General features: G+C 44.8%; 3 protein-coding genes across 7 annotated transcripts; 1 reads left to right on the forward strand and 2 right to left on the reverse strand.

Annotated features, from left to right (window-relative positions):
• Positions 1-12,968: 12,968 nt before the first annotated feature.
• LOC114909210 (uncharacterized) lies at positions 12,969-17,030 on the forward strand. Of its 2 annotated transcripts, none has more exons than XM_029246919.1 (2): positions 12,969-13,639; positions 16,889-17,030. In XM_029246919.1, exons 1-2 carry the CDS (start codon positions 13,022-13,024, stop codon positions 16,964-16,966), a joined length of 696 nt encoding a protein of 231 aa, XP_029102752.1. In that variant the 5' UTR covers positions 12,969-13,021; the 3' UTR covers positions 16,967-17,030. The 2 variants fall into 2 exon arrangements, with proteins under 2 accessions (XP_029102752.1, XP_029102753.1); XM_029246920.1 differs by having other exon boundaries at positions 16,892-17,030.
• A 15,011-nt stretch (positions 17,031-32,041) lies between these two features.
• Positions 32,042-47,379, reverse strand: mfng (MFNG O-fucosylpeptide 3-beta-N-acetylglucosaminyltransferase). 4 transcript variants are annotated; one of them, XM_018740878.2, is made up of 9 exons: positions 46,654-47,379; positions 45,372-45,763; positions 41,262-41,307; positions 40,687-40,789; positions 39,376-39,529; positions 37,510-37,595; positions 37,126-37,291; positions 34,279-34,364; positions 32,042-33,828 (listed from the first exon to the last, which is right to left on the reverse strand). In XM_018740878.2, the coding sequence occupies exons 2-9, from the start codon at positions 45,744-45,746 to the stop codon at positions 33,777-33,779; spliced, it is 1,068 nt and encodes a 355-aa protein (XP_018596394.1). In that variant the 5' UTR covers positions 45,747-45,763; positions 46,654-47,379; the 3' UTR covers positions 32,042-33,776. The 4 variants fall into 4 exon arrangements, with proteins under 4 accessions (XP_018596394.1, XP_018596395.1, XP_029102763.1 ...); XM_018740879.2 differs by having other exon boundaries at positions 45,372-45,778; XM_029246930.1 differs by lacking the exons at positions 41,262-41,307; positions 46,654-47,379 and having other exon boundaries at positions 45,372-45,503.
• Positions 47,380-59,414: 12,035 nt separating this feature from the next.
• Positions 59,415-113,137, reverse strand: LOC108927490 (uncharacterized). The gene is made up of 22 exons (XM_029247006.1): positions 112,940-113,137; positions 112,133-112,474; positions 111,191-111,538; positions 110,851-110,952; positions 110,519-110,614; positions 110,335-110,427; positions 109,669-109,743; positions 104,135-104,248; positions 101,982-102,050; positions 98,113-98,136; positions 96,707-96,766; positions 95,420-95,512; positions 94,575-94,658; positions 94,310-94,402; positions 93,907-94,002; positions 92,809-92,827; positions 91,950-92,007; positions 90,936-90,993; positions 90,250-90,280; positions 60,834-61,169; positions 59,646-59,718; positions 59,415-59,546 (listed from the first exon to the last, which is right to left on the reverse strand). The coding sequence occupies exons 1-22, from the start codon at positions 113,001-113,003 to the stop codon at positions 59,415-59,417; spliced, it is 2,460 nt and encodes an 819-aa protein (XP_029102839.1). The 5' UTR covers positions 113,004-113,137.
• Positions 113,138-128,450: the final 15,313 nt, after the last annotated feature.

Raw genomic sequence — 128,450 nt, forward strand, 5'->3', positions numbered from 1 at the left:
AGGCACGTTCCGTATCCAGCTCTCGCTCTCTAGCGCGCGCGGGCTCCTTTTCGCGCTCTTTCCCTCGCGCTTTCTCTGGCTCGTAACGTGCCTCACAGACACGCACGCGTTTTTACCGAAATTATAACCGCCAAAATGCTTCTAAACTGGACAACACACGACTCCAATACAAGGACAGGTAACCTACTGACATTTTGTGATAAACACATTATTCAACGAAGAGAAAAAATATGATTCATTATCATATTTTTTTTAAATCCTTCTCCCTTTACTTTTAACATGATAATAAATGCGTCTGAAAACATCAAATTTGCCTAACAGAAACTCTTCGTTTTTTTATTTTTGTAAACACAGCAGAATACAGTTACAGTGGAAAATCACTGCAAGACCGTAGGTGTACAGGACTGACCGAAGAGCCCAGAGACAGCAAACTGATGTGAAAGAACCGGAGGACGAACACCCAGCATCGACTGATGACACTCCCGTATGTGGTGAGCACATACCGATCGCTGAACCCGGCATCACCTAGCAACACAACACGACCAGTAAGCGCACAAAAACACGCGTGGTTACACACCGCTTTCCACAGCTTACCAGCGAAGTGGACGGTTTTCCACGCAGAAACACACAGTTTTTAACAATACGGTACGAAGCGCTCCGGACACTTTACGCGTTCAGAATGTAAAATGCATGATAAAAAGACAAACGGTACCTCTGTTTGCCGTTGTTCCTCAAGCGCACATATGATCCACTGCTTCGTAAGAAAGGCTGTTTATTACCACACTGCACACACAACAGGGAGAGAGAGAGAGAGAGAGAGAGAGAGAGAGAGAGAGAGAGAGAGAGAGAGAGAGAGATGGGGGGGGGGCGGCGGCGGCGAGAGACGCATAGACGCACACACACAAAAAAATATTGATAGTACATTTTCTATAAGACTGTGCAACCAGTGCTTTGGGAATATAACAATTTGTACAGCCAATAAAACACACTAAACTAAAGGTGAATTAAAAGAGACAGAGAGAGTGACAGAGGTAAGGGAACAGAGGGATAGTAGTACTGAGGGACATGGAGAGGTAGAGAAGGACATGTAGACAGGTGGGGGGGAGTGGGACATAGAGAGGTAGAAGGGTAGAGGGATGGGTTGAGGCAGAATGATCTCAAGCCCATGTTTTCCACTTCCATTTTTTATTGATAAATGACTCAAATTTTTGATATAGTAAAAATAATTAAACATTTTGAGGCATTTGACATTCAAAACACAGATCTTTGTTAAAGGAATAATAACAAATTGCCCTTTTCGCCAACACAGTGAAGATGTGTTGGATTCAAGTGTCCGTCATGGTGAATCCCAGTTCTGCGGAGACAGTGAGGAGAATGGGAACCTGGAGTCGGGAGGTGTTTAGTGCACTAAAATTCTTCCCAGATTTCACACTTATTTATTTATACTTGACAAATGCCAAATCACCTCAGACAGACCAGTTTTTTACAAACTCTTGTTCCTGGGGGCTTTGCCCAATTTATGCTCATCCAGCATTCTGCTTTTACAACCCTGTAGCCTATCTTTAGGAATTTTGAATTTCTAAAGCATCCTGCAGAAACACAAGTAATACAGAACAAGAGTACAGCAGAACACACACAAAGAATATATATATATATATAGAGTGCCAATAAAAGTAATTCACCCCTCCTTACCTTGGAATTCAAACCAGTATGTATTTAACTGATAATTATCGCCATCAATACAATATATGCTATAATGTCATAGTGTAAAAATCCAAACATTACACTAATTTAATTTAAAAAAAAACAGAAAACAATTGAAAGTGTAAATAGTTACTGCCCCCAGAGTCCATACTTAGTAGGACCACCTTTTTCAGCAATTGCAGCTGTGAGTCTCAGCAGTGCAGTTTTTGCCCATTCTTCTCTGCAAAATTATTGAAGCTCCATCAACTTGAATGAGCACTGTTTGTGAACAGCAATTTATAGTAATTCCATAGATGGTCACTTGGATTGAAGTCTGGACTTTGCCTGGGCCACTCCAGGGTGTTAACCTTTTTGGTTTTGAGCCACTCTAATATGGCTTTTGCTGTATGCTTTGGGTCATTGCTCTTTTGGAAGATAAATTGTCTTTCACATCCCAGTGCCCTTGCAGACAGATTGTAGCATGTTGTCCTTCAGAATTTTTCTGCACTTGACCCCATTCACTTTTCCATCTATCTATGAGTTTTCCAGTTCCTATTGTGAAGAAGCATCCCCAAGCATGATGCTGCCACCACCACGCTTCACTGTAGAGATAGTGTTAGCGTAATGTACTATGCAACCTTTGCACCAAATGTAGCGCTTGGCAATAAGGCTCAAAACTTCACAGAATCTTCCTCTGAATTATCTAGTTATCTATTTATATACTGTATTATGTTTAAACTGTTTAATTTTCTGTTTCTATACTTAAATGTTTGTGTTTTATATTGTTTTCCAAAGAGCTCAGGAAGTAGCACTATAATTTCATTGTATTGCACAGCAGTACAATGACAATAAAGTCTTCATTTCAATTCAGTTCAATTCAATTGTTCAGTCTCTCTCATGTCTTTGGGCAAACTTTAACTGAGGTGCGATATTTTTTCCAAAGAAGGCTGTCTTGTTGCCATCCTTACAGTCACCATACAAGCAAGATTTATGAAGTGTGTGTGCTCATATTGTGTAATGCAGTTTGTCCCATCTCTGTCATGGAGGACCATAACACTTTTACAGTTACTGTAGGTTTCATGTGGCCTCCCTGAGATCTTTTTGCTCAAACACTCAATTTTGAATAACAGCAAGTTCTAGGCATATTAACAGTTGTTCAGTTTGTTCCTTTTAAAGATGGACATCATATTCATTGCCTCGGAAATGTTCTTACGTCCATACCCTTACTGGTATTTTGGTATCGAGAATTTTGTCTCATATCTGCTTGGAAATTTTCCATGCCCTTCATGATGTAGTGTTTCCTTGGAAATGCACTAAGTTGGGAGGCTCCCAGACAGATATACTTATTCCAAATATCATGTGAAACACCTGAACTGCGTACAGGTGGATTCCAGTCAAATAATGATGTCACTTGGAGGACAGTGCTGGTAACCTCAGAGGTAATTTAGGTGTCAAACCAAGGAAATGAATACTTATGTATTCAGTTATTTTGTTTTTTATTGAATTTAGTGAAATTTTGGTCTTTTTTTTTTACTTTGACATTATGGAGTGCTTTGTGTTGATCAGTAGTGAAAGTTCTCAGTTAAATTCATTGTTATCCCATGTTGTAATACAATAAAATGTGACAGTCTGGGTGGGTGGGGGGGGGGGGGGGTGAATACTTTTAATATTTATACATATACAGTCCTCCCCTGAGATGTGCCCATGGGAGTTAAGAGGCTGACTTTATAATAAAGTTTCATTCAGTACCCCTACTTTGACTTGGGGTATGTCTTCACGTTATTTGGATTTTGCTTGCTTCCCAAGAACTGAACAAAGCAGCATTAGATAATAACCTCAACTGTCCTAGTAAAAAAAAGGCTTGACGTGAATGAATTTTAAAGTATGTTTTCATAAAATGCCTGTTAATGTGATAAATGGAGAACACTTTCATACAAAATACAATACCTGGGCTAAAATCAAAGCTCCTGCTCTAGCACCATTGCCCTGAATTGCTCCAGTAAAATTACTTTACTGTGTAAATGTAAACTTGTTATAAGTAGGATACTTACATAACATTTTAAGTCCTTTTGAACAGATGTGTCAGATATATGAATGAAGTGAATAAAGACGAAAAAACAATGTCGATGTATATGATTTTTCTCCCTCCCTATAGAAAGAAATACAGACAGATATGGAATTGTTTGTTCTGTCTCAGAACAAGTCATTATTGAGATAGTAAGTTAATTAGGTGATTTAATGAAATAGTGTTATGGTCACGGACAGTAGATGGGAGGTAGGGTTTGGACCCAAGTGCAGGTGCTGTTGTTTCAGGGTCAAAATTACGGGAACAATCAGAGACGGAGGTCGGGGACAGGCGAGGATCTTCCGAGGGACGAACGTCATTTCAGGGGCGAAGCAATACTCAGGAAATCGATGAACAAGCCAAGGTCAAAAAAGCCAGGAGAAGCAGGAACGTTACACAGGGAATAGGGTACTGGGAAAACAGGACACTGAACGCACAAGCCAACTCGTGGGCATTGTAGATTTCGCACCCATTGCTGTGATGGTGCTGCCTTTATACCGTGCCGTGCTCATCGGCCACAGGTGCTGTTGCTGAGCCTGCGGATGTGGGCGTGACAATTATTTTAGAAGCTTCTAAATTTTTTGGAAAATTCCAGACCCATGACTATAGAAATTTAGGATTATTTAGTCTTTCATCACCATTGTGCTTCATGCAATATTTGTTCCTTTGGCAGTCTTGGGAGGGATTTTAATGTTTCACCATGCTGATTGTGGTACATTTAAAGTGAGATGAACCCAGCTGATCTATCTTGCTGTGAATGGCATTCTCACAGCTCAACAGGTCACGATCCCAGACGACCACCTTCCAAGGAAAAGTGCCATTGACAGACCTTTTCAGATATCTATGAACTATTATTGTACTTATAGCATAACAGATGGACCTGTGAAGGAGAAACAAATGTGCCCGGTGTCATCCTTTGGAAGTTCAGTCATGGTCTGGTGTGTAATAATAAGCAGATCGAAAGAACCAGCCCTTCTGTTTGTACCTTCTCGATTTGTACTGAACGGTCCCTGTAGAGCGAATGCCAGCAGCCACAGAACAGGCCAAACTTACCAGATGCTAACAGAGCAAATTTGAACACACACAAGCACGCACACGCACGCTCATGATACACCATGCCACTACTAAAAGCAGACATACAGACCTACATTGAGAATCACCTTCATCGATTTTACTCAGGCAGTGATTGGGCTCACATCAGATTAAAGAGCTGATCCATTTGTTTGCTAAAAGGCTCCAGCAGCAGCAACTCAGGCCAGGGTGAGAAATTCAGAAAGAAGAGCAACATGCTTAACATGATTTAGCGTTCTAGCTGTTTGACCTGAAAGGCCAATAAACTTAACACGGTCATTGTGGATGTATGACTATGTGCAGGTTGTCACACCTCACATTTTATTGTGGGATGAATGTGCTTACTCTGATTCTCTCCTTCAAACAGTGTTAGGCCGCTATAAACCTTTTGAGTGCTAAAGCTGTTTATTATAAAGTGCCAAAGTTGGTGAAAAACAAGAACTATATACAATATTTACAAACATTCACAATATTTCTTTGTTAGCAGACACACACTATACATATTTACACCCCTCTTCCTCTAAAGCACCAAGAGAAACCTTAAATAGCCTCCTTTTGGCTCCTTTGGGAAAAGACTGAACCATTTCCATCAATATAAAGGGGGTATCAATGATACAGACAGGGATTTAGCAACAGAAATGTGCAGATGTCTAGTTACAATTAAGACAATGTTCCCTTACATTGCCCTTGGCCCTTTTTATGCAACGCAATGACAAATGTCCATAGTAGTTTGTGTTTCCCTTTTCCTGAGTATGGGCCACCCCAATAACGGGCAGTATTTAAAATCACCTAAAACCTTATTGGGGTCTTTTGTTACGTCCCAAAAAATAATGTTTGGTGAGTGATGTAAAGAAATAAACATAACATGCATTGCAGACACTGGGGACAGTTGACTGTATGCGTTGTGTGCGATATAACGAATATGACCAACTCAATGTGTGCATCCACTAAGTTAGTTTAAATATACAGTGAAGGAGTGATTTTTCTCCTCACCCTCAACTGAGACACACCTGCTCTGTCACAGAGGTTCATGGTGGTAACACCAAGTTAGACAGGATTAAAGTCAGCAGTTGTGTGACCCAAGTAAACAGACGTATACATACTGTAAATGTGCAATCCACATGAGTACTACTGAAACTATGCAGCATGCTACCATAATGCCACAGAATGGTGTTACTCTCCAACACAGAAAAACTTGTAGGGGAAAGAAGAGAACAAAAAGAACAGGAGTTTGGAATATATAATCCAGATTCCTGGGTTGATTGGTAATGTGAGAAGAATAAGCACACAATGCTTTCATATACCTTCACAGTAAAAAGGAACTGGTCTAATCTGAAAATATTAGAATGCTAAAATATTAAATATTGTATCTCACAAAGCAGGTCCATGGGACAGTATGTACCTTACATTTATGTTTATTCAAATACACACACACACACACATTTTCAGAACCGCTTGTCCCTTACGGGGTCACGGGGAACCGGAGCCTACCCGGCAACAAAGGGCGTAAGGCCAGAGGGGGAAGGGGACACACCCAGGACGGGACGCCAGTCCGCCGCAAGGCACCCCAAGCGGGACCCGAACCCCAGACCCACCGGAGAGCAGGACTGCAGTCCAGCCCACTGCGCCACCGCCGTTTATTCAAATAGCAGATGTTTTTCTGTAAAAGAAAAAAACATTTCCTTCGACAATACATAAATTGCATTACACAGCACAAAGAGAGATTGGATGCAGACACATGATTCTTCAGTGAAGTCAATTTGTCACTTATCACTGTATAAACCAGTATAAATTACACAAGCAGCTGCACACAGGTATTTTCTTAATAATTAAAGATTTAACATACACATTTATAAAGTACTTAGGAGATCATGCAAGAAGTGAGTCCAAAGAGGTGAGTTCTGAGACTCTTCTTAAATGTAGAGAGAGATTCAACAGTTCGAAGTGAGCGATGGGGGTCACATCAGGGCCCAAATCAAAAACCTTTATTTTTTTGATTGTGGACCTCTTGGCAAAGATGTCCGAGCAGCAGGTGACCTGGAAACATCTATAGCTCTGGGGAAAAGCATGAGGAAAAGCTGGGTATCATCAGCATAGCAGTGGTAGGAGAATTTGTGGAAGGCAACAACAAGGACAAAGGAAGAGGTGTTGATAGAAAAGAGTAGGGGGCCCACCACCAAGCCCGGTGGAACACCGGTTGAGAGAAGCTGAGGGGATGACCAGGAGCAATGCCAGACCACTTGGTAAGATCTCATAGGTCAGACTCAAACCACTTCCGTGTTGTTCCTCTGATGCCAAACTGCACAGGAAAGGATGGTAGAATCTGGTAGTTTGTGTTAAATGCTGCAGACAGATTAAGGAGGATGAGGATTGAGGACAGGGAGGCCATACTAGCCAACTGGAGAGCATACGATATTGCAAGGAGAGCAGTTTTAGTGGAATGTCCAACTTTGAATCCAAACTGATAATGATCAAGTAGATTATTTTGGGCAAGGAATGCAGATAGCTTGTCACAGGTTGCACATTCCAAAGTTTTGGCTGAAAAGGAAGGCAAGAGACTGGTCTGTAGTACTGGACTGAGTCTGGAGAGTTTCTTTAACAGTAGTTCTAAGGGTAGATGGCAAGCAACCAGAGGAGAGCAAGGAGCTGATGATCTTGGAGATAAGCGATAAGTTGCAGGGAAATGTCCTGTAGGAGAGGTGAAGGGATGAGACTGAAAGAGTAGGTGGTGGCTCTCTGTGACCTTACCTCAAGATGCACTGCAAATTTGCTCTGTCCCATTGCGATAGTGGGACATGTGCAATGAGCTTGTGTGGTTGGCCCCACCTTGGGCAGGATGTTCTAAGAGGTGTCAAAGTCATTTCACAGAGTAGGGCACCTGCTGAGAGTCATTTTTACATCATATTTGTGAAGCGACAATGATTAGAAGGCAATGCATAAGCTTGTATTTAAGAGGGTGTTAAAATGACATACCCACACTTGGGAGCTGCAGGTCTCTCATGATGGCAGCAGAGCATCCAGAGCGAGGCAGTGTGTCCAGAGCAAGGAGTCAAACACCGCTGAGACAGCGTCTTTCGAAAGAATGGAGTCCCTGTTTGACGTGAGTTCCATCCTGAATGTTTCGTCTGATGGCACACCTATGTGTTGTGTATCATGTAATATGTATTGCTTAGTTTCACCTGCTGACATTGTCAAACATTTTATTACTCTAAATGCGTGACAAATACTGACTTGGTGCGGAAGGTCCGCGATTTAGAAGAGCACATTAAGAATTTGATTTCTATTCAAGAAAGAGTTGGTTGGACTCGGTATGTTCCGATGCCCCCGTAGTGTTGAACTCGGTGTCAGCGCTTACAGGCCCCAGTACAGCTAACAAGAAGCCGGGTACCCCGGAGCGCTCTCACGGCAACTGGGTTACTGTTTGAATAACTGCAAGTCGAATAAAGCGAAGCCTAAGCCACGGGTTCCTGGTTTGGGTTGTCTTGTCCAAACCCAGAATAGACATTCCACTCTAAGCAGTTCACATAATAATAATAATAATAATAATAATAATAATAATAATAATAATAATAATAATGTGCTCATTTTGGGGGATTTGGCTATCTGAAATGTTAAGGTTTGGGGGCCTGGGAATCGAAGTGTAAAGGTGAAGTGTTTCCCACATGCACGTGTGTCCGCCGTGGAGGCTCGTGTCAGTTCTCTGGCCGATAATGCCGTGTCGACTATGATGGTGCACATTGGTGGTAATGATATTCGTTTTCAACAGTCTGAGGTATTAAAGAGCCGCTTTATTTATATGTCTAACAAGGCCAGAAGAAAATGTCATAATCTAATAGTTTCTAGTCCTTTACCCACACTCTTCATGGGGGACATAGTCTACAGTAGACTGGTGTCCTTTCACACGTGGTTGGAGACGTGGTGCCACTCTAATCATATATCATTTGTTAATAACTGGGATCATTTCTGGGAAAACCCTAGGTTCTTCACGCGTAATGGTGTAAACCTCAACTGGAGGGGTTCGTTTGTTCTGTCCCAGAACTTGGCCTGCAAGTTGGACTGACTCATCCATGGGTCATCTCCTTCAGCAGCTGTGTGTACTGATGGGTCTGTTACTCATTCTGACACCAGTGGTCATTTCTCAGGTGATGGGGTTTCTTGTGCTTTGTCCAGTGTGGACCTCAAAACTTTAAAAGCATTAAGTGCAGCCAAAACATACAAACCATTATAAGGCCATGGCATTTAACTAGACTTAGTGATAGGAGCGCTTGCAACAGAAACCTAAAATACATTAAAACAAACATTCTCAACTTACCACCGAGTTGAAACTGTAATATAAAATGCTGTCTGTTAAATATTTGTTCACTAACAAGTAAAGCTGTTCTAGTAAACGACTTAATATTAAGTTACAAGTCCGATCTATTTTTTCTTACCGAAACCTGGCTCGGTGAGTCCGATACGATTCTGCTAGTAGAAGCCGCTCCGGACAGATGATTATTTCCATAAATCTCGTTTTGTACGTCATGGAGATGTAGTCAGCGTTCTTTTCAATAATAGATTACGAACAATACTGAGTAATCGTGATAATTTTACCTCGTTTGAAGTTCTACGGCTAGATTTCAAGTCAAAACCCAATATAATTACATTACTTACCTACCGTCCACCTGGACCGTACTCCCTTTTTTTTTTTCCCCGAGGAATTTAGTAACTTCATAACTGATTTAGTCATTAATCATGACAAAATAATCCTGATGGGTGATTTCAATGTTCATATAGACATGTCATCGGATACTCTCATTAATAGTTTGTCTCTCTTAAACTCCGTCGATTTTACTCAAGTTGTTAACGGTCCTACTCATTCCCGTAACCATACTGCCATACGCTTGAGCTCGTCATAACCTACAGCGTAGATGTTCATCATGTTAATATTATTCCTTTAAACGAGGCTATTTCTGATCATTACTTATTAACCTTTGATCTATACCTGCTGCTGGTGCCATCCAACCACAGCAAGACCAAAATCGTGCTGCATATTGATTGATGAAAATACTACTGCTAAAATTGTTGATTATATCAGAAGCTCAGATTTTGGAATGAGCGTAGATATTGATCAAATGGCTTTAGATAATTCAGTGGCAAAATTTGCCTTAGACTGTGGCTCCACCAAAAACTAAACTTCTTATTCTTCAACTGTGTAAGAAACTCGCCGTGGTTTGACAAATCAACTCGTGCAATAAAGTTAGAATGTTGTAAATTAGAGCGTAAATGGCGTTCAACTAAACTCAACGTTTATTATGTAGCCTGGTCCGATTTTCTAAAAAAATTTAAAAAAAAAGGACTTTTTCATGCCAGATCCGAATACTATGCAAAGTTAATTTATGAAAATCAGAAGAACCCTCGCTTCCTGTTTAATACCAGCGCTTACTTGGTAAGCACAAAGACAAACAATCAATGTATTTCTGCTACCATTTTCTAATGATGAATTTATGTCGTTTTTCAATAATGAATTAGAGAATATCCGTAAATCCACAGTGCCTCTAGTTTGGTTTTACCCAGCATAAGCGTTTCTGACAATGATAGTTGTCCGCACCATCTCAGTAGCTTCGACGTAATAACTGTAGAGGAAATTTTACCTAATTCGCTGTATGAAAGGTACTACTTGTTCTTTAGACCCAATCCCCACTAAATTACTGAAAGCCGTAGTTTCCATGCTTGCAGAACGTATTGTTAATACGTCATTACTAAATAAATGTGTTCCAAAGCTTTTAAAATCGCCGCTATTAGACCCCCTACTAAAGAAATCGGATCTGGACTGTAATAACCCATGTAATTATAGACCCATCTCCAATCTACCATTTTTATCCAAAATTCTAGAAAAAAAATCGTAGCTTCCCAAATTGTAAAATATCTTAATCATCATAATATATTTGAAAAATTTCAATCTGGTTTCCACACTGGTCACAGCACTGAAACGGTGCTCACACGTGTTGTTGAAGAAGAAGAATAGAACTTTATTTGCCATTTGTACACGTACACATGGTCCGGGCACATAGGAATTCTTGAACGGTGCTGAATGATATTGTCAGCTCTCCTGATGCTGGTCAGATCTCTATTCTTATGTTACTAGACTTGAGTGCTGCATTCAATACTGTAGATCATAGTGTAGCGTCACCCTCCTTTTCACCTGACTGGGTGGTGCCCTGGGTTCTATTCTAACTAAAATGTTACAACCCAACTCAAGTATTTTAGCAACACAGAGCAATAATTTATTAAATTCTCCAAACACCTTGTAAAAAAAACCCAAAGAAATATTCAAAGTTATCCAAACACAGTCCCTAACCCATCAGCCAGCAAAACATAACACAAACTTCACAAATACACTCCAATATATTACAAACAACAAATGACCTCACTACTACACTTCAACACACAACAGGCTGTAGAAGTTTCCTGCAGAACCTTCTTTTGGGAGCACACAATGAATGATTAGTGCCTCGAGTATTTCAAACATACGAAAACACCCCCTCGTTGCAGGCCTGATCGCCGCTTGTGTATGCTGAGACCCAAAATTAATGGTCGCTTCACTCTTGCAAGTACAGAGAAAAAGACCGCAGTTTACCTTGTCAGCTGTCTACTCGCATTTAGGGCAGGTGAAAACTCCAGCGGTACCCGGGGAACTTTGTGCGTTGTCGGTAGTACAAAGCGCTGTCGGATTCGCCTCATCATCCTCCGTCACTCTCGTCACTCTCTGAAAACTCGTCGTTTCTTAACGTAATGCCACAAGTACATCACGGAACTTAAGCCTCGGTAACACGCAATCAACGCGAAATGATATTCTGCCCCTTTGGTTTTTCTTCATGCAACCAGGAAAAATATCACTTCCTCACCCTCTGGAGCACTCTCTCTCAAACACCTGCTTTTTTTTTTTTTTCCTCTCGGGGACCCTTCTAGAAAAGTCTAGAAACTTTCCCCATTCGTTTCATCCCTCTTTTCTCTCATTGGATCTGTGCCAAACCGACCCCCAATCAATTTACAATAAATGCAAACTGACATAACGTGTAGGTTGCACAACTAACGTGTTGGTATGGCTTCAACCAAACTATAAATCGAATTTATGAACCTTTATTTAAACCTTCAAAATAAACGCACAACTAGTAGCGTTGCAGGGCTACAATAGTATTCTACTGAGTAGACTTGGAAACCTCGCTGGACTAAGGTACCGTTCTAAAGTGGTTTGAACCGTATTTAGCTAACCGTGAACAATTTGTACTGAAATCTGATGACTGCACCCCCTCCATCTCAACTATGGTTCAGTATGGTGTGTCACAGGGCTCTGTGTCAGGGCCATTACTGTGCTGAGATGCCTAGGCGCAAGCATAAGTTCTTCGAGTGCCGACCTCGAAGCCTTACATTAGTAACACTGTTACCAATAGCATGGTCAAAGCAGGATGTTTCAATAGTGACCTCATGGGTAAGGTACCTGTAGCACGCCGAGGCGGCCCGGGGAGGGGGCAGAGATGGGGTTAAAGCAGCCACAGCCGGGGCTGATTTCATCCCCTATTTCTTCCCCGGTGCCCAGCAGTAGAGGGAAGAGACCGAGGAGGAGAACCAGACCGAGACGACCGCCGACCCGATCCCTGACGCGAAGCCCACGTCCTGATTGACCCGACTCTCCCAGCCAGCACAAAACCTTTCCCTACCTGTTCCCTGCTCCCCCTTTCCCATCTCCATCCTTCTCTGCTGTCTAGGCAAATAAAAGCCCACAGCTATGGGCGACTGCATCTCCTGTCTCCTGCTTCGTCTCTTACAGTGGTGCCGAAACCCAGGAGAGACCAGCGAGATGCAGATGGACGGGGACAAGCTGGAACGCATCCTGGAGCGGCTTCAGCTGCAGGAGCGAGAGTCACTCGATGCGATACTGGCGGTCCAGCTCACCGAACGCCGCGCCCTGGCGGATGCTCTGGCCACCTTGGCGGACAGCCCAGCCCCGCCGACAACCGGCTCCGTCTATCTCCCGAGGATGGTGCCGGAGGACGACCCGGAGACCTTCTTGGAGGTCTTTGAGTGCACCGCCTGCGCCTGTCGGTGGCCTCCAGAAGAGTGGGCCTGCGGCTCACTCCCCTCCTCACGGGCGAGGTCTTGTTGGCAGTGCGTCAGGTCCCAGCCGCGGCCGCCGCGGATTACGGTGCCCTGCAGAAGGCCATCATGGAACGTGTCAGCCTGACGACTGAGGGCCACCGCCAGCGCCTGCGCGGTCTGCGGTGGGACAAGTCGGCCCACCCCTTCCTCTTCACGCAGTGGGTCCTGGACTCCGCCCGGCGGTGGCTGCAGCTGGAGCGGCCAAGACCAGGAGCAGATTGTGGAGCAGGTGGCACTGGAGCAGTTCATGGCGGCCATGCCGACTGCCACTGCGGACTGGCTCCAGTGCCACCGACCGGACATGCTCACAGATGCAATCCGCCTGGCCGAAAATCATCTGGCAGCAAACCCCAACAAGCCCCTAGCGCCCAGACCCGCTGCCCATGCCGGGCCTTCGCCCGACCCCAGCCGTCCAACCCCGTGTCTCGCGCGCACTTTCACTTCCCCAGCCCGCCCTTCCCCGACCGGGAATCCGTCGTCGCGGCGGGGTTTCCCCCTTTCCCTTTATCCCCTTCTTTTTCCTCTCCTCGGGGGACCCCCCCATCGGCCGGAATGCAGGGACCAGTGTGCTGGCGGTGCGGGGATCTGAGACATCTGCAGCAAGATTGTCCCGTCATGGACATCGGCGCCGCGGAGGACGCCAGCGCAGCTGCTCCTGGTCCAGCTCCTCGATACCATGTTCCGGTAAGATTCCGAGGGGGTATCTGCTGGGCTTTGTTGGACTCGGGTTGTCAGCAGACCATGGTTCACCAAAGCCTGGTACCACCGGGGGCATGGCGTAAGCAGGGCACGGTGAAGGTGCGGTGTGTGCACGGGGATATCCACGTTCATCCTGTCCCGAGTATCATGTTCCGAACGGGGGGCCGACGCTACCAAGTGCGGGCTGCGATTGCGCCGCGAGCCCCGTTTCCGTTGATTCTGGGCACTGATTGGGTGGGGTTTGCCGAAGCCCTCATGCGCGCAGCGGCGAACCAGGCCCGCGGGAGGGCGAGGCCCTCTGCCTCCCAACCACGCGACGACGCGCCGGCCCCCCCGACGCCCATCGCCCGGCTCGCGGAGGTGACTTCCCCCTTGAACAGTCACGGGACGACACACTCCGCTATGCGCGTGAGAAAGTAGCGAAAATTGATGGCGTGCCAGTCCACCCAACAGCCGCTTACCTACCCACACTTTTGTGTGGTTAACGATTAATACTATCCCGTGCACCAGGATCCAGAGACCATGGAGGACAGCCTCCAATTATTAGTACCCTGGGGGCGCCGAGAACCCTTGTTTCACGTGGCCCATTCCAATCCCATGGCTGGACGCCTCGGGCAGGATAAAACATTGGGGCGGCTCTTAGTGCGGTTTTATTGGCCGGGTATTCGTGGGGACGTCTGTCACTGGTATGTCGCGTGTCCTGAGCGTCAAAGAGTAAACCCCCCTGCCGTACCACTCGCACCACTGCGCCCGCTTCCCCCTAGTGGACACCCCGTTCGATAGAGTGGGGATGGATCCCATTGGGTCCTTAGAGCGGAGTGCGCAGGGTTTTTGGTTTGTGTGGGTGCTGGTTGACTACCCCACGTGGTACCCAGTGGCGGTTCCCTTGCGTAACATGATGGCGCGCACGGTGGCGGAGACTTTATTTAAAATTTTCACAAAGGTGGGTGTTCCGAAGGTAATCCTCACTGATCAAGGCACCACGTTCATGTCACGCACCCTCAGGAATTTGTATGAACTGCTGGGGTTTCAGCCCGTTCGCACCAGTGTGTTTCACCCCCAGACAGATGGGTTGGTGGAACGCTTTAATCGCACTTTAAAAAACACGATAGCGAAGTTCGTGGCTGACGACCCCACACACTGGGACCAACTGTTGGACCCCCTCTTGCTTGCGGTGCGGGAGGTGCCACAGGCCTCCACAGGGTTTTCTCCCTTTGGGTTGTTGTACAGCCAGCGTCCCCGAGGGGTCTTGGACATTGTAAGGGAGGCATGGGAGGAGTCTCAGCAAAAATGAACTGCAGCATATCCTTGACCTAAGAGAGTGTTTAAATGCTCTCGGACGCCTGTCATGGGTGCACCTCCAGCAGGCCCAGGAGAGGCAGGCGCGTGCATACAACAGGGGGATACAGTTACGTCACTACACCCTGGGTAAAAAGGTACTCATGTTGCTTCCCACCTCGCAGTCTAAATTGATCGCCAAGTGGCAAGGACTCTTTGTGGTCACACGGTGCATTGGGGAGGTCGACTACGAGGTCCTCTGCTCTGACCAAGGCAGCGCGTGGCAAATATACCATCTTAACCTCCTGAAGCGTTGGCAGGAGGCCCCTGTTGCCTCCTTGGCCACCACAGTCCCAGTACGGGATGAGTTGGGCCCGGAGCTGCCCGACCCGGGCCAAACCCCCCTTCCTGTTCCAGTAGGCCCAGGCCTTATCGAGGCCCAACAACAGGAGGTGGCCCAGGTACAGCAGGAATTTGCCGACGTGTTCTCCCCTCTGCCGGATCGGACGACACTCATTCAGCACCAGATTCAGCCCCTTGAAGGGGGCCCGGTGCGAAGCCAACTGTATCGTGTCCCTGTCCACAAACAAAAGGTCATACAGGACAAACTGGACAAAATGCTGCAGTTGGGCATCATTGAGGAATCCCACAGCACGTGGAGCAGCCCAGTGGTTCTGGTCCCCAAATCGGACAGCTCCACTCGGTTTTGCGTTGATTACAGGCGAGTCAACGCTGTCACTAAGTTTGATACGTACCCCATGCCCCTGGTGGATGAGTTGTTGGACCGGTTGGGTTCTGCTCACTTCTATTCGACACTGGATCTCACCAAAGGCTACTGGCAGATTCCCTTATCTCCAGAGTCTAAGGAGATCTTGGCTTTCTCGACCCCTTTTGGTTTACACCAGTTCGTTACACTCCCGTTTGGTTTGCATGGGGCCCCAGCCACCTTCCAGCGCCTCATGGACAAGGTCCTCGCACCCCACGCTGGGTACGCTGCGGCCTACCTTGATGATGTCATCATTTACAGCCCAGACTGGTCGCGGCACCTGGTCCACTTGAGAGTGGTTCTCCAGGCCCTGAGGGAGGCGGGCCTCACTGCAAACCCGGCGAAGTGTGCGATTGGAAAGGGAGAAGAACGGTATCTGGGGTCCCTCTTGGGGAACAGACAAATTCGGCCCCAAATTTACAAAACAGCCGCCATAGCGGCTTGTCCGGTCCCCAAGACAAAACAGGTGAGGTCTTTCCTGGGGGTTGCAAATTATTATTGCCGGTTCATTCCGGGCTTCTCCACCTTGGCTGCACCCCTGACTAACCTCACCCGCCAAGGGGCCCCAGAGCTGGTCCAGCGGACGGAGCAGTGCCAGCATGCTTTCCGGAGGATCAAAGAAACGTTGTGTGGGGGTCCCGTCCTTGCCTGCCCTGACTTTTCTCTTCCCTTTCTCCTGCAAACTGACGCTACCGATCGGGGTTTGGGGGCGGTCCTCTCCCAGGAGGTAAACGGGGAGTGGCGGCCTCTGTTGTACCTCAGCCGCAAGCTGACGGCTCCAGAGTATAAATACAGCGCCATCAAAAAGGAGTGCCTGGCAATCAAGTGGGTCGTCCTCTCCCTCTGGTATTACCTCCTGGGACGGGAATTCGAGCTGTGCACCGACCATGCACCCTTGCAGTGGTTGCACACTATGCGAAAGTCGAACCCCCGTCTCACTCGCTGGTACCTGGCCCTCCAACCATTCCGCTTCCGAATAGTACATCGGCCCAGACGGGAGCAGGTAGTCCCCGACTTCCTTTCGTGGTGGGGAGGGGTGGGGGTTCGGTCGGGCCACAGCAGGGAGGACCCCATGACCCCAGCCCCTGGGGACCTGTCAATGGCGGCAGAGGGGTGTAGCACGCCGAGGCGGGGTTCAAGCAGCCACAGCCGGGGCTGATTTCATCCCCTATTTCTTCCCCGGTGCCCAGCAGTCGAGGGAAGAAACCGAGGAGAACCAGACCGAGACAACCGCTGACCTGATCCCTGACACGAAGCCCACGTCCTGATCGACTCGACTCTCACAGCCAGCACGAAACCTTTCCCTACCTGTTCCCTGCTCCCCCTTTCCCATCTCCGTCCTTCTCCGCTGTCTAAGCAAATAAAAGCCCACAGTTACGGGCAACTGCATCTCCTGTCTCGTCTCTTACAGTACCCTTAGTAATTTGCCACTATGGCTGAATAATAGAATGATTTACTTACTATATAGCTTTGTGGAGCTAGATCAGTTTATTACCTTATTGATCTTAATGATTAGTGTTGGGGGGGGCAAGGTGGCACAGTGGGTTTGGTTGGTGCCCACTGTTTGGTGGGTCTGAAGTTCAAGGACTGCTTGCAGTGCCTCGCGATGGACTGGCATCCCCTCCTCCCTCGGCCTTGTGCCGTGTTGACAAGTAAGGCTCCAGCTCGCCCCAATCCCGCTCAGGACAAGCAGTTGCAGACAATGACATTAGCATTTTATTACTAGTTGCAGGGCATAATTATAGTTTTCAGTTGTTTCCAAATCCACACCCAATCTTTATGTGGGCCAGATAAATAAATATGTGGTCCACAGACTGTATCCCTGTTACAGAGGTTCTCAGTATCCAAAAAGGGAATGTAAATTAATTTCACATTTAAGTTAATCTTTCAAAGAAATTGTACAGTTCGGTGAAGGCTTTGTCTAATAATGTTTTAAAGGCAGGGAAAGATATATTGAACCATATAAACCTGCTTCCCATCTTTTGTTTATTCCTCCCATGCTATTCCGGCTTGATGTAATTCTTTTCTACGCTCACATATGTTCTTTCATATATTAATCCGCAAGTGTCTCCACTATGTAAAGAATTTCTGTTTCCTGGCAAAATCCTATAACATGCTATGACTTTCTCATATCAAGCCAATATGATATTTGTAAATTTTTCTGCTGATTGGAATTACCGCAACATTCAGTCCATTCCAAGGAAGAGTAATTATCCTTATCTCCATCTGACATTAAATGGGGAATACTTCCATGTTTGTGAAACCTTTGACATACTTGAAAACAAATATTTCTATATATAAAATACAAATATATGTATAGTGGATATTTGCCACTGGTTTTGCTTCACCAAGTGAAAAAATCTTGACACTCTAGGTGACATCTTCCTCCGCTTATCCGGGACCGGGTTGCAGGGACAGTAGTCTAAGCAGAGCCCCCCAGACTTCCCTCTCCCCGCAAACCTCCTCCAGCTCCTCTGGGGGAACCCCAAGGCGTTCCCAGGCCAGCTGGGAGACGTAGTCTCTCCAACGTGTCCTGGGTCTGCCCCGAGGGCTCCTCCCAGTGGGACATGCCCGGAACACCTCCCCAGGGAGGCGTCCAGGAGGCATCCGGAACAGATGCCCGAGCCACCTCAACTGGCTCCTCTCGATGCGGAGGAGCAGCGGCTCTACTCCGAGCTCCGCCCGTGTGATTGAGCTCCTCACCCTATCCCTAAGGGTGTGCCCAGCCACTCTGCGGAGGAAACTCATTTCTGCCGCTTGTATCCGCGATCTCATTCTTTCGGTCATGATCCAGAGTTCATGACCATAGGTGAGGGTAGGAACGTAGATCGACCGGTAAATTGAGAGTTTCGCCTTACGACTCAGCTCCTTCTTCACCACAACAGACCGGTACAATGACCGCATTACTGCGGACGCCGCACCGATCCGTCTGTCAACCTGCCACTCCATTTTTCCCCTCACTCGTGAACAAGACCCCGAGATACTTTAAACTCCTCCACTTGAGGGAGGAGCTCCCCCCTAACCCGGAGGGGGCAATCCACCTTTTTCCGAATGAAGACTATGGTCTCGGATTTGGAGGTGCTGATTCTCATCCCCGTCACTTCGCACTCGGCTGCAAACCTCTCCAGTGCACGCTGCAAGTCTTGATTCGATGAAGCCAACAGGACCACATCGTCCGCAAAAAGAGACGAGATCCTGCGGCCACCAAAACAGACACCCTCCGTTCCCTGGCTGCGCCTAGAAATTCTGTCCATGAAGATAATGAACAGAATCGGTGACAAAGGGCAGCCCTGGCGGAGTTCAACATGCACCGGGAACAGGTCTGACTTACTGCCAGCAATGCGAACCAAGCTCCTGCTCCGGTCATACAGGGAACAAACACCCTGTAGCAACGAGTCCTGAACCCCATAATCCCGAAGTACCCCCCACAGGATGCCACGAGGGACACGGACGAATGCCTTCTCCAGGTCCACAAAACACATATGGACTGGTTGGGCAAACTCCCATGAACCCTCCAACACCCTAGTGAGGGTATAGAGCTGGTCTAGTGTTCCACGGCCAGGGCGAAAACTGCATTGCTCCTCCTGTATCCGAGGTTCGACTATCGGTCGGATTCTCCTCTCCACTACCCCAGCATAGACTTTCCCAGGGATGCTAAGGAGTGTGATTCCCCCTATAGTTGGAACACAATCTCCTGTCCCCCTTCTTAAAAAGAGGGACCACCACCCCGGTCTGCCAGTCCAGAGGCACCGTCCCCGAACTCCACGCGATGCTGCAGAGGCATGTCAGCCAAGACAGCCCCACAACATCCAGAGACTTGAGAAACTCGGGGCGGATCTCATCCACCCCCGGAGCCTTACCACCGAGGAGTTTTTTGACTACCTCAGCAACTTCAGCCAGGGTAATGGACGAGTCCCCCTCCGAGTCCTCGGCCTCAGCTTCCTCTATGGAAGGCGTGTCGGAGGGATTGAGGAGATCCTCAAAGTACTCCTTCCACCACCCGAGGACATCCTCAGTTGAGGTCAGCAGCGCACCACTTCCACTGTAAACAGTGTTGGCGGAACACTGCTTCCCCCCTGAGTCACCGGACGGTTTGCCAGAATTTCTTTGAGGCCGACAAAGTCTTCCTCCATGGCCTCACCGAACTCCTCCCAGGCCCGAGTTTTTGCCGCGGCGACTGCCAGAGCCGTGCTCCGCCTGGCCCGCCGGTACCCGTCAGCTGCTTCAGGAGTCCCATGAGCCAGCCAGGCCCAATAGAACTCCTTCTTCAGCTTGACGGCATCCCTTACCTCCGGTGTCCACCACCGTGTTCGGGGATTGCCGCCGCGACAGGCACCGGAGACTTTATGGCGGCAGCTCCAAACCGCCGCCCCGACAGTGGAGGTGTGGAACATAGTCCATTCAGACTCAATGTCACCCACCTCCCTCGGGACCTGGTTGAAGCTCTGTCGGAGGTGGGAGTTGAAGACCTCTCTGACAAGGGCCTCTGCCAAACGTTCCCAACAGACCCTCACTATGCGTTTGGGCCTGCCAGGTCTGTCCAGCTTTTTCCCCCGCCATCGAATCCAACTCACCACCAGGTGGTGATCAGTTAACAGCTCAGCCCCTCTCTTCACCCGAGTGTCCAAGACATATGGCCGAAGATCCAAAGAAACGACTACAAAGTCGATCATCGACCTCCGACCTAGGGTGTCCTGGTGCCAAGTGCACTGGTGGACACCCTTATGCATGAAGATGGTGTTTGTTATGGATAAACCATGACTAGCACAGAAATCCAGTAACAACCCAGTAGAACGACAGAGTCCCTAGTGGGAGCGCTTTCCAGCACGCCCCCCGCGACTCTAAAAAGGCCGAGTACTCTACACTGCCGCTAGGCACATAAGCACAAACGACAGTGAGAGACCGTTCCCTGACCCAAAGGCGTAGGGAGATGACCCTCTCATTCACCGGGGTAGACTCCAACACATGGCGGCTGAAATGGTGGGCTATTAATAAGCCCGCCGCCTCTCACCCTGGGCAACGCCAGAATAGTGGAGAGTCCACCCCTGGTCGAGAAGAGTGGTTCCAGAACCCAAGCTGTGAGTGGAAATGAGCCTGACTATATCTAGACGGTACCTTTCAACCTCCTGCACTAGCTCAGGCTCCTTCCCCGCCAGTGAGGTGACATTCCAAGTCCCAAAAGCCAGAGTTGGCGCCCGAGGTTTGGGTCCGCCGGGCACTCGGCCCCGACCACTGCCCAAATCACAACGCACCGGCCCCTTATGTCCTCTCCGGCAGGTGGTGAGCCCACCGAAGAGCGGCTCCACATCATGGCTTCGGGCTAAGCCCGGCCAGGCCCCGCGGGCATAGACCTGGCCACCAGGCGCTCGCATGCGAGCCCCCCCCCCGAGGCCTGGCTCCAGGGTGGGGCCCCGGTGACCCCATACCAGGCGGGGTGAACGAGATCCTTGATTTGATAGTCATAAAGGGATTTTGAAAAGTGTCACTCTAGGTGACACTTTTTTTAAAATTGTATTTATTATTATTTCACTAAAGGAACTTGCAATGTTAAGTTTCCTATGCTTGTTTACCCATTTATATGGCAGGGTTTTTTTAAAAAAAAACTGAAGCACTACAGGATAAATATCTTGCTCAAGAGTACTACAGCAGGAGGTGGACTTTGAACCTGGGTCCTTTGAGTCCAAAAGCAGCAACTTTATTATGCTACCAGCCACCCTGTTTGATCTCTGGGTAAGGTTGATTGGAGGACCAGCCAAATACTCAAGCACCATCATCAGCTGAGGTTGTCTCCCATGTTCAAGCAGGTGTGAAGTGTGATGCTCAAGACAGATCCTGCCATTGGAAATTACAGTAGATCCACACCAGTACGACAGACAGCTGATGCTGATGTGAGCCAATCCGATGGACAGCAGGTGTAGTTTCTGGTCCAGTGCTTTCCTCCACACTTCCTACTTGAAACCAGAGAGTAGAACTTCTCAAATATGGGAAAGCATGACTAACTCTGGACAAAGTGTGTCCCACTTGCCACTGAATCTCTTAAACACTCAAAGTGCCACATTGCGTTATACGAAAAATAACAGGCATTGTAATAAAAGAAGGGAAACAAAGTTTAACGGGTCATTGTGGATTTTACAGCAGATTAAATATGTTTTAATTTGTGGAGCACCAGAGGGACCATCGATAACTTGGTGGGCTGAGCAAGAGGGGCTGCAGCGCACCTCTTTCTCTCGGCTTCCCTAGTCAAGCACCGCAGTGTTCCCATAGCAACAGAGCATAGCAGCACACAGAGCTACTGTGACACCAGCACAGGGAGAAAGCAAAAAAAGAGAAAAATCCTTGTCTCCTACCCCTCCTTCTCGGCAAGCAGATACATCACCCCTCATTGCCTCACTCTTACAGATACATATGAAAAATACTAGCAGTCTTTAAGGGCAGACAAATGCACTCAGTCAAAAGGGGTCTATGAAACAATCCTCTGATGGATAAATAAAAGTACTGGCAAATCTGGTTGTGGGGAATGAAGAGATTGTTGCAGGAAGGCAGAAGGGCTAAGGGGGAGGAAGGAGATGGATTCTCAGACAGGTGTGACGAGGTGTACTGGTGCATTCCAGTTCAGAACCTGCCCTGAATGCTGGACAGGGAAATTTGGAAATTCACTTTGAAACCCATCTCCGTGTCAAGGCCTAGCAAGATGGGCAAATAAATAAACCCATGAATAAGTAAAAGGGCAGCTGAATAAATAACAAGGGCTTCAAGGGTTCTATGTTGCCAGACTGCCCCTGTAGTAGGGAAAGGTGCAGCCAGGCCTTTCTGTGCACAGGGCTGATGAAGCCATATTGACCCTCTATGGCCCCTTTAACTCTCCCCATTGTGGTCAGTAGAACGTATGCGGTCATCCGGTGCTGTCAAAATGTCAGTCAGTCAATGTGTGCTTGATGGACTGTGCATGCATGATGAGCAAAGAGGTGGTCCCCAGTGTGTGGAGCTGGACTCAGGCATGGAAACTTTACTTTGTGGTCTGGCACCTTGTGAATTCTTTAAAATTCACCATAGCATAGGGTCTTTTCCTGGGAAAGATCACTGGTAAACCTCAGAACCAATGTCATGCCAGGGACTGCTGAAAAAGCAATATCCTGCTTCGTAATTATTTGATGTAATTTTTTGCTTTTGAAGAAGCATAATGTACACATTACAAATGTACATATTTATACATTAGGCAGAAGTTTCTTCAAAGCAACGTACAAATCAGAGCAAACAAGTACATCCCAGAACAGAGAGTTTAGAGATATACACATGATCATTGAAGCACAGGAGGTGTGGTGATGCAGCGGGCTTGGCTAGGTCCTGCTCTCTGGCCGGTCTAGGGTTCGAGTCCTACTTGGGGTGCCTTGTGACAGACTGGCATCCTGTCCTGGGCATGTCCCCTCCCCCTCCAGCCTTGCACCCTGTGTTGCCGGGTTAGGCTCCGGTGTGCTGCAACCCCAATCGGGACAAGCAGGTTCAACCAGTTTGTGTGCACTGAAGCACAGCTTATTTATTCGATACAGCTGTTGTCAGAACTTACACCTTCTAGCAGCTACTTACTGAAGTGACAAATGAATAACATAATTGTAAACAAAAAGCAGCAAGGGCAAACAACTAACTTACAAAGGTGTCAAAAGCACTCAGAGGAAAGGGATCTAAATGAGCTGAGTTTTGTGATTCTTAAATGTTGAAAGGTATTCAGCAGCACTGGGGAAAGAGGGAGCTCATTCCACCACCTTGGTTTCAAGACATAGAACTGATGAGCTTTAGATTTTGAGGTCTCTAAGAGGAGAATAAGCAGGTAGTCAGAGGTGGAGTGTAGCATCTGGATGGGAGTCCGACACGGACGCGTGTTGCTGTTATGTCCGAACATGGACGAAAAGTATATATGACCCCACATGCAGAGTGATATTAGAAGTGCACTATGCAAACTGTAAAGCACTCGGTGGAGATGAAACAAGAAACTCAGGACAGAAACATGGCTAATGTGGATCTCATGGGGCTTAAGTTCTTTTCTAACAGTTCACCAGTAGTTTTCCTTATACTTAATTTAGCTGACACTTTTATCCAAACTGACTTACAATGTTAAGGTATACTGTCACGCCAACGTAATTGCACAAAACAGACGCACCTGCGCGGAACAGGGAGAAGGGGCATAAAAGGACTGCACCAGACTTCCCAGATTGTGGAACCTTTTTGACCAAACTGCAGCCTTCATGCTGACAGTTGCATGTGGCCCTGTTTCCTGGTCTCCTTGTCCTTCCTCCTACGGTTTCCCTGGACCACAGGTTTGGATTCTCCCCAGTCTGACATTTGCTATTCGATAAACTCTCTTGCCTGTTATTTGACAATTGTGGTTTGTCTGTAACACTGCCGAATAAATTGCGCACCTGCAATTTGGTCCGTCGCCTCTCTGCGAACATGACTCTTCCAACTATCCACCCATTTAAGTGGAGCAATTTAAGTTAAGTACCTTACTCAAGGGTACTACAGCCAGAGGTGGAAATCAAGCCTGCAGCCTTTCGGTCCAAAGGCAGTAACTCTGACAACTATGATACCTGCTGTCTTTCCCTTAGTTGAACACATAACCTTTTATTTCCAAGTTCAGTTCTTCAGCCATTTCACCACTCTTGGATAAGAGCTTGGGGTGAACATCTAGTTTTGTTTCATTCACAAACATTTCATTTAGCAGACTCTTTTCTCAGAAAGTTCCATTGAACACTATGTAGTGTTATCAGCTGACACCTTATTCACCCAAGGTGACTTACAAGGCTAGACACATTACTTACTTGCCTTGCTCCTCTTTGGTTCCAGCAAACAAAGCTTTAGATGGGGATGATGCAGTTTTTACAGGTCTCCACTTGTGAGCTGTGATGTAAAAAATCTGACCGTACCCTATCCTGCTATCCCTTTTGCTGCTGTATCTTTCCTCAAGCCTCATGGGTTGCAGCAGCAATCCTCTTGGGCTGCTCCTTCTGTTGAGTCTGGTTCGCTGACGGCTTCATTGGAGATCAAGGCGAGCCTTGAGCCAGCGGCCAACTGGGGCTTTGCCCAGTCATTAAACAACACAGGCAACAGGATGGATGTCAATCGCAAAGACACTCTTACTAGGAAGAGCAGTGTCTATACTCCTTGGAAGTGGAAAATGAGACGTTAAGTTTGATTAATTTGAGACTAAAAAATGTCAGGATTTCATGAGATAGCCCAACTGGACTTCACTCCCTCACCTAGTAAGGGATGCTGCTTCCTGTTTACTACCAGAGCCATAAGAAGAACTTCATAGATCATGGATTATTAAACTATATTTTAATTAAACTGTGACAACATATGAATGAAAGAATCGAGAGCATTTTAACTGGCTCCAAATATGAGGACTGTGGAAATGTCACTCACCACTCAATTTGACTCTTGCAATATTTATGCGGATTATGAAAGTTATGATGAAGAGAAGTTATACTAGCTCCTCGTGTTGTGACGACAAGTTTCAAATCTTGAAAGATACATTTCCCAGTTACTTTAATACTTTGGTATTAAAAACAGATCATTTATGAACAGACTTCCCATCACTCTTGTTTTTTGTGGGTTAACCACTGTAAGTTGCGTAACATTTTGAGTCGCTTTGGAGAAAAGTGTTAATGAATAATGAATAAATAACATAGTTCACATTTCTAGTACTGATCCCAATGCAAATAAAGACTGATTATTCCATGACCCTAACAGGTAGTTACAGATTCTCATACAAGCTATGCAGCAGCCCTGCTCAGTAATACCATTCGGGTTCAGGGTTGAAGTCATCACTGTGGGTCTGCTAACTTGCAGCTCTTGTGACAGAAGGACTACCCAAGAAGCTAGGAAATGTTCCATCAACCAGTAGGATCCCTGAACCGCAGCCATGATGCAGGCATCTTTTGCCTTGGTGCCATTGTGACAGATCTCCCCGTTAATTGCAGTGCCCAGGGTGACTAAAGCAGCAAGCATCCATACTGAGGAAGAAAGAAGAGACTCTGATTTGGGTGCGTGAGGTGCAGTTACTCCCTGTGCAGAGATGTAGTCTCCTCTGTATGCTTCCCTTAGATGCCTACATGCACATCTGAAGGCATGACACAGGCCTTGATCCTGTGCTCCTGTAAACAGTGTATCTAAGTCTTCAACTGGCCTCAGTGTTTTGTGATATAGTAACATTGGGATTGACTGACTGGTGTCACCCTGCCATCCAGTGGTTGTAAACGGTATTATTTTACAGCTTTTAATAATGTTTCTATTCCCCAAGCCATCTGTCACTCAGACTCCCTGAAGTTACTCCCTGTTTCAGGAAAACATTATCTGCACACATACATGCACACACAGAGAAAGAGTGAACAGAGTTATGTGGCTTTACTGTGGCAGGGATGAAGACCTGGCTGCTAATGGAGTTGCATGACAGCATGAAACCCCAAAGAAGCAGGTTGCTCCCCTCACTTTCCTATCCTTTGTGGCTTATCTTTGATCTCTAACTTCGTGACTAATTCTTGACCTCTGACCAAAAAAAAACACAGACCATCTTGGCATGAATTTCCCATGATTTCAGCCATATCCCAGCTCCTATGATTGCAACAGGTGTACGCTGGCTGCAGAAGAATGTGAGTGTTCGCATCTTCCATTCAATGCCTAAAAACTAAACAGGTCACATACTGGATCAAGAACTTGACTTGTGATGGTTCAGGTGTCTGGAATATTTCTGATGTTGCAACCTTGAAATAGCTCTTTAGCTTGAACCGGAGAAAATAAGACTCTGTGTTGGCCATTTGTCTGTACGTGTCAGTGACTGTGTGTGGGGCAGCCCTGCAATGACTGGAATCCCATCCACAACAGATTTGACCATTGTGCTCTGTACTTTTGGGATAGGCTCTTGACTGCCGTGACCCTGAAATGGACAAGGGCAGTAACTGATAGTGAGTGAGCAGTGAAAACAGACAAGATTAGATATATACATTTATGTTGTCTACAGATATTGTCAGCTGCTCTGCTGAGCAATGAATAATAACTGGAGTAATAATGGAATATTGAGCAGCCTTCCACCACTGCTGCTTTGCAGTTGGCAGGTTCCCTTCATACAATTCCTGAAGTCTCCTTTCATTATATTTGTTGTTTTGACTGACAAATCCCACCACAGGCCCTTTGGATTGATCTGTTACTTCTCATTTGTGTGATTGTTTTTGGTATTAAATTTATTTTCTGTGACAGTTATGTACTAGCACCACCCTCCATTTCTTCACCTAATTGAGGATGGTGCCCGCTGGGTTCTATTCCAACTAAATGTATAACCCAACTCAAGTATTTCGATAACAAAAACAAAATTTATTAAATTCTCCAAACACCATAAACCCAAAGAAATATTCAAAAGTTATTGTCCCATACACACAATACTAACCCCAAAATCCCATCAGATGAAAACGAATCGAATGCAAACAACCAAAGAAAATGCAAACTTCTTCACACGTACAATCTCAACAATATCTCTTAAAAACAACAAACAGCCTCGGTGCTACACTTCAATGCACAAGACTAGAGGTTTCTTACAGAACCTTCTGTATGCACACAACAATCATGTCTCGAATACTCAGCCGGAGTGTATCTAGCATACATAAATTTATAAAATTTTAAAAACACCCTGTTGCAGGCCTGGACGCAGCTTGTGCGTTGAGACCCAAAAATGATGGGTCGCTTCACTCTTACGAGCAAAAGGGGGGGGGGGGCGGGGGGACCGCAGTTTACCTTATCCGCCGTCCACTCGGGTTCGGGGCGGGTGAAAACTCAAGCGATGCCCGAGGAACTTTGTGCGTTACCAGTAGCAGAAAGTGAAAGTGCTATCGGGTTCTCCTCAATCCTCCTCCGTCACCGGCATAGCAGTTCGACGAGACGGGCTGAAAACTCGTCGTTTTAAATCAAATGTCTCGCTGAACCACAAGGTCACCCCGGAAACTTAAACTCGCCTATACAAAATCCACACAAAATGAAATTTTCTCTTTGGTTACTGACTCTTCCAGCAACCAAAAAAATATCACCTCCTCACACTCTGGAGCGCTCTCTCGAACACCTCTTTCTTACACTCTCTTCTGCATCTTCTTCCTGGACTCTTCTAGAAAAGTCTAGAAACTTTCCCATTCGTTCCATCCCTCTCTTCTCTCATTGGTTCGGCGCCAAACCGAACCCTAATCAATTCACAATACGTGCAGAACTGGCATAACGTGTAGGTTGCACCTGTTCCAAAAAGTGTGATATGGCTTCAACTAAACTATGAATCAAATTGATGAAGCTTTATTTAAACCTTCAAAATTAAGCACACAACCTAGTAGTGCAAGCCTACAAGGGCTACAGTTATCACAAGACTTGAAATGACTCTCTTGCATTGTATTGTGGCACGCAGCGCCGTGGGTTTGGATGGGGCAAAGAAGGACACGGAGGCAGTGTTCATAACTAACGGTTTATTTGAACACCGGCACAAGGGAAATAATGCTCTCGGTCCGAGGACCCCTTTTCCTCCAGGACCTGCACTTACAGCCAGCCTGTCTTAGCGCCCCTAAGCTCTCCCAACACAGTCGCAGACACAGGCAAGCCACCATTTCCCCCCGAAGTGGCCCCAGCGGTTACACACCACACACACACACATTTTCAGAACCGCTTGTCCCATACGGGGTCACGGGGAACCGGAGCCTACCCGGTAACACAGGGCGTAAGGCCGGAGGGGGAGGGGACACACCCAGGACGGGACGCCAGTCCGTCTCAAGGCACCCCAAGCGGGACTCGAACCCCAGACCCACCAGAGAGAAGGACTGTGGGCCAACCCACTGCACCACCACGTCCCCGGTTACACACCATTTAACATTATTTCCCATAATGCAACTATCTACATTTAAACAGTAACGCGGGTCATTACAGTATGATACAAGACTTTTTTTTTTTTTTTTGAATCACTGTTGTGTTGCAGAAAACAACTGTTCATTTATCCCATGAGCCTCTTGCATGTTGCACTATGCAACCATGATGCCCTGGTTAATCCTATGCAATCTTCTCCTGTTGTGTCCAGCTGGATTTTTTTGATGAGTGTGGTAGGTATGCTGAAACACTGCCTGTAAGTCTCAGTGTACCTCCATATAAGCAGTGTGTTCGGGACCTGTGGACATCCATTTATGCCCTATTGTTCCTGTGTTGCCACACAGCTAGGCTGAATGAGGACATCCAAAGTAACAAAGTGCAGTCTTTAGAACTCAAAATTTTGGGGTACATTAACCTAAGGGTCCCAACTCAATCAAGGAGCTGCTCACCCCCTCAGAGAAAGGCTCTATGAGGTGGGGGTGTCACAGGTTTGGCAGTAATAGTCTGGCATAAAGCTCCTGAATACATTTATTTATTTGGCAGACACTTTTCTCCAAAGCAACTTCCAGTGGATAGTATGTAGTGTTATCAGCCCACACCTTATTCACCAAGGTGACTTACACTGCTAGTGACACTACTTACAATGGGTCACTCATTTACCCAGTAGTGGAAAACACTCTCTCTATCACTCACACACACTATGGATGAACCTGAACAGCATGTCTTTGGACTGTGGGAGGAAACCCACAGAGACGCAAGGAGAATGTGCGAACTCCACACAGACTGAGCGGGCAATTAAATCCACATCCTCTCACACCACTCAAGCACTGTGAGACAGCAGTGCTACTCGCTGTGCCACCGTGCTGCCCAATAGAAGCGGCACATTAAGCGGCAAATTAAATAGGAGCTTCTCATTAAGTGGCACAACAGCCCCATCTTAGGATTTCCACTGAGGTCCTTGGACATGACCCAAAGCTGTTAAAGTATAAATAATGTTGTTGAAGCAAAAAGACTTCCTAGACACTGCCTCCTAAAAAACAGATGATTATATTGCCTACAGGGACTTATATTCTACCAATGAACAAAACAAGCACAATAATGCAAGCAAACACTAAAACTGTAAATTAATGCAACCATAGATGGCTTAATTTTCAGTGTTTCCAATATACATTTTGGTAACCTGACATTTATTAGTTTTAATACTGATTCAGATGCATAACCCCGGATGTATACATTAAGCTGTTAGGTATTTTGTGCATCTGCTTGTTTCTGACCAGTTCTAATGCTGTTTTTGTAATGTATTCAGGTGATCAATTTTTCCTGTGATGAATTTCTAAATTTAAGTTGCCTTATTGTAGTCTGAAATAAACAGGGGTGCGGTGGTCCAGCGAGCTTGGCCAGGTCCCACTTTCTGGCAGGTCTGGGGTTCAAGTCCTGCTTGGGGTGCCTTGTGATGGACTGGCGTCCTGTCCTGAGTGTACCCCCTCCAGCCTTATGCCCTGTGTTGCTGGGTTAAGCTCCAGCTTGCCGCAACCCTGCTTCGGACAGCGTGTGTGTGTATTCTGAAATACCAGAATTGCATTACAATTGTTTCATGTTATAGAGCCCTTTTCATTTTAGAGGTGCAGGATTTGAATGCACTGTGGAAAGGTGATTCTTTGAATTGACTTCAGCTGCAGCCATTGGGATTCAAGGTAACCTCTGCATCACCATCAGTCAGGTTTGATGGTTCTTGGTGTTACTTTCACCTTTTCTTTAGAAGCTTACTTTTAGGCGCAAATGATCCCATTTGAATCCCTCTGTAATTCTCCCTACCAGCAGACCCTCTAACCCTGTACAAGTAGCTTACGTATAATTTCTTTTCACAATACCTCTCTAAGGGTGTGCGTGATGGTGCAGCAGGTTTGGCTGGGGCTCCCTGTGTGGCGGGTCTGGGGTTTGAGCCCTGTTTGGGATGCCTTGTAGCAGACTAGCATTCCAGCTGAGGCGTGTCCCTTCCCACCTTTAGCCTTACACCCTGTGTTGCTGGGTTAGGCCCAGACTCACTAGAGAGCAGGCACAGGCCAAACCCGCTGCGCCACCACACCCCCCCTTATGGCCTTTACATTTATAGTTATTCATTTAGCTGACCTTTTTTTCCCCAAAGTGGGGGGAACAGTGGCACAGCAGGTTTGACCAGTGCCCACTGTGTGCTGGGGCTGGGTTTCGAGCTCTGCCTGGCGTGCCTTGTGACAGACTAGCATCCTGTCCAGGGTATGTTCCTTCCCCCCTCGGCCTTGCGCCCTGCGTTGCCAGGTAAGCTCTGGCTTGCCACGACCACCCTTGGGACAAGTAGTTGTAGATACTGGTTGGTTAGTTGGTTGGTTTTTTCCAAAGCACCATACAATACCAAGCTACTAATATTTAAGGGTAGGAATAAGGGACCAGTGCAAACACAGTGTTTCACCATCTCTTTCCCAACTAGTCACCAGAAAATAGCCATTTGAAATACAATATTCCGACATCACCACCGCTGACACTAAACGACCTACAGCTCCGCTGATCCCTGCTGCCCCAGGTTCCTTTTAAAAGTATTTTATAGGGCTCAAGCACAGACCCATGAGACTCTTTGGAGCTACGGATTCATGATGAGTTACAGTCCTGGATGTGTCTTGGGTCCTGCAGAGTTCAGGCTACACCCGTTTGGCTTTGAGTTCTGCGTTGTTTGCATATTACATATTCACCTGCTATAACAGGCTAAGGATGCAGGATTTTGTGGAATGAGATGTTGATGTAAACCACATTTGTTAATAATCAAGGGGGTGCAGGGTTTATAAAGTTCTACCTAACTGCTGCCAATTCCTTGAACCTTCCATTTTTAGGTTTTTTTTTTTTTTTTTGTCAAAACTCATTTCAATCTGCTTTTACTCCATCCAAGATGTTCCATCCATTGTCATGCCGCCAGCTGTAGGAATTGCATAAACATAGAACTGTGAGATTTCATGCTCCTTGTATGTTCTTCTAGTTACATCACTCCTCTCTGTCTTTTCTCAGACCTTGCCTTATATTTCTTCTCCTTTCACCTGCCTTTTCTGATTCCATATTTCGTACCTAGCACTTGTATTGAACAGTGTTATATCTAATACTCTTTACTTGTACTTCAAATGTTCTGGAAGTTTTGAGGGACTCTTTGCTATAGGGATAGGACCTCAGGTAGAACTTGTGAAGCTTTGGGCCGGTGTGTCTACAGGAGCCAACCTTACCAAGGCCATTCTGGGTCCCTGATAAAGAACATAAATAGTGTGCTGTGGCACCAGTGTGTGAGACATGATTCTGAATAGAAAGGTAATATCTGGAAGAAGTACAATAAACCTCTTGAACTAAAGATTCCACATCTCATCAATGGCTCCAAAGAACCAGGACTAACCACCACAAACAAACATCTGAATCCCACACACATAAGCAGATGCACTGGGGCCAAGCTGGGGTGGTTTCTGTACAAATAACAATGACACAAAACTGACAGTAACTTTCAAAGCACATCTCAGATGGCCTCAATAACCACAATATAATCATTTAATCATTCCACCAATGCAGAAATATGGGGTGTCATTATACTTTATTCCTTGATGTCTCATTATGATCTTCAAAATGGGTTGAAACTTGAACTCTTCCTCAAGTCCAGCTTGAAAATGCAGGAAAAGATGCACTGAGAAAACTGGAGACATAAAAAGATTAAATAGGAAGAATGGGTCTGTAGGTTGGCTCTTTCAAGTGAATTTAATAGCTGCTGCCACCCCCATACCAACCCACTAACATTAGTAATAAAGGTCTAGATGACCATGGAAAGAAATCAGGCCTCACTCCTTGAACTCGGCATTTACATATCCATGAGCTCGAACAAACTGCATTTGTTCAGTCCTGAGTAACACACATTTTCTCCAAACAAAACAACAGGGCAACAGTAAAATTTTAACTGATAAATGAAGGAGCAGGAAAAAGCAGAGGAGCACTGCAATGAAAATGGAGGGGATTCATGGCAGTGAAGAGGCAAAAATATAGTTACAACTTCAAACATTTTATCAGTTTTTCCCTTGACCCTAAAGCACTTGCATCAGTTCTAGTCTCTTCCATACTTTATGAGATGGGCATAACAACAACCCTGGCAATGGAATTATATACATGCCATGAGAAGGCGTGAGCACAATATAATCATTTAAAATGAAATATGTAGCCACAGTTGTACTGTAATGCCTTTTGCTTCTGATTAAATGCTACAATCAGATATTGCAGTTGCATGAATTTTGACATGTGTTCATATCACAATTTCATGACAGATTGCATTATGCTTCTGGGCAGGAAGATGAGCATAGGTCATTTTGGCACATTTCTATGACAAATCTCAATTCCTTTATATATAAACTATGCATATTTGCATTTAATATGTGTCTCTGTATAAAATGAGGAAATGAATTAACCGAATAGATATCATCCATCATTTCATAAAAAGCCTGTAGGCAGCTACTTTTTGAAAATTGGCCTCTTTCACTGCTCTAAAGTCAACAGTTAGAAAAAATTTCCATCCACTGATCGACAATGACCAGTGCACTGCACATGCTGACCTCCGCCCCATAGCTCCATATAACCAGTGGAAACATCTGTGCAATGAGGCCACATTTAATCACAGTCCAAAGAAAACTTGTATCTACAATCATTGCAAACATCCACTCAGGAAAAACCTCCGTCCCTGCAGCTCAGGACCGGTCATCCAGGTCAGCAGACAGTCAGGATCGTTATGTCTCCAGTACGGTTCCTATCGTAGTCAAAGAATTCTGCAGACCATGGGCACAATGTTCTCTTGCTTGTTTTTTTATTGCTTTAGAAGGGAAGTCTCAAGCAGCTGCAGGCCAATGCAAGTCCATCCACACAAAGCAGTCAAGAAAATCCAGTGACTTGACAGCTGCAAGTCAAGGAGATCTAGTGAGGTTAATAGGATAAGGGCTTCCTCTATTCGCCAAACAATGTCTCCATCCTCTGATACCACCACCAGTACCAAAGCCAGTACTAAATAGAGTAGCAACTGGCAACGTGGACCCAATACTAAAAGGGGTGGAACATCTGACATCATTGGCACCGGCCACTTGAACCACTTCCTATCCATTAAAACTTGTATGTCTTTGTAACTTTCCAAGAGCTCTGATCATTTTTTGAATGCAGGAGTCAGGGACACCAGTTTGTCAGCGGGTACAGGAGACAGTGGACAGTCTTAAACCTAAAGAGGTCAGAACATGCAATTACAAATATGTTACAATGTATTTTTCATGATGAAAAAATTATGAAAAGGCATTATTTCTTGTAAAATTTATATGATTTGGCCATGACAGGAAGAAAGGAAACTTTGTTGTAAAACTGACAATGTGGACAGAAAATAATTTGCTGCATGAAAACAATGTTGCAGTTTAATAAAGCTACTGTTGGGAACCATTATTGAGATGGAGCATTATAGAAAATAAGTCTTCCAGAGAACATTTTTCTATAACTGACTATGGTCAATGTATTCTGTGCCACACAGGAGGATTATGTCTGGGTACAATTGACAGAAGCAATAAGTGACTCAAGTCAGACATGGGGTCATAGGCACCAGGTCACCAGGTTATACGACTAAAACTGGTGGATCTGCAATAGGGTCCCTGATAAACATGGAGGTGGACAAGGAGCTGACCTGGAAGGATCATCCTCACTGGAGAAGGTTCCCCTCAGCACCACGCTGTTCATCTTGTTCTCAAACAGGCCATAGCTGAGGGTCACCTTTGGACAATGGGAAGTTGTCAACAAATACCCAACTGCTGCAAAGCACCATTTTGCCGCATATGCAAAACACCAGTTTCATCAAAGAATTGGTGGCTCCCCGCAGTGTGGCGTATAAGCCTGTGCCAGCTTACTGACAGTATGAATGACAAATCAAGTTGAACAACCAGGAGATTTACTGGGAAAGCAAGGGTACAATTCAATTAATAATTGAATAAATGAATGTATAACCAAGTGCATGAGTCAGTGGCTCAGGATGTATCTATGTATGCACAAATAAATGAATTTGTTCACGCTTTTGTTTCAAGCAGGCTGCACTCTTGTAATGCTTTATTACGGGTTGCCTATACCAGACTGTATCCAGGCTACAGTTGGTACAAAATGCTGCTGTGAGAATTGTCACTAGAACTAGGAAGTATGACCATATAGCTTGTCATGTGCCATCAACTTGGGTTTGAGTCTTGGTGACTTGATAGACCAATGAATTAAAAAGGGCTTGGCTTTGTGCTATTCTGATGGGCTCCTCGAGCATCCGCCCTGTCATCATTTTAATCGCATCGATCCATCTCATTGGTGGTCTTCCTTTGTGCCTTGTACCCTTGATCTTTAAAATCATGACATCCTTCTCCAGTGATCTTTCCCTTCAAACCGTATGACCGAAATATGACAAACACATCTTCATCAATTGCGCTTCAAGTGGCATTTCCAATTTGATTTCCTCCATGATTGACTTGTTGGTTCATCTCGCTGTCCATGGCACACGCAGAATTGTCCTCCAACACCACATTTCAAATAAATCAATTTTTCTTCAGTCATATTTATGGATAGTCTAACTTTCACAACCATACTTGACAACTGAGAATACGAGAGTCTGAGCTAGCCTTATCCTTGTCTGCAGTCTGATGTCCTTGCTTTTGAAGATTCTGTCTAGCGACTTCAGGGTCGATTTCCCAATGCCAAACAACATAATATTTCCTGAGTGCTGGTCGAATCAGTGTTTACAAGTGCTCCCAAAAGATTCACACTAGAAACAATCTCAATTTCTTCTCTATCAAGCTCGAATTTATCAATGTTATCAGTTGACATGATCTTGGTTTTCTTCATGTTCAGTTCTAATCCCATCCTTCGACTTTCTTCCCTGAGTTTCTTCAACAAACGCTCCATGTCTTCCTTTGATTCAGTCAGCAATATTGTGTCATCGGCATACCTCAGACTGTTTATCAGTCTTCCACCTATACGTATTCCAATGTTATCTTCTTCTAAGGTAGCCTTTTCGAAATATGGTTTCAGCATACAGATTGAATAAATATGGTGATGAAATGCAGCCATGAACCAATGATACTAAATTGTTACATTGGCTCCCAGTCACGTTTAGAGTCGATTATAAAATCCTACTTTTGACCTATAAGACAGTACATGGCATTGCTCCAGCTTGCTTTTGTGAGATTATTGATTCTTATATCCCAGGACAATATCTTCATTCATTAGATGCAGGTTACCTTACAGTATCTGTGATCAATAAGACCTCAGAAGGAGCTCGCGCCTTTAGTTATATAGCACCTAAACTGTGGAAAAGTCTATCATTTACTGTCAGAAGTGCTCCGTCTGTCTCAGTCTTCAAATCTGGACTAAACACTTACATGTTTACTCAGGCATTCCACCTCAAAATGCAATTCCATTTGGCTGTGTTTGTTTTTCACACCTCTATACCAATGCAAATTGAATTTACTTGTTTAAGTTACAATTTACTAACCATTTCTTCTTGTTGAGCATTGTCTCCCTACATAAGACCTGAAGAGGCTGGCCGGTGGTCACAGACGCACTCCATGCCGACTGAAGATGACGACCAACTGCCATGATGGACGAGACGTACCATGTTCCGCTAGGAATTCAAGCTACCACACAGCAACAATACCAATATCAATTGTAAACTGGCTGAGAAGTCTTATTTAATGTAGAATGCCCAGGAGGGGTGGGAAGTCACTGCCCCTTGGACCCCCAGAGGTTTGTTTCTCCCTCGATTTTCGGCTGGGAGTTTTTGTTCCTTTATTCCGTGACCAGTAGGCATACTTATAGCTTTATAAAATCATTATATTACAATAGTCGGTAGTCAACTGTCGTCTTTGTTTCTCTATCTGATGTATTGCTTTTTCTTGCCTTATGCCTGTGTTAAAGCGCTCTGTGTCACTGCATGAGAAGAGCGCTCTTTAAAAATGGATTGCATTGAACTGAATCAGGGACAAGCCATGAATGTAAGGGAGTGAGCAGAAATGAATCATAAGTAAGGAAAAATTAAGTAAAATATGCAAATAAAAGTGAGAGGTTTATGAATGTAGGAATGAATGATTGGGCATCATGAATGTTAATGATGAGTGAAAGGGTGGCTCAGAGGATGAGCAGGTAAAGTAATGAGTGATCTTAGTGAATCAGTAGATAACTGGGAGACCTGTGAGTGACTAAATACATCAATGGATGAGAGGGTGAAAAATGAGTAAACAGATGAACCAATGAGGAACCAGTTGAATCCATGAAGAATATGAATAGCGAAGAGGTAACTCAATGAATAAGTGAATGTGTGAAACAGTATGTAAACTAGGTGAACCAACTGGTGACCACTGAGTAATTACATGAACCAGTATGAAAATCATGGGGACTCTATTAGTGAATACATGAACCAGTGAAGTCACAATAAACATAAATTCATGGCCAAAACCAAGAGCAGATGTGAGCAGATGTGCTGAGAAGAAACAGTGTTGCCTACCTGTAGAGGTATTTGGCTGGGTGAAAGCAGCTGCAGGTTCTCCAGGTGGGAGTGGAACAGGGGACTGTGCACCATGGGGATGCCCAGGCGACGCTCCACAATGAAGCCCACGGTGCAGTCATCTGGCAGACGAATCACTGCTGACGTCTGCTCAAACCTAGGACCGCTAAAAAGACACATTAACAATGAAAGCCATGTGGAACAACATGAAGTGAACTGAGCAGCAAACACACTAACTGTTGCCGTGTTACACTATTACCCTGGTGTTGACTGAACATCCAGCTCTGTAAATACTATCCAAGTTGTTCCGGTGAAGTGCCTAAGCCATGGAGTATAATGACATGTGCATTGCATCCCCTAGTGGCTAAAGTGTTCCCACCTCACCTGGCCCAGGGTGCCATTTTGTGTGCCAACCTCCGACTGAGACAGAACCCCGCCCCTCCTGTGGCAAACCAGAACTCCACTTCTCTCTGAGACACAGGGAAAGGGACAGTTCAATCAATATAAAATACAACATTTTTAGTAGATTTTATATATATGATATATATACTGCATATATATCAAAATCCAAAACGCAGCACACCTTGATGGTCTGGCCTTTCTCTGGAGCTATATCACTCCTCTCCATTATAAATTCCAATAATGTAATGTGAACTTTGCATATAGGGAAATATGGCAACAGGGTAACCATTCACAAAGCTTGTCAGGTCTGCACTCACACACAGACATCATCATAACAGACTGTCCTTGTTACAGACCAAGAATAATTTCAGATCATATATATCAATCACAGATGTCCCTAGCACCTTCTCCCTTCTTATTCTCCACTCTGTGTCCTCAGGCTCCTCTCTCTCCCCTCCAGTTACTCACATGCTGGTGCATGTCTTTAGAGGATGGTAAGAATTTACAGACTGAAGTCCTCTCCATGGCCCCCTCTGTTCTCTCACAGTCTCACCACTTATCAAGAGCCTCTCATCTTTTCTTACTCTTCTCTCCTTCTACTTGTACACTCAGGGAAGATGAAGGGAATTAAACACTGGTGTTCTCACCCTTCCTCCCCTTCCTTCTTTCTCTCACTCCTCCACAGTCTGGAATGATTATGGGTCCTGAAAATAGCCTGATGGTCCCTCTATCTCTCACCCTTTTGTCTTTGGCTGTCTCTCTCTTTCAATTTCCTCCCTCATCTCACCCCCTTGCTCGAGGATGATTATGGGAATGAAAAGACTGATCTGATCTTCATTACCCTAGTGCCCTGTGGTTGCTGCCCCACATATCTGCTAATGCATTTGTAGAAGAGAGCTTCTAGCTGAACTCAAAGTGTCCTTCAATGGAGCCATCATGTAGGCCCCACACTAGCCAAAAACAGCCCTCAGCCAAACCCCTTTGGAGACCAAGAATTCCACCCACTTATTCTAATCAGCATGAGGCAAACATCACACCAGTCTCAAAATGCTAAAGACATCACATTCTACATAACAGCAGCTTTGCCTGAATATCTGAGAAAATGTGTGTGGTCTTCAGATAGGTGTGTGTGCATATGCTTTTTCCTAACCTTATGTAGGCATTTGTGTGTATATGCCTGTTTTTGTTTGTGTGTGTACCTGAATGTATGAAGTTTCATACATTAGGTTGTGTGTGGGCAGGAATGACTCCTATTAGTCAACATAATTTTGTCACCTCTTTGAGAGGTCTTCTTCTTATGCCTTCCACCTCTCCTGGGGCATAGGCTGCTAACAAGGGCTCTCCAGGAATCCCTAAGAGCTGAGATGTCATGAAGTTTCCTTGTTGGTGTTTCTGTAACTCCGCCAGAGTTACATTCTGCAACTCCACAAGCCCAGCTGAGAAAGGAGGAGGATTGGGCATGGGGCTAGCTAACCCACACCATAAAAACCTTGCCAGCTACAGAAGTTTCTTTGAGAGATACCATGAAATAAAATAAAGACATGGTACAGGCAAAAGAGCACAACTATGCCGCTGCATTCATAAGTGACAAAGGAAGGCATGCATTATGTTTTCAGCTGGCAAAGTCCTTAATCAGCCTACCTGCACTGAGCCACAGTTGTATATCACCAAGCATTCTAAACATGAAGCTTGATGAGAACAAATTATCAATAGGTGATTAGAGACTAATCACAGAATCGATCCATGCAAAACCGTTCCATCCCTCAAGAAGTGCTGGATGTGAGAAGGACAGTTTAATACCAATGACAGGTGAGAAGGAAGGCCATCTGTTGTGACTGTGAAGCTCACCGTTTTATTGTTCGACAGTAGTTCGTGGGCTCTTATTGGCCGATCCAAGCTGGGCTTGCCCACATAGATGTCACTGTCAGGAGGGAAGGCGGACAGCAAGGACAGCAGTACCCTGGGGTTCACATAGTTGTCATCGTCTACATGGCACAGCCACCTGGGCAGCATAACCCAAACAATTTGCAGTTAAGGAAATCCTGTGTGAGCAGTGCTCCTGTTGTACCTATGACCAAGATCTTTAGCCTTTAACAACGACCAATCCTCCAACACTGGCAGCTGTACCAGAGAACAAATTGTTAATGGAACAATGAGCCCCAGATGCAGCCATTCATCCAACAAAGGAGAAAGTGTGGACTCGATAGTCAAAGGGAGGTTCTTGTTTGTGAAAGGGCTGGTGCTGAGGCTTGATGTGTGTCCTAAGTTCAGTTTAGACTTCATGCGTTTTGTCTTCAGGTCTGTTTGTTATTTGTCATTTGTGTTTGAGTACTATAGTGTAAAGGAATCAAAAGTGTCACTCACCCACGACTGCTTTCCACCTAGTCTTTCTGAAAACCTGCCATGCCCCAGCATGCCACAACATATGAAGATGTAATGATAGTTTGAATATTAACACTAAAGTATTTATTTAAGTCATTTTTGCAAGAAATAGCATCTGCTAGGGTTGAATGTCAGTAATTCTGGTGCCTCACATTGCCTGGGATTTAGTTTCAGATCTATGCTTTAACCCCTTCTCACTCTGAATGGAGTTTGCATGGTGTCTGTTTGTGTGGACGTACTCACAATCCAGTCCAAAGACATATGCAGGAGAAAGCAATGTAAACCACTTCTGTATCCTCCCTAACCTTGGAAAACACAAGAGTTGTCACCATGAGTCAAACTCATCTCATTTACCCCTATCCTCTAGAAGTGCTGGCAGGATTGGGTTCAAGAGCCACAACTCTACATCCATGCACCAGTAGGTGGATACTTTAAGGGAAGACTACTACTTAAAGACCACCAACTTAGCACAACCAAAGCAAGAAAAAGGGATGCAGCAGCATACTTGTGGTGTTCTGACACCTGCAACTGTCAGTGTATGGTTTAAGCAGATATTTTTTGTTTTGCATTAATTTTGTATTTCTTTTTCCTTTGTTAAGCCAAAAAAGAGTACTCAACGAAATTCAATTTCCAGTTGCCAGGCTTGGTTCACCCAGTTAAAAGAACACATCCTGACATGTGACAGTTTCAATCTACAGTCCATCAGATGGAGAATCTGGCAGACTGGACTGAGAAAAACGGGGTAGGAGGGGTAAGGAGGGTGATGAGGGTGCTCACTTTTTGTCGGAGGCCATGAAAGTGTTGTACTCTGCCGACATCTTGCAGGACAGCGCCTGGTGACTGTGCTCAGGGGAGCAGTTGGTGAGCACAATGTTGAAGCCTGCATGTAGACAGAGGGTGAGAAATGTACCTGACAAAAAGTCAACATACACCATATCCCATATAGTCAACTTCCTTGTGTTTATCAGGCATATCATGACATTAACCTTGTGGCAGCAGGTAGCTCACTGGTCTGGACAAAAGGCTGTGTATGTGAATAATTACTGAACCCTTTAAAAAAAAAAAAAAAAAAAACACACTTGAGCGGCTTCAGTAAACATATAAATCAAAATTTGGAGATTCAAAGGTATGCGAGTCTATAGTGAATTGTGACAGAGCCAGTTTTATCATCTCTGACCTTCACAGTCTCCAAAGTGCATCCATTGCTGCCCACAAACATCAAATAGGGATTTGATCAAACGAAAGCTGGACAAGCATAAACACACAAATACATATACTTTTTCAAGGACCCTGACAGATAGGGGATTTCAAATCCTCTACAGGTTTTTGTTTTTATGTAACTTTTATTGCACCTTTTAAGACATAGTCCTCTTCCTTAGTGTCAGTGAAGATGTAGGTCTGTGGCAACAAGAAAAAAGAGATTAGATTAGGAATACACTCGGTACTGTTTTCTTGTAAGCAGACTTGAATCTTGAGCTGTGATCTCTGAGTTCCTTGAACCTGGTTTCTGTAAATCTCAGTGCAAAGCAGCAGGTACTGTGTGCTCAGATGAAATATGAGGCAGGAGGGAACCTTCTTCTTATTAAAGGCAATCTACGGGCTCCCCCTGCTGTGAGCACTATGTCACACATAGTCAAAGCATTAAAACTTAGATTTGTAGCGCTTAAAGCAGCCACAATTGGCTCCGAAGGTTACATGTTTCAATCCCACCTGTTGCTATAGTGCTCTTGAATACGGTACTTAGCCTAAAAAATACTCCAAGAAAAAATACTTCTAGTATTTTTCCCATTGGGTATCTTACATGGCTTACTTTGGTTAAAAAAAAAAAAAGTATTAGCCAAATGTATGAATGAATGCAATATAAATGTTATAATTTCAGTAATTTTGTCTTTCTGCTGTCAGCCAAGCCATCATTTGTCCATCCTGACACCACTTTTAAGCATCCACTTAACAGTGGCAACATCCTTAAGCCAGGAATTCCCATCATAATGATAAGTGATCTTCCCTATTGCTTCCCTGTCCTCATTAAGCTTGCTATATTTATAAACACCGTTAGTATTTCACATAAAGTTCAATTAATTTTTACTTGTACTACGGTTTGTCACCAAGAGGTACGACATGGGTACAGTTTTCACTTTCTGATTCTTACACCATAAATCCCCCCATCATGCTGGCAGCCTTGGAGTGTCTTTAAGTCCAAGTTCTTCAGATCAGTAAAAGGACAGCTAATTACACAACATACATCAATATCACTCCCACCTGACACAAACATACTCATTTCTGTGGACCATTTCGTAGACGCACATGAAAGCCCCATGTGGTTCCCATCAAATTAATTTGCATTCATTAAGGAGAGTAAACTGATTCTGCAAGGATCATTGTAATCACAGGCCAACAACATTTATACATTTTGCTGAAAACTAAAGCAGTCAGTTACCCACAATAAACCAAGCTGAGAAACAGAAACAAGCAAGATCTGTTTTTGGTGAGTAATAATTATGGTACCCTTTAACAAGGTACTTACCGTCAGCTGATGTATTCATATAAATGGATACATAATTTCAGGTAGATAATCATACAGACCTAACCATATTACCTTTGAGAGCTAAACTGAGGTATATTTACATTTATTCATTTAGCAGACGCTTTTCTCCAAAGCAACGTACACCCCACAGAAAATACAATCTGCGCATTAACTTAGGAGAAAGAGACATAGCTACAGATATGTGATTCTTAAGTACACTTAGTTTGTTTTCTTCACCATATGCAGACGTTCATCACACAAGTGGCCCCAAAAAACTTTACCAGAGTATCGCAGATTCCCAATCACCTTCCTAGTAGTTCTTTTTTTTTTTTTGGACATGCATATAACCATTTAGGTTACATTGCAGGAGTGGCTCTGTAAAGGATTGATCTGAGCATGATCACGAACAATTATATCTTACATGAACTTAAAAGATCATGGGAGAAGTGAGACTGGAAGAGATGAGTTTTAAGACTCTTTTTAAATGTGGACAAAGATTCAGTAGTTCTGAGCGAGAGGGGGAGGTCATTCCACCACAATGGAGCCAGAACCGAGAACCTCCGTGCTTCACCTTTTGTATATAAAGAATAATAAATGAACTGAAATTTTAAATATTTGGAATTTCTCAGATTTGTCAGGTTAAAAATACATTTTTACATAAAATTTAAGATAAACTTCTTCTAGAGAAATTTGATATTTTATCTGCATGACAAGTTACACAATTTCTGAAATTTTTGGATACCGGAATAACTGAATAACTTTTTAAAAATTCTTAGTTCTAATTGAGTGTTCTTGTACTGCATGATGATGTATGTAAACATATTTGCAGTTTCTCAGTGTACCGTTTCTGTCATTCAGTGCTATTCTGTTTAATTCACAGATAGATAGATAAACGGGGGGTTCAGCAAGTGCCTACTGTGTGGCAGGTCTGAGGTTCAGCCGAACTTGGGGTGCCTTGCAATGGACTGGCATCCATCCTGGGTGTGCCCCCCTCCCCCCTCAGCCCTGCGCTGCCGGGCAAGGCTCCAGCTTGCTGCAACCCCACTCGGGACAAGCGCTTGTTGATGATAGATAGGTATTACACCAAAAAATATTTCAGAAAAGGTTTGGTTATTTATTATTAAACAGACTAAAGCCAAAAAAGCAAATCCTGGGATAGAGGACTCTGTAGGCTTGGGAAGTGGGTAGCCAAGAATTGAAGGGTGTTTTGTGGGTGTAGCCTCTCTCTTTTGTTTGAGAATTAGCTGTAAGCTTCCTCTTTCTGAGCAGTTTCCGCTTTGTCATTGTTTGCAAAATGCAGCCCACAGAGGTAACTTCCTGCTGCCCTAAAACAGCATCACATAAGTCTGCAAGAGCAGAGATTGGAAGCAATATGAAAAATCACCACCATGGGTAAAAGGCCTGAAACTCAGTGATGACAGCGCTACTCAACATTGCTAGCACTGTGTCTCTGAAAACTGAATGTTTCTGCATGTCCAAAACAAATACATGGGTATAAAATGCAAGGTTAAATAAATCTTGCAAAGGAAAAAAGCATAATTTTAACACTGTACTTGAACCGAGGCTCAACAAGGTCAGTCAATCTGCATATGTGCCAAATTAAAGCAAAAGAAAGATTTTACAACCCTAAAAGCCACTTCATTTTAAGGTAACTCAGAAACTCCTCTCAAAGCATCATTGCTGTGGAAAAATCCACAGTCCACAGTCTGTAAGGAGGAGAATTAGGACCGACTTGGCCCCAGGGTCGTGTGCATGGTGTCGACTAACAAGACCATACCATGGTAGCCAGACCTTCCCGAGCTGCACATCACAGATTATGACTCAGAACAAAAGTAGAGAAAGAGGAAGGGCTGCATCAGTTTGAAACATTACGAGCAGTGACAACAGGAAGTAACCAGCACAGCTCCTCAGCTCTTCCGCCCACCAAAGTAACACCGCAACAACATTAAAACAGCCTCTCTCTGTCTGCAGTGCCACTGAGGAAGCCAACAGTGACGGAGCCATAGCCGCTTGTCATGCTGACATGGCGTGCTGCTGAGTTGCATGTGAAAAGATCTTGTAGATTAATATCAACACCAGGATCACAATTTTATATGAGCTTGCTTTCTTCTGACCCCATACTGTGTCAAAATCTGTTCCTGTGCATTAGATTCTGTTTGCTCAGTGACAAAGTGACTACACCCAACATTGGGACATATTATGCTCTTCTCTTTAAACTTGAATATGTATGGAGTCAGTGAAATGCACATGCATGCACACGCACGCATACACTCTGTCTAAACCGCTCGTCCCATACAGGGTCACGGGGAGCCAGAGCCTAACCTGGCAACACAGGGCGTAAGGCTGGAAGAGGGGGGGGGGGGGGACACACCCAGAACGGGACGCCAGTCCGTCGCAAGGCGCCCTAAGTGGGACTCAAACCCCAGACCCACCGGAGAGGAGGACCCAGTGCAACCCACCGCGCCACTGGGCCACCGCACCCCCCTTAACTGAAATGCAGAATTTCTTAAATAATCTGTAACACCAACCAGTCTAATACTGGGCCTGAGGTATAATGTAATGACACATTAGTCTTTATTCAGTTTTGTACACATAAACCCTTAACTGGATATAATCATGGTGTACTACCCTAGGAAACAGAAACCCTGTCACTGGATCAGTTTGAAAACCTTGGTGGTTGTTGGCTCAAACCTCTGAGTAGGCCCTGGGATTTCCATTAACCAATACTTCAACTGAATTCCTTGCATGAAATTTCCAACTTTATAACTGTGTGACGCCTAAATATGACACTTTGAAGTGGCTTCTTGACAACTATATCATAACTTTTCACTGAATTTCAACATGGTTTTCACAAAGAACTGAGAGCACTACTGCACATTTCTGATTATTAAGCTCTAAGGTACTGTATTGTTTTCAGATATGAGTGAAGAGTGCTTACATGTTCCTTGGTCCTGGATATCCACGTGTCCAGCAGCAAAGCCAGACGAGAGCTGTGGAACCTGCCAGTGGTCTTGACTGCAATAAAGATATCTTCCGGCTGCAGTTGAGCAATCTTGGTCCTCCGTAATGTTTTTCCTAGATCATACTTTGGGTTCAGCTGAGAGATGCCCGTTGCTGGGGGCACAGAATCTCCCAGACGGTGGAGCAGCTCCTTACTCCCTTTTACTGGGTGGTGATGCTCAAAGTCCCCGAGGTATGAGGAAGCATTGGGACCCCGGGGTTTCCAAGTGCGCAGTTGTAAATCCACCAGCACAATTATGAAAAAAGTCAGAGTGGCTCCAGAAAGAGTCTGCAGCACTTTCCTCGTAGACATCCCGAGTTCATCAAGATCTAAACATGATCCATCTGATTAGAGACAAATTTCTAAGTCCTGAGTTTGAGATGTTTTGTCCTTCTGTCAAATACATACCTGAATATCACCAAAGCCTGCAGAAAACTCCTTTCACATTCTCATCTCACCTTTGCACCATGACATGTTAAACAGCTGTGTTTTGAAGTTCAGAATATTATGGGAGACCATCAGATATCATCAGGCATAGACTATATTTACTGTAGATTATCTGATTTGTTTACTTCTCTGCCTCAACAAAGTATTTCCAGCAATGGAGTGCAGTACACAATTTTTAAATATCATGTTTCCAATACGAAATTATTTTCCTTTTAGTTTGGAGTATTTTCAAGACTAACGCGTACTCATTTCGTAATACCTCTTTTTATATCAATACTGTGGTACTCAGCGCTCTGGGTTTGTATGGGACGAAAGGCACAAGCAGGATTCTTGACGAACGTTTTATTAGAACACAGGCACACAGAGAAATGATGCTCTCGGCCCGAATACCACTTTTCTCAAGGACATGATGTGTACCTCAAGTCAGCCTTCCCAGCCAGCCTGCTTAACACCCCAGGCTTTTTCACTCCCAAACACGGTCATCGCTTTATCTTGCCCGTAAGTCTCCAGTGGCTGCACGTTTCGAAATTTTTCCCGATAATATGATAATGCAACTACTTTCATTCAATAAACACAGGTTTCCCGCTCAAAATTGCGGTCGTTAACTTACAGTATAAATGAATGCATATTCATTCCGACCCATAATTCGCAGCATTAAATTTGAACTGTTGTCAAGTTTTAAAGTTTTGTGTGTGTGTGTGTATGTTACAAATACATCTCTAATAGTCACTACGGCATCCATCAAAGAAAGAGCGTTCGATGACAGTCCTACCTCTCGGTTCTTTTGGTGGGTTGAGCTGACTGTTGGACTGAGCGGTCGGGTCAGGTTTTGTGCAATTGCGCTGATCTGATCTGAATTAAACTGAGTTTAGCTGAGCACAGTTGATCTGGAGAAACTAAGTGGCCATCCGTCCACTCACTCAGTGTGGTCCAAAGCAGAGATGTTCGCCTCAGACTCTCCGATGGATGGATCCTCAGGAGAAGTATCCCACCTCAGCACCTGTCTGCACTCCAAGATCCGCATCTGAGCTCCGGACTGAGACGCAGTACGTGTTGAATACCAGGTTAAACGTTGCAGTACGTAAATTATGGCGAAGACGACGGAGAAAAATTGAACATCTAGTCAAAATCTACACTGAAACCCCGGCCGGTACGAAAGTGGTGAGAGGACCGCTGAAATCTGTGTATCCAAAAGGCTCCATCATCACGTGTTTATGAGTGAATCGTAGATCCCGGGTAGTTGCTCACATCTCCACCGTGGTGGTGATTCTAACGCTCGGTCGGTGCTGGAGGGGAAGCCGTCAGTGACAGGAAACTAAACGCGCATGTTCTTCGCGGCAGCTGCTCCAGGAAACCCAGAGGCGTACAGCGGCGAATAGTAATTGTATTTATGAATACTTCTATATACAGATTCATAACATTTTGTGTTAAAAACTATAATAAAAAAATCTTGTACACAGACATGATGCATTTAAACTCAAGAAAATGTTGTCCTGAAGCTGCAGCATTAAATGTTGAAAAACTCGAAATTGCTGAGTTATTCAGCCATTCTGATTCTATATCACGATGGTTGATGGCTGTGGTGTTTTACGACAAGAGTTCGTTTAGAGTTTTGTAAAAGAAAGGTTCCTGCCAGCCTGTAGGGTGTAAGTTGACAAAGGTTGCTTAATTGTCATTGGTCAATTTGTGATTGAAGCTGGAATTTGTTATAGGCTGCACTGGTGTAACGCGGGAGCAAAAAGGTTCCACAGAGAAAAATGGGACACGAGCTGCTGTTCTTAATAAACTATTATTTTGTGCATTCAAAGTGTTCCAGTACTACGTTTCTGTAAAACCTCGAAAGAACGGTGTACCTTCCTTTCGGACACCATATGTCTGCACGTTGCATGATGTTTCAGAAAAAAAAAAAAAAAAAAATTAAAAACACCCATTTTGCTACTTTTAAGTCTTAAGAGCAGCAAGCAACTTATGTTTTCCAGTAAACTATTCAGCTGCTAGAACAATTTGAAATTGTTCTATAAAAATCATTGGATAGTGTTTTGAAAAGATGATGTTATGAATATAAAAATCTAGCAATTTTTTAAATTAAATTTACAAAAACATGGAGAAATCCAAACGTTTGGTCATAGAGAAATGTTCATTTTAAAAAAGAAAAGTGTAACTTATTACACAATATAATCACTTTTAAACTGTTAACATTTGACTTACTTCTCAATATAACAATATCTCTGCTGTTGATATACTGTATCAATATACCATTAATACATAATGCACATATAACAAAATGAATCCTTCTACTTTATCATACCCTGTTGTATTTGGTATTGTGGGGAGACTGATACAATTAACAGCATGGAAAGTAACCTCAACTGCAACCTTTACTCATTTGCTCTTTCTCAGCTGTCTCAAATTACTTCCATTCTTCTGCAAGTCCTACTTACCAGCTGCCTCCTTTTTTGCCTTACCCACCTCCCCGATGCAGTCCCTCAGGTATATCAGAGACACCTGGGCACACCCTATCTAGGAAAGACCCTGGGTTGGTTTATGGCCTACCTGAAAAGGCCTTTTTTTTAAAAAAAAAAAAAAAAATGCTGAGGACATTTGTCCCTATTTTGAACAAAAAGTTAAAAACCTGATTTTGTCAGTCTTTTGTGTTTGAACCTAATCTGCACCAAGAGCATGGTGGCATGGCAGGTTTGGCCAGTGCCTGGCGTATGGTCCAGGGTTTGCATCCTGCTTGAGGTGCTCTGTGATGTACTGGCATCCCCCTCCCTCCTCAACCTTGTTCCCTGTGTTTCTGGGATAGGCTGTGGCTCACTGCGACCCTGCTTGGGACAAGCGGTTCTTTAAATTGGTTAGTTTGTTGGTATTTTCATTTGAGCAAGGCAGAGTTAAGTAGCTTGCTCAAGGGTAATGGAGCAGTAGAGTGAATGGGATTCATACCAGCAAACTTCATATTATAAGTGCATTTTCTTTAACATAACTGTTTCAGAAAACAAGCTGTTCCAGAAATCACACACTCTGTCTAAAACAGCTTGTCCTGAGCAGGGTTGTAGCAAGCCAAAGCCTAACCTAGCAACATAGGGTGCAAGGCTGGAGGGGGAAGGGACACACCCAGGATAGGACACCAGTCCATTACAAAGCACCTTAAGCAGGACTCGAACCCCAGACCCACCAGAGAGCAAGACCTGGTCAAGCCCGCTGCACCACCACACACCCTGTTCTGGAAATAGTTACTTTAAAACAAACTATTCTAGATCTATGCATACTTACTTCTCCTGTTTCTCAATATCTGCAATTAAAAAACAACAGCATTAAATGTATTGCATGTTGTTTAAAATATTTAAACAATGCAATTCAGCCGTCAAGCAATAAGCACGATAAATATCTTTTATATCATAAACACACTCTATGCTAAAGTAAAAATGTGCTGTGTGATGGAGAGTTTTACATTTTATGTATTTATCAGACACTTTTCTTCAAAGCAACTTCCAGGGAACTCTAGTGTTATCAGCCTACACACCTTATTCACCAATATGACTTACACTGCTAGATACACTACTTACAATGGGTCACTCATCCATACATCAGTGAAATACACACTCTCTGTTTCACACACACTATGGAAAGAACCTGAACAGCATGTTTTCCGACTATGGGAGGAAACCAACACAGACACGGAGCAAACATGCAAACTCCACACAGACTGAGTGGAGATTGTACCCAAGGCCTATCAACACCACCCAGGTGCTGTAAGACAGCAGTGCTACTTGCTGTGCTACCAGACTGTTTTTCCTTCTCCTGCTGTCTCAGAGAACCAACATTTGGTACGATACAGTTTTTACTTAGACAGAACACAAACCTGAACAACTGCAAAGCAAAACACTGGTGCTTTTACACATTCAGATTCTTTGTATTACACACATCTGGCTGAAGAAAGACATTTCTATATTATAAGATTATGTTTGTCAGTGATAGTGTTTTTTGACAAGATATGTGATATAGGTGACAAGCGTGTCCTTTGGATGATTGCATTTCAGTAGGCAGTTAGGCAGCTAGGAGCATAATTACAGTAAATCTGACTTAGTGGCCTGACACAAATAGTCCTCAGAATTAGTTGCTTTATTTCTCCTTTGTTATGCATTTGGGAAAGAAGGCAGCGTTGAAACCAAATTTTGACACTAAAATATTTTCACAATGAATGTCAATAGACAAGCGGGGGTGCGGTGGCGCAGTGGGTTGAACCACAGTCCTGCTCTCCGGTGGGTCTGGGGTTCGAGTCCCGCTTGGGGTGCCTTGCGACGGACTGGCGTCCCGTCCTGGGTGTGTCCCCTCCCCCTCCGGCCTTACGCCCTGTGTTGCCGGGTTAGGCTCCGGTTACCCGTGACCCCGTATGGGACAAGCGGTTCAGAAAATGTGTGTGTCAATAGACAAGATGTACAGGAAAATACAAAACAATTACACTGAAAAAGATTACACTGTAGTGCTGAGAAGCCAGAACAGAAAGTCCTCCCATGCTAATTGTAAATATTGGCATTTCATTCTGTACATTTTATTTTGTGTCTCTGTGCTATTCTGCCATTCCTATGTAAGTCTATAAGGTCAAAAGTAGTAAATTATGGTAAGTGGGGCCTTCCAGTGGGTACTTTTTTATTAAGGGAACTGAGGCTCATGCTGTTACTGCCACACGGTGTCAGTGTGGTGTCAATTAATACAGTCTGATTCTGAAGATGTCTGATCATAGATCCTTCCATACCTTCATTTTTTTAGAAGTCAAACTAAGCTACACAATTAATGAAGTGAAATATTCAATTTCATCTTTGTAAGCTGCTTGATAAAAGTATTTATTCTGTTGATAGATTAATAATAATTCATTGTGCATTATATTTTGCATTGGAGGTGCGTCGCTGCTGTGCGTGGTGTTTCTGGTAAGTGTAGTTTTGCTACCGCTTTTCCCGCCGGCGTGCATTCGTGTCATGTAGCTGTGCAGGGTGATAGATACAATCGGTTATGTGTTTGTGTAGCATTGCATGGCGCTGTAATTATTTTGTTTGTTAAGTAGTATTTAATGGTTTTTTAAGACGACTGTTCTCCGGATAATTTCTGTGTCCTGTGGTGGGAGTGAGTGTGACTCCGTGAGTTCGATTAATCGCGTCTGGTTGGTTGGTTGTTTCGGTCGCCATTGTTGGTGTAGTTTCGGTTTCGATTAGGAAGTCAGCTGATAGGCAGTAGCCCAGTTTAAATGGCAGCGGGTGACCCGCAGCAGTTGCGGCAGCCTCTTGTTGCGAAGACTTGAGGTGCAAAGATAAGGGAGTCTACCTGTGGGAGTCCACCGAAGGAAGCCACCGGCACAGTTGTCCTCAAGGGAACATGGGTCCAACATGTCGGCCATCAAAGTCTTCTACGGTTAGCGAGCCGTGGGATTTCGCCACCGCTGGAGGCCTGGGTGCTCTCGCTGCTACAGCAATCTGGTTTATCCTCACATGTCAAACCTTCCATCTTGCTTCGCTTTCTCTATGGGTCTCTGGAACTGCCAGTCTGATGTGAGAAAAGCTAATTCATAGCAGCCTATGCCTCCCATCTCTCACTGGACCTCCTGGCCCTAACTGAAACCTGGATCACCCCAGACAACTCAGCCACACCTGCAGCACTCTCTACTAACTACTCCTTCTCTCACACCTCTTGCTCCTCTGACAGAGGTGGAGGCACAGGCCTGCTCATCTCTCCCCGGTGGGAATATTCTGTTCTCTCTCTTCACCTGCATGATCTGTCTTCCTTTGAATGGCATGCTGTCTCTGTCACTGCCCCAGTCAGTCTTATTGTGATTCTCCTTTATCGCTATCCTGGCCCTCATGGCCGCTTCCTGGATAACCTTTTCATCTTGTTGAGCTCTCTGCCAGGGGACAGCTCTCCGCTGATTCTCCTGGGTGACTTCAACCTGCATGTCGATGACATTCATGCAAGTGGCCTTCTGTTGCTCCTACAGTCCTTTGATCTCTCCCTGTCCCAATCCCCTGCTACTCACAAAGCGGGCAACTGTCTTGATCTTGTATTTTCCCACAACTGTGGCTGTCCTGTTCTCTCTGTCACGCTGTTGCATGTCTCTGACCACTTCTTCATTTCCTTTCAACCCTCCCTCCCCACTAACTCTTCATCTCTTCCTGCACCTGTTGTCACCTTTCGCCACAACTTAAAATCTCTCTCGCCTCCCTGCTTTGCCTCTGCTACTCTGGCCACTCTCCCTTCTGCTCCACAATTCTCAGATCTATCTACAATTCCACAATTCTCTCACTGCTGAAGACTTTGCTTTGTTTTTCAGGGACAAAGTCAAAGCAATCACTGATAAATTCTCACCATCAACCTGCCCGGTTCGCGCTGGACCTCCCTGCAAAGCTAGCCTCTCCAACTTCAAGCCGCTCTCTGACTCTGAAGTCGCTGACCTCCTGATATCGCGCAGAGCCACCACCTGCTCGCTTGATCCAATCCCGTCACCACTCCTTCAGAACATTTCCCGCAACTCTCCTCCTTCACCTCTTCTATCATCAACTCCTCACTCTCCACTGGCTGTTTCCCAGCTGCCTTCAAAAGTGCTGTAATTACACCTCTGTTAAAAAAAAATCCTCCCTGGACCCCAATCTGGTTGAAAATTACAGACCGGCCTCTCTCCTCTCCTTCCTGTCCAAAACCCTTGAGCGGGCTGCCTGTGATCAACTGTCCAATTTCCTCACTTGGAACCATCTCCTTGATGGTTATCAGTCTGGTTTCAAAGTTGGTCATTCCACTGAGACCCCCCTTCTGGCAGGATCTGACGCTTTCCAAGCTGCTAGAGCTGCCTCCCTCTCCTCGGTCCTCATCCACCTTATGCTGCCTGCAGCATTCGACACTGTAAATCACCTGATTCTACTCTCCTCTCTTAACCAGCTTGGGATCAAAGGTGCGGCACTCACATGGTTTGAGTCCTACCTCTCTGACAGATCCTATCAAGTGGTATGGCAGAGCTCTCGTTCTTCTCCTCTGCCTCTCTCAACCGGTGTTCCGCAGGGCTCGGTATTGGGTCCACTTCTTTTCTCCATCTACACCTCCTCCCTCGGTCCGGTCATAGCCTCCCAAGGATTCAAATACCACTGCTATGCTGATGATACCCAGCTTTTCCTCTCCTTTCCACCTGGTGTGTCAGACATCTCCACACGCATTGCCTCCTGCTTGTTGGACATCTCTTCATGGATGTATGATCACCACCTCCAACTCAACCTCTCCAAAACAGAGATTCTTTACTGCCCAGATGACCTGTCCTCCTGTCACGACCTCTCGATGAAACTGGACAACTCACTCATTTCGCCTAGTTCCTTTGCTAAGAGTCTGGGAGTGAAGATTTATGCGAGTCTGTCATTCTCTCAACATATTGAAGCCACAATCCAGTCCTGCAGATACATCCTGCATAATATTCATAGGATCTGTCCCTACCTCACTTTTGACTCCACCCAACTGCATGTCCAGGCCAGGGTGACTTCCCGTCTGGACTACTGCAACTTTCTTCTGTGTGGCCTTCCTGCTAATGCCGTCAAACCTCTGCAGCTTCTACAGAATGCTCCTGCACGAGTTGTGTTGGATTTGTCAAAGCGCTCCCATGTATCTCCTCTACTCATCTCTTTGCACTGGCTTCCTATAGCTGCCCGTATCAAATTCAAAACCCTGGTTACTGTGTACAAATGCATCAATAGAACTGCCCCCGGCACCCCATACTCCTGAAGCACCTCCCACAGAATTTCTTGGGGAACAACATCATACGCCTTCTCCAAGTGTACAAAACACATGTAGACTGGATTACCGAACTCCCATGCCCCCTTAATTATCTGTGAAACGGTAAAAAGCTGGTCCACTGTTCCAAGGCCAGGATGGAATCTGCATTGTTCCTCTTCATTCTGAGGTTCAGCTATCGGCCGGCGCCTCCTTCCTAGCACCCTGGCATAGACTTTCCTATGGAGACTGAGAAGTGTGATACCCTGATAGTTGGCACACACTCTCCGGTCCCCTTTCTTAAAGATAGGAAACAACACCCCAGTTTGCTAATCCAAAAGTACTGTCCCCGAGGTCCATGCAACATTGTAGAGGCATGTCAGCCATGACAGCCCCACAACACCCAGGGCCTTAAGCAGTTCAAGAGCCAGAGCCAACCAGGCCTTAAAGGCCTCCTTCTTCAGCTAGATGCCTCCCCTCATCACTGGTGTCCACCAGTGGGTTCTTGGGTTACATTTACATTTATTCATTTAGCAGATGATTTTCTCCAAAGAGATGTACATCTAACGAGTTGCCACAGTGACTGGCACCAATAAGCTTTTAGCCACAGCTGTGCCTGGCTGCTACCACAATGGCAGTTTTGAACTGGCTCCACTCAGACTCCATACCCCCACCTCCTCCGCAACATAGGGTAAGTTCTCACGGAGGTGGGAGTTAAAATCATTCTGGGCAGGGTCCTATGACAGTCATTCCCAGCATAATCTCACTATGCGCTTGGGTCCACCAGGTCTGTCCGTCAGTTTTCCCCATCATCTGATCCAGCTCACCACCAGATGGTGATCAGTTGACAGCTCAGCACCTCTCTTCATCCGAGTGTTCAGAACATGTGACCTCAAGTCAGATGAAACTACTACAAAGTCAATCATAGACCTTTGGCCCAAGGAGCTCTGGTACCAAGTACACTGATGAGGATCCTTGTGTTCGAACATGGTGTTTGTTATGGATAAACCATGGCTAGCACAGAAGTCCAATAATATTTCACCATTCGGGTTTAGATCAGGCAAGCCGTACTTCCCAATCACCCCACTCCAGATTTCCCAGTCATTGCCAACGTGAGCGTTGAAGTCCCCCAGCAGGACTATGGAGTCTGTCCAGAACCCCACTCACTCTCTCCAAGAAGGTTGAATACTCTGAAATGCTGTTTGGTGCATAAGCACATATAAGAGTCAAAGATTCAATCTCTGCGACCTTAAGTTGCATTGAGGCAACCCTCTCGTCCACCAGGACAAACTCCAACCCTATAGCAGCCAGCCGGGGGCTTGTGAGCATCCCCATACCCGCCCAGAACCTTTCACCCAACTCCTGAGTAGGAGAGAGAGACCACCCCCTATCGAGGAGTTTGGTTCCAGAGCCAACACTGTGAGTGAAGGTGAGCCAAACTATATATAGTTGGTATCTTTTAACCTCCTGCACCAGTTCCGGCTCCTTCTCTGCCAGTGAGATTACATTCCATGTCCCAAGAGCCAGTATGTGCCGTAACGGTCCATGACACCATGTGCCACTCTGCCCTGTCCTGCTGCCTGAAAGGCATTGCACCCACTCTCTATGCTAGACCTTGCGAGTGGTGGGCCCACATGGTCCCCCACATCGCCTTTTCAGGCTGAGCCCAGCTGGATAATGTGGGCTCCCCAACCACTAGGCGCTCACCAAGGATCACTACCCCCAGGCCTGGCTTCAGGGGTAGGTCTTGGTGACCCTATTCTGGTAAACTTTGTTGTTTACTTGGGGGTTTTTGCATCATGTTAAAGCAGCAGTTTTTCCGTCGTGTTTGACCACAACATGGACCAGTGAGGGAAGTGGGAGGGACAGGATCAGGTGAAAGGCAATAGTATACAGACTGCAAGTCATAATGTACATGTTATGAATATCGCCAGAAATGACGTGTCAAATAGTCACTAGTATCTGAAATACCACAGTGATGTCACGTGTAACATATCCCTTAATATCTAAAAAGTAAAAGAGATGGAACCGAGGTTGAAATGGCAGAAATCGGCACAAATGTAGCTCTAAAGAAAAATATGTATTTCTTTATTTGTGCTGTTTGTAGGGGGCCAACTTCACGGTTCCGGGTGACGTAACCAGAAATACTATCCTTTATATTTAAAAAAAGTAAAAGAAATAAGACCGCGGTTTGAACGGCACAAATGTAACACTAACAGATGAGCCCGAATTCAAGTTTCTCTGGCATTGTAGGGGGGCTGGAGTGAGGTCACATGCCATGTAAAAAACCAGGTATATCTCCAGAACCAAAGGAGGTAGAACCACGGTTTAAAAGGCACAAATCAGCACAAATGTAGCACAAATGAATGAACCCCAATTTGAGTGTCTGCTGCATTGCAGGGGAGCTGGTGACATCACGTGCTATGTAAACAATGCCTATTATCTCCAAAAGTAACAGAGATAGAACCACGGTATGAATAGCACAAATCGGCACAAATGTAGCACAAACGAATGAGCCCGGATTTGAGTTCCTGCGGCATTATACGGGGTCTGAAGTGATGTCACTTCCGAAATAAATAAATGTTAATATCTCAAAAACTGCAAAGGCACAAATTCTTATTTTTACGGCACAAAAATAGCACTATCAAATCATAAGGTTTATTTAATTTGTGCTGTTTGTAGGGGGGCCAACTTCATGCAGCTGTTACCACACTTTTCTTCAGGAACTACTCACGAGTAGATAATTCATAATTGTTTTAAACAAACCCCAGTTAATCTGTAGTACTGCAGGAGGCATACAACATTTAATAGTTATTAGTAACTACTAAATAAGTAATTATCTAATTGTTAGTACTGCAGAATTTAAAAGTTATTAGTACGTAATAACTAATTATCTAATTGTTACTTACCTCAAACATTACTGTGGCACGCTGAGGCACCTGGGGAAGGGGGCAGAGAAAGGGACGGAGTCGCCACAGCTGGGGCTAATCACGCACCTTATTCCTTCCCTGTGCCTAAGACTGAGAGAGAAAGACGGAGGAGGAGAGCACAAGCATGAGCACGCGGATGTGGACGGTGTAGCAGCGACCGACCCTTGGCCCCTGTCCCGAACGACCCCGGAGAAACCCCGTCATACCCGTTCCCTGTTCCCCCTTTTCCTCCCCTTCCTACCCAAAAAATAAACAGACAAGAGCACCGCATCTGCAGGCTCTGGCATGTGTCTGTTACAATTACTTACTGATTAGTTAATAACTCTTCCCTGATAGTTAACAACAGTAACTGCAGTGTTAATGTGGCACTACCCATTAGTTCTACATTAATTCCTGCATAACTACCCATCTCAAGCCCAGCATTAGATGAATTTGTGGGAAAGATTATTTATAAAATTCTACATTTCACTGACTCCATACATATTCAAGCTGAAAGAGAGAGCAAAATATGTTCCACTATTGCATGTAGTCACCTTTGTGACTGAGCAAACAAAATCTAATGCACGGGAACAGCTCTTGACACAGTATGAGGGTCAGAAAAAAGCAAGCTCATATAAAATTTTGATCCTGGTGTTAATATTAATCTGCAAGACGTTTTCATATGCAACTCAGCAGCACGTGATGCCATGTCAGCATGACAAGTGGCTATGGCTCCGTTACTGTCGGCTTCCTCAGTGGTGCTGCAGACAGAGGGAGGCTGATTTCTTGTTGGTGTGGTGTTATTTTGGCAGGCAGAAGAACTGAGGAGCTATGTTGGTTGCTTCCTGTTGTGACTGCTTGCTATGTTTCAAACTGATCCAGCCCTTCCCCTTTCTCTACTTTCGCACTGAGTAATAATCTGTGACGTGCAGCTTGTGCTCAAGAAGGTTCTGGCTGCCATGGTATGGTCTTGTTAGTCCACACCATGCATATGACTCTGCAGCCAAATCAGCCCTAATTCTCATGCTTGCCAGACTATGGACTGTGGATTTTTCCACAACAATGATGCTTTGAGAGGAGTTTCTGAGTAACCATAAAATGAAGTGGCTGCTAAGGATGTAAAATCTTTCTTTTGCTTTAACCTGGCACATATGTACAGATTCACAGATCTTGTTGAACCTCAGTTCAAGTACAATGTTAAAATTATGTAGCTATTAATGCTAATTATTTATTTACTATGTACTTTGCAATCTTTTTCACCTTTTCTATTATATCCATGTATTTATTCTGGACATGCAGAAACATTCCGTTTTCAGAGAGACAATGCTAGCAAAGTTGAGTAAAGCTGTCACCACTGACTTTCAGGCCTTTTACCCATGATGGTGATTTTTCATATGGCCTCCAGTCCCTGCTCTTGCAGACTTATGTGATGCTGTTTCAGGGCAGCAGGACGTTACCTCTGGCGGCTGTATTTTGCAAACAATGACAAAGCGGAAACTGCTCAGAAAGAGGAAGCCTACAGCTAACTCTCAAACAAAAGAGAAAGGCTACACCCACAGAGCACCCTTCAGATGATGGTTACCCACTTCCCAAGCCTATAGAGGCCTCTGGTTTTCTTTTTGGGTTTTACATGTTTCAATAATAGCATAATTTAACGTTTTCAGGAAACATGTTTTTGACATATCTAACAATGAAATACAATAGCACTGGATGACAGAAACAGTACACTGAGAGATTGCAAATATGTTCACATACATAATGGAGCACAAGAACACTCAACTAGAACTAAGAATTTCTAGAAAGCTATCTTGGTATTATTACACCCCCGGGAACAAACGGAACAGCAACACCTGCCGTTAATTGATGAAACCTGGGATAAAAGGAGCTCCATGCCCACAAATGCTCTTGCGGTCTTGTAGTAGCAGTGTCTTTGTTGTGGTCTTCGCAGCCTGCTTGGTTCTCGTGTTCCTGGTTTTTGGCCCTCACCTGTTTTCTTCGACTACTAAGTTTTGCTTTGCCTGTGTTGTGACGTCTACGCCCAGAAGACCTTCGCCTGTCCCTGACCTTTGAGTTTGTCTTGTCCTACAAACCTTTCCAAAGAATAAAAACAACCTGCAGTTGGGTCCACTACTTACCTGTCTGTCTCCAGCCTGTCGCCCTGACAGGTATCTCCAAAAAAAAAAAAAAAAAAAAAAAAAAAAAAAATCAGAAATTGTGTAAGTTGTCAAGCAGATAAATATCTAATTTCACTATAAGAGGGAAAAGTTTTTCATCTGAAGTTCTGTATTTTTACCTGAGAAAATCAGAGAAGTTACAAATGTTTAAAACACAACTTGATTAATTATTCTTTATATACACCTCAGTTTAGTTGTCAAAGGTAACATGGTTAGGTCTGTGTCATGACGTTCCCCTGGCGTGGTTGCGTCAGACTCAAGTGTTGGGCACAGGAAGCTTGGTCATGGGGCAGTTCAGTAGACATTGTCAGAAAACAGGCAAAGGGTCGCCGATATGCAAACAGAATCCAAAGGGGAAAAAAAAATCAGAATTGTAATCCAAGAGACAAGCGAGTGATCAAGACAAACTAAGGAGTCAGAGACGAGGAGTGAGGAGCGAGACTAGGAGCACAAGTGAACGATGAGGCTGAACAAGGTTCCACACCTGTGTATGCTCTGGAGCATCTTTTATGCGATCGCTCCCTGAGCCACTGCTGCACTGAGGGGGGGCGTGACAGTACCCCCCCTCCACGGGTGGCTCTTGCCGCCCTGCAACAACCAGGGGGGCGTCCAGAGGGCCTGGGCACAGGACGGTCCAGATGGTCCTGGGGGAAGGCGCGGATCAGGTCCGGGTCTAATACATCTCGGGCTGCCACCCAACAGCGTTCCTCTGGTCAATATCCCTCCCAATTGACGAGGTACTGTAGGACCCCACCTCGCCAACGGGAGTCCAGCAATGGTTTCACTGCGTAGGCCGGTGTGGCACCACCATGGAGGAGAATCGGAGGAGGAGCAGCTAGCTGCGGCTGATGGATGGACACAGCGCAGGGTTTGAGGAATGAGACGTGGAATGTTGGGAGGACCCTCAGGTGAGCAGGCAGTTGGAGACAGGAAACTGGGGTCACCCGGCAGAGGATCTTGAAAGGCCCGATGTAGTGTGGACTCAGCTTTTTGGAGTGGTAGGGGCCCCGGAGACCCCTAGTGGACAGCCAGACCCTCTGCCCAGGTAAAAAGCCAGTGGACGTCTCCGGCGGTCCTCCTGCCATTTCATCTGGCTCTGGCTGCGAAGGAGGAGTCGTCCTACGGTCTGCCAAACCTTTGCTCTGGCCTTGTACAACTCATCCACCGCTAGTACATCACTCAAGGCTGGTTGCCAGGGAAACAGTGGTTGGTACCCCAGTCCACACTGAAAGGGTGAACAACCTGTGGAGGCGTGAGGCAGGGAACTGTAAGCGTATTTCGCCCAAGGCAAGTACCTTACCCACTGGTGAGATTTGTCCATGCAATAGCTGCGCAGGAATTGACCTATCTCCTGCTGCAGTCACCTGCCCATTCGCCTCTGGATGGTATCCGGAGGTAAGGCTGACGGACACTCCCAATTTCCGCCAAAAAGCCTTCCATAAACGGGAGGTGAACTGTGGGCCTTGATCAGAAACAATGTCATCAGGTAAACCAAAGAAACGGAACACATGGAGAAAGAGGAGCTCTGCGGTCTTTAAGGAAGTCGGAAGTTTGGGGAGAGGTATCAGACGACAGGCCCTTGAAAATCGACCACGGTCATAATCGTGGTCTTACCATCCGAAGAAGGGAGATCAACTAGGAAATCCAGTGCAATGTGGGACCAGGGACGATTCGGCACTGGCAGGGGTTCCAGAAGTCCCGCGGGTTTCTGGTTTGAGGGTTTGGCTTGTGCGCATACCTGGCAAGCCCGAATGTAATCCTGTGTGTCCTCAGGTAGTGACGGCTACCAAAAATGCCTTTTGAGAAGGGCGTGGGTCTTACTGTACCCTGGGTGGCCAGCGGCAGGATGATTGTGTGCCCGTTGGAGGATAGTGGCTCTCATGCTTGGGGGTATGTATTGTTTCCCAGTGGGTTTACTTGGAGGTTCAGGTGTGGTGGCCTGGGCTCTGGCTAGGTCTTGGCTGAAGTCCCACTGCACTGGTGCCACAAAACAGAACTGGGGCAGGATGTACTCAGGCTCTCTCTCTGGGGGGTCTTGGTCATACATGCATGAGAGAGCATCTGCCTTGGTGTTTTTACTACCTGGGCGATAAGACACAGAAAAATTAAAACGAGTGAAGACGAGAGCCCACCTGACTTGACGGGGGTTAAGGCGCTTCACCTTCTGCAGGTATTCCACGTTCTTATAGTCTGTGAGGGCCGTGAATGGGTGCCGAGCCCCCTCCAGCCAGTGCCTCCATTCCTCAAGAGCTATCTTCACCGCTAGGAGTTCCCAATTACTAATGTCATAATTTCTCTCGGATGGTGACATCTTGCAAGAGGAAAAGGCACGTGGATGCAGTTTAGGTGGGTCTACCAGGCGTTCAGACAGTATGGCTCCTACGCCGGTCTCTGAAGCATCCACCTCCACCACGAACAGGACCTCTGGTTCCACCTCATCATTGGAAACAGAATCCAAAGGGGCAAATCTGAGAATCGTAATCCAAGAGACAGGCGAGTGATCAAGACAAACCAAGAAGCCGGCGACGAAGCGTGAGACTAGGAGCGCAAGTGATCGATGAGGCTGAACAAGGTTCCACACCTGCATGTGCTCTGGAGCGTCTTTTATGCAATCACTCCCTGAGCCGCTGCAGGTGTTCCTCGTTGCGCTGAGGGGGGCGTGACAGTCTGTATGATTATCTACTTATAATTACAGTTATTCCCCATTTATATGAATGCATCAGATGAAGATAAGTACTTTGTTGACAGGTACCATAATTATTACCCATCAAAAATAGATCTTGCTTGTTTCTGTTGTCTCAGCATGGTTTATTGTGGGTAATTGACTGCTTTATTTTTAGGCAAAATGTAGAAATGTTGCCACTAGGGGGTGCAGTGGCACAGCAGGCTTTGCCGGGTCCCGCTGTCTGATAGGTCTGGGTTTTGAGTCCTGATTCAGGTGCTTTGCGACGGACTGGCGTCCTGTCCTGGGTGTGTTCACTCCTTGCGCCTTGTGTTGCCAGGTTAGGCTTCGGTTTGCTGTGACTCCACTCAGGGCAAGCAGTTTCAGACAGCGTGTGAGTGTATTATTGCCGCTGTTGTTAGTGTGTGATTACAATGATCCTCACAGGATCAGTTTACTCTCCTTTATGAATGCAAATTAATTTGATGGGAACCACATGGCGCTTTCATGTGCATCTAAGAAATGGTCCACAGAAATGAGTTTGTTTGCCACGCCCACACCTTCGGACCAACACGGAACACCTGTGACCCAACGCAGACCGCAGCATAAAAGGCTGCGTCGGACAACCAGCTGATGCGGAACCTTGATCTGCCTCCTCGTTAGCGACCTTCTCCAGCCATTTCCTGTTCCTGAACGCCTTCCCCGAACCCGTCCCTTGTTCCCCCGATCTACTGCCTCCTTCGGATTATCGACCTCTTGCCTGCACACTGACCTCCCCTTTTGGATCCTCCCTGTTACGACGTTCGCACCTCGAAGACCCTTTGCCCGTCCTCTGACCTCCTCTCTTGGATTTCCCCGAAGACACCACGATTACCGCTCTGCACTTGGGTCCGCCGCTTCCCTCTGATGCGACCATGACAGAAGGTTCCGCCAGTTATAGGGATCCAGCGGAGCTGAACCATCTCCAAGCGGAGTTGGACTCGCGTGAAGCACGCTTGGCAGGTATGGAACAGACGCTGCACAACCTCATCGCCTCTTACAAGCAGGTGGTAAGCGTGCTGAATACGTCGCGTGCGCCCACACAACCTATTGAGAAACGCGCAGCCGGTCCTGCAGCGTCTGACTCGTCGAACGCCACTCCTTCTCCTTCACGCGGTTTCCACTTGTCTCCCCCGACCCGCTTTGACGGGACCCCAGCACAATGTGAAGGCTTCTTGCTTCTATGTGAGCTCGTTTTTTCCAGTATGCCCCCAGTTTACAGCACAGAACAAAGCCAGATCGCCTACGTTCTCTCTCTGCTCACGGGCAAAGCACTTGAGTGAGCGACAGCAGTCTGGACAAATGGCCTCCCCAGCACTTATGCGCAGTTCAAGAGCCGCTTCCTCGCCGTTTTCGGACTGGTTCAACCGGAGGAACAGCTAAGTGAAAGACTCCTGAATCTACAGCAAGGTAACCAACCCGTGGCAGATTACGCCCTAGAATTTCGTGTTCTCGCAGCACGCAGCGATTGGGGAGAGAAAGCCTTGTTGGCTAGTTTTCGCCGTGGTCTAAACCCACTCATCCGTGGTGAAATGGTGTTCCGAGGAGAAAGATGGACCCTTGATCGGTTCATAGAAACCGCGGTAACCTTAGATAATCAGATCAGAACCCAGGGACCAGCCTCAGAACCGGCTCCAGAAAGATGCGGTCCCAAACAGGAGGAAGCATAGCCGATGCAGCTGGGGCTGGGGCGCCTGCCCCTCCCCGAACGACAGCGAAGACTACAAAATCGCCTCTGTCTTTACTGTGGTGACCCTAGTCACTTCCGTCTCCAGTGCCCGGTCCGCCCTGAGATCAAGGTGAGTGGCACCCTCTGTTGTAACCGCCTCGCGGTACCTGTAATGTTATCCTGGGGAGCAGGACAGGTACAGACGCAAGCACTGGTGGATTCGGGAGCAGCAGGGTGCTTCATGGACATTGGGTTTGCTCGGTCTCATAGCATTCCCTCCAAACCCATTGGGGGGCGTCTTAAAGTGACCGCCCTAGATGGCCAGCCCCTCGGTAAGGGTTTTGTGGACCACCAGACAGCCCCTGTAACTGTGAGAGTAGGTGTATGTCACCAGGAAATGTTGAGTTTTTATTTGATTTCGTCTCCGGAGTTGCCCCTGATTCTCGGGTTCCCTTGGCTCTCCAAGCATGACCCAGTGTTTCAGTGGAGTACTGGGGAGTTGGTGGCTTGGGGACCCCAATGTGAGAGAACCTGCTTACAGCTACCCTGTCGAGCTACGTCTATAGAAGGCTCAGAATCGGCACTGCAGGTGCCAGTTCCTCCCGAGTATCAGGATCTAGCGGAGGTTTTTAGCAAGAAACGCGCATCCGAGCTCCCACCGCATCCCCCGTGGGACTGTGCAATCGATCTCTTGCCGGGTACCACGCCTCCGCGTAGTCGCATTTACCCGTTGTCCAGACCCGAACAATCCGCCCTCCAGACTTATATCACCGAAGCCTTAAAGACAGGAATTATTCGACCATCCACGTCCCCCGCGTCTGCCGGGTTTTTTTTCATCGAGAAAAAGGATGGGGGGTTACGACCCTGTATTGACTATCGGGGGTTGAATAATATTTGTGTGAAATATCCACATCCTCTGCCCTTGATCTCAGCCGCGCTTGAGAACATTCAGCAGGCGCAATGGTTCACAAAGCTAGACCTAAGAAGTGCGTACAATCTAGTCCGTATCCGGCAGGGTGATGAATGGAAGACTGCTTTCAGTACCACCCTGGGTCATTACGAATACCGGGTTATGCCTTTTGGTCTTGTGAACGCACCCAGTGTATTCCAGGCGTTTGTGAATCATGTGCTCGGGGACATGATCCACAAAGGTGTCCTGGTACATCTTGACGATATCCTGATTTATTCTGATACGTTGGCCAAGCATGTATTGACTGTCCGACAGGTGCTCCAGAGATTGTTGCAGAACCGATTATATGTGAAGTTGGAGAAATGTGAATTCCACAAGCAGAAGGTCTCCTTCTTGGGGTTCATACTTACCCGAGACGGCATTGCTATGGATCCGGGTAAGGTCCAGACCATCCAGCAATGGCCTCGCCCAACCACCACTAAGGCTCTCCAGCGATTTTTGGGGTTCTCCAATTTTTACCGCTGATTCATCAGGAACTTCAGCACGATCGTCGCACCATTGACAGCACTTACAGTGAGTAAAACCCCTCGTCTCCCGTGGAACCCAGAAGCCCAACGAGCCTTCGAGAACCTCAAATCCAAGTTCTCTACAGCCCCCATTCTGCATCAACCCGACCCTGAGTTGCCATTCATGGTGGAGGTTGACGCCTCTGAGTCAGGGGTAGGCGCTGTCCTTTCTCAGAGGCAAGGTAAGCCCGTGAAATTATACCCTTGCGCATTCTTTTCCAGGAAACTGTCTGAGGCTGAACGAAATTACGACATAGGAAATAGAGAGCTCCTGGCAATTAAGTTAGCCCTAGAAGAGTGGAGGCATTGGCTAGAAGGGGCACAACACCCTTTTTTTGGTATTCACGGATCATAAGAATTTACAATATCTGCAGACAGCCCGGCGCCTCAACGCGCGTCAGGCCAGGTGGGCGCTGTTCTTTTCTCGGTTCAACTTTACTGTCACTTACAGACCAGGTCCCAAGAACATCAAAGCGGACGCCCTTTCCCGGCTGCATGACGAAACGCAGGAGGTAACGGAAGCGGACTACATCCTGCCCAGGTCCTGCTTTGTAGCACCCATTCAGTGGGACTTCACTCAGGACCTGGCCCAAGCCCAACAAGGGGACCCCGAACCACCAGGTAAACCTTCTGGAAAACAATATGTTCCACCAGGTCTGAGGACGACTCTCCTACAATGGGCCCATGACCATCCAGCGGCAGGGCACCCAGGGTTTAGGAAGACTCAGGCTAGGATCCAGCAGCTCTACTGGTGGCCGTCCCTCCGGGAGGACGTACAGGACTACATCCGGGCGTGTCCAGTCTGTGCGCAGTCCAAGGCTTCAAATCAGAGTCCAGCCGGGCTCCTGGAACCCCTGCCGGTACCCAACCGTCCCTGGACGCACCTAGCATTAGATTTCTTAGTGGACCTCCCACTGTCAGATGGTAAGACCACCATCTTGACCGTGATCGATCGTTTTTCCAAGGGCTGTCGCTTGATTCCTTTGCCCAAGCTCCCCTCTGCCTTGGAGACAGCAGAGTTGCTGTTTCAGCATGTATTCCGGCTCTACGGTATACCCGAAGACATAGTGTCCGACAGGGGTCCTCAGTTCACATCGCGTGTGTGGAGGGCCTTTTGGAAGAAACTCGGGGTCACAGTGAGTATGACATCGGGGTACCACCCTCAAGCCAATGGGCAGGTTGAACGGCTACAGCAAGACATCGGTCGGTACCTCAGAAGCTATTGTCTTGAACACCCAACTCACTGGGTTCGATACCTTCCGTGGGCAGAGTACGCCCACAATACGCTCACCCATACCTCTACAGGTGTCTCTCCTTTTCAGTGCATCTTGGGGTACCAGCCACCATTGTTCCCATGGCAACCGGGGTCCAGCGATGTGCCGGCTGTGGACTCTTGGTACCGAACCAGCGGCGAGGTATGGGCAGCTGTCAGACGGCATCTCCAAGAATCACAAACCTGTATCAAACATCAAGCCGATCGACATCGGCGGCACCTCTCCCTTGCACCCGGACAGAGGGTGTGGCTATCAACCCGGGGTCTCCAAGGACCGTATATGTCTAAGAAACTCAGCCCAAGGTACATAGGACCCTTTAAGATTATCCGCAGAGTTACCCCGGTCTCTTATCGCCTGCAACTGCCCCAACACCTACGCACACACCCGACGTTCCACATATCCTTCCTCAAACCCTTGGCCACCTCCCTACACCAGCCCGCAAGCACGCCTCCAGACCCAATTCTCTTGCCTGACGGTGGTGCACCAGCGTATGCGGTACGGGCGCTCCTGGATTCCTGCCGTCGTGGAGGGGTACTCCAGTATCTGGTGGATTGGGAAGGATACGGACCTGAGGAACGGTGCTGGGTAGCGGCACGAGACATCCTTGATCCAAGCCTCATTGCCGACTTCCACAGCAGTCATCCGGATCGGCCCGCACCTCGGCCTCGAGGCCGTCCCCCTGGTCGCCCTCGAGTGTTCGGGACCGATCCTCGGGGGGGGTACTGCCACGCCCACACCTTCGGACCAACACGGAACACCTGTGACCCAACGCAGACCGCAGCATAAAAGGCTGCGTCGGACAACCAGCTGATGCGGAACCTTGATCTGCCTCCTCGTTAGCGACCTTCTCCAGCCATTTCCTGTTCCTGAACGCCTTCCCCGAACCCGTCCCTTGTTCCCCCGATCTACTGCCTCCTTCGGATTATCGACCTCTTGCCTGCACACTGACCTCCCCTTTTGGATCCTCCCTGTTACGACGTTCGCACCTCGAAGACCCTTTGCCCGTCCTCTGACCTCCTCTCTTGGATTTCCCCGAAGACACCACGATTACCGCTCTGCACTTGGGTCCGCCGCTTCCCTCTGACGCGACCATGACATTGTTTGCATCAGGAGGGAGAATATTGATTTATGTTGTATGTTAAGCTGACCTCTTCAGGGCTGTAGCTAGGGAGTTCTGGGCCCCCTGAAAAAATATTGATGTGGACCCCCACCACCCTCCACAGTAGACGTTTGCCTCCATTCCCATATCTTATATCATCATATATAGTATAAGATATGGGAATGGAGGCCAGCATCTACTGTGCCATAGGGACCCTCCAAATCATCTTTGGAATGGGGTTGTGGCTCGGGTGACGCTACACTCAAGTCTTGCTGCAGGACATATTTTTTTTAAAAGTTCAATATATCACTTTGACAAAATCTGTTTACTTGTAACAGAACATGGTAATGTTGCTAACACTTTTATTTCAAAAGTTTAATGTTTATATAAATATTAAATCAAAACAATGGCATTAAGTCATTAATAACTTCTTATGAAACATTCTTTAAAGTCCTCAAGAAATTTTTCAAGACAAACTAATAAAATGATAACAAAAGACAAGAAATTAATAAAATAAACCAAATTTTAAAAAAAAGTACCAGCACTATAATAAAAAGTCTTTCCAGTCAGTCTGGTGTCTACAGCTGAAGTAAACATTAAGAAATTGAAAAAAATGCAGTCGAATGTAAAATATACACATACACACGAAAACCGCTTGTCCCAAGCAAGGTCATGGCAAACCGGAGCCTAAACCAGCAACACAGGGCGCAAGGCCGGAGGGGGAGGGGACACACCCAGGACAGGACGCCAGTCCATCACAAGGCACCCCAAGCAGAACTCAAACCCCAGACCCACCAGAGAGAAGGCACAGGCCAAACCCAGTGCACCACTGCGCGCCCTGAAAAATGCAAAATAAAACCATTTAAATTGTCCTCATATCTGATGAAAATAACATGGTACACACACACACATTTTCAGAACCGCTTGTCCCTGACGGGGTCACGGGGAACCGGAGCCTAACCCGGCAACACAGGGCGTAAGGCCGGAGGGGGAGGGGACACACCCAGGACGGGACGCCAGTCCGTCGCAAGGCACCCCAAGCGGGATTCGAACCCCAGACCCAGCGGAGCGCAGGACTGCGGTCCAACCCACTGCGCCACCGCGCCCCCTCTAATATGGTACTGCATAATATATTATTATTAAAGAAAGCTAATAAACGTATCCATCCAAGAGAAGTGAGTTGTATTCGCGTTTTCTTGACATTGTTATTTTAAAACATCACATCAGGGGGGCTTTTATTAGGTGTCCTATTCCCGTGAAAGTAAATCGGCGGGCGAGATGATCAGGGCACGGCATCCCATCACACTGACATCCCTACAGTGCAGTACCTGACTTGTTAAAGAAGGTCTTGATGGACTGGGATCCAGCAGTTCTCCTGGCCTCCCTCTCCTTTTCATTACATTTCTGGTACCCACATTCATGTTTTCTTCCCTGATATTTTCACTCACTCACAAACACACACACACCGTCTGATACTGCTTCTCCCAAGCGGTGTTGCAGCAAGCCGGAGCCTAACCCAGTAACACAGGGCGCAAGGCTGGAGGGGGAGGGGACACACCTAGGATGGGGTGCCAGTCCGTCACAAGGCACCCCAAGCGGGACTTCAACCCCAGACCCACCAGAGAGCAGGCCCTGGCCAAATCTGCTGTGCCACCACGCCCCCCCCCAATATCAACATCTCATACCACAAAATCCTGAATCCTTAGTCTGTTATAGCAGATGAATATGTAATATGCAAACAGTACCAAACTCAAAGCCAAACGGGTGCAGCCTGAACTCCGCAGGACCCAAGACACATCCAGGACTGTAACTCATCATGAATCTTTAGCTCCAAAGAGTGTCATGGGTCTGTGCTTGAGCTCTATAAAACACTTTTAAAAGGAACCTGTAGGTCGTTCGGCGTCAGCGGTGGTAATGTCAGAATATTGTATTTCAAAGGGTTATTTTCCAGTGACCGGTTGGGAGAGAGATGATGAAACAGTGTGTTTGCACTAGGGGGCATGGAGGTACAGTGGGTTTGGCTGGGCCTTCTGTGTGGCAGGTCTGGGGTTTGAGTTCTGTTTGGGGTGCCTTGTGGCAGACTGGTGACCCATTTGGGGTGTGATCCCTCCCCCTACTCTGTGTTGTACTCTGTGTTGCTGGGTTAGGCTTCAGTTCGCCGTGACTCCGCTCAGGACAAGAGGTTGTACACATTGTGTCTGTGTGTTTGCAGTCCTCCCTCATTCCTACCCTTACCCTGAATTGCTCCAGTAAAATGATCTAGCTGTATAGATGAGTACATATCAGTAGCTTGGTATATTAAGTTGCTTTGGGAAAAAAAGGTCAGCTAAATGAATAAATGTAAAGGCCATTGCATTTCCCCACATACCTTTCTCACACCATCCTGAGCCTTAGTGCAAGCCTCATGGTAGAATGAGGTGTACCAAGCAATCTGGAACTGTCCCTCACCCCTCTGATGTAGTGGAAGAAAAAGAATTTACATTATACATAAAGCAATTACATGAAGGAATCATGTTAGTTAGGTTCTGCTTGCTGTGCAGAGAGGTATTGTTATCACACACACACACGGTCTACAACTGCTTGTCCTGGCAAACTAGAGCCTAATCCAGCAACACAGGGCATAAGGGGAAGGGGACACGCCCCAGACAGGATGCCAGTCTGCTACAACGCAACCCAAGCAGGGCTCAAACCCCAGATGCACCACACAGTGTGCCCTAACCCAACCTGTTGTACCACTATGCACACCCTCAGAGATGTATTGTCAGAAGAAATTACACAAAAGGTGCTTGTACAGGGTAAGAGGGTCTGCTGGAAGGAATTACACAGGGGTTCAGATGGGATCTCACACACACACACACACACACACACACACACACACACACACACACACACACACACACACACACCATCTGTCCCATGTGGGGTCACAGGGAGCCAGACCCTAACACGGTAGCACCAGGTGAAAGACTGGAGAGGGAGGGGACACACCCAGGACGGGACGCCAGTCCGTCGCAAGGCACCCCAATTCGAGTCTCACACTTGAACCCCAGACCCACCAGAGAGCAGGACCCAGTCAAACCCACTGCACCACCACACCACCGCTCCCCGCTGCCTGGGATCATCTCCAGCTAAAAGTAAGTTTTTTACGAAAGGGGGAATGTAACACCAAGAATCATCAAACCTGACTGATGGTGATGCAGAGGTTACCTTGAATCCCAATGGCTGCAGCTGAAGTCAACTCAAAGAGTCACCTTTCCACAGTGCATTCAAATCCTGCACCACTAATATAAATAAGAAAAGGACTCTATCACATGACACAACTTGTAATGCTAGTCTGGTATTTCAGAATACAATAAGGCTATTTAAATTCAGAAATTCATCACTGGGGGTGTGGTGGTGCAGTGAGCTTGGCTGGGTTCTGCTCTCTAGCGGGTCTGGGGTTCCAGTTTCACTTGGGGTGAGTTGTGACGGACTGGAGTCCTGTCCTGGGTGTGAACCCTCCCTCTCCAGCCTTATGTCCTGTGTTCAGTACAATTCAACTTATTTTTATAGAGCGCTCTGCTCACGCAGTGACACAGAGCGCTTCAACACAGGCATAAGGCTGTGTTGCTGGGTTTGGCTCCAGTTCGCCACAACACTGCTTGGGACAAGCAACTTCAGTAAACGTATGTGTGTGAATTCATCACTGGAAAAATTATTCACCTGAATACATTACAAAAACTGCATCAGAACTGGTCAGAAACAAGCAGCTGCACAAAATACAACAACAAAAAACAGCTTAATGTATACATCTGAATCAGTATTACAACTAATGAATGTGAAGTTATCAAAATGTATGTTGGAAACACTGAAAATTAAGTCATCTACAGTTGCATAATTTATGCTTTTAGTGCTTGCTTGAATTATTATACTGGTTTTGTCCATTGGTAGAATACAAGCCCCTATAGGCAATGCATATTTACTCATTTAGCTAACGCTTTTCTCCAAAGCAACATACAACGTTAAGATTACAATTATTTACCCTTTTATACAGCTGAGTAATTTTACTGGAGCAAACTGGGGTGAGTACATTCCCCAGGAGTACTACAGCCAGAGATGGGGATCAAACCTGCAATCTTCAGACCCAATGGCAGCAGTGCTAATCACTATGCTATTAGTACAATCATTTATTTTTCAGGAGGCAGTGTGCAGAAAGTCTTTTTGCTTAGATGACATTATTTATACTTTAACAGCTTTGGGTCATTTCCAAGTATCCAGTGGAAATCTTAAGATAGGGCTGTTTTTCCATTTAATGAGAAGTTCCTATTTAGGGGCTTTATGACAGACTCTCACTACCAAACCCGGGGATATCCGTCCACCTCATGGAGCCTATTTCTGAGGTGAGCAGCTAATTGATTGGGTTGGGACCCTTGGGTTAATATACCCTAAAATTGAGTTCTAAAGAATGCACTTTGCTACTTTAGATGTTCTGTGACAACACAGGAACAATAGAGCGTAAATGGATGTCCACGGGTCCCAAACACACTGGTTAGGGGGTATGTCGAGAACACCAAGACTTATAGGCAGTGTTTCGGCACACCTACCACACTCACCAAAAAAAATCCAGCTGGACGCAACAGGAGAAGATCGCACAGGTCCAGAGCGAGGTAGCGGTAGCCGAGACGGCATTTTTCCAAAGAATGGCGTCCCTGTTCTACGTAAGTTCCATCCTGAATGTATCGTCTGATGGCACACCTGTGTGTTGTGTCATGCAATATGTATTGCTTAGTCGCACTTGCTGACATTGTCAAACATTTAATTTGCTTGAAATGCGTGACAAATAATGACTTGGTGCGGAAGGTCCACAATTTAGAAGAGCACATTAAGAATTTGATTTCTATCCAAGAAACGGAGAGTTGGTTGGGCTCAGTGTGTCCCAATGCCTCTGTAGTGTCGAACTAAGCGTTGACACTTACAGGGTTACTGTTCGGAGTAAGTCAAATAAAGCAAAGCCTAAGCCATGGCTTCCTGGTTCAGGTTCTCCTGTCCAAACCCAAAATAGATTTTTGACTCTAAACAGTTCACCTAATCATAATAATAATAATGTGCTAGACTCTGTGGCCCCACCAAAAACTAAACTTATTTGAACTGTAACTGTATTGTGCATTATATTTTGCGCTGGAGGTCCATCGCTGCTGTTCATGGTGTTTCAGGTAAGTGTAGTTGTTTTGCTACCACTTTTTTCCCAACGCGCATTTGTGTTATGTAGCTGTGCGGATAGAGACAATTTGCTGTGTGTATGTGTAGTGTTGCGTGGCACTGTAATTAATTTGTTTGTTAAATAGTATTTAGTGGTTTGTTGGACGAATGTTCTCCAGATCATTTCTGTGTCCTGTAGCGGGGAGTGGGTGTGACTCGATGGTTCGATTTATTGTGTCTGTTTGGTTGTTTGTTTTGGTCGCCATTGTTGGAGTAGTTTCGGTTTCAATTAGGAATCTCCGCTGATTGGCGGTAGCCCGGTTTAAATAGCGGTGGTGATCCGTAGGGGCAGCGGTAGATGCAGCCTCTTGATGCGAAGACTTGGGGTGCAAAGATAAGGGAGTCTACCTGTGGGAGTCCACCGAGGGAGGCCACTGGCACAGTTGTCCATAAGGGATCATGCTCCCAACATGTTGACCATCAAAGTCTTCAACAGTAAGTGAGCCGTGTGACTTCGCCACCGCTGGAGACCGGGACGCTCTCGTTGTTACTGTAACCTGTTCTATCCTCACCTGTAAAACCTTCCATATTGCTTTACTTTCTCCATGGGACTCTGGAACTGCCAGAGTCCCATGGAGAGTGAGAAAAGCTGATTCATACCAGCTTACGCCTCCCATCTCTCACTGGACCTCCTGGCCTTAATTGAAACCTGGATCACCCCAGACAACCCAGCCACACCTGCAGGACTCTCCACTAAATATTCCTTCTCTCACACCCCTCGTTCCTCCAGCAGAGGTGGAGGCACAGGCCTGCTCATCTCTCCCCGGTGGGAATATTCTGTTCTCTCTCTTCACCTGCATGATCTGTCTTCCTTTGAATGGCATGCTGTCTCTGTCACTGCTCCAATCAGTCTTATTGTGGTTCTCCTTTATCGCTCTCCTGGCCCTCATGGCCGCTTCCTGGATGACCTTTTCATCGTGTTGAACTCTCTGCCAGGGGACAGCTCTCCGCTGATTCTCCTGGGTGACTTCAACCTGCATGTCGATGACATTCATGCAAGTGGCCTTCTGTTGCTCCTACAGTCCTTTGATCTCTCCCAGTCCCTATCTCTTGCTACTTACAAAGCGGACAACTGTCTTGACCTTGTATTTTCCTGCAACTGTGGCTGTCTTGCCCTCTCTGTCACTCCGCTGCATGTCTCTGACCACTTCTTCATTTCCTTTCAATCCTACAGATGATGCCACAAACACATTCCTCTCTGCCCTGTCTTCCACCCTTGATTCTCTCTGTCCTCTATCTTCTAGACCAGCATGCCCCATTGCTACCTCATGGCTGTCTGATACGTTACGTGCTAACAGGTCCAAACTGCGGGCTGCAGAGCGAAGATGACATAAATCCAAAACTCCATCGGACCTGGTTGCCTACCAGTCACTCTTAGCTGCTTTTCAGTCTTCTGTCTCCATCCATCCATCCATCTTCCTCCGCTTATCCGGGACCGGGTCGCGGGGGCAGTAGTCTAAGCAGAGCCCCCCAGACTTCCCTCTCCCTGCAAAACTCCTCCAGCTCCTCTGGGGGAACCCCAAGGCGTTCCCAGGCCAGCTGGGAGACGTAGTCTCTCCAACGTGTCCTGGGTCTGCCCCGAGGCCTCCTCCCAGTGGGACATGCCCGGAACACCTCCCCAGGGAGGCGTCCAGGAGGCATCCGGAACAGATGCCCGAGCCACCTCAACTGGCTCCTCTCGATGCGGAGGAGCAGCGGCTCTACTCCGAGCTCCGCCCGTGTGATTGAGCTCCTCACCCTATCCCTAAGGGTGCGCCCAGCCGCTCCGCGGAGGAAACTCATTTCTGCCACTTGTATCCGTGATCTCATTCTTTCGGTCATGATCCAGAGTTCATGACCATAGGTGAGGGTAGGAATGTAGATCGACCGGTAAATTGAGAGCTTTGCCTTATGGCTCAGCTCCCTCTTCACCACAACAGACCGGTACAATGACCGCATTACTGCGGACGCCGCATCGATCCGTTTGTCAACCTCCCACTCCATTTTTCCCCTCACTCATGAACAAGACCCCAAGATACTTAAACTCCTCCACTTGAGGGAGGAGCTCCTCCCTAACCCGGAGGGGGCAATCCACCTTTTTCCGAATGAGGACCATGGTCTCGGATTTGGAGGTGCTGATTCTCATCCCCGCCGCTTCACACTCGGCTGCAAACCTCTCCAATGCACGCTGCAAGTCTTGATTCAGTGAAGCCAACACGACCACATCGTTCGCAAAAAGCAGAGACGAGATCTCGCGGCCACCAAAACAGACACCCTCCGTTCCCTGGCTGCACCTAGAAATTCTGTCCATAAAGATAATGAACAGAATCGGTGACAAAGGGCAGCCCTGGCGGAGTCCAACATGCACCGGGAACAGGTCTGACTTACTGCCGGCAATGCGAACCAAGCTCCTGCTCCAGTCATACAGGGAATGAACAGCCCGTAGCAACGAGCCCTGAACCCCATAATCCCGAAATACCCCCCATAGGATGCCACGAGGGACACCGTCGAATGCCTTCTCCAGGTCCACAAAACACATATGGACTGGTTGGGCAAACTCCTATGAACCCTCCAACACCCTAGTGAGGGTATAGAGCTGGTCCAGTGTTCCACGGCCAGGGTGAAAACCGCATTGCTTCTCCTGAATCCGAGGTTCGACTATCGGTCGGATTCTCCTTTCCAGTACCCTGGCATAGACTTTCCCAGGGAGGCTAAGGAGTGTGATTCCCCCTATAGTTGGAACACAATCTCCTGTCCCCCTTCTTAAAAAGAGGGACCACCACCCCGGTCTGCCAGTCCAGAGGCACCGTCCCCGAACTCCACGCGATGCTGCAGAGGCGTGTTAGCCAAAACAGCCCCACAACATCCAGAGACTTGAGAAACTCGGGGCGGATCTCATCCACCCCCGGAGCCTTACCACCGAGGAGTTTTTTGACTACCTCAGCAACTTCTGCCAGGGTAATGGACGAGTCCCCCTCCGAGTCCCCGGCCTCAGCTTCCTCTACGGAAGGCGTGTCGGAGGGATTGAGGAGATCCTCAAAGTATTCCTTCCATCGCCCGAGGACATCCTCAGTTGAGGTCAGCAGCGCACCACTTCCACTGTAAACAGTGTTGGCGGAACACCGCTTCCCCCCTCTGAGTCACCGGACGGTTTGCCAGAATCTCTTTGAGGCCGACCGAAAGTCTTCCTCCATGGCCTCACCGAACTCCTCCCAAGCCCGAGTTTTTGCCGCGGCGACTGCCAGAGCCGCGCTCCGCCTGGCCCGCCGGTACCCGTCAGCTGCTTCAGGAGTCCCATGAGCCAGCCAGGCCCAATAGAACTCCTTCTTCAGCTTGACGGCATCCCTTACCTCCGGTGTCCACCACTGTGTTCGGGGATTGCCGCCGCGACAGGCGCCGGAGACTTTATGGCCGCAGCTCCAAACCGCCGCCCCGACAATGGAGGTGTGGAACATAGTCCATTCAGACTCAATGTCCCCAGTCTCCCTCGGGACCTGGTTGAAGCTCTGTCGGAGGTGGGAGTTGAAGACCTCTCTGACAAGGGCCTCTGCCAAACGTTCCCAACAGACCCTCACTATGCGTTTGGGCCTGCCAGGTCTGTCCAGCTTTTTCCCCCGCCATCGAATCCAACTCACCACCAGGTGGTGATCAGTTGACAGCTCAGCCCCTCTCTTCACCCGAGTGTCCAAGACATATGGCCGAAGATCCGAAGAAACGACTACAAAGTCGATCATCGACCTCCGACCTAGGGTGTCCTGGTGCCAAGTGCACTGTTGGACACACTTATGCATGAACATGGTGTTTGTTATGGACAAACCGTGACTAGCACAGAAATCCAATAACAACTCACCACTCGGGTTCAGATCAGGGAGGCCGTTCCTCCCAATCACGCCCCTCCAGGTGTCACTGTCACTGTCCACGTGGGCGTTAAAGTCCCCCAGTAGAACAACAGAGTCCCCAGTGGGAGCCCTTTCCAGCACACCCCCCAGGGACTCTAAAAAGGCCGAGTACTCTACACTGCCGCTAGGCGCATAAGCACAAACGACAGTGAGAGACTTTTCCCTGACCCGAAGGCGTAGGGAGACGACCGGGGTAGACTCCAACACATGGCGGCTGAACTGGTGGGCTATCAATAAGCCCACACCCTCCCGCTGCCTCTCACCCTGGGCAACGCCAGAATAGTGGAGAGTCCACCCTTGGTCGAGAAGAGTGGTTCCAGAACCCAAGCTGTGAGTGGAAGTGAGCCCGACTATATCTAGACGGTATCTCTCAATCTCCTGCACTAGCTCAGGCTCCTTTCCTTCCAGTGAGGTGACATTCCAAGTCCCAAAAGCCAGAGTTGGCGCCCGAGGTTTGGGTCGGCCAGGCACTCGGCCCCGACCACTGCCCAAATCACAACGCACCGACCCCTTATGTCCTCTCCGGCAGGTGGTGAGCCCACCGAAGAGCGGCTCCACATCATGGCTTTGGGCTAAGCCCGGCCTGGCCCTGTGGGAATAGACTTTGCCACCAGGCGCTCGCATGTGAGCCCCCCCCCCCCCCCCCCCCCCCCAGGCCTTGCTCCAGGGTGGGGCCCCGGTGACCCCATACCGGGCGGGGTGAACGAGATCCTTGATTTAATAGTCATAAGGGGATTTTGAACGCTTTGTCTCGTCTGTCACCCAGGACCTGTTTGCCTTGGGAGACCCTACCAGGGGCATATAGCCCCAAGCAACATAGCTCCTGAGATCATTCAGGCACTCAAACCCCTCCACTTCGGTAAGGTGGCGGTTCGCGGAGGGGCAGTCTTCTGTCTCTTCAGCTAAAACCTCCTTCTTCCACAACAAAATACAGTCTGCATCCAAAAAAACCACACAGACTCTTTGTCACCTTCTCATCCCTTCTTTGTCCCCTGCCACCTCCTCCTCCCTCTTCTCTCATTGCTGATGACTTTCCTTTGTTTTTCTGAGACAAAGTCAAAGCAATCACTGACAAGTTCTCAGCATCAACCTGCCCAGTTCACGCTAGACCTTCCTGCAAAACTATCCTCTCCAAATTCAAGCTGCTCTCCGAATCAGAAATATCTGACCTCATGATGCTGTACAGAGCCACCACCTGCTTGCTTGACCCGATCCCATCATCACCCCGATAGAACATTCCCCCGCAACTCTCCACCTTCATCTCTAAGATCATCAACTCCTCACTCTCCTCTGGCTGTTTCCCAGCTGCCTTCAAAAGTGCTCTAATTTCACCTCTGTTCAAAAAAACCCTCCCTAGATCCCAATCTGGTTGAAAATTACAGACCGGTCTCTCCCCTCTCCTTCCTATCTAAAACCCTAGAGTGGGCAGCCTGTGATCAACTGTCTGATTTCCTCACCCGGAACCGTCTCCTTGATGGTTATCAGTCTGGTTTCAAAGTTGATCACTCCACTAACACGGCCCTTCTGGCGGTGTCTGATGCTCTCCAAGCTGCTAGAGCCACCTCCCTCTCCTCGGTCCTCATCCTCCTCAATCTGTCAGCATTCTACACAGTCAACCACCAGATTCCACTCTCCTCTCTTAGCCAGCTTGGGATCAAAGGAATGGCACTAGATGGTTTGAGTCCTACCTATCTGACAGATCCTATCAAGTGGTCTGGTGGAGCTCTTGTTCTTCTCTTCTGCCTCTCTTAACCGATGTCCCACAGGGCTCGGTATTGAGTCCTCTTCTTTTCTTGATCTACACCTCCTCCCTCGGTCCGGTCAATACCGCTGCTATGCTTATGTTACTCAGCTCTTCCTCTCCTTTCCACCTGGTGTGTCAGACATCTCCGCACGCATTGCTGCCTGCCTTTCGGCCATCTCTTCATCGATGTACGATCACCACCTCCAACTCAACCTCTCCAAAACAGAGATTCTTTACCTCCCAGTTGGACTGTCCTCCTGTCATGATCTATCAATCAAACTGGACAACTCACTCATCCTGCGTACCTACTTGGCTAAGAGTCTGGGAGTAACGATTGACGCGAGTCTGTCTTTCTCTCAGCACATCGAAAACACAACCCGATCCTGCTGATACACACACAAACACACTGTCTAAACCACTTGTCCCATACAGGGTCGCGGGGAGCAAGAGCCTAACCCAGCAACACAGGGCAAAAGGCTGGGGGGGGGGGAGGGGACACACCCAGGACAGGATGCCAGTCCATCACAAGGCACCCGAAGTGGGACTTGAACCCCAGACCCACCAGAGATCAAGACCCAGTCCAACCCACTGCACCACCACACCCCCCTGCAGATACATCCTGCATAATATTCATAGGATCCGTCCCTACCTTACAATTGACTCTGCCCAACTACTTGTCCAGGCCATAGTGACTTCCCGTCTGGACTACTGCAACAGTCTCCTGTGTGGCCTTCCTCATACTGCCATCAAACCTCTGCAGCTTCTGCAGAATGCTGCTGCACTAGTTGTGTTTGACTTGCCAAAGCGCTCCCATGTATCTCGTTTTCTCATTTCTCTTCCCTGGCTTCCTATAGCTGTCCGAATCAAATTCAAGACCCTGGTTATTGTCTACAAATGAATCAATAGAACTGCTCCCAGCTATTTACAGGTCTTCATCAACCGCTACACCCCAGCTAGACCCTTCCACTCGTCTACTTCTCCTCGCTTGGTGGTCCCGTGCACGAAAGGTAAAGCACAGAAGTTCTTGGTTGTGGATCTGTTGTGGTGGAACGACCTTCCCCTCTCACTCAGAACTGCGGAAACTCTGTCTGCATTCAAAAAAGGTCTGAAAACTCACTTTTTCTGGACCCATTTCGTCCAAGATCTCTCCAGCTCATGTACGGTGTAAATGAGCATGCACTGTAACTTCATGAGCATCACCAGATAAAGCCTTTACTCAGCGACTACTCCAGCATTGTTTTTTGCTTGCTTGTGGTAGGCAACAAACTAGGTTTACTTGAGTCACATGTCTGCAGCTATGTCTCTTTCTCTTAATGTAATGCATAAATTGTACTTTTGCTGAGATATATGTCACTTTGGACAAAAGCCTCTGCTAAATGAATAAATGTAAATGTAAGAAACTCGGCATGGTTCAACGAATCAACTCATGCAATTAAGTTAGATTGTCGCAAATTAGACCGTAAATGGTGTTCAACTAAACTAAACATTTATTATGTAGCCTGGTCCGATTGTCTAAAAAAATATACATTAAAAAAAAAACCCGCTTTTTAATGCCAGATCCAAACTACGCAAAGTTAATTGATGAAAATTAGAAGAACCCTTGCTTCCTGTTTAATACCATCGCTTACTTAACAAGTAAACACAAAGATAAACAATGTATTTCTGCTACCATTACTAATGATGAATTTGTGTTGTTTTTCAATAATAAATTAGAGAACATCCGCGAATGAATAGTACCCTCTTGTTTGGTTTTAGATAGCATAAGCACTTCTGACAATGATAATATTAGTCGTCCGCACCATCTCAGTAACTTTGAGGTAATAACTGTAGAGGAAATTACCATGCTAATTCACTCTATGAAAGGTACTACCTGTCCTTTAGACCCAATCCCCACTAAATTACTGAAAGCCACAGTTTCCGTGCTTGAAGAACCTATTGTTAATACGTCGTTACTAAATGGGTGTGTTCCAAAAGCTTTTGAAATGGCCGCTATTAGACCCCTACTAAAGAAATCGGATCTGGATTATAATAACCCATGTAATTATAGACCCATCTCCAATCTACTGTTTTTATCCAAAATTCTCGAAAAAAATTGTAGCTTCCCAAATTGTAAAATATCTTAATCATCATAATATATTTGAAAAATTTCAGTCTGGTTTCCGCACTGGTCACAGCACTGAAACGGCGCTCACACATGTTGTTAATGATATTCTCACCTCTTCAGATGTTGGTCAGATCTCTGTTCTTATGTTATTAGACTTGAGTGCTGCATTCAATACTGTAGACTATAGTGTCCTACTGAGCAGACTTGAAAACCTGGTTGGACTAAGAGGTACCGTTCTGAAGTGGTTTGAGTCGTATTTAGCTTGTATTTTGACCTATAAGGCAATACATGGCATTGCTCCTGCTTACCTTTAAGAGATTATTGATTCTTATATCCCAGGACGATATCCTCGTTCATTGGATGCAGGTTACCTTAAAGTACTTGTGATCAATAAGACCTCAGGAGGAGGTCGCGCCTTAACTGTGAAATACTTTGCCAGTTACTGTCAGAAATGCCCCATCTGTTTCTGTTTTCAAATCCAGACTAAAGACTTACATGTTCACTCATGCATTCCACGTGCTTTGGTTGTTTTTACCACCTTTATACAAAAGCATATTAAATTGACTTAAGTTACAAATTTCTGACTCTATTCTTTCTTCTTGTTGAGCACTGCCTTGCTACATAAGTCTTGAGGAGGCCGGCCGGCGGTGACAGACGAATCCCATGCTGACTGAAGATGATGACCAACTGCTATGATGTACGAGACGTTCCAAGATACCATACAGCAACAATATCATTATTACTTGTTAACTGGCTTAGAGTTGTTACTTAATCTGGAATGCCCAGGTGGGTTGGGCAGCAACTGGCCCTTGGGCCCCCAGAGGTTTTTTCTCCCTCAGCTTTCAGTTGGGAGTTTTTGTTCCTTTCGTCCGTGGCCAGTAGGCATACTTATAGCTCTATAAAAGTATTATATTATGGTAGTCATTAGGCAACTGTCTTCTTTGTTTCTTATCTGATGTATTTGTTTTTCTTGCCTTATGCCTGTGTTAAAGTGCTCTGTGTCACTGCGTGAGAAGAGCGCCCTATAAAAATAAATTGAATAACACAACAGTCAGCTCCCGAGTGGGGACTAATCTGGGCCCAACAGGCTTGTTACCTTTATTTTCACAGAATATCAACAAGTTTGAGTGCCAACTGTTTCTTCTGCTTTAAAAAGTCTGGCAATTTGATGCTGTAAATTTATGCCATATTCTCTTTCAATCACCACCAGAAAATCTAACTAGAGTAAAACAGGAACATTTATAGTATAAAGGAAATTGAGAGATTTTAGAGCTGATGGCTATCGGCAAGAATAAAGTCAGGTAATTTCCTTTTTGAAGAGCTGCGTGTGGGGTGGGGTGGGGTACTGCCACCGACAACCACACCCCAGGTACCAATTAGGGGTGGGAGTATAACAGGCACCAAACCACTACCAATGTCAGAGACTCTTAACTGAGACAACGGTCCTCTCTGCATTTACTAGACCTCCTACCTCTATTCCACAAGAGTCTGAATGTCTTATTGAGTTAAAATGTCTTGTTCACATGCAAATTATTCTGCTTAATACAACATGTAGGAATCCAATCACACAGGTCACCCAAACTGATTCACACACTGTTGTAGTGTCCAGACGGGAGTCCGACACGGACGCGTGTTGCTATTACGTCCAAACACGGACGAAACGTAAAATGACCTCACGTGCAGGGTGATGTTAAAAGTGCACTGTGCGTACTGTAAGACACTCGGTGGAAGTAAAACAGGAAACACGAGACCAGGCAACATACATGGTGTTTGAACTACGGTGAACAGTGAAACGCTACTCTGAGTATGACTGCAGCCGGCGATACGTGACGAAATACCGGACTGGAACACTGGACCAGGACTGGAGAACAAGAGGCAGGAACTGACAGGATGAGCACTCGGGACTGGAACATAAACACCTAGGAAACAAACTGAGGGAACAAGAGCCTACTAATCGCCAAGAGAGCACAATAGAACCGCTGATTAAGAATCCACGATCGGTTCTGCTCCGCTGGCTCCTTTTATACCTCCGTGTCCTATGAGACTGTGAGGTGATACATGGCTGTTCCCTAGCGGTACTGAGTGGCGCCGCCTGTGACCAGGAGGGGCAGTGACCCCGTGGGACGTGACAGCTGTGAACCAACACATATATTAGTATATCCTGATTTTAACAATAAGGCTTGTTACATCACTGATCGAACCTGTCGATTATTTAAACTGTGCGAAACACTTTTTTCTCAGTATTTTTCTGTGACAACTGAGGATCTGTGCAGATCCTACATGACCAATTTGTCTTTTAAAGGTATCCTTGTGGGGGTGTGGTGGCACAGTGGGTTTGGCCAGGTCCTGCTCTTTGGTGGGTCTGGGGTTCAAGTCCTGCTTGGGGTGCCTTGCAACAGACTGGCATCCTGTCCTGGGTGTGTCCCCTCCCGCCGTGTACTCTGCATTACCAGGTTAGGCTCCAGCTTGCCACAACCCTGCTCGGGACAAGCAGTTTCCAACTGTGTGTGTGAGTGAGTGAGGTACCATAGGAATCTGGTGTTTATTTACTGTGTAGCCTCCTTTCATTTTCCTTCATTTCATGATTAGGAAATACGAGAATGCACATTAACGTTAGTGCAAGCATTTTCTAGTTTTAGGTATTTTTTTTTTATTTTATATCTTATTTTCCAAGAATTCTTTGTTATTTACCATCCATAAATGTATATTTAAAGACCTTGAAGGACAAAGAATGGAAAATGTGTCTTCCTGCTATTTTTTAATCTTCACATTTGTCTCCAGCGTTCAAGGTATTCCACACAACTTTAATTTCTATATAATTTTAAATATCATCATCACACATCATCATCATCTGAACTGCTTGTCCCATATGGGGTTGCGGGGACCCCCAGCATCACCAGGAGAGGTACCGGATATGGGCCGACGGCGCCCCCTTCTCAGTCTTCCCCACAGGGACAGCACCAGATGCTGCTGATTCAGATGGCCAATCCAAAAGGACCTGATCCACAGATCAGACACCACAGGGTGGTGCTCATCAAGAGGAACTGGAACCTTCAGGAGTTGATTGACATCTGCAACAGCCTCCGCAGCCCCAGAGAGGTGGGAGGGGAGCCTTTCTTGGAAGCTATCAAAGATCTGGATGACATGTATCAACCAAGTGGTGGTGAGTGGACTCAAGTGCTGAGACATAAGCTTCAAAGTGACTGGAACAGCTTGCAAATAAGCTGGACTGGTCTGAAATGAAGCACAAATGGTTTCACTGATGAGTGGCAGGGCCTCCGTGATCCCATTTTAGCTAAGTACAAGTGGGGCACAGACTGGACAAAGCTGAGCCAGGCCAGACAGAAAGATGGAGAGAGTGTCAATGAGTGGGAACACTGTCTGAGTGAGTTCATGGTTGATCACTCTGGCATTCAACACGGAAAATAATGTGAAACTGTAATGGCCTCTCTTTTTTGTGAATGGTCTAAGATCTGATTTGCAGAAGGAGGTGAAGATGTCTTGCGTTGGTTGGCATGAGGCGAAGCTCAAGGAACTGGCACAACACGCAGCGCATGCTGAAAGAAACCAGAGAGAGTGAAGGAAGGAAAGGGCTGCCAAACTGATGACAGCACAGCTCGCCTTCTGTGGTGGGGGAGGCTGTGATGCTGCGCATGGCAGAAGTCGCAAACTAAGCCAGGGTCAAAGGTGTGAACATCCTGGAGGAGGCAGAGGATGATGAGAAGAACCTCGAACCAGTTAGGATGGGGAAGAGAATGTCCCTACAGGCAGCAAACAGCTCAGAACCGGCCTGACTTCTGGTCAGCGCTCCAGCCAAGGAGGTGACGAAATTTGACCACAATGCCTAGGATGAGGCGGGGACGGAGGGTGAGGAAACGGGTCAGTTTGCTGCCCTTACCTGTTGCTCCACATCAGACCTGATGGTACAGCTGATGGTCTCACATCGACCCATTTCCTTCCTGGTGTACACGGAGGCGAGAAGATCCACCATAAATCACACAGGAGGTGCCAGGGGTCCCCAGAAATGGAAATCAGATTTGTATCATGGGAGCATTGGGGTTCACCCAGAATCACAAAGAAACTGACCCTCTGCTGGTAGGAATGATGAAGACATTGCTGTAACTAACCAATCTTTTCTTCTCTGTCGCATTACACTGGTTAGCTGCTGAAATGAAACACTGTTGTGACATGAAGTGCCTCCCACCCTGACATAGCCTACACGGTGACACTGCACGGCACACTTCTTTGCCCAGGAAGCTATTGAGGATCAACAAGAACAAGAGTTTGTGGCAAATAAACTGGAGAAAGAGATTATCATTTTATCTTATTTGTTCAGGGGAAAAGACCGTGCTGCAGTATCTGTTGTCCTGACTCCCGCCAAAACAGGTGGTATAAAGGGGGTTCATTTCACATGTATCCTTGGGAAAGGCAGGAAATGTTAAGTGGAAGGGCTTAAGGTCATGGCTCCAAAGACCACAGTTCCACTAGCAGTATATCCACAGTCTAGTTTCCAAGCACTCAGGGCACAATACTGCCTGTCAAAAGAGGGAGAATAAGGTATTGCACATGGTAAAGGCCTTTCTTTGACAGACTGATGTGGACAGATGAAGGAGAAGCTGTTCTGATTGACTTGAAGCAAGCCTAACAGTTGTCCCTGTGCTGGGAATCCCAGATTACACGAAAGCCGTTTGTGTTGTAGTGGGCTAAAAGAAAGGGTTCACGTCTGCTCTATTGTCCCCGAGCCATGGGGGAGAACAGCATCCTGTTGCACAGTATTCTAAATGGCTCCAACGCGCTATGCTTTTGGAGTATTTCATGATCATGCTGTTTCCACAATGCCCCATGAATTTTTGACTAGATCGTGAAAGCCGATGCAGCATCACAGATTGCTTGAAAATTTGTCACCCCTCATGCTTCCCCAGGGGGTGGTGGTAGTTTAGTGCCAGGCTCACACGGGGCAGGAGGATCCAGTAAGCAAGGGCAATGCGGCAGTGGACAAGTGCGGAAAAGAGGCTGTGTTGTCTCACGAGACCCAGGTTATAGGATTGATGACGGTTCAGGAAGACCAGAATGCTTTACCTAACATTTTGTTTTTCATTCAGTCAGGTGCATTTTCGTAATATTGCAAGTAACAAGCCTTTCCTTCCCTGGCATGCTTATTCAGGAATGGCCAAAGTAGTTCATGGCTTATCATGCCTCGTCAGATGCGATGCTGGAGGAAGTGCTCAGCTATTGGGAGGCTCTGAGTTTTACCACCTTTGCATTGGTGTACTGTCAGAAATGTATAGTATGCATGAAATATAACATTGGCAAGGCTACCTTGTTACCCATGTCAGCCACTCCTCTGACTGATGGCCCCACAAATATTCAGCTTGATTTTATTGAATGAACTTCAAGCAGAAAATATACATATTGTTTGGTAATGGTTGGTGTTTTCACTCAGTGGGTTGAGGCGTTCCCTTGCAGGTGGGCAGATGCACGTACTGTGCTTGTGATATATTCAATTAGAATATGTAAAATATCTAAGTGACGTGATTATGAAGTAGGAGGTTTTAATTGTGTGTTCATGCAAGATGGCGGAATAAAGAAGCCACGTGTCGAATGGTCATTAAACCACAAACAAAACAACAAACATGCATGGTGTCAGAAGTTGTAATTAAATCGACTACAAGATGGCACAGTTACAACCACCATCAAGCTTGTATCTCCAAGGGAATCTCACAGAAAACTGGAAGCTCTGGATACAGAAATTCTACCTGTTCCTGACTGCAAGCAGAATTGCTGAGAAGTCAGAGAAAATGCAATGTGCCACATTTCTGCATGTTGCAGGTGAGGAGGTTATAAAAGTTTGCAATACTTTTGAATGTTAAGACAATGCTATATATAAACTTGCTGTGCTGAAGCAAAAGTTTAAAGAATATTGTGAACCGAGAAAGGACCTACCTTACATTTGTCGCGTTTTTCACAAGAGCTCAAGGACCGTTGGAGAATACACACACACACACATTTTCAGAACCGCTTGTCCCAGACGGGGTCACGGGGAACCGGAGCCTACCCGGTAACACAGGGCGTAAGGCCGGAGGGGGAAGGGGACACACCCAGGACGGGACGCCAGTCCGCCGCAAGGCACCCCAAGTGGGATTCGAACCCCAGACCCACTGGAGAGCAGGACTGTGGTCCAAGCCACTGCACCACCGCACCCCCCCGTTGGAGAATATAGATAACTATATTAGGGACCAGAAGAATAAGGCAAAAGACTGCGAGTTCGGAGAGCTGCATGACTTTTTAGTTCGAGACAAAATCGTTTGTCAAAAACAAACGACGAAGAACAAGTTGAAAAGAATGTAGAATGATTCAAAAGAACACATAAAATGTAATAGATGTGGTTACAAATATGAACAGAAAAAATGCCCTGCCTAAGGACAGACATGTAAATCATTCAATATAAAAAAACATTTCACCAAAATGTGCAGAAACGAACGGAAACAACCAAGAAAAATGCATGCACTTGAACAAAATGACGGAACTGACACTAGCATGTTCCTAGGCCCTAGGCACAGTCGAAGTACAGACAATTAAAGAAGTAAAAAAAAAAGTAAGCCGTCACAACAGAAATGCAAAAAGATAAAGAGAAGTGGACAGAGAAACTCAAGATAAATAACAAAGTAGTCACATTCAAACTAGACACGGGTGCAGATTGTAATGTTCTATCCTTAAAAACTTTTAAAATCACTTGCCATAAAGGAGAGATTAAATTAACCCACATGCTATTTGATAACCTTCCCTGGGCACCAGATGTCGCCATTGGGATAAAAACTGCTTACATGTGACTACAAAGGACAGAAACATAGAATTGAATTTCAAATCATTGAAAGAGATGCATCTGCAATACTAGGAAGAAGCACTTGTCAAACATTAGGCATGATAAAAAGAGTACACGAAGCAACAGATGAGGACAATGACATACTGAAGGATTATGAAGATCTGTTCTGTGGATGGGCTGCAGGGTGCTTGTCTGCCAAAATAAAGAATCACAGTGCTGGACAGCGCAAGCCTGAGGTCATCCTCCACCTACAGGCGATTTTGGTATTTTGTTTTCAGTGCAGTCAATTTTGAAAACCCGGCCTCGCACAAATAAGTTGAGGCAAATGGAAGCAGCAATTTAACGGCGGCGTCAGACAACTGAGGATATTCAGTCATCACAGTCAACCAAAACAAAGGCAGAGAGCAAGAGCTATAGACTTTTTAGCTGGAGGTGTTGACGATGGACCATCGCCACAACTCCTTTTAGGATGTGTGATGAACTTATCCATACCAATTTATCACCATGGATTAGTTCAACTGGTATCTCTGACGTTCTGACTCGTGTCTACACTGCCAGCTATACATAAAAGGCGGGCTTAAGCTCCGCCTCTCCAACTCAGAAAGAAAATGCAGAGGGAGAAGGAATGCATTTTTAAAATATTTTTAATTATAATTATTTTTAAATATTTTTTAAATTAATAGGGGAGTGTGGTGGCGCAGTGGGTTGGACCGGGTCCTACTCTCCAGTGGGTCTGGGGTTCGAGTCCCGCTTAGGGTGCCCTGCGGTGGACTGGTGTCCCATCCTGGGTGCATCCCCTCCCCCTCTGGCCCTACGCCTTGTGTTGCCGGGTAGACTCCGGTTCCCTGTGACCCCGTACGGGATGAGCGGTTCAGAAAATGTGTGTGCGTGTGTATTTTTTAAATAATGAAGAGATTTTTACATAGATTTTTATAGGTTTTTTTATTTTTATGCACATTATAATTGAAAAGCAATAAAATACACTGAGTACCCGAATGATAACCTGCCTCTGTGCTTTTTTCTTGGAAACAATTTGTGCCATCCCTCTGAGATCAGGGGAGAAGTGAGTCTGAAAGAGGTGAGTTGTGAGACCTTTGTTAAATTCTTCAGTAGGGAACAATTTGGCAGGTCAAACAACTCGTGCAGCAGCTTTCTGTATCAGCTGGTGAGGTCTGATGGCAGAGTTTGGAAGGCCAGGCAGGAGACAGTTGCAGTAGTCCAGGTGGTATATCACCATGACCCTAGACCAGGGGTCTATGTAGGGTATGTTGTGAGATAGGGGCAGATCCTGGAGATGTTATGCTGGATGTATCTGCAGGTCCAGATTGTAGCTTTGATATGTTGAGACAAACACTTCAGTCAATCATTACTCCCAGGCTCTTAGCTGAGGGGATAGGTAAAATGAGTGAGTTGTCCAGTTTGATGGAGAGTTCTTGACAAGATGATGGTACAGCTGGGAGTTGGAGGATCTATCAGTGGCATCAAAGACAGAGTTTATCAGTGACTGCTTGTTCAGTGGAGGATCAGGGCAGTCTGAAGTCTATCCTAGAAACATAGGTATGAAGCAAGGTCTACCACAGGATGAACACACAGATATTCACACAATAAGGGCAATTTAGAGTCAGCTGAAACATACGTCTTTGGAATGTGCACAGAAACTGGATCACCAGAATGAAATCCATGTGAACACAGAGAGAACAACCAAACCCTCTAGCGAACTGAAACATAAGGCCCAGCAGCTTTGAGGCACTAGTGCTATGCACTGTATCAACTTGCTGCTCACTAATCTAAATGCCTTTATTGGATTTCAGTAGTACTAATGCTTGAAATTGTTAGTGTGAAGAATTGGTATGGGAAACTATACTGTAAAATACACATGTAACAATTCACTCAAAAGTTCCAGTACTTTGAAGATAAGGATGCGAAAGGATCCACTTCTGTAAATTGGGGTAGTACAACAGTCTTTCTGGTGCATTTTGGAGGACACACACATTTCAAACAGAAATGGTTGGACATGAGACAGATTTGAAATAATATCAAATTATGTAAAATTTAACAAAGTATTAATTGCAGCCGAAGCAGCACTGTTGTCTCACAGCGCATGGGTAGTGCAAAAAGGACATGGGTTCAATTCCAGTTCGTCTGTGCGGAGTTTGCATGCTCACCCTGTGTCTGCGTGGGTTTCATCCCACAGTTCAAAGGTGAATTGATGACTAAAATCATCCATAGTGTATGAGTGACAAAGTGTATTTCACTAATGTATGGATGAGTAGCTCATCGTAAGTACTGACTCCAGCAGTGTAAGTCACCTTGGGTGACTAAGGTGTGGGATGGTAAAATTACATAGCGTTAATTTGAAGTCGCTTTGGAAAAAAATGTCTGCTAAATGAAGTAATATACACAATATTTATACAAAGTAGGAACTAAATATTTGTCATGCGGGGCTGAGAGAACCAGGACGGCAGGACCCAAGTGCAGAGCCGTTCGTCTGGATTCACGGGATAAGGCAAGTTCTCGGAGTCGGGGACAGGCGAATGGTCGGTCGATCGGCGGTCTACATTTGAACGAAGATCCGTGGACGTGGTCGGGAAACAAAGCAAAGGGACGAAAACAAGAAGACGAGAGCGAAGAACAAGTGTTGAGCGTGCATCGGACACCACGAGGGAAGGCGGTTGTCTCTGATGAAATTTTGCAAAGGTATGGGAGCTGAGGAGGGTCTTTTAAAGGGTGAGCAGTTAGTCAGGTGCTGGACCAGAGTCAGGTGCTGTCAGTTGAGTTGTGGGCGTGGACGTGACAATATTGTAATTTAAATATTTACATTTGCATTTGTTTATTTTGAATGCACTTTTTCTATAAAACAATGAACAACTGATATAAAACAAAAGGGCATTTAACAGTAGCTCTTTAGAACTTCAGACACAAACATGATCATAAAAATCACACCTTGTAACATGGCTTGTTTTTCTGAAACCATTCATTCTGTTGGCACACATTACATGAGTAGCTGCCAGCAGAATTTAGAGCGAAGTACACAGATAATCATGACAAGTGGTGTGATGCAAAATACACAGCTGCAAAGAAATGCATGTGAAAGACAGGTCTGAGATTTTTCATGAATGTTAGAAGGGAAGCAATTCTATTACACTTTTCAACTCCACACTCTGAACAAATTGACTAAAAGAAAATAAACTACATTTTCCTTAAAACAGAAGATATAAGCTTTTAGCTCTAATAAGAAAACACAGTAGGATTATCAAAATGAAAAGCACAATATCAATGTGTTCAAACTCAAAACTACAAATCAGAAACAAGATTTTTTTTTTAGGTTTTCTTTGCTGTTTCACCTTATGGGCTGTGAACTACAAAGAGAAGAATTTATTGTTATTGTTTCATGTGAATGGGGGGGTGCGGTGGCGCAGTGGGTTGGACCGCAGTCCTGCTCTCCGGTGGGTCTGGGGTTCAAGTCCCGCTTGGGGTGCCTTGCGACGGACTGGCGTCCCGTCCTGGGTGTGTTCCCTCCCCCTCTGGCCTTACGCCCTGTGTTGCCGGGTAGGCTCCGGTTCCCCCGTGACCCTGTATGGGACAAGTGGTTCTGAAAATGCTTCATGTGAATACTAGTACACATCATATGCATATATCAAGTTTAAGAGTTTTTACCTTTTTTTTTTTAGAAAAAAAGTCTTCCATTATAAACCCAAATAAATCAAACCAAAATACACTGAATCAGTAGAGGCTCTTATAGACTCCTTAGGAACATATTTGTAAATAAACAATCTCTTCATCCACTTTGCATAAATCAAATGACTATCATATCACTGATGGGAAATAAATTATTAAATAAAAGTTTACTACAGGATATTATATTTTGTGGTAATGACATCTCCTGAACATCTTCTCTCTTCAATAATGAAAGATTGAGTAAATCAGTTCAATTCCTTTTCAATAAAACAAAAAGTATAATGTAGCAGTCCAAGTATCCTGGTTCAAATTCCAACTCCACTTGCTGTACCCTTAGACTTATTTTTAATTACTCTGATCTGATACAGCAAAAATTATATAATGTACTGCTGTAATTCCCTGAGCTCTATAAATACATACACCAGTTGGGGAAAAAAAGCTTTAGCTAATCCTAAACTTAAAATTACTTTAAAAAAATCAGCAATTTGGATAAATAGCTAATAACAATGCAATGCCATTTTTTCCCTGTCTCATTTAAATAGATTTGTACCTGTTGTATTCAGGTCAGAAGACGGTAATGGTGTCATTTCTGGTATATCAGGTGATCTCTGCAAAAGTGACAGAAAATTGAACAATGTATCATCATAATGTCAAGGTTTTTCTATTACTCTGTGCAATGGCTAAAGCTCATACTACTCTGGGGTTCTAAATTTTAATAATCAGTTTAAGATAGGAAGTAATAATGTTACTTTAAAACTGCAATGATATGATTTAAATGGCAGGTTTTATTAATCATGTCTGCCGTAACAGCAGCGTGTAAATTGTCGCACAAGCTCATGAGAATGCTGGTACAGAAGTTTCTGTAATGGCCTAGTAATTATTGTCACATAACATCTCCAATGGCACATAACAATGCTAAAAAATCAAAGTGCAAAGAGCAGGATATCATCCATAAAAATGAGGTCCCATGTGTTCCCTCTCCTTGTCTCTCTCATTAACTTCCTGTAGCTGCCTGCATCAAACTCAAGAGTCTGGTTACAGCCTATAAAACCATCTGCACCCCGGTATCTACCAGACCTGATCACTTGCTACACCCCAACCAGACTGCTACGCTCCTCCACCTCTGCCCCCCTACGGTAGCATGCACAAGAGGTCCACAAAGGTTTTTGGTTCTGATTCCAATGTGGTGGAATGACCTGCTTCTCTCATTCAGAACTGCTCAATCTCTCTCAAGATTCAAGAAGGGTCTGAAAACTCACCTCTTTTGGACTCACTTCTTTCCTGGTCTTCTATGTGTTCAATAACCGTGTACGTGTTTGTTATTTCTTTAATAATTTAAAAAAAAAAAAAAACCCTTTATGCAGCTATTCATATAATGTATACTGGGCCATAAAGTGGTATATGGCAAATTGACTGAGCTCAAAAGTAATGAGTCTACATCCAAATCTCTCCTCCTTTTTTTTATAATGCACATTTGAATTATTCTCTGAGATGTATTTCGTTTTGGAGAAAAGCACCTGCTAAATGAATAAATGTAAAGAGTGTGAAGGGGGATACCACCTACCTCACTGGGTAAGGAGTAGCCACAACATTTCACAATACTATGCAGCTCCTTTTTCAATCTGAGCAAAAAAGTACAAAAGTAGAAAAAACAATGAAACAGAAATACTACATAAGAATACACACACACACACACACCATAAGAATATAAAAATAAAATAGAAAGTAAATTGGAAAATATAAAACTGAGAAAATGTTTGACGTCTTTTATACACAAATGTCACACTTTCAGGAAAAGTCTGGTAAAATGACAAAATAACTTAAAATACAGCTAAACATATTTACTTACAGAGTAGATCAGCAGATCTAGTTACTTTAAAAATAGATTTCGTAGCAATTTGATTTCACTGCTTTTTGTGATGAGTTAAGAACATGCAAACACAGAGTCATGATGTCCTACATACAGAATTGTGTCTTCTAGAACAGGAACAGCAAATCAGAAGTTAGCTGTTTTTGGGAATATGAGTCACTTTGGAGAAAACTGTCTGCTAAATGAATAAATGTAAATGTAGTTTTGATGCTTAAATTGTTGCTAGTAGTAAACAGCAATGCTTGCAGCAACCTACATATGAAGAAGCTGATACATTAAATTTACATATATTAATTTAGATTACACTTTCCTCCAAAGTAACATTATTTTACCCATTCATACAGCTAGGTATTTTCATTTGAGCAAGAGAGGGTTAAGTAGCTTTCTCAATGGTATTGGAGCAGTAGGGGGAATGGGATTCACACCAGCAGACTTCAAGTGATAAGTACATTTTCATTAACATAACTGTTTCAGAAAACAAGAAATTTAAAAAAGCTGTTCAAGGAAAAAAAACTACATAAAAACAAACAATTCTAGAAATATGTATACTTACTTCTCCTCATTCTCAATATCTGCAATTTAGAAACAATAACAAATAATGTATTTTGTGTTGTTAAAAATATTTAAACAATGCAGCAGTCAAGAAATAAGCACAACAAATATTTTATACAATAAAAAACACACTCCGCCAAACTGAAAAGGTGCTGTGTGTTGGAGATTTTTCCCTCTCCTCCTGTCTCAGAAAACTAACATTTGATTTGATACAGTTTTTACTGAAATGGAAGACAAACCTGAACAACTCCAGAGAAAAATACTGGTATTTTTACATGTTCACATTCTTTGCATTACACACATCTGGCTGGCTGAAGAAAGACATTTCTATATTATAAGATTACGTCTACCAGTGATAGTTTTTTGACAAGATATGTGATACAGGTGACAAGTGTGTCCTTTGGATGACTGTACTTCAGTGGGCAGTTGAAGAAAGAACACAATGCTGAAACCAAATTGTGACACTAAAATATTTTCACAATGAATGTCAATAGACAAGATGTACAAGAAAATAGAAAACAATGAAAAGTTAACAAAATTACACTGTAGCGCTCAGAAGCCAGAACAGAAAGTCCATCCATGCTAATTGTATATATTGGCATTTCATTCTCTACATTTTGTTTTGTGTATCTGTGATATGCTGCCATTCCTATGTAAGGCCATAAGTTCAAAAGTAGTAAATCATGGTAAGTGGGGCCTTCCAGTGGGTCCATTTTTAGTAAGGGAAGTAAGGCTCATGCTGCTATTGCCACACGGTATCAGTGTGGTGTCAATTAATACAATCTGATTCTGAACATGCCTGATCATAGATCCTTCCATATCTTCATTTTTGTTAGTAGTCAACTAAAGTGCACAATTAATAAAGTGAAATATTTGATTTCATCTTCATAAGCTGCTTGATAAAAGTATGTATTCTGTTGAAAATAATAGTTATTTCTCAATAAATAGGTGTAAATAATAATTTAGGTTTTATATCTCCACCAGGAGTCTTTACATTAAGTATTACTAATACATAGTTTGAAAGTTAAAAACAAATGTTTTTGTCCCTACTGTGAATAGAGTATTTTGTATATTCAGAAACACCTTGGAATATACTTACAGTAGGCATACACGTTCACAGTGAACCAGCTAAGCAGGAAGACAGATTCAAAGCATATGGTGATCAGTGGAAGATCTACAGTCTGTTCTCCTCTTTCTGAAATTTGCCAAAATAATTGAGAATATCTCAGCAGGTATGAATTTAGCTGCTCAGTTAGAAGTGTTCTTTGGACCTTAAAAAGGCAATATCTAACTTCTTATTGTTAAACTGTCCCAAGCTAAAACATTTTTCAAATCCTCGGTGTTCATTTTTCTGCATATAACAATATTAACATGTGGTAGCAATAATCTGTGTACTTATTTGGACATTTTGCTTTGGGAAACATTATGAGGATAGAGTTAATTTGATATTCTTGTTGATACAAAAATCCCATGAAAATATCCTTGTGTTGTACTGCACTTACCTGCTTTCAGCATTAATGCTACACTTAATGTAATGGAATTCATAAGAGGAAGGCCAACAGCCCCTGAGAAGTACACGATGCTGTGAGGTGTGGCTGAAAGACAGAAAAAGTACGTTAAAAAGTAATTAAACTGCAGTTTGTAAAAAGAAGCACACTTGCGGAAACTTTGCACAGTTGCCCCTATATAATACAGAAATAATTTAGTTTTAAAAGGACCTAAATCTGTAAATTAAAGATAAAAATAAAATAAAAACCCATACTGTACCAGGCAAATCCCTGTCACCAGAAAAACAGGATGTGGCAGTCAGAATGCAGAGAAATCCAAAAACAGGTAAAACCACAGAATGTTCTGTGGCAAGAAAGAAGAATTTTTACACAGACACTACATGCAGTGAAGGTACTGGTCTCAACAACATTTTGTTGTTTACATTTACATTAATTACATTACATCTATTGATTAAGCTGATGCCTTTCTACAAAGTGACTTATAATGTTAAGCTACCTATAATTATTTATGCAGATACATTACATTGCTAATTATAATGTTAAGCTACCTATAATTATTTATGCAGCTGGGAAATTTTTACTGGAGCAATATAGGGTAAGTACCTTGGTCAAGGGTACTACAACAGGAGGTGGGATTTGAACCTGGGACCTTTCGAAAGTAAGATGCCAGCTCTGGGCACTATGCTACCTGCTGCCCATCATGCACTAAGCAAACTGTATGAGAAATATCTGAAAAATCAATTCACCATATGGATTTAGAGTTCAGAAATGTGTTAACCAACCACTTAAAGTGAAATGTTTCCTGAGTGCATGGGTTTCTGACATTGAGGTTCGACTCAACTCGCTTGAGGACAGTGAGGTATTTACTTCACTGCTGGGCAGTAATGATATTCAGTATCAGCATTCAGAGGTATTAAAAAGATTTTTAGCTTCTATGGTCCATGGCTTAGTGATCCCTTTCAGACATATCCACAGAGGTTGCCTGTCACCAAATGCAAATGCCCAGGATGGATAGGAAGCAACTTGGACCTCAAGAAAAATACTCTTAATAAGTGCTAGATGGATTCACACCTTTGTGATTTACGTATTTTAACATATTCTTACCTTTTCCATTTTCTAGGGCCATATCCAGGTATCGGAAACTGAATATTACATTAAGTATGAATAAAATCCCAGTGAAGATTTTCCTACATAAACCTGAAAGCAAAAATTATAAGGAAATATTTCAGTTCATCTTCATCTAAGTCATAATAAAAAATAGAAACAGATTAAACAAACAACATAGAATTTATCTTTACAGTGTCTATACTGAACACACTAAATATTCAAAGTCTCTGTTGGAAAACATTTAAATTTATTCATTAGTGGCACCTTCATAAACTTTCTCTAACAGTGGTATCCTTAGTCACACTAGCACATGGTTCTTTGGATAAAAAAAAAATTGAGAATAAGCTGAGCAAGCATCATGGTGAAGCTGAAAAATGTAAAGTCATGCTCAAATTATATGTAACTAATGGATTTTGAAGTACCTACCATAGAAAGTAAAAATAAAAAGCCAATATGAAACTGAAGCATTTTTATTCTTCAGACAGTTATAGTAATCGTCCACCAGGACACAGGAACCATGAAGTGTGAATCTGTTTAAACCAAACAACTGTTTTGCAAGGTTACTAAAAGACTTCAATCCTTGATTAGTCTTTAAGTTTATTTCTCCTGCTTTGCCTTTCTCTTGCTGTTCTGTGTTTTCAATTTATTTCCTTCAACAAGCTAAATGTGTTTGTTCAATATTTAACCGATCAAACATGAGCACAAAATGAAATAGAAAATATACAAGTGGTGCATGATTTTTACATCATTATACACACACACACACACACACACACACACACACACACACACACACACACAGTCTGAAACTGCTTGTCCCGAGCGGGGTCGCAGCGAGCGGGAGCCTAACCTGGCAACACAGAGTGCAAGGCTGGGGAGGAGGGGACACCCAGGATGAGATGCCAGGCCATCACAAGGCACCCCAAGCAGAACTCAAACCCCAGACCTGCCAGAGAGCGGGACCCAGCCAAGCCCACTGTGCCACCATACCCCCCCTACATCATTATATTTCTGTAAAAAAGCAAAAATGATTTCTCGGCGGGGGGCAGTGGGTTGGACCGGGTCCTGCTCTCCAGTGGGTCTGGGGTTCGGGTCCCGCTTGGGGTGCCTTGCGACGGACTGGCGTCCCATCCTGGGTGTGTCCCCCCCAGCCTTCCGCCCTGTGTTGCCGGGTAGGCTCCGGTTCCCCGTGACCCCGTATGGGACAAGAGGTCCAGAAAATGTGTGTGTGTGTGATTTCTCAAGGGAAAAATTGCTCTGCATTATCTAAGATCAAATACTTACAGAAATTCATCAAAAAAAGAAAAATTCCAACTGTGGTGAGGAGAGTCAGAATGAAATAATCTGTGAACAGAATCAAGGGTATAAGGGTACAGTACTACATAATATGGTATACATGCAGATCTTACAGAAAAAGGTTTAATAAATAGACATTCTGCTTGCATTGCAAATCCTCAAAGTTCCAGTATTAATAATTTTAAGAGAAAAGCAGAAACTTGTTTCATAACAAAATTACTAAACAGTGTTATAAGATAGCCTTTGCAATTGTTCATAAAAATTCTTTTGTAGTTTTGTATTTTTATAAAATACAGGGTGATTTCTGTGAACTTGATGGGAAATTAATGAATGGCAGAGTACACTCAGTCATCATATATATTTATATTCATTCATTTAGCAAACACTTTACTCCAAAGCAAATTCCAACAAACTCAGTCCATATTCAGTTACCAACCCTTTATTTATCAAGGTGACTTACATTGCTAGTACTGTACACTACTTATAATGGGTCACTCATCAATACATCAGTGGAACACATCCTTTCTATCACTCACACACTATGCGTGACGCTGAACAGCATATATTTGGACTGTGGGAGGAAACCCATAGAAACACAGGGAGAACATGAAACTCCACACAAACTGAGCGGGGATCAAACCCATGTCCTCTCGCACCACCCAGGCGCTGTGAGACAGCAGCGCTACTCACTGTGCCTCCTATGTAATATAATGTTGTCCCGGTACAACAGCTTCTGAAGATATATACCCTTTTTTCTTACCATGGGTTTGTTATTAAGTTTATTATTAACTCTATTTTTGCCAGTTATATGCTATCTTACTTCCCTAACAGGTATTCTGTTCTGCACAATGGCTTTTATCAGATGAAACAGAGATACACACTTGGAGTTTCAAATGCAGAAGGTTTTTCCTTCAGTGGTGTCAGTCTGGCCATTTTCTGGCTAAACTGAGTGTATTAACCTCTATATTACCTTGTAAACAATGACTGCTACAGGTCAAATGGTGCTAGTTGGAGTCGTCTTTTTATTATAGAAAGAAATATACCATTATATACAAACAAAAATATACCATTTCACAGGTATTATACAAGTTATTAATCTAGATTTAGCAATAAAAGTCAGACTGAGCACTGAGGGACAAATACCTTTTGGGTCTGAGAGAGCAAGTTTCACTGTCTCAAAACATCTGACACAAGCACGTGATAAAAGTAATTTCACAGAATAAAATACCTGTTGTGGAAGTAAACTGACCATAGAGTGGGCAAAAATGCCATCAAACTCAATGATAAGCTTGTGTATAAGCCATTTCAGTGGTTTATTGTTACATGGAACCCCATTATTCAAGGGTTGAGGCTATACAAAACAGACTGATAACCATTTTCACTGGAAAACTCACCTAATGGGAACATTGGTTTGAAGGCTCCAATAAGGAAAACAAAAAAAAAATTACTGAACAGCAGCAATATAACTGTACCTGTTGGAATAAAATGGACATCTGTTAGTTAGACATGAAAGTTATTACTGTTTATGGCAGTTAATTACTGTCAAGGTTAAATCAATAACAACTAGGTTTACTTTTAGGTTATTTTGTGTATACACAATCATGACACCTAATTTCAGACTGAATAAAATTATGGTGGAATGCATTTTATTTCACTGCACATGTTCCTGCTGTCCATTCTGGAAGACATACTGTGGAAGACTAAGTGTAGCACAGTTTGGCCATAAACTTGAGGATGACTACCACTCCTGAGAATGATTATACATTTTCCACGTGTACTATTTTTTTTTTTTAATGATCAAATTGGAGAAAATACTGTGCACATACAGTAGATCGATCGATCCATCCATCCATCTATCCTTTTTTCTATCCTATTCTATACTTGTCCTAAAAGGGTCACGGTGGCAGCAGGGAGAGCAGAGAGGCCTAGATGCCCCTGTCCCCCGCAACTTCCTCCAGCTCAGCCAAGGGGACCCCCAGCCATTCCCAGGCTGACTGTGAGAAATAATCCCTCCAGTGGGTCCTGGGCTGACCTCGAGGCCTTGTCCCAGTTGGCCATGCCTGGTAAACGTTCCAGTGCGTGTTGGAGACAACCATGTGACGGTGCCAAAAGGACAACATTGTCCCCAAAAAGCAGAGTCGTCACCTTCTGACTCCCACACAGAATGCTCTCCTGGCCTCGACTGCACCTTGATATCCTGTCCATGAAAACCACAAACAGGAGTGGAGACAAGGCACAACCTTGGCGGAGTCCAACACCCACACTGAACAGGCTTGACCTAATGCCAAGTATGCGGACACAGCTGTCGCTCCGTATGTATAAAGACCAAATGGCGAGCAGTAGTGGACCCGGTACCCCATACTGCCTAAGCACCTCCCACAGAATTTCCGGGGAACACAGGCATAGGCCTTCTCCAAGTCCACAAAACACATGTAGACTGGATTAGCAAACTCCCATGCCCCTTCAATTATCTGTAAGAGGGTAAAAAACTGGTCCACTGTTCCACGGACAGGGCGGAATCCGCATTGTTCCTCTTCCATCTGAGGCTCAACTATTGGCTGGAGCCTGCTCTCCAGCACCCCAGCATAGGCTTTCCCCGGGAGGCTGAGAAGTGTGATACCCCGATAGTTGGCACACACTCTCCAGTCCCCTTTCTTAAAGATAGGGACCACCACCCCAGTTTGCCAATCCAAAGGCACTATCCCCGAGGTCCATGCAATATTGCAGAGGTGTGTCAGCCATGACAGCCCTGCAACATCCAGGGCCTTAAGCAGTTCTGGGCAAATATCATCCACCCCCGGTGCTTTGCCACCCTGGAGCTTACCAAATACCTCAGTGACGTCCACCAGGGAAATGGACTCTGACAGCCCAGAAGCCTCTGGCCCTGACTCCTGTAAGGGAGGCATATCACTCGGGTTTAAGAGTTCTTCAAAGTGCTCCTTCCACCTCCCAACAATGTCCATATCAGAGGTCAGAGTTTCTCCAGCATTGTTGAGCACAGCCTGGGCGAAACTCCTCCGACCCCTTTTGAGCTGCCGGATGGTTCTCCAGAACCTCTTTGAAGACTACCAATAGTCGTTTTCCATAGCCTCTCCAAACTCCTCCCATGCCCAGGATTCTGCTTCTGCAACCGCAGCTGCCACTGCCTTTTTCGCCTGCTGGTATCTATCTCCTGAGTCAGGAGTCCCAGAGCCAACCAGGCCCTAAAGGCCTCCTTCTTCAGCTTGACAGCTTCCCTCACCACCGGTGTCCGCCAGCAGGTTCTCGGGTTGCCGCCCTGGCTAGAACCAACAAGCTTTTGGCCACAGCTGTGCCTGGCTGCTTCCACAGTGGAGGTTTTGAACAGGGTCCATTCAGACTCCATGTCCCCTACCTCCTCTGGGACATGGGAGAAGCTCTCCCGGAGGTGCGGGTTAAAATCATTCCGGACAAGGTCCTCCGACAGTCGTTCCCGGCGCACCCTCATTAAACGTCTCGGCCTACCGGGTCTGTCCATCAGGTTTCTCTGCCATCTGATCCAACTCACCACCAGATGGTAATCAGTTGACAGCTCAGCACCTCTCTTCACCTGAGTGTCCAGAACATGTGGCCTCAAGTCAGATGAAACGACTGCAAAGTCGATCATTGACCTTTAGCCCAAGGAGCTCTGGTACCAAGCACAGTTATGAGCATCCTTGTGTTCGAACATGGTGTTTGTTATGGACAAACCATGACTAGCACAGAAGTCCAATAACATTTCATCAGTTGGGTTCAGATTGGGAAGAACGGCTTGCCCAATCACCCCCCACTAGATTTCCCAGTCATTGCCAACGTGAGCATTGAAGTCCCCCAGCAGGACTATGGAGTCTGTAGGTGGGGCCCTGTCCAGAACCCCACCCACCCTTTCCAAGAAGGTTGAATACTCTGAACTGCTGTTTGGTGCATAAGCACACACAACAGTCAAAGTTTTCCTCTCTGCGACCCTAAGTCACATTGAGGCGACCCTCTCATCCACCGGGACAAACTCCAGCTGTATGGCAGCCAGCCGGGGGCTTGTGAGTATCCCCACACCTGCCCGGCGCCTCTCACCCTGTGCAATTCCTGAGTAGGAGAGACTATCTTTTCTTGAGGAGTTTGGTTCTAGAGCCAACACTGTGAGTGGAGCTGAGCCTAACTATATCTAGTTGGTATCTCTCAATCTCCCGCACCAGTTCCAGCTCCTTCCCCCCAAGAGAGGTTACATTCCACGTGCCAAGAGTCAGTTTCTGCTGCAGTTTCACTCCACGTGTCACCCTGCCCCCTCCTGCTGCCTAGAAAGCATCGCACCTTGGGGGTGGTGGGCCCACATGGCCCCCCCACATTGCCTTTTCGGACTTAGCCCGGCTGGGTTACATGGGCTGCCCATGGAATAATAAAACAAATTCAATTACACAGACTATGGAAACACTCCTTTTAAACCTAAGAACAGAAGTAAAAGACAGAATATCTGCAAGCATTTTAAGTAATCACCACAACCTGATAGCACTTTACAATAAACTGGAGAGGTTATAAGGAAACAACATTTACCATTTTATTTTTCCTTTTTTTTTTACTCATCATATAAATGGTATATGCGTTAAAACGTACAGAAATTAATCATGTTTAAGTCTGCATCTTGCAGAGGTTGCAACAACTTCTTTCTGCTGAAAGCATACAGTGAAATGGAATTTGACCAGGGGTGCCAAAAATTTTGCGTACAACTATTTACTTGTAATTTCCTTTTATGTTTATCAATCCAAACTCACCTGTGAAAGAATGACGTGCTGGTGGAGCAGGCAGCACTGGTGCCAGAAATCTCCTGTGTTGTGGGTTTAGATGTGGATTCAAATCTGGCTCTGTTAGTGCATTCTCTTTTTCTACCCGCGCTTGTGTGGCTATCACTGGCGTCTGTGTACCTAGCTGAGGAACTTCCACCTGTGAGACATTCTCCTCACCTATCTTCCGACGCTGACTGTTCTGCTCTGTGCATTGGGTGCAATTCCGTGTGATACAGATAAAGTGTTTGAATAAGCATCAGCAATTGAGTCTGCTCCTCTAAACCTCCGCACTCAACATGACAGTGGGATTTCTTCGGGTGCTTTGTTTTCCTTCCACAATTTCAAAATATTTATCAGGTTAATTGATCAATCTAAACTGCACTTATATATTTAGGATGATCCTAGCTAATATTGTCAAGGAAATGCTCTGAGCCACTGTGACTCTCAATTAGATAAGCAGTCACTGAAAATGGATAAATGGAACTCACCTCTGTGAAAGTGTCTGAGGCTCCCCGGAAGAGGACTGGCCCTTGCCATCATGCTCCTTTTTCTCGCTACTTCAAATTTAAGGTCATATTAGTTCAGTATGCTGCTCATATGCTGCTTACTTAAAATCTTATATTCTTGCATACAACTGTATCTCTCTGAACTTCTACATTTTGGGAAAAAAAATCTATAGACGCAAGATACTGGATTAAGTTTTACTGTACAAAAATACTGGGACTGTATATTTTACTTCTATTAGACAACTTTTTTCAAGAAGGACATCTCAGAAACATTATATTCTGTGGCTAGAGATTATGGAAATTTCCTAGAGTTGCACATAACTTCATACAATTATCTCCAGTTTTAAAACCTTTTGCAATGAGCTATAGGTGCACCACAAGTGCACAGGACGGAGTTAGCACAGGCAGTTTTTACACTTCTCAGAATATTCTGAATCCCCCACTGGTTTAAAGTTTTGGCTTTATTTTTTCCATCGAAAACACAGATCTCATACATAGATACAGTGAAAACATGCCTGTTTGCTTGAACACAGGAAGTCATATGCTCACAAATACAAAGCCAAACACACACACACACACACATTTTCAGAACCGCTTGTCCCATATGGGGTCGCGGAGGAACCGGAGCCTACCTGGCAACACAGGGCGTAAGGCCGGAGGGGGAGGGGACACACCCAGGACGGGACGCCAGTCCGTCGCAAGGCACCCCAAGCGGGACTCGAACCCCAGACCCACCAGACAGCAGGACTGTGGTCCAACCCACTGCGCCACCGCACCCCCCAAAGCCAAACAAATATCCTAAAAATATTTTAAGATGTAATAACATTATTGGCAGTAATAACAATACCCAGAATTCAGATATACATACACACACACACACACTCACACACTGGCTGAAACTGCTTGTCCCGAGCGGGGTCGTAGCAAGCTGGAGCCTAGCCCAGCAGCATAGGGTGCAGGGCTGGAGGGGGAGGGGACACACACCAGACGGGACATCAGTCCGTCACACGGCACCCTAAGTGGCACTTGAACCCCAGACCCACCAGAGAACAGGACCCAGCCAAGCCCGCTGCGCAGCGCCCCCCCCCCCAATTCACATCTACCTTTAAATGTTTCCATTCATATTTTTGTTTCTTAGTTTATCTTTCATTTTTTGTTGTCTGTTACTTTATTTATGCTTTTTTTCTGTATCAGTAACTGCGTTTGATTAACTTGTAAAATGCCAAAATAAAACTCATACGCACACATACAATGCTGCATATCATCCCCATTCGGTTTTTTTTAACATTCTTCTAATAGCAGGAGATTTTCTCTTTCAAATGCAGTCAGCCACACAATCACTGGGCTTGCACTGATGTCACATTCTAAACACAGTCATTAATTCTAAGTCTAACCCTAGAATAACAGGCTATAAGTTCATTTTTACTCAAAGAATAAGTTTCTTAATACATGGCTCAAAAACATGGGAAACAATTAACCAATGAACTGCATTCAGAGCTGAAGAGCTTTCTCAAGGATCCTTCAGCAGTAATAACATTTAAATAGGGAACTTTCAAATTATAAGGCAGTTTTTAAATCAGGCATGGAAACCAAATTAAAAATTTTTACTCAGAACTTCATGAGAACAAAACATTGGAAACGTATGCATAAAGTTCTATGGGTGTCCAATTCATTGCTGTTCTTTCGATGGGATGGTGCTTTATGAATGTGAGTTGTCCCAGCTGTAGTTTAATTTTTTTACAAGTTCTCACTACACCATCCATAGATGAACAGGGCATGTTTGCAGTGTTAATAAACACTGCTGGTTTAAAATCTCCATGCCAACTTGGAAACAATCGCCTAGAAAATGCATTAAACTATCTTTTGACAACTATGCCTGTGCTACACCCATTACACACACTGCAACAGGGTTTAAAGCTGACAACTTTGGAAAAGTACTCTGATATAGAGCTTCTGAATGTACATCACTTGATAAAACTCGTTTTAAAAAATCAACTTAGTGAACTTCAGTGCTAAATCAGTGCAAAGAAAAACAGTTAAATTTAGTCATCTTCTGCAAACCCTTATTACATTGTTATGGTGTAAATAAAATTTTATATAGTACTTACATAGATCCTGGAAGGAAGTTACCTTACCTTGATAAAAAGTAAATGCGATGCTTGCAATTAGTGGAACAGCAATGAGAACTCCCAAAAACACTTGGACCCCTAAAACTGGGGAATGTTTCTTCAAAAAATCACTGAAATAAACTAAAGCATAAAATTTAAAATTACAGCATGAAAGAGAGGGTACACAAGAATACCATTCAGTATTTAAAACTTTCACATTATGTGTTATATTCACATTTATTCATTTAGCAGACACATTTCTCCAAATAGAATTGTTACCCTTTACACCATACAGCAATTTCATGCAGTAATTCAGGGTACGTACCTTAATTAAGGGTACTACAGCACCACAAATCTAGAGCCAGACACTAACTAACTAGACTACCTGCTGCCCTGTTAAATTTCATACAACTGCAACTAGCTCTATGACACATAGCAGATAATAGGGAAATATAGCAATTAAGTTCATGGGTAGAAGTAGGATCAATCAGATAGATGCTATTTATCAAGCCCACATGATGACTGGGTAGGTTTCTGGTAACACTAAGTATGTGCTTCGGAAACAAGCACTAATAACACGCTAATGAGTAACATTAATAAATAGATCTGTCTATGCAAAGTTATGTAGTAAGCAACTCAATCTATTATACAGCCATTAGATATCATCAAATGCCCAATGATACCTTACGCACCAAATCAATATTTTACTTGTCACTGAAGTGGCAGTTAAGGCAAGCTATATGCTAGTTTAACATGTTGGCATCAAAACCATTTTTACGGAGAACTGATAAAGTGAATAAGTCCAGAAGTGATATCTTCAACTAAACAGCAATGATCTGATAGTATAAGCCTTTCAAGAAACCGTTACAGAGAGTTACTGATTTAATGCATAATTTTAATCATCATTCCAGCATTCTAATTTGTCACCTTTTCACTAACAGCATGGATATAACCAAAGTTGTTCAGCTTGAGGTTTTCATTGTTGGTGCTGATAAAGATATTGTAGCATTCACCCATGGAGCTGCTGGAAACAGGCTCAGGAGTCCGGATAACAGGAAAGTGCTCTTTATTTAATGGGTACATGTCTTTTGACAGCAGTTTTAACAAAGATGCTTCAGAGAGTACAAGTGGTACTGAAGACCGGAGAGTCCCCCTAAGGCACTCTCAGCCACCCTACCAGAGCCAACGGTAGAATTCCTCAACTGACAAACTGTGCTTGAACAATAAAACAACCAATCAAAACAGAACACCAAACTATGTACAGAAATACATTAATCACAACTTGTCACACAGAGCAGACCAGAGGGGCAGGTGTGTACCCAACTGTGGGATCATTTATTATAAAGATACTTGGGGCTAGGCAATACTATGAGTTCGGGCAAGCGTGATTCAATCCAAGGCACAAACTGGGTCCAAATGGAGAATCCGAAGACGTGGTCGACGCAAAGCGAGGTTCGATGCCGTAGGAAACAGGAACAAGGAGACAGGCAAAGGAACAAGGAGTGGGGAACTCAGAGGAGGACGGGTAAAGCACTGAGAAAGAGTCGTGAATGCTAGCAGGTCAGTTCCCTCAAAGAGATTCCACAACTGGGAAGGAACTGGGGATTGCTTTTATAACTGACTGCTGCCTTCAGGTACTTAGTTGGAGTCAGGTGCTGCTGGTTGTCGTGAGGAGATAGTCATGACAACTAAATACACGGAGCTATAACAGCTTTCCTCAGTGGCGTTACAGTACGTACATAATATTTTGTTGCCCGCACAAGTTCAAAATACCCAAGGTTCATGGCTTTTGCTCCATGAATTAGGTTCTTTTTAAGAATAAAATCTGTGAGTAACTTTTCTGTTATGAAAATGTCAAAATATTCTCAACTCAATGATGCACATTTGATTGCTGTTCTAAGGTTACCACAGCTCGCCCACTTGCTCCAGATTTTGACACTATTTTCTAATTGGTGTCAGCAAATAACAACATTCGAGATACAGAGGACAAGATGTTATACCCATGCATATTTTTCAATGGCTGTACACAAAGACCCAGTCCAACCAGCAACATGAAGCCAAAGAGAACAACATCCAGCGTAACCAACATACATCTCCACGACCTGAGACCAAGAAACTCAATTACCTTCTCCAACCCATCAACCAAACCAACAAAACCAAGCCTAACACACCAAACCAGCAGGGTACAAACATGAGTACTTCATTGAGGTTGTCAAGTAGGCACCTCCTTTTGTCAGTGGCATCCCAGACCCACCCCTCTTACACACGTTAGATGCGCTTCACCCTCAACAAATACTGCACCTCCGCTAACTCGACAACCAGTTAAACCACAACTCCATACCTAACAGCAGAAACTGCAAATGTAACACTCCACCAGCTTGAACTACCCCACTACCTGCCACTAGTTTTCCACAATTACACACCTCCCTCCAAGATGCAACCCCAATTACCCTGCTCTCTTTTCAACCATAACCACTGACTTGTCTTCTCCGCCGCCTTTAATAAGCAGCCTCTAATATTAAATTCCCCCAACAATGACGTAGCTTATTTAGCCACAAACCCTCTAACACCTACCTCCACAGGTCTCACCTGAGCCCACCATCCACATTCTCTTGCCTCTGCTATCAGATCTGTATACTTTAACAGCTTCCGCTCATAAGCCTCCCTAATAGCATCCTTGAATGGCACTGTTAGCTCTTCAAAGTACACAATCCGCTCACACTCCAAATATGCCACCATGTCTGGACATAATGAAGTAACTGCAATGACCTGTAGAACCTGGAGATGCTTGCCCACATCAGGCAGCAGCTTCTAGTCCCCAGCATTACCCCACCCACCAGACCATGTCTGCCCTTGCATAGTGCTACTCTCTCCCGCCCACTCAAAACCAATTGTTTTAGCCGAACTGCAAAGAGGCAAAGAATTCACCACCTGCCGCTTGCTCTCAAAGACACCTGCCAAACATCTAAGAATTTAATTATGGCGCCAAGTATAGCACCCCTGCCCCAGACTAACCTTAAACCCGGAAAAAAATGCACCACCCGCTCACTTCTTAACATTCTGTGGCACTGGCAGCATGTCAAAAGTCGCTCCAACAATGAACTTAAGGCAACTCGCCTCCATAGCCCATACATCACACATCTCACACACACAGTTTGAAACTGCTTTTCCTGAGCAGGGTCATGGCGAGCCGGAGCCTAACCCAGCAACACAGTGCGCAAGGCTGGAGGGGGAGGGGACACACCCAGGACGGGACGCCAGTCTGTCACAAGGCAACCCAGAAGCAGGACTCGAACCGCAGACCCACCAGAGAGCAGGCAAAGGCCAAACCCGCTGCATCACTGCAACACCCAGCCCATACATCTTGCCAGTGTAATTTCCTCCATGCCTTCCCAGTTCACCCACTGACTCTGCTCAACTAATGTGACCGCACTTGCACGCCTCCTCTTCCTGCCCCCGGACTTGTACAAAGACCAATTGCTGTTTGTCTGCCTCTGGGGCAACACTCCCCAACTACCGCATACGGCCCAAGCCAAACCCTGCCTTCTCCCTCTGCACATGTCCAATCACGTCCAACAACATCAGCATTCCTTTTGCACTTTGGACTGCATTTCTGGGGTTCCACCCACTACCTGTCCTCACCAAGAGCACCACCTTTTTGACAACCTCATATTTGACTGTCAGAGTCAGCTCCAGACCCATCTTCACACACTTGTACTCTTGCACCAAACTTGTCACTGGCAGCTCCATATGCCCTTACCATATAACACTATACTACTTAAACAGCGTGGCACTCCCAGCCACACTTACTGCCATACTAATAAACGGCAAAAAATGTGATGGTAAAATAGTGACCTTTTCTTGATTTACATTTTACCAATTAAAAATTACAGTTTTCAGGAGTGTAATAGTGCAAATAAAAGTACTCTATCACAAATTTACTTGAGTAAATGTTAATTAATAAAATGCATAAAGCCAAAAAGCTGCTCAAGTACTGAAATTACTTTGAGCAGGACCCAGCCAAGCCCGCCATGACCCCGCTCGGGACAAGCGGTTGTTGATGATGGATGGTTACTAAACTTTGTAGGAAGCTTATTAATTAAGAGCATTATTTTTGGAAGCATTCTCACTTCACAGCTTTTTGTCCAACCAAGTGCCTAAAACTTTTGCACAGTACTGTATCTTATCCAACTAATTAAATATAAACTAATAAAAGATCATGGCTCAGTAGGGATTACTATTATACCTTTTTTTTTTTTACCTAACCACTTTGTCCAAGGTAACTTTTACAGTTAGTTAACTTAGTTTGTATACACTAGCACCATAACTTGCGAACACAACGATGACTAGAAGTCAGTTCAAAAGCCAGCATTGTTCACAAGTTCACCCACTCCATCACAAGCAATAAAAACTAAATAATACAGCTTAATATTTTGATTTACTGAAGGGTTAGGAACTGTTTAAAATGTCAGATAAATCTATGAAAAATTAAAAATTTACTGTAAGGGTTTAATTTTATTTTAATCAATGACTCATAGAACAGGGCAGCATGGTGGTGCAGCAAGTAGTGCTGCTGCCTCACACTATCTGGATCGTGTGAGAGAATGTGTGTGCATGTCCTCCCTCTGTTTGTGCGGGTTTCCTTCCACAGTCCAAAGAAATGTAGTTCAGGTGGACTGGGATGCAAAAATTGTCCAAACAAACAAAAACTAACTGAAAAAGAAGAATAAGTTTTAAAGCATTTGTTCTCCAGTAATAATTTTGTGCACTTTGTTTATTTTTTGAAGCCAGAGAAGAAGTTCCATGAAAGGGATAAATTATGTTTTGTTATTACACTATTGTTTCTGAACAAAATCCTCAGATTGAAGGAAAAAAAAATGTTTTAAAACATTCATTGTTCTCCAGTAATAATTTTGTGCAAATTTTATGTTTGCAGTAATAAAAATTTTTTTTTTTTGGCTTAAAAGTGCTTAAAATCTGTCCTGGGTTTTAACATACACATGACTAATTACAGGCGCACCGAGAGCACAAATCACAAAATCTTTCAGTGGTCATGTCGTGAAAATGTATTCAGATTTAGTGTATTAATGATGCATTCACCTCATAAATCATGACACACTGCTCTTCCCTATAGGAAAGTACATGTATGTTCAAGTGCAAGCTTTTAAAATTAAAAAGTATCGGTAGCAGTATCAATATTGGCGATACTGGCCCTGTATTTACCTGGTATCGGATCAATACCAAATTCTGCAGTATCACCCACCCCTACTGACAGTATCTGTTGCAACTTTGGTTTTGAATTTCAACCTTTTAAGGTTTAAAAGTTTACTGTCAGTACGATAGTTAATATGGATTCCAACATCTTCCTCGCTAAAGGCAACAGTCAACATTGCCAAGAACATAATACTGAACAATGTTGGTGTAAGAACACATCCTTGTTTGACTCCATTTGTGACAGGAAAGGGCTCAGATACTCTGTCTAGCTGGACAATGACTCATTTAGGAGATCAAAATTAGACAGTAGTAAATATTGACTTGAAAACAATAATAAATAAACTTACCAACAAGTAATCCTGTTACAATAACAGTATGCTCCAAATGGAAACTCATGAATTTGAATATATATTCCAGTATTCCTGTAAATATAATGATTACTTCTCCAAAGAGCAATAAATACAATAGATACAACATGCATATTATGTTATACTAATGAACATTATCTTATGTCTTTAGAAAGAAGAATCATCAAATGCTTTTACTGAAAGGCAGCTGGCTCAGTATTACTCAATATGTACAATGGTTTTAGATAATTAACTGTGCACAAGTATGACAGAAAAATACAGTGTCTATAGAAATTACTCTAGATTACTCTCTTAAGCATTTTTCACTCTAGTTCTATCACAGAATCAAAATTTTTTTGGGAATTCTTACTACTACCCAACAAAAATATGAATAAAGTAAGAAAAACACATATGAAGCTCACTGAGTAAGTATTCTACCCCTTTGCTAAGATACACTTGCATAAATGCTCAGTTCTGTTTCATGGTGAAAAAAATATTCCCATTAGTCCAATTATCTCCGCTCAATCAGTCTCAACAGAATAGAAATATATTTCCAAGATTTAATTTGTAGTGCCATAACCTGCACTTTTTTTGGATAATTACAGCTTTGCAAATAAATACAAAATTAGTACATAATTCATCAAAAATAAATAGCTGTAAACATACCTGGAAATAAATTGATATATGGAGCCATCTTAAACAACATCAGAATCCTCATAACATTAACAGCAGTAGTAGCAAATGCTTCTGCTTTGGATGCTAAGAAACAAAAGTTACAAAGTAACAGTAAGAAAATTGTTTTCAGACACAGCATTCACCTCACCCCAGAAAGGATTAATTTTTAACTCACCTTCAATTATACCCCACAGGACAACTGCCACGGAGATCATTAAGCTTGGCAATGTAACATGAAAATAGTGTATCCACAGAGCTTGTTTACTTTCATCTAAGACAACAGAAACAACACACATTTGACCAAAAACTCTTTCAAAGTTAAATTTCAGTTTGTTAATTAGCTAAGGACAATTGACTGATGAAAACTATTAATTTTTCTGAGTTTCGATAAATGCATAAGGTCAATGAGATAAGAACTTTATCAAGTCACAAAGAAAACTATTAAAACTATTATTTCAGTTTAAAATCATTATATTGTAAAGACACAATCAATTTTAAATTGATTACCTCTTTTCTTAAAACCCCAAAGAGACAATGCACAAGTTACAAGGACTAAAGGTGTAACAGCAAGGGCCAGAACAAGGATGAATCTATGCAGAGATGAAAAGCCTGGAAAAAAAAGTTATTTTTTTAATATCATATATTATACATATTATTATCAGTGAATTATTAAAAATAATTACCACTATTGTTTATCATTATCAAGAATTATTAATAAGAACTCATTTGTTACAATGCATCATGAAGATGTGAAACAAACTGCTGCACAGAATCCCCATGAAGGGTCCAATGTACTTTAGTACTGTGAACGTCATTAAAAGTTAAACTATTTTCTTTCAAGACTTACCCAATGGTTGTATTTGTACTGTGGTATTAGCAGAACCAGTATCTGCGTGGACTTTACACATGTACTCCCCTTTGTCTTCAATCCTGATATTTCTCAGTTTCATAGAGAAGTTTCTGTTTGGAATTCCTTCAGTGAAGAACTCAGCTCTGCCCAAGTACCTTTCATTTTGGGACTCTGATTTGATCTCTCCTTCACTAAACAGCAGCAGCAGAATGTCACTGTCTGTCTTTATCCATTCCACCTCTAATTCTGACAAAGGAACATGGGTGTGCACAAAGCACTGGAGGATGACATCCTCATCAGCATGTGCATAAATAGGTTTGTCTGAACCAGTCACCAGCAGCCGTTCTGGAAAAGAACAACAAGAAGGTTGAGAACAACAAAGGATACTTTTACTTTCATTCTGCCACATGCCATGGCACCAAAAGCAGCACAGTTCATTAGGAAACAATGTCTCTCACAGCTCCTGGACAATTTTCTTAAAACTTGGACTCAAATACAGCTCTGTGCAGAGCTTGCATGTTGTCCTTACTTTGCATGAGTTTACCCCCCTTAATCCAAAGACATGTGCCTAAGAAGGCAATGGTAAATTTCTTCTGTGTCCTGCCTTACTGCAAAAACCAAATCAAAAACAGAAGTTGTTTAGGTAGCATTCACTATACCCTAGTACTGAAGCTAGTGGTCAAAAACAAATAGGTAAAACAGTATTGAGACAATCTGAAGAGAAACATGAGTGGCACAATGGAATGCTTTGTTTTTTAACCTGTCATACTTTTACTGACTTGCTGACTCACTTCCGTTAACCGCTCATCCTGGTCAGGGCTGCAGTTTGTACCCAAATGCAAATTTATTTATTCATCATTCACTATAGTGTTAAAATAGCCTCTTTACCAGCAGATCAATAACAAATCAATCCAAGTATTAAATATTTTACACATTTACCTATGTTCATTTCCATGAGTGTTTCATTTTGCTCCTGATCTGTGTAAACAATACACTTGTACTTTCCTTCATCTTTGGTTGTTATATTTTTCAGCAGGAGAGAGAAGTTTCCTTTTGGGATCTCCTGCGTGAAGAACTGAGCTCTATCCATGTAGAAGGGGTCCTGTGATTCTGGTCGACTCTCCCTTTCCTGGAACAGGTGCACTATGGCCTCTGAGTCTGTCCTCTTCCACACCACCTCCAGCTCCTCCAGAGGTAGTGGGTTCTCCACAAAGCAAGGCAGAAGAACATCTCCTGACTCTTGGGTCACTATGGGCTCAGCAGGACCATGGACCAGGAAACCTGAACCAATTTTCAGGAAGATTTATCACCTGAATACACTTCAGTGTTACACAAAGCAGAGCTGAACTCAGGAGTCCTTCAAAAACACACTGTCTGAACCGCTTGTCCCATACAAGGTGCGGGGAGCCAGAGCCTAACCTGGCAACACAGGGCATAAGGATGGAGAGGGAGGGGACACACCCAGGACGGGACACCAGTCCGCCGGAAGGCACCCCAAGCGGGACTTGAACCCCAGACCCACCGGAAAGCAGGACCTGGTTCAACCCACTGCGCCAACCAATGCATCCCCCATTCCTTCAAAAACAGAATTATATGAAATAATGAGTAACTTTAGTTACATAAAAAAATACTAAGGCGAGGAACTGTTAAATATTACAACAACTCAAATCAAAAAGTTTTAGAACACTTAAGGTTATTAATAAGCACCTAGTCTATCACTGTTATGTAAATAGTTGTGAGGCGTACCTTCAGCGCTGCCCATCATAAACACTAAGAAAGTCAATAAACCGGCGTTACACCCTTCAGTCATTGTTCCGTCTTTCTGATACTCAGCCAACGTTTCACGCAAACGAAGATGTACTATGAAAATTATAAATGAAAAACTAAATACACAGGCTGACGTTACCGCGCATTTTCGTCCGACGGTGTGTATCGCTCTACACAACTTGCTTTCATTTTCAGTTACTAAGAGCCCGCCTACACCTGCTCCCGTTCACCGACTGGAGAAAAATGAAAATAAAACTGCAAGTAAATGATCCAGTATTACCTTTAAAATATAATCAAGGACAACTTGTGTGAACAATGTTTATTACCAAAATTTGAGGAGAATCACTTTAACACATTTAAGTGTTCACATGGCACGATCATCATCATCATCATGTCGTCGTGGCCATTTGAATAAAATTGGATTATACTCAGTAAAGTTTTACTGTGCGATTAGGATTTTTCTAATCCAATATGATAAGGAAGTTATGGTGTTAATATTGTGGTTTGGATGGGGCGAAGAACAACCCACAGCACAGCCAGCGTTCATTTCGAGCGTTTTATTAGAACACTGTGTAATGATGACGTATTATTGTGGAGACCGAGGGGTTGCGCCCCCCGCTCCCCTCTCTCCCGCGCGCGCGCAGGCTGATGTAGTTGGCCGTGTACACATTTTGTGCCTCGCACGTTTTGGAGTTTAATCATGTTGTTTATTTTATCGTGAAGACAGCCGTGTGAAATATAAGTCACCCATAGTTGCCTATAAGATTATTAAACGAAGAGCTTCCATTTTGTTCGTGTCCGTCTGGGTACACCTTTCTTTGGAATCCACGTGAGGATCTGGGCTAACTCATTAGCCAGATCATTACAACTAGCGCACAAGAAATACGGTCCGAAGACCCCATTTCCTCAAGGACCTGCGCGCCAGCCTGCTTAGCGCCTCCAGGCTCTCTCTCCCCACTTGCAAACACGGACGTGCCTTTATTTTGCCCGTCTCACAGCGCTGGCCTGGGTGGTGCGAGAGGACATGTCACGGGTTCGATCCCTCCTTGGTCTGTCTGTAGTTTGCATGTTTACATTTATATTTATTCACTTTCTCCAAAGTGACTTCCAGTGGATGCTATGTAGTGTTACTAGCCCACACACCTTATTCACCAAGGTGACTTACACTGATATGGGTTCTCCATGGGAAATGTTCGCCCTGTGTCTGTGTGAGTTTCCTCTGGCTGCTCTGATTTCCTCCCACAGTCCAAAGACATGCTGGTTAGGTTCCCTCATAGTGTGTGAGTGACAGAGAGAGTGTGTTCCACTGGTGTATGGATGAGTGATCCATTGTAAGTAGTGTATCTAGCAGTGCGATGTTGTCCACACGATTCGGAAGGGCCTTACGAAGGACGTTTTCAATCTTGTCTGGGGGGACAGATACGAGTACGTGAGGAGAGAGGTCATGTACCTTCCGTAGGAGAAGGCAAGGAGGAATGTGCCTGACATTCCTCGTAAACTGGATTGTCTCTTCCCCTCTCACTTATGTAACCGACTGGCAGCTCCAATTGAACATCCCCAGCAGTACTTTGTGCTTCTTTGGTTGGCCCTTCCGATGCGCCAGTTGGTGAAGTCCTGGTCCAACACCAGGCCATATGCCAAGACATGGCCTGCTCACTACAGCCACTGTGTAAAGTGGAGTAAGACCACAGCGGCCAGGGTCAAGGCAGAGACCCTCCTTAAACACAGGGCCTTGTATAAGGCCGTGATCAAGATGAGAGGAACTCGAGTTCTTCTGGGGCTCAAGGAGGGCACTTGGACCAGGATTCAGCCAAAGGAGCTCGACCACTATCTGCAAGATTTGAGCTGGTGTTGTCTACAAAGTAAGTAGCCAGTCAAAGTAGTCCTGTACAGGCACAAATTGACCAGCCACCCACTCTGCCTGCGACTCCAGTGCAGTGAGAGTGAAACTCTCGCACATGCCTTTTGGGACTCCAGACAGGTGCAGGAGTTCTGGCGATTGGTGACTTGCCTGTGCAGGAAGATCAATCCGCAGATGGTTTTGACAGATGACAAAGTCCTGAGGAGATGGAACCCTGGCGCTCAGAAGGCAGCAGCTGCCCGGACAGGGCTGGCAATCAGCGTAGCCAAGCAAATGCTTTGGAACGCAAGAAGCCAGCTGGTCCTGACAGGGGTAGACTTGGGCGTCCAGGGTGTCTATCGTAAAATCCAGGCTGACGTGACATTTAGGATGGAGAAAGATGTCACTCACTTGTGTTATGTGGTGTGTTTTGTGTTTTTATGTTAGGTGTAGGGTTTTCAATCTTTCATGGCACATTTTATTTAATTTGCACATTTTTAAAAAATTTATAGCACTTACTGCACTTTTAAGTAGTCACTTATAAATGACTACATGTGTGGTCTGTTCGTATCAATTTATTTATTGTTATTCATTTATTTAATTATGTTTAGTGTAGTGTAGCTTAGTTTGTTGTGTGGGTGCATGTTGTTTTTTAATTCTGCATACGCATTTTTATCATTCACCTATCCCACCTAAATGTCAATAGGGGAGACTTGTTGTGTTTAAGGGAAACACCCAAAAACGGTAGGTTAGGTGTATGGTAACGCCTCCCTTTCCTCAGTCCTCATCCTCCTCGATCCCTCTGTAGCATTCGACAACATTAACCACCAGATTCTACTCTCCTCTCTTAACCAGCTTGGGATTAAAGGAGTGGCACTAAGATGGTTTGCGTCCTACCTATGTGACAGATCCTGTCAAGTGGTCTGGCAGATCTCTTGTTCTTCTCCTCTGCCTCTCTCAACCGGTGTCCCTCAGGGTTCGGTTTTTGGTCCTCTTCTCGATCTACACCTCCTCCCTCAGCCCGGTCATTGCCTCCCATAAATTCAAATACCACTGCTATGCTGATGATACCCAGCTCTTCCTCTCCTTTCCACCTGGAGCATTGCTGCCTGCCTGTCAGACATCTCTGCATCCATGTCTGATCACCACCTCCAACTCAACCTCTCCACAACAGAGATTCTTCACCTTCCAGCTGGCCTGTCCTCCTGTCACAATCTATCGATCAAACTGGACAACTCACTCATTTTGCCTACCTCCTCAGCTAAGAGTCTGGGTGTAATGATTGATTCAAGTCTGTCTTTCTGTCAGCACATCAAAGCCACAACCTCGTCCTGCAGATACATCCCGCATAATATTTGTAGGATCCGGCCCTACCTCAAAACTGACTTTGCTCAACTACTTGTTCAGGCCATAGTGACTTCCTGTCTGGACTACTGCAACTCCCTCCTGTGTGGCCTTCCTGCTACTGCCATTAAACCTCTGCAGCTGATACAGAATGCTGCTACACGAGTTGTGTTTGATTTGCCAAAGTGTTCACATGTATGTCCTGAATGTAAATGTAAGGTGTAAATGTTCATGCACCATAACTTTATCATGCCCGGATAAGCCTTTACACAGCCACTACTCCTGTATTTACATTTCCATTTATTAATTTAGCAGATGCTTTTGTCCAATAGATTGATTCTGGCACATGAATTTTATTGTATGCATTTTGCATTAACTATGACAGTGTTTATTATTATGATTTTAACTAAATGAAAGTGATATGTAGAAAAGTTGTGATTTTCCAGAATCCTGTTATTAAGTTGGGGGGGTGTGGTGGTGCAATGGGTTGAACTGGGTCCTGCTCTCCGGTGGGTCTCGGGTTTGAGTCCCACTTGGGGTGCCTTGCGACAGACTGGTGTCCCGTACTGGGTGTGTCTCCTCCCCCTCCAGCCTTATGCCCTGAGTTGCCAGGTTAGGCTCCGGTTCCCCGCAACCCTGTATGGGACAAGTGGTTCAAAAAGTGTGTGTGTGTCTTATTAAGTTTCCAATCAATTTAGAGATTTTAGGATTGTGGTTATTACTTAGATTAGCAGAAAGATAGTTTTGTCATCAGTCAGTACTGAGGGCTTAATAGACACCTTATTTATCTGTCCCTCTAGTGAGTTTGAAATTAACTAAAAATTGATTGACTGTTTAACCCTACAGTCATGTGAAAAAGAAAGTACACCCTCTTTGAATTCTATGGTTTTATGTATCAGGGCATAATAAAAAAATCATCTGGTCCTTAGCAGGTCTTAATCAGGCAAATACAACCTCAGATGAACAACAACACATGACATATTTCATCGTGTCATTATTTATGTAACAAAAATAAAGCCAAAATGGAGAAGCCATGTGTGAAAAGCTAAGTACACCTTATGATTCAATAGCTTGTAGAACGACCTTTAGCAGCAATAACTTGAAGTAATCGTTTTCTGTATGACTTTATCAGTCTCTCACATCGTTGTGGAGGAATTTTGGCCCACTCTTCTTTACAGTGTTGCTTCAGTTCATTGAGGTTTGCGGGCATTTGTTTATGCACAGCTCTCTTAAGGTCCCGCCACAGCCTTTCAATCGGGTTGAGGTCTGGACTTTGACTGGGCCATTGCAACACCTTGATTCTTTTCTTTTTCAGCCATTCTGTTGTAGATTTGCTGGTGTGCTTGGGATCATTGTCCTGTTGCATGACCCAATTTCGGCCAAGCTTTAGCTGTTGGACAGAGGGCCTTACGTTTGACTCCAGAATACTTGGGTATACAGAGGTGTTCATGGTCGACTCAGTGAGTGCAAGGTGCCCAGGTCCTGTGGCTGCATAACAAGCCCAAATCATCACCCCTCCACCACCGTGCTTGACAGATGGTATGAGGTATTTGTGTTGATGTGCTGTGTTTGGTTTTCACCAAACGTGGCACTGTGCATTATGGCCAAATATCTCCACTTTGGTCTCGTCTGTCCAAAGGACATTGTTCCAGAAGTCTTGTGGTTTGTTCAGATGCAACTTCGCAAACCTAAGCCATGCTGCCATGTTCTTTCAAGAGAGAAGAGGCTTTCTCCTGGCAACCCTTCCAAATAAACCATACTTGTTCAGTCTTTTTCTAATTTTACTGTCATGAACTTTAACATTTAACACGCTAACTGAGGCCTGTAGAGTCTGAGGTGTAACTCTTGGGTTTTTTGCAATTTCTCTGAGCATTGCACGGTCTGGCCTTGGGTTGAATTTGCTGGGACATCCACTCCTGGGAAGATTGGCAACTGTCTTGAATGTTTTCCACTTGTGAACAAACATGGAAGACGAAAGAAACATTTCTGCTTAACAATTGTATGAAAAATAGCAAAAAGTATCTCAATGACCACAAAAGTAGTTTCAAACTTTAAGCTCTGTACAACATTTATAAAAGAACATTATACCAAATAATACTTCACCATCACCTTAAATCCCATCAAACAGATAATTTCTTTATTCTGGCCTCCAGTGTAACTTCCACCCCATCGATGAACGCCTTTCCATCCGTGAAGCAGGCTCTGCGTTCTTTCTCCCGAGTATCCTTCACCTGAAGCCACAGCAGCCTATGCATCCACACGTCCAGTGAGCTCAGACCCACAGATGCTCCCCCTTGAGAAACTCGCAGCTCTTTGCTCGTTTCCCAAGCAAATCACAAGCAGATCTAGAGGTGAACTAAATGATCATTGTTTTTGGACTGCTTTGCTCCTTCCACTCTGACTGTAGACAGTGTCTGTATTCGTCTTCAACCTGTCCTTGAGCTCAGGAACCATGGCCCCACAGATGTTGATCACTGTGTTTTTAATCTTCACCTTTGTCTTTTCGGGAATTCTATGTAACCTCAGGTTTCATCTATGGCAATATCTTTCCACCTCTTCTAACTTTTGCTCCTTCTCAGCTATTTCCTCTTTCGCCATTTTCATGTCAGATTTCAAGTCCTTTATTTCATTCATCACAAACTCTACCAATTCCTTTAAGGTATTAATATCTACCATGTTCTCATGAATTAATTCGGCTAGATGGTCTGTTGTGGCATTAATTTTTCTTGAGAGAGGTCTCAAGAAGGCTAGTCTCCCTCCTTCCTTTTCTGTCAAAAACTCAGGAACAGGTGGTGCAGCGGGTTTTGCCTGTGCCTGCTCTCTGGTGGCTCTGGGGTTTGAGTCCTGCTTGGGGTGCCTTGTAACGGACTGACATCCTGTCCTGGGTGTGTCCCCTTCCCCTCCAGCCTTGCGCCCTGTTTGCCGGGTTAGGCTCCGGCTCGCCATGACCCCGGTCGGGACAAGTGGCTTCAGTCAATGTGTTTGTGTGTGGACCCTGCATAACAGCTGCTGGATTGTCTACACAACTCCTAAGCCAGGCTGTGGCAACATCCCTCCTAGACAACTGTAACTCTCTCCTGTCTTGCGCTTCCTCTCATTTCTATCTGGAGCATCAGACATTTCCTTGTACTTTTTTGCCTGGATATCTGATCACCACTGGCAACTCAACCTTTCCAAAACAAAGATTCTTTACCTCTCAGCTGACTTGTCTTTCTGTGGTGAACTCTTTACCAAAGTAGAGCTCATTCTTTTTGCCTACCTCCTCAGCTAAAATTCTGGCACTAATGATTGACTTCAGTCTGTCTTGGGGATGGTGCAAACACAGTCACCCCTTTATTTTTCCCATAAGTCTGCCCAGCGGTTGCACACTTCATTCACATTCCCCATAATGCAACTACAAACCCCATTTCCAGAAAAGTTGGGACACTTTCTAAAGATGCAACAAAAACTAAAAACTGTAATCTGTTCATTCACTTGAACCTTTATTTAACAGACAAAAGGACAAAGAAAATATTTTCAGTGTTTACACTGGCATCGTCCTGCTGAAACAGACATGGAGTTCCTGGGAAAAGACGTCGTCTTGACAGCAGCCTATGTCTCTCCAAAATTTCAACATAAACCTCCGCATCAATGGTATCTTCACATATATGCAGATCACCCATGCCGTGGGCACTGATGCACCCCCCCATACCATCACAGAGGCTGGTTTTTGCACTTGTTGTTGGTAACAGTCTGGATGGTCTTTTCATCTTTGGCACATAGAATCCAATGTCCCTTTTTCCAAAAAACAAGCTGTAACATAGACTCGTTTGACCACAGAACACGTTTCTACTGTCTTTTGGTCCATCTCAGATGACTTCGGGCCCAGAGAACTCGGCGGCGTTTGTGCGCAAAATTAATAAATGGCTTCCTTTTTACATAAGACAATTTCACGTTGCATTTCTTGATGCAGCGGTGGACTGTGTTGAATGACAATGATTTTTCAAAGTATTCCCAAGCCCATGTGGCTATGTCCATCACGGTAGCATGAAGGTTTCTCAAACAATACCGCCTGAATGCTCGGTGGTCACCTCTTTTCTTTATCCTTTTGTCTGTTAAATAAAGGTTCAAGTGATTGAACAAATTACAGTTTTTACTTTTGTTGCATCTTTAGAAAGTGTCCCAACTTTTCTGGAAATGGGGTTTGTATTTACAATAGATCCATTTCTCGCTCAAACTCGCAGTAACACGGGTCGTTACACTATTATTGATCATCTCAAAGCAACGAAATTGACTTTCTCAGTCCAATTTACAAAAAATAGTAAAATTTTTTGAGAAAATAATGTAATAGAATAACAATTAAATAATGTAGTATCCCCCCATGGAACTACTAGAAACTGGCTCAGGATAAAAGAAACGTGCTCTTTATTAGAAGCGTACATGTCTCTCAGTAGCAGTCTTAACAAAAATACTTCAGACAGTACAACTAACACAGAACACTTGAGAATCCCCCTGCCTGGGCCACTCCCATCCCCCCTCCTGCGCCCCCTGGTTAGGGGTTCCCCCCGGGACTCCCCAGAATTCCACTCTCAAACACTGAACATAAATAGAACGACAACCAATCAGAAACCACACACAACTATGTACACACACATAAACGTTAATACCAACTATTTACACATTTACTCTCCTCAGCGCTGTTAACATTGCCCTCCTTTAGCAGTCATACGTCACGGCGACTGTCGACCCCAAGCACAAAGTCCCTGAAGCGCAGAGGCAACCTGCGCACCCTCCTGCGTTTGTGCAGAGGCGATGAGCCCGCTGGACCTGGCGGACTCGCCACGGGAGGCCCCGGCGCAGGTTCCTTGGGATGGATTGGGGCGAGTCCCTCACGGTGTAGAACCACCGGCCGACGCCCGGGTCCCATCCGCACCCTGTAAACGACATCTGACAGCCAATCCAGGATTACGTAGGGACCCACCCAGCTGTCCGCGAGTTTAGGGCAGAGCCCGCGTTTCCTCCTGGGGTTGTATACCTACACCTGGTCTCCTTGGGCCAGGGGGCACCCGCAACACTGTGTGTCGTACGCCGGCTTCTGCCGCCCCCACGCCTCCGTCAGATGGTGCCTGGCAAAAGCATGCGCTGTTCGCTCCACCTCGTCATCAGTGACGTCCTCCATGGAGCAGCAAGAATGTGCGGGCTCCTTCGCCTCCCTTAGGACGGCTTCCGCGCGTTCAGCCTCGCGCTGCGCCACATCCAGGTTAGCTGGGGCAGCAAACCTAACGTGTTGCTGCAGGCATTCCGGAGCAAGCGCTCGGAGGAATTCCTGCAGCGCCAAGTCTTCTTGGATGGCTGCAGGATTGCGGGTACGCCCGCCGCGCCAGGAGCTGGATATCCACAGCCAGCGCTCCAAGGAGTCCAAGGCTTCTCTCCATGTCGCCTCACAGTGAGGCTCACTGTGAGCTGCCTACGCCACGGTAATAATAATAGTCCGCTGTTTCTTGTTGGCCAAAACGGCGTCGCAGCCGTGAGCACGGGCAGCTCGTGGTGTTGGTCCACTCTCACGTCCAGCAGAAGGGTCAATGTTTTCCCCAAGGCTAGCCCCAGCTGTGCTGCTGTAGTTGCCGTGTCCAGCCGTTGTGCCGCGCTGCTAGCCTAGGCGGAGCTGTGCCTCGTAAGTTTCCCACGCCACGGCTCCGTTCCCGAATACTGCGCTGTTCGCTGCGGTGCTTCCCCCGCGGCTGGCGTGCTGGTTGGGAGAATAATAGTCTTTCTTCACACACCGTTGCGAGGGGAACCCCTCTCCGACACAGTGGCGGTAATCCCCACAGCTGCTCTAGAGCAGTCAGCAGTTCTGAAGTCCTCTGGTGAATATCTTCTGTCTCCCGAGAACGTTCTCTGGGTCTGTTCGCTCAAAACCCTGCTCCATCCCACCTCTGACACCACAGCATCCCCACATGGAGCTACTAGAAACGTGAGCTTTATTAGAAGCGTACATGTCTCTCCGTAGCAGTCTCAAAGACACTTCAGAGAGTACAAGTAACACAGAACACTTGAGAATCCCCTCTGGGCCACTCCCAGCCCCCCTGCTGCACCCCATGGTTAAGGGGTTCCCCTCGGGACTCCCCAGAATTCCACTCTCAAACACTGAACATAAATAGAATGACAACCAATCAGAAACCACACACAACTATGTACACACGGATAAACGCTAATGCCAACTATTTACACATTTACTCCCCTCAGCGCCGTTACAATAAGCATATAAAGTTAGTAAAATATAACAGACCTCAAAAGCAGAACAATAATTCTCTATTCATATTCTCCATTAATCAATATTTTAGGAAATCAGATCCAAAACTTCTCAGTTCTCAGCAAAACACATGTACTCTGGTGACTATGTTGCCTCGCCCACCCCCCGTAGTATGTAAAAATATGCACTGTTTCAATAACTCACTAACCATAAGACCTTTTAAATTTGTGGCAAAGCAACTTATAAACACAGAACCGAACAATGGAAAAATTCTAATATGCTTTTCTAATAATGCTCTTTCAGCTAAATTCTTTCATATTGAACTTAATATGTATTGCATTAAAATATGCATTTTCTCAAGAGTTATAGCACCATGACACTGTTTTTAAATCTGTGTCAGTGCAACATTTACCTACATAATAAAACTATGGAAAACTTACACAGCTTCCTAATAACCTGCCTAAAAATTAACTGAATGGTATTTGGTTGCCACCATTTGCTCTACAGGTGTTCAGTTTTTCCGATCCAGGGATACTTGACAAAAGGCAGTACATGGCACAGTGGTTAGAGCTGCCACCTTGCATTAAAGGTACCAGGATTCCCATTCCAACTCCAATACTCAGAAATATGTTTACATTGAATTACTTCAAGAAAGTTCTGTACAAATCTATAATAAATTGTACGCTGTTTAGTATGAATGCCACATTGCAGGTCACCTTCTAAAAAGGCACTTTACAGGGAAAAGCCTAGGTAACACCTCCATCTCCCAGACTAATGGTTGCACCCAGTGAGGAGGAATTTTAGCAAATTAAAGGGTAGTAAAAGAGATTGTGCTGGGGACATTTTTTCTTTAAATGTTAAAGTGGTGAGTTGTTCTCAGATGTACTCTGCTTTGGCTTTGCTTTGTGTCTGTCAAATGAATAAATGTAAATGTAAACTATACTGAAGTATGTTAGCTTTCCCACAGTTAATTACCAACAATTTTACTGCAATAAATTAATAATGTAAGCTCACCCAGTGGGATTTTATATTTAACTGCACAAAATTAAGAATATTAAGAATATTTAATTTGGTAAAGCAAAAGGTGTTATAGTAACTTTCGAAAAACTCCTCAGTCTTCCTCCTCACTAAGAAATAATCCTACCTCCAGCTGTTGACTTACACTAAATTGCTCCACTAAAAATTGCACAGCTGTGTCAATGGTGTTAAGCCGCTTTGCAGAAAAGTTTCAACTAAGTAAATAATTTAAACATCAAACTTCATTTTATTGAGGTTTATGTATCGCAGTAATACATATGTACAATTACACAATTGCAGGTAATCATTAAATTAAGCGAAAAGAAAATTTTGCTTAAGTCAAGCACAGGTTTGGATTTTGCCCTCAGTGAATTTTAAATTCCCTTGTATTTTTACATTGGTTATTTTCCAGAGCAAAATTCAGGATTTTGAGTCCAAATATAACATGAAGTATGAACTAAATCTCAGTGATAATTTTCTGACAGAAAGCTAAAAATGTAAAATTACTTTAAGTGATAAAATCCCAGTGAAAAATTTCTCACATCTGAAAGCATAAAATCTTTATCATGAAACTATCAGACATTCATGTATGTTGATGATCAGTTTCTTTGTCTTATATTTTATATAAATTTAAAGAAAATTGAGTGGGCAATTTTCATAGTACAGCTACAGGAAAATTTAGAACCACTTAAGTTATGGATTGTGAATGTGTGGTAACCAGGAGAATAGCACATGCAAGTTTGATATAGTCCCATAGCTTTGTTTTTGTATCAGTGTAGTTTTCCTTTCATATCTGTTTTCATTTCACTACTGAAGACGAACTTTTTAATTTAATTTTTGCCGGGGTGGTAGTGTTATCTGCCAACAATATTGTATGATAATATAGCCAGTACTTTCCATTCCAGGTGTTCTTTGGATTTTTAACTTATTGAAAAAATTGTGTATAACTGGCCATTTAAGTTGGTTCTTGAATTAAAAAGAATCAAGTTATAAAATTTCAAAGATACATTTTCTGTATTTTTTACCCATTTTCTCACATACCTATCGACAAAAATTTCCTAAAAAGCAGTGTAATTCCAATTCTATTTCTAATGATGAATTTATTGTTTTTTTTTTTTTTTTTAACACTTGCAAGTGATGATCGTACCATCTTCTCCAGCCCTACCCAGTGTGGTTTTGGTTTTCATAATATTATATTCAATCCACACTCTTTAGGTAGCTTGAATTTAATTACTGTACAGGAAATTACTGTGCTAGTACATTCAATGATCTTACTCTATATGTTACCATTGGGTGATATTATTCATAAGCAAAAAAGTTTTAAGTCATATACTTATGACAGTTATATGTTTCGTTTAAGCCTAATGATCCATCACATATTGTATTTTTAGCAACTTGTTTTACTAAGGGGGGGTCACGGTGGTTCAGTGGGTTTGACCAGGTCCTGCTCTCTGGTGAGTCTGGGGTTTGAGTCTCACTTGGGGTGCCCTGTGACAGATTGGCATCACGTCCTGGGTGCGTCCCCTCCCCCTCCGGCCTTATGCCCTGTGTTGCCGGGTTAGGCTCCGGCTCCCCGCAACCCTGTATGGGACAAGCAGTTCAGACAATGTGTGTGGACGTGTACTTATGACAGTTATATGTTTAATTTAAGCCTTATGATCCATCACCTATTGTATTTTTTAGCAAATTGTTTTACTAAGGGGGGTTGTGGTGGTGCAGCGAGTTTGACCGGGTCCTGCTCTCTGGTGGGTCTGGGGTTGGAGTCTCTCTTAGGGTGCCCTGCGACGGACTGGCATCACATCCTGGGTGCGTCCCCTCCTCCTGCAGCCTTATGCCCTGCGTTGTCAGCTTAGTCTCCAGTTTGCCATGACCCCACTTGGGACAAGCAGTTTCAATCAATTTGTGTGTGTGCAAATGCCAATAGAACAGAGGCACTTGTGGCACGTGGTGGTGCTGAAACCCTTGGACACAGTCACAACAGTTTTGACCACTTATGGATTAAATTTCACACATAAAGAATGTGATAAGGAGTGGGGTGTTTTTTTGGATGGAAACCTGTCAATCATGTTTCATGTTGCTGCATTAACAAGATCATGCTTCCTTCAGCTGAAAAATATAATTAAACTGTCAATTTTTATGTCAACAGGATGCTGAGAAAGTGGTTCATATTTTTTGAGTATGTTGGAGTTCTGAAATGCACTCTTATGAGGCTGTTCAAACCAGACTATCTAGGTCGCAGCTAAAAGAGAATGCTGCTGCCAGAAATACAATATTACCAAAACTAGGAAGCTCAGCCATATAACATTTGCTTCAGGTTAAGTTTTGAATCAAGTATAAAATTTTACTCTTGACCTATAAGGTAGTAAAGGGGATTGCTCTGGCTTACCTTAGTGAGATTATTATATACTACTTTTATGTTCCGAAACAATGTCCTTGTTTATCAGATACAGGTTCCCTTAAAGCACCTCTGTGATCAGTAACATCTCAGTAGGAGGGTGTGCCTTTAGTTACAGAGTACTAAAACTTTGGAATAGTCTACCAGTTATACTTAAAATTATCCCATCTGTCTCAGCATAGCATCTCCATGATTGGTGTGATTCCTATTTCCCCACACACACAGACACACACACCTTGTCCCAAGCAGGGGTCACGGCAAACCAGAGCCTAACCCAGCAGCACAGGGCCAGAGGTGGAGGAAACACACCCAGGATGAGACACCAGTTCATCACAAGACATCTCAAGCAGGACTCGAACCCCAGACAAGCCAGAGAGCAGGACCCTGCCAAGCCCGCTGCACCACTCCACCCCCACTAGAAAATTCTCAGGTGTCATTATGTCAGTCGTTGCTAACCCTTTCTTTCTTGTTGAGCACTGGTTCCCCATGACGAGACCGGCTGTGATACCAAGACTCCATGCTGATGGAAGCTGACGACTGCATATCACATTGGACATGACCTGCCTGTACAAATGGGGACAATGACTTACTTGCATCTTGTGACATGGTTATAAACAGCAATTTAAGTTAACTGAAAGTTTCTTTTTTTTTTTAAATCTAGATGGGCAGCCACTGGTACTGACCACCAGAATTTTTTTTCTCTCCTTTGCCTTTTGGAGTTTTTTTGTTCCTTTCCTCCATAGCCAGTTGACTTGCTTACAGCTTTAACAATTAAAATAATTTGTGTAGGATTTTAATCTATAGCCAGTCTTTTATATGTTATATCTCACACACATGCACTGGCTGAAGCCACTTGTCCCAAATGGGGTTGCAGCAAGCCAGAGCCTAACCTGGCAAAACAGGGTGCAAGGCTGGAGGGGACACACCCAGGACAGGACGTCAGTCTGTCACAAGGCACCCCAAGCAGGACTCAAACCCCAGACCCACCGGAGAGTAAGACCCAGCCAAACCCACTGCACCCCCTCTATATTATATCTCTAATCCTTTATTCAGCACTCTGTCAGCTGAGTGAGAAGAGCACTCTATAAAAATAAATTCAATTAAATAAAATTTGCTTTATGTCAGCAACACAGCAAAAAATGGTTTGTATTTCCAGGCATATCTTTTAAATATTTTTGAAGTGAGAACTACTATATTTGCAATTTATACTCTGCCAAAATCTCAAATTAAAGTGTAAAAGTGATGTAGGAGATAGAAACAAATTTACATTCTCATTTTTTTCCATTAGATGAGCCAGTATTTATTTTTACATTAGTATTTATGCAGGTCTAAAGCTAATAATGAGCTCCTAAACACACACACACACACACACACACATACACACACAGAGTCTGAAACCGCTTGTCCCACATGGGGTCATGGTGAACCAGAGCCTAACCAGGCAACAGAGGGCCCAAGGGTGGAGGGGACACACCCAGGACATTGCCCCAGTTCATCGCAAGGTACCCCAAGCAGGGTTTGAACCTCAGACCACCAGAGAGCAGGACCCGGCCAAATCCGCTGCACCACTGTGCCCTTCAGCTCACAAACAAGACACAAAGTATATAACTCTCACATTATACAGCAACTTCCACATATGTGCAGAAATATGTTAGTCTTTGCATATGTTGGCTCCCAGCAAAGTTCCTGTAAGCAAAATGTAACTGCAAAAGAAAAGGACTCATTATGATACGTCATCATTTTGTAATCATTAAAATGTACACATTGATACATGTACAAAGAGGGAGTAGATTCATTTAATTTCATTTAATGAATGTTTTATTTATCCATTCAAAATATTGATAAGGTTTTCAAAATAAAAGCTATTCAGTTTATTACAAAATTCCATGTGAATTATCATTAGGAGGAAGAAGGTAAGGTGCATTGACAACTTCAAGGTTTCTAAAAAGACAATGGATTTGTTACAACTGTAGAAGATGTCGCTCTTCTGTGAAGGTCCTGCTTGGTGGAAGTTGACGAGGGCAAGTCTCCACAAGACAGCACACTTTCAACTTCTGAATAGAAACAGGTTCTTTAGCATAGCTATGGAGAACCTAACCTGTTCCAGGTATACAAACCTCATTTCCAGAAAAGTTGGGACACTTTCTAAGAATGCAACAAAAACTAAAATCTAATTTGTTCAAATCACTTGAACTTTTAACTGATAAAGGTACAGAGAAAACATTTTCAGTGTTTTCACTGACAAAGCTAATTGTATTTTGTAAATATAAAAATGTGACACCTGAAAGACAAAAAAGTTGGGACAGAGGCAAAACAAGACTGAAGGGGTTACAAGTAACACTGTTCTGGAAGGTTCCACAACTAGCAGTTCAACCGGTAACAGGTGAAGTTATCAAGATTGAGTATAAAAGGAGGATTCATCAAATGTTTAGTTTTTGCAAGCAAGGATGGGTCATGGTTTATCACTTTGTGCCAAACTTCGTGAAAGAATCGTCAGTCAGTTCAAAGATGGTGTTTCTCAGCACAAGATTGCAAAGAATTTAGATCTTTCACCATCTACAGGTCATAATATCGTGAAAAGATTCAGGGAGTCAGGAAAAATCTCGGAGCATAAAGGCCAAGGGCGGAAACCACTGCTGAATGCAAGTCACCATTGAGCACT

The sequence above is a fragment of the Scleropages formosus genome, chromosome 20 (genome assembly GCF_900964775.1).
Source record: "Scleropages formosus chromosome 20, fSclFor1.1, whole genome shotgun sequence".
NCBI classification, from domain to species: domain Eukaryota; kingdom Metazoa; phylum Chordata; class Actinopteri; order Osteoglossiformes; family Osteoglossidae; genus Scleropages; species Scleropages formosus.

What these genes read in the sequence shown, in the direction of transcription:
- LOC114909210 (XM_029246919.1), top strand. Translation starts at nt 13,022, where the DNA reads ATGGAACGTGTCAGCCTGACGACTGAGGGCCACCGCCAGCGCCTGCGC. An exon ending in CTCCTCGATACCATGTTCCG is followed by an intron (nt 13,640 to 16,888) that starts GTAAGATTCCGA and finishes CCCGGTGCCCAG; the next exon opens with CAGTCGAGGGAAGAAACCGA.
- LOC108927490 (XM_029247006.1), bottom strand. Translation starts at nt 113,003, where the DNA reads ATGACTGAAGGGTGTAACGCCGGTTTATTGACTTTCTTAGTGTTTATG. An exon ending in TGTAACAGGATTACTTGTTG is followed by an intron (nt 104,249 to 109,668) that starts GTAAGTTTATTT and finishes TTTATGCTTTAG; the next exon opens with TTTATTTCAGTGATTTTTTG. An exon ending in GCTACTCCTTACCCAGTGAG is followed by an intron (nt 90,994 to 91,949) that starts GTAGGTGGTATC and finishes TCACTTTTGCAG; the next exon opens with AGATCACCTGATATACCAGA.
- mfng (XM_018740878.2), bottom strand. Translation starts at nt 45,746, where the DNA reads ATGTCTACGAGGAAAGTGCTGCAGACTCTTTCTGGAGCCACTCTGACT. An exon ending in AGAGGACTATGTCTTAAAAG is followed by an intron (nt 40,790 to 41,261) that starts GTGCAATAAAAG and finishes GTCTACATGCAG; the next exon opens with GCTTCAACATTGTGCTCACC. An exon ending in AGTGAGGATGATCCTTCCAG is followed by an intron (nt 33,829 to 34,278) that starts GTCAGCTCCTTG and finishes TGACCTCTTTAG; the next exon opens with GTTTAAGACTGTCCACTGTC.